The sequence below is a fragment of the Cavia porcellus genome, unplaced genomic scaffold, assembly GCF_034190915.1.
Source record: "Cavia porcellus strain 051 isolate PalLab524CR breed Dunkin Hartley unplaced genomic scaffold, mCavPor4.1 scaffold_11, whole genome shotgun sequence".
Taxonomy (NCBI): domain Eukaryota; kingdom Metazoa; phylum Chordata; class Mammalia; order Rodentia; family Caviidae; genus Cavia; species Cavia porcellus.
Genome location: NW_026947494.1, coordinates 34,004,353 through 34,128,163, shown reverse-complemented (window position 1 = coordinate 34,128,163; position 123,811 = coordinate 34,004,353). Strand labels below are relative to the sequence as shown.

Below are 123,811 nucleotides of genomic sequence, written 5' to 3'. Positions count from 1 at the left end.
TTGTCTTTTTCCTTTTTATCGGTACCGGAGATTGAACTCAGGACTGCCTACTTGCAAGGCAGGTGCTTATGCCGCTGAGCTAAACCTCCAGCCCCCTGGCTTAACACTTTAACGCTGAAAGAGTATCTTACATTTTCTTGAGGATGCAATTTCCTGTAGCTCCTGTGGACTGACCAAAGAGGAAAGTAGGGACTCTCTGCTTTAACATGGAGTTAGTAAGCTCAAGCACACCACTCAAGATCAGGTACTGTAGCTGGGTGTGGTGACCCATACCTAATCCTAGCACTCCGGGAGACCAGGCAGGAGAACTGCCAGTTCAAGCCCATCCTGGACAATTGGGGAATTTATAGAGACAGAAACTCTCAAAATTAAAACAAAAAAAAAAAAATGGGGCTGGGGATTTAGCTCAGTGGCATAAGTGCCTGCCTTGCAAGCAGGCAGTCGTGAGTTCAATCCCCAGTACCGATAAAAAGGAAAAAGACGAAAAAAAAATGTGTTTAAGCCCTGGGTTTAATTCCCAACACAAGAAAAAATTAGACCTGGTTTCTGAGAACACAGTCACACTGGCCTAATTAATCCCATGATAAAACTGACCCAAGTGGATCTAGACCTGAAACTAAATAGACTGAAAATTTTGGAAGTATTGACCCAGCATGATAGTTCTAAACCCATATTCTACACAAACATAGACTACTGGGAAACAAAGTTATATGTTCATGGACATTTGCTGGTGCCTTGTTTGTAATATAAGCCCTAAAGAAGGCTTCAAGTTAACTGTAGCACATCCTTAAAGCAGAGTAGTAATGCAGCTGTTAAAGCGACCAAGACTTTAGTATAAAGCTACAGTAATCAAGGTAGCGTAACTTTGGTGTAAGAACAGACATACCAGTCAGTGTAATGGAGAGGAGTCTAGCAATAGGCTCACACATACATGGTCAGTAGATTTTAAAGGCGTCAAGGTGACTGAAGAAAGAACAGTCCAACAGATGGTACTGGAACAACTGGACATCTGTATGCAAATTTCAAAAAAACCGAATCTTGCCTTCTGCCACTAAATCAAAAGTCCAAATGTAAAAATCATAAAAATCTGTGAGAAAATCTATGATCTTGGATGAGGCAACAATTTCCTGAATATAGTATAAAAAGCCAATGATAGACTGCATTTCAAACCTCAACACTGTTCTTCAAAAGATAAGAAAATAAAAAGGACAGTTTGGAGAATATGTGCAAAAATACATGTAATAAAAGACTTGAATTCAGAATAAATTATTTTTAGAATAAATACTTTAAATGAGCAAAAGGTTTAAACAATTCAGTGAAGAATAATATATAACATAAACACATGAAAGTTATACATTACTGTACACCTCCACAATCCTTTCTAAAGTATACACAAGAGAAAAAAAACACCAAGACTGTAGGTGAGGATTTTTAGAGGCTCTTCTCATTCCAAGAACTACAAGGAATCCAAACACAATGAACAAATACATTTGTGTGTAAGTATGCAATGTAATGCTATTCAGCAATAAACTACTGTCCCTCACAAGCCAACATGGAGGAGTCTCATCAGAGTTATGTAAAGGTAAGGTGTTTGCAAAAGGTTACATATTGTATGACTCCATTATATAACACTTTTTTTCTTTTTTAAAATTTTATTTAAAGAAAGACTAAACAAAACAAAATAGGTAAAAATAATACATGTTCAGAGAAAAAAATAAGAAATCGCTAGTTGACGTTTACATATTGTCATTTTACAAATAGTTGTTCAAGATACAAAAATGGAACATGTAAAGTGGGAATTCAAATAGACCACAAACAGTTCTGTTCAACTGTCCAACAAAAAGTAACATGGTTGTCAATCCTATACACTTAAACATACATGCAGTTATCCATATCTTCATTTATGTTCAAACTAAAGCAGGTTAAAATCATTCTGAACAAAGAATAATAGTATTGCTGGATTTCACATCATGACACTCTGGGATCAGGACTGGGTACTGTTATGTAGTGTCTTTTTAAAATTTAAAGAATAAAAACGGGTACAAATAATACAATTTCAAAGAAAAATTAAGAAATCACTAGTTGATTACAGATTGTCCTCTTACAAATAGTTGTTCAAGATACTAAAGCAGAGCTTATGAAGTGAGGATTTAAAGATTGCAACCAGTTCTGTTCAACTGTCAAACAAAAACTTAGAAATATGGTTATGAATCCTATACACTTAAACATACATGCAGTTATGCATATCTTCAAATATGTTGAGACTGAATAAACCCAAGCAGGCTAATATCACTCTGAACAAAGAATAATACTATTGCTGGGTTTCACATTATGACACTCCAGAATCAGCACTGGGTACTTTAGTGTCTCTTTTTCTTCAAAGTATCTGTTCATTTCATCATGTGTTGTAAGATTAGCTCTCATAAACTTTATAGATTCTACACATGCATGAGTCTTAACATGTATTTCTATCCTTTCTATATTAGAGGGAGAAACAAAGCAAGGCAAAATAAAACATATTTCTTTTTGTCTTTTTCATTTTTTTTTTTATTGGTACCAGGGATCGAACTCAGGACCGCACAGTTGCCAGGAAGGCGCTTATGCCGCTGAGCTAAATACCCAGCCCCAACAAAACATTTCTATATACACATGAAATAAACATATAAGACCATTGTACAAATTGTTCTACCACGGTTCCTGTGTTGTCTCTTATTATCTCCAATAAAATTGGCTATATCATCAAACATACATAGTATAATTGAATGTATCAGTACATAACAGTATTAATAAAAACACAACTTTGTATATAGTATAGAACTTCAAAAAGTGGCAGTTATCAAACCAGAATGTGTATCGTAGAGTCTTGTCATCTTCAGTGTAGTTGCCTATACTCTCAGACGATACTATCAATCATATCAGTTTTGAATAAAATCTTCTCTGCCTCATTTCTGTTATGCCCTTTTTTTGCCATCAGTTGTCTGCTTATCGTCTTCATTCTGTTTTCTGCCCCATTCATTGAGGCCTCTCTGCCACTGTTCCTTGGAGTCCTGGTACTTTTCTCTCTCTCTAGAATGCCCTGCAGTATTCTCTGTAGAGTTGGATTGGTGGTTGCAAATTTCCCAAGTTCCTCTTTGTTTTGGAAGCATCTTATTTCTCCATTAATTTCTAGAGACAGTTTATCAGGATATACCAATCTGGGTTTGAGGTTATTTTCTTTCAGGGCTTGGAATATTTTGCTCCAGGCTTTTCTTGACTTGATGGTTTGTGTCTAGAAGTCTGCTGTTATTCTGAAAGGCCTTCCTTTATAGGTTGTTTCTTGTCTCTGACAACTTTTAATATTCCGTTCTTATATTGAATTTCTGGGATCTTGATTATTATATGCCTGGGTGTAGCTCTGTTTTGGTTGTAGGTGGCTGGAGTTCTGTATGCCTCACACATCAGAATATCATTTCCTTTTCCTTTGTTTGGGGAGTTTTCTTTAATTACTTCCGTGAATAGCCTTTGTAGTTCCTTTGTTTGTACCCCTGCTTCTTTATTCACATTCTTTATTCTCAAATTATAGATCCTCTTGTTGCCTTTTAGCCTTTGTAGTGTTACTGCTTATTTCCTTGTTATTTTTAAAAAGTTTTCTCTTTCAAACTCCCACATTGCAAAATTGTCCTCCAGTTTGGATAATCTATCCTTAGTTTCTTTCAAGCTGATTTGCCATCTTTCCATAGCATTTTTAATTCACTGGTAATCTCTTTGAATCTGCTTCATATATTCTATTTTTTTAAATATACTTCACCAAGTGTTTCTCTCCTTTGTTTGAGTTCCTCCCTTCTTCCGTCTGTGTCTGCTTGAGGAGTGCTTAGCATCTCTTTTATTAATCTTCTTATATCTTGCTTTATTTGGCTAAATATTTCACTTTTGAACTTGTCTATGAGGTCCCAAATACTATCTCTTTATATCCACTGGAGCTGTGTCTGATATTGCATGTTTGCTGTTCTCATTCTCCTTTGTATTTACCTGTCCTGGGTCAATGTTCTCAGGGTTGGGGCCAGGGGACTTTTTGTTGTTTCTTCCTCTTCCCATCTTTTTTGCTTCTTCCAGGAGGCTCCAGTTTCTTTCTTTGTTGGTTACAATTCTTCTGAAGTGCGCTGGCTAGATAACCCTTCCCACTGCAGTGTGCTAGTGAGTTGCAGACAGGGACAGCATATCTGATTCCTCCCCTCCGAATCAGTCAAGCTGCTGTGGCCTGCACTACTGTATTACCTTGCACCGCCTCGTCTTTGGACCAGCCAAACATCAGAGGCCTCACTGGGCTGGTGTGGTAAGTGTGTGCCATTGCTGTAGGGACTTGACCTCCGATAATCTATCGGGTCTCAGCTGGGTATGTGACCCAGGTCTAGCTCACTCCACCAATCCCATTTGGGAAGGGAATAATTGACTGAAGTCACTGTTGCCCCTTGTACTTGCCAGTCCTGTCCGGTCCCAGAATGTCATCTGCTGGAGCCCCCCTATTTGTGGAATGGCTCCACTCCCATCACTCACCACAGGTGGATGTAGGCACCCTGCCAACTCAGCTCTCCATTCAGCTTGCTGACCCTCAAACCCAATGTAACTGTGCCTCCAGTGAGTCAAAGCAGCGGGATCTTGGGCAGCTCAGCAAGTCACGATGGGACCCTGGCCAGTCAGTGGGACCTCGGATGGTTGCGGCGGGACTTTGGATGATCAGCAAGTGACCTTAATTTCTTCTTGGGATGAGAGAATTCATCTCCCTCTGTTTAGGACTCCCTACTCTGTCTTATGTTGAATTCTAAGCTGACTATCTCAGGGAGCTTCTGTAGTCAGTTGTTATCTATTTGCCATCTTTGCTCCTCCCCCCATATAACACTCTGAAAAAGACAATAATCAAAAATGTTTCAGAGAATTTTGGGGGCAAGTGAAAGACATATTCTATATTTTCATTGTGATAGTGGTTACATAGCTGTTATGGCTCTAACCAACACGCCTCCGTCCTGTTCTGTCTGTGTTGTTTCGATAGGATTAAATTTCCATTTCCAGTAAAGACTTAAGTTTCAGCCTCTTGTAAATCCCCCCAATTCCCTTCCACATGTTTCTGCAAGGTGTGCTGTTCCAGGAAAAATGTTTAACTGCAGAGAGCAATGGAATGTACCAAGAATCCCAGATGTTATCTGAAATAGGTCAAAAGCTTTGTGGGTTTTTTTAGCTTTAAAAACCTTGCCCTTAGCCTGTGAGGCGTGCAGTCTTCCATACTGGCTACTGGAGGCTGTGTCCCCTGGCCTGGAAATAAAGCCTTTCTTAATTTCTTAATTTCTTAATTTCTTGCTTCTTTGGATTTTATTCTGGGGTCCAAGCTATCACATTTGTGGGCTTGTCTGGGATGGCAGCAAGACCCCTGACTCAATTCTGAACACCTAAACATAAGTACTCTGGAGGTTTTGTGGTCAATTTGTACTTTTGGAGGGGATGCCCTCAATTTGGGGAGCAAGGACCTCCTGAGGACAGAGTCAATTGTTTTTTGGGATAAATTTCACCTGTTTGTGTGGTTTTTGGGATGAATTTCATCCGTTTGTGACCCTGCCCAGGTGGGGAACTGCTCCACTGGTTAATTTGTTAATTCCTCCAAAGCTCAAAAATTTGACTAATTTTTGAGCAAAGGTCATTTTTGCTGTAGCTTGTCTTGTCTTGTATGTCTGTCTGTATGTCTATTTGGTCTAACTGTTCTCCTTTTGGTTTCCCAAACCTAACAGAACATTTTCTCCTACGAACCCCTTCTATGAGCCCAAATGGACAAAAGGATTTTGACCATTATTTTCATCTCATTGTTGTTCTTTCTCTTCCTCCTAATCTTATTTTTGTCTCTTAGACTTTCCCACAGAAAAAAAGAACTGACATCTTTGCTGGCCATGGGGCAAACTGAATCTAAATCCAGCACACCCCTTAGCCTTGTGCATGATCACTTCAAGGAATTCAAGTGGCAGCCTGAGAGATATGGGGAAAGAATTCATAAAGCCAGATTAACAACTTTTGTCACATAGGAATGGTTGTTAGGAACCCAGGGGGTCTAGCCCCTCTCTAGGTCTTTTAACATGGAGACAGCACAAGCTGCTCGCTGGTATGTTTTTGGGCCCCCTGCTCACCCTGACCAAATTGTCTATATTCAGATCTGGATAGACATAATTTATGATGCCCCTTCCTGGATTAAGCCCTCTCGCGACAGAGTCATTGCAGCCCTCAAACCGAAAGTAAAACTCGAGAAGCCACCCTCTGAACCTACCATGCCTCCGTCCTGTCCTCCAAAGAAGACCCCCTTGACCAGCTGGAGGCACTCCCGCTGCCTCCCCTGTACGCCACCACTGACCCCCAATCTGATTCCACTGCTCCATCCCGCCATATCCTGTTCACACCTGCTCTCACCTGCGGCCTGAGGTGTCTTCAGAGCAAAGCTCTGAGGTGGCTCCGCTTTGTCCATTACGGGAGGTCCCTCGGCCAGACAGGGGCTCAGTGTTTGTGTACATCCTTTCTCATTTTCAGAAGTCTATAATTGGAAAGCCTCAAACCCTCCATTTTCTAAGAATCCTGAAACTCTGATTAACCTTTTAGAATCTGTATTCTTCACCCTTTGCCCCACTTGGGATGATCGCCAACAGATCATGCGCATCCTCTTCACAGCTGAAGAGAGACTGTGCATTTGCACTCTTGGGCAAAAAGGAGTCCAAGACCTAGACGGATCTACATCCACCAATCGGCAGAGAATCGAACACATGTTCCCTTCCTCCCGACCTGACTGGAACCCCAATACAGACAGAGGTAAGAGGGCTCTCGATGATTATCGCCTGAGGCATCTAGACGTGCTCCATGCTGCCTCCAAGAAGCCTACCAATTTATCTCGAGTGACTGAGGTAAGACAATTAGCCAATGAATCGCCTGCTATGTTTTTAGAGTGCCTCCTAGAGGCATATAGATTACATATGCCAATTAATCCAATGGCACCTGAAAACGCACAAGCAATTAATATTGCTTTCATGTCCCAGTCGGCCCCTGATGTTAGGAGAAAATTACAGAAGCTTGAGGGATTTGAGGGAATGCCCCTCAGCCAATTAATAGAGATAGCACAAAAGTCTTTGAGGACAGATAGAATTTACAAGAAGCTACCAAACAAGATGACCAAGGTGTTAGAATTGCTCTGTGAGAGAGAAACTAAAAAGCCAGCCAGTACCAATAAGAAGGAAGCTCAGGGACAACGACCTCTACTAGATAAGGAACAATGTGCATATTGCAAGGAAATGGGACATTGGTAAAAAGATTGTCCAAAGTTAAAGGCTAAATTAGAAAGAGAAGCAAAAACCTTGTTGTCTCAACAATGAGCAGGTCAGGGCTCACTGCCCCATCCCCCAGAGCCCCAGATAACCCTTCAAGTGCGGGGTGGGCATCCGGTGGACTTCCTGGTAGATACAGGAGCCACCTATTCTGTACTGAACCAACCCTTGGGAAAATTGACCAAAGACTCAGTTAATGTAATAGGAGCCACAGGGGGATGAAGATCATACCCAGAGGTGACTGCTAGCTTGGCTCAACAGGCCGTAAGTTAGTCCCACATGATTTCTTATGGGTACCAGAGTGTCCAGACCCCCTCCTATGATGAGACCTCCTTCATAAGTTCCAAGTACAAATTGACTTATTAACAGATGAGCCAAAATTAAGATTGGGAACAGACTCAACCCAAATTCCTGAAGTGAGTATTAGAGTTTTGGCCTTGGTTCTGGAGGGAGAAAATTACAGTCTGCTGCAAAATTTGACTGATCCTCCTAAGTTGTTGCTTGCAGACTTAGAATTAAAATTATTAGAAAAATGGAGACAAGAAATCCCCAGGGCCTGGGCTGAAACTAACCCTCCAGGTCTAGCAGTCAACCAATTGCCCCTTGTAGTAGAGCTCCTACCCCAGGCGTGCTCTATTTGTTTGCTTCAATATCCAATAAGTCTCCAAGCTCAAAAGGAAATTAAAGTTCATATAAAGAGACTAAAAGAAAATGGTATCCTCATCCCTTGGGTCTCCCCTTGGAACAAGCCCCTGCTTCCAGTCCAGAAGCCAGGGACAGCTGACTATTGTCCTGTGCAAGATCTCCGGGAGGTCAACAGATGGATATTGACTCTATATCCAACAGTGCCTAACCCCTACACTGTACTCAGCCTCTTCAACCCAGAGTGCACCTGGTACTCCGTATTGGACCTCAAGGATGCCTTCTTCACCCTACCTCTCGCCCTGGTGAATCAACCCATTTTTGCCTTTGAATGGACCGACCCAGATTCTGGGGTCACGGAACAACTGACTTGAACTCAGTTATCATAGGGTTTTAAAAACTCGCCCACCCTTTTTGAGGAGGCTTTGGCTTGAGATCTCTTGGGTTTTCGTGAAGAACACCCCAAGGTAATGCTTCTACAATATGTGGGCGACCTGCTGGTAGCCTCATCCACCTTAGAGTCCTGTCAAGAGGTGATAGGGGAGCTACTAAAACCTTTGGGATGATTAGGTTATAAGGTTTTGGCCAAGAAAGCCCAATTGTGTTGCCAAACTGTGACTTATTTGGGCTACAAGTTATGGGGGGGGGGGAGCTATCCAAAGAAAGAATTCAAGCCATATTGCAGATTCCAACCCCAGAAACTAAAAAACAAGTACAGGAGTTTCTGGGGGTGGCTGGATACTGTAGGCTATGGATTCTAAATTTTACTGAAATAGCTCGCCCCCTGTATGACTCCCTTAAGGGAGAAACTCAGAATTCACTGAACTGGACTGATGAATGTAAACAGGCCTTCCAGCAGCTCAAGCCAGCCTTGACAGAGAGCCCAGCCCTAGGCTCCCTGACATTACCACGCCATTCACCTTGTTCATAGATGAACTCAGGGGCATTGCCAAAGGAGTCCTAACCCAGGACATCAGCCCTTGGAAGAGACCTAAAGCCTACCTCTCCAAAAGACTTGATCTGGTGGCAGGAGGATGGCCCCTCTGCCTGAGAATGCTAGCTGCTGTGGCAATGTTACTTAAAGAAGCTAAGAAACTCACTTTTGGACAAAAGATTTCTGTGGTGACCTCCCACAGTGTAGAGACTCTTATCAAAACCCCTCCTGAAAAGTGGCTGTCAAACGCTAGAATTCTACACTATCAGGCTCTGCTCCTAGACCCAGAGTCAGTGATTTTCAAGACTTCTTCAGCCTTAAACCCAGCTATTCTTATGCCTGACAACAACCCTGAAGTTCACAGTGTGCCTCTCCATGAGTGTGCTGATCTCCTCGAAATGCAGCAGAATCTACAGGCTGATCTTACTGACCAGCCTTTGGGGAATGCTGATAACTACTTCACCGACAGGAGCAGTTTCATCCAGGATGGCAAATGAGTGGCTGGAGCAGCAGTGACCACTGAAAAAGAGGTACTCTGGGTTAAGCGGTTGGTTAGAGCCTGGCACCTCAGCCTAAAAGGCTGAGCTTATTGCTTTGACCAAAGCATTAAAGTTAGCCACCAGGAAGAGGGTAAATATCTATACTGACAGTAGATATGCTTTTGCTACTGTACATGTGCATGGAGCCATTTATCAAGAGCCAGGTCTCTTAACCTCAGCTGGAACTAAGATAAAAAAAAATGCTCTACAGATTCTAGACTTGCTGGCAGCTGTCTAGCTACCTCAGTGGGTTGCTATTATTCATTACAAGGCCCATCAGACAGGAGCCGACCCTATCACCCTAGGAAACAATGTAGCAGACCAGACCTCTGGAATAGCAACCACGTTGCTAACCGAGGAGGTAACTGCTCTGATGTTGATTCCTCCCACCTTATCAGAACCGGTTTACACAAAGAAAGACCTGCAGTTATCATCTCAACTTGGAGCAAAGTTCCTCACCCCAGGAGGTTGGTACCAATTAACAGACAAGTGAGTGCTGTTGCCAGAGGCACTAGGACTTGAGCTGCTACACCAGGCTCACCAAACCACGCATTTAAGGGGAACTAAACTTGCTGAATTGTTCAGAACTAGGTTTTTCATTCCAAGACTCTCCAAACTGACCACCTCTTTGAGCTCCAGATGCCCGAAGTGTTTGTTAGTAAACCTGACCAAAAGCTCTCCCCTGGAGACCACCCGGCATCGAGGAACTGCCCCAGGAGAACACTGGGAAGTAGACTTTACAGACATGGTAAAGCCCAGTTTACAGGGACACTGCTATCTTTTGGTATTAATAGACACCTTTACTGGCTGGATAGAGGCTTTCCCTACCAAGTCTGAGTCAGCCTTAGTGGTAGCCAGAAAGCGATCGCATGAGATCATACCTCGATTTGGCCTTCCATTAACAATGGGGTCCGATAATGGCCTGGCTTTCATAGCCCAAATCACCCAAAAGTTAGCCCAGGCATTAAAAATTAATTGGAAACTCCAATGTGTCTATTGGCCACAAAGCTCAGGGCAAGTAGAACATATGAACTGAACTCTCAAGAACACTTTAGCTAAGCCTGTCTTGGGAAATGGTGATAATTGGGTGAGCCTTCTTCCCTTTGCTCTGCTGTGAGCTAGATGTACTCCTTATATTTCTGGAATTTCCCCATTTGAAGCTATGTTTGGGAGAACCCCTCCACTGGTCCTGAGGCTCTCTGAGGACAAATTAATTGAAATAACTAACCAAGATCTCATTAAGTCCCTGCAGGCACTCCAGCCTTTGCTGACCTCCATCCACCAGCTGTTCAGACAAAAACACCCGGACCTGCCTTCAGAGACACCATTAAAGACACCCATCGAGCTGGGAACTTCAGTCTTAGTGTGACGCCATCATCTCGACACCCTTGAATCCCGCTGGGAAGGACCTTTCACCGTGGTGCTCAGTAACCCCACTGCAGTCAAGGTTGCTGGAAAGACTCTGTGGATTCACCATACTCACATGAAGCCACTAGAAACTGCAGACAACGAGGACCTCACCCAGTGGAAAGTGCACCGAACTGGTAAGCCACCAAAGTTGAAGTTTATTAAGGACTCTTGATTATGCTAATCATGCCTTGTTTGTAGTCTATAGTTTGTTGCTTAATTATGGTTGTACTCGGGGCTGGGGATTTAGCTCAGTGGCATAAGTGCCTGCCTTGCAAGCAGGCAGTCGTGAGTTCGATCCCCGGTACTGGTAAAAACGAAAAAGACAAAAAAAAAAAAAAAAAAATTATGGTTGTACTCCCTGGAAATGGGGATTGGGTTATTTCAGACAAAAAGACAAAAAAGGAGGTGGGAAGGACTAAGAATGACTTAAACCAAATTACTCTTAACCTATGTACACTCTTTAATGGTAAACTAGTTGAGAGGAATGGCTACTGAACCAAATTCAATTACTGTGATGACCTCCAACAAGCCTGCATTCTTTGGGACCATTTTAGAAATGGTGTTGATGGTATTGCCTTATATGTATGTCCTAAAAGCCAACCAGACCCTAGTTATAATGCTTATTGTGCCTTAGACCCAAAAGAATAATACTGTTATGCGTGGTTATGTGTTACCAGAGGCCTCGGTGGATATTACCGCTCTGAAAAATATTATCAATTGAATAGGAAATGAAAACTGTCAGGCCGCTCATACCTATAATCCTGTTCTGTTGACTTTCCTAAATCCATTAGAACCAAAGTGGCAAGGAGATGGACTCACTTATACCATTAAGGCTTATAAAGCTGAATATGATCCAGGAAACAACATTGAAATCCTATATAAACCCTCCTATATGAAGCCCCTACAGTCACGCTTCAAAGGCCAGATCAGACTCCTCTGCATCCACTTAGATCTTCAACCAGGGCTATGGTATTTACAACTGTCATCAGCCTCGCCTTGACACCCTCCCCAATGTCTTCTATATCCTCTATGATTGATGTATTTCAACCTTTGGAAATAGTGGCCAAACTACTCAACACCTCTCTCAAGAGTGAGAGTAGTCTGTCAACCCCATGCTAGCTGTGTTTGTCCTATGATCCCCTCCGGCTTTTTTGAGGGATTCATTAAGGTCATTAATGAGTCATCACCTAGCGCAGCTAGGTGCAACATGGCACTCCCTCAGACCTTATGGAAAAACACCAAATTAGAAGGAGTAAGTGGTACTTGCATATATCATTCCAGCAACATGGCCCCTGAATACTGTGATCCCACAAGTTCTTATGGCATCACCGGGCCTGGTAATCATACCCTGATAGTAGCCCCAACAAGCCATTGGTGGGCCTGTACTTCAAGATGGTTACACCTGCATCACCTCAAAAAAGTTAGTTATTGATCAAGATGAAGTTTGTGTATTGACCTAAATTTTACCTAGAATTTACTGGCATCCAAAGGAAGAAGGAAATAGGATCCTCATTTCTTTCTTTCTTTTTTTGTCTTTTTCCTTTTTATTGGTACCAGGGATTGAACTCACAACTGCCTGCTTGCAAGGCAGGCGTTTATGCTGCTGAATTAAATCCCCAGCCCCTGGATCCTCATTTCTACCAACCAACAGGTAAGCAAGAGAAGCCCAGTCCTTCCTATTGTAGCTGGAATTAGTATATTTTCAGCCATTGGGCGGGTGGCCACCTCCCTGGGAGTCAGTACATATTAGTATAACTTGCTATCCCAGCAGGTAGATGAGGGGATGAAACAAATTCATGATGCTATCGAAGCTTTAGAAAGCTTGATTGACTCGCTAGCTGAAGTGGCCCTTCAAAACCACCGAGAGTTAGATCTCCTATTAGTTGAAAAAGGAGGATTATGCTTAACTTTGGGGGAACAATGCTGCCTATATGCTAACAAGTCTGGAATAGTAAGAGAAAACTTAGGCGAACTCCAGAGGGGCCTTGAAGAAAGGGAAAAGCTAAGACAGGGAACTTCAGGATGGATGGAACAAATGTTCTCCTTCTTACCATGGGTAACTAGTTTAGTAGCTACCCTAGCTGGCTCCCTTGTCATGATCCTTCTACTAGTCACCCTGGGCCCCTGTATAATCATTAAGCTGACTGTTTATATTAGATAGCAAATGCAGTGCATAAAACTGATGATGATCTGTCAACAAGCCTATGAGCTTATTCCCCAAGATCCATAACATTAGGCCAAAGGTTTGGCCTCAGTCACAACATCAGAGGGGAATGTTATGGCCTTGCTCTAACCAATGCGCCTCTGTCCTGTTCTGTATGCGTCATTTCGATAGGATTAAATTTCCATTTCCAGTAAAGACTTAAGTTTCAGCTTCTTGTAAATTCCCCCAATTCCCTTCCACATGTTTCTGCAAGGTGTGCTGTTCCAGGAAAAACGTTTAACTGCAGAGAGCAATAGAATGTATAAAGAATCCCAGATGTTATCTGAAATAGGTCAACAGTTTTGCGGTTTTTAGTTTTAAAAACCCCATCCTTAGTCTGTTAGGTGCACAGCCTTCCATATTGGCTACTGGAGGCTGCGTCGCCAGGCCTGGAAATAAAGCCTTTGCTCCAAATTTCTTAATTTCTTGCTTCCTTGGATTTTATTCCGGGGTCCAAGCTATCACAGTAACTATATAATTTTTAAAACTTAGTAAACTATACCTCAGATGAATTTCACTGCATGTGACTTATACTTCAATAAACTTGTTTTAAAGCATAAGAGAAATTAGAAGGCGAAGTAATACTTTGAATAGTCTCAAGGAAATTCTTTCCAGCTTAAAACCCTATCTCCAGCCAAACTATCAAATGGAGGAGCAGAATAAAGTTTTTTAAACACACATTCTTGGGAAAATATGCTTCCCTGATCCCTTCTCATACAACTATTGGTGGGACATGTTTCTCTCAAAGTAATGGAGAAAAAGCAAAACAAAACATAGACAAGAAATGCAATTCCCATTAGCCTGTAACAGTCATGGCCTGGGAGAAGAAACAGGAAGCCAATACGCTCTTCATGTGAGCCAGTGGGCTGGGAGGAGAAACAAGACAGGGTCCTTAAGATTCTCTTGATGAAGATCTTTGTGCCTTGCAACTTCTACTTTCTAAAAGTAGAAGTCTTGAGTTTTTCCTTTTCATACATGATGCCTGCCTCATGAGTTCGTCACTTGCCTCGTAATTTCTTCATTCATGAGCACAAATCTGTTACAACTTTGATTTTGCTGTTCTCTTTCCAGTTTATCCTTCAAAATAAAGTCAAGAGTTAAAATTATTTTTTCTAAAAGCTAATTTGGGGGGAGTAATGGGTTTCAACTCAGGACCTTGGAACTGAGCTATATGCCAGAATTTTTTTTTGAATCTATAAAACATGCATAATATTCACAGTCAGAACATTTACAAAGGAATATTCAGGAAAAAGTCGGCCACTTGCATGTGATTTTTTGGCCCCCTGCTACTGAAATCAGACTCAGGCCTTGCACTTTTTCTACCCAGTGAGCTAAATCCTAAGCCTACACTTGACATGAGGTCATGCAATTCCTGTTAAAAGGCCTACAGCTACCAATTTTTTGATAATATATTTCTAAAATGTGTCTACTTTATATTTTTTATGGCTTATTACTTTTTTCACAATAATGTCCCATGCAAAGCACATGAGATGTTTCGGGACTGAGTTCTTTTTACCTCTTATTTCTTTTAACATTCTCACAGTACATCTAGGTTCTACCCTCTGTAACCATTAGCTCTTTCTAAATAGCCTAAAGCTGTTTTCTCTGTGATTTCACATATGCTTTCCAACTACCTGGAATGCCTCTCTTACTATTTCCACCTCCTCATATTGATGTTAAAAGTGTTGGCAGGCTTTGTGGATAAAAATTATACCCTTCTCTCATGAGATCTTTCCAAACTGCATGTGTATGTTTTTATTATAACAGCATCTGCCACACTGCCTTATTTGCACTAGAAGGCAGACACTGTGTTCTGTCCCCAGGATATAGCAAACTAACATGCAGTTTTTGTTTAATAAGTACAGAATATTAGATAAAATGTTAACTATAACTAAACCAAGGGCATACTGGGGTGCATTAATAGCTCAGCATTTATAGTTCTGCCCACCATAATTAGAGATGGACACTGAAAAAATGTAAAATCCACCTGACAGTGTAGTCGAGTAGAAAAAAAAGAATACGGGGAGGCACAGCTTCCTTAGTAGCACTAAAGGACTAGGGAAGAGTGGCTGTCAACTGCCTGGCTTCTCCGTGAGACTGGAGGTACTTCATCACTGTACTGGGTCATCTTGGTATGTTTCCATTGATGCTGAACTTATTTACACTAATAAAACCTGAAATACTGGAGTTGAGTGTTGCTTCTGTAATGTTGCTGCTGGTCATTTATATTACAATATATTTTGCTAAAATAGGAGTACAGTTACAACTGATAGGTGAAGAAAGTGGGTGTAAGCTACAATCTTTTTTTTTTTTTTTTTTTTTTTTTTTTTTTTTTTGTCTTTTTCGGTACCAGGGATCGAACTCACAACTGCCTGCTTGCAAGGCAGGCGCTTATGCCACTGAGCTAAATCCCCAGCCCCTGTAAGCTACAATCTTATTTTTGCCTCTTCTCAAGAATGTTAAGGCACGGGAATATTATTTGTCTTGGCTGGAGCAGGGACTATAGAGCACTGCCGCTCCTAGAACACACTATTATAGACCTTTCTCCTAAGCGGGGACAGTGCCTCTTTTCTTTTCTTTAATGGAATTTGACAGTGTTTGACATTTAAAGTACTAGGATGAAGGAAAGAGAGTGGAAGAAAATGCGATACAAAATTTAAAACAGGAATGAATGGAAAACAAAGGAATATAGGAGATATTTTTTTACTGTCTTCTCAATTATGCACAGGTTCAACTCAACAAAAAAAGAAAAAACTCAAAACACCAAGCAAGCAAAGTTGCTTAAACCAGGACTAAGGTATTTAGAAAAGATAATTTCTAAGTTCCTATCTAATGTTTCAATCTGTGACTCTAGGTTTTAATTTTCCCTGCAATGCTTTTAATTCTATTTATTACAGAATTACAGAATTCTGACAGTAACACAAAGGAGAAAAAAAATATATATTTTTTTTGGTTGAACTCAATGACCGAGAGCTTGCAAGGCAGACGCTTATGCTGCTGAGCTAAATCCCTGGCCTAAGAAACTGAATTTTTGACAAAAAAAAAGTGTATGTTACTCCTTTAAGTATTAATTTTTTTAAAGCCAGTCAAATTTAGCAGTGGGGGGGGGGTGGTATACCAACTTTAGTGACACTAATGTTAATAAGTTCTGATAACCCACTGTCATCGGACCAGCCAAGTATTAATTTTTTTATAAATATATTGATTGGCAAATGGATTTGCAGAATCTATCAGTTTGTGTCTTTAAAGATGTTTCGGGGCTTACTCACACAGAACTGAGGCATTTTGTGATCATTTTAGGTTAAAAGAAATAAAAGAATCTTGCTTGGCTAAATTCTAAATAAGATGGAAATTTAAAATAACTTACGATGCTGTTTTGGGGTGTGTTAAAAGTCTCTACCTGCCTGCTTTGTGGTGCTCCCAAAACCCTGAACTGCAGGAACTGATGGAGGCAAACAAAGAAACCGGTAACTTCTGTTGCTTGCCCCCCAAAGATATCAGTAATCAAAGATTTTAACTTTTTACCTTTCAAAATAAGTACACTCCATATATAAGTACACTCCATAATACAGTGGAATCTTGATTATCCAAGGCTACCTGATACTATTCCTTGCTTAAGTAGAGTGATTGTTAAAGACTCAGCTGTTTCCTTCCTCCGACATCTTCCTCCAAACCAAAGTGATTACTGCACACCACACCGGTTTCATAAAAAGAGGAGGAAAAATTAGCATAATTGGATCATTTTCCATGAGAAAAAGGAAATTTTCAGTCTTTAATTTTTCGTACTATTTCATGAAGAGTGCACTTGATACAGCCCAAATGCTGTGATACCGCAGAATTGAGAGTAAACTCTGCTTGTTTTTGTAAAAAAATACTATACTTGATTTTGCTTCTTGTTAGAGGAGTGGAATTGAGGCACAAAGTCACTTGAAAACTTTCCTACAAATATGCATATTTTTTTTCCTTGTAATGTTGTGGTTCCATTTAAACAAATCCTGCAACTACAATTATGTGCCAATTATGCTAGTTGATGTAACCGTAAACTTTATTTTCAAGCAGTTAAATATTATATTCACAACTTTAAAATATTAATTCCTGTACATCAAAAGTTCTGGGTAACATCTCTCTTCTGGAATACACACAAGTTCCCAGCCTACTCCTTGTGACAGAGGAAATTTCAGGATAGCAATCAGAAGCAAAGACTGGCAAAGGCTACTTAAGCTGTCGCGGTGCTCAGCAGCAACTTACTGCCTCAGTTTATTTAAAAAAAAAAAAAAAAAAAAAAGCACGAGAGAAGGAATTGGTCAAAGATGCACGTGAGATTGAGATCTCCCTGTCGCTTCTAGAGTCCATCCGAGAAGAACAGATGAAAAGATGAGGGAAACAGTGGCAGGGCGGGGTGCCCAGCTCCGTCTCAATCCACTTGGCGCTGTAGCATCACGGAAGCCGTCGTCCTTCCAGGGCTCTGCGCACTGCGCACTGCAGGAGCGCGGACCTTCCACCTCCTCGCTGGGCCCAGGCGTGGCGGTCAGGGAGCCCACTGTGGGCAGGGTCTGCGCCACACGGCGAGGCCGAGGGCTGCCCCCAGCTCCGCGATGCCACCCCGCTCGCAGCTGCCAGAGCGCGCGCTTCCCAGCCTGACCGAGGAGGACCGGGACGAAGACGAGGCGGAGACAGGGCGCCCCGCGGCCCACACCCTCCCTCCCTCCGCCCCCAAGGGGGAGCGTTTGTGCCCGAGGCGACAGCGGCGGCGAGGGAGAAGCGGGGCGCGCAGGGCGGAGGCCGGCCTGCGCCGCCTCCCGCGTCCCCACCCCCTCCAGCCGCCCGCCCCCGGCGCGGCCTGCCCGCCCCCTCCACCCCCTCCCGCGGGCTCTGCGCAGACTCAGTTTCCGGGGAAAGATGGCGACAACCGAGAAGCAGAAACACGACGGGCGGGTGAAGATCGGCCACTACATCTTAGGGGACACGCTGGGCGTCGGCACCTTCGGCAAAGTGAAGGGTGAGGACCCCTGGGGCAGAGGCCGCCCCCGCCCCGGGCCCAGCGGCTTCTTCCTGTAGCGCCTCTCATCCACCCCCGCGCCGCCCCGCGTCCCCCTCTCTGGCTCGGCGGCCCCTGTCCGGCTCCTGCGGGGAGCGAGCCCGCGGCTGCGGCGGGGCGGCGCTGCCCCAGGCCCTGGCGGCTCAGTGGGCTGGGGCCGGTCGCCATGGCGACGGCGCGCCGGCGGTGGGGCTGGTCTGCGCGAGGAGTGGGGAAGCCGCTAGGTGCGAACTTTCCCAGCTGCGGGAGTCGGACGCTGTCCGGGTCGCCGGGGCCTTCGTTCGCCCGGGCTATGCTCCTGAGGCTCCAGGCCAGTCCATCGTTTCCTCGCGGTCCTCCTGGCTGTGCACATTTCCATTCCTGGTGTGAGGTTGTGGACTCACTTGCCCTTGCTGTTTCCTGGGAAGAATATTCTTCCAAAAGTAAGGTTGCTTTGAGCGGGGAGAACACAAGTAACATGACGAAACGACACAGAACATTTCGTCGGAAAGTACTACTGATGACCTTCATAGCGGTTAATGGCTATAAAACGATCCTGCGGTGCTTGGTTTATGTGCAGGGTGCTGAATCTGTGCCTTCCGTATTTTCCAGTTATCTAGAGACATGTAGTTACTGTGTGCCAACCCTGGCAGGTAGAACAAGTGTTGCTTTTAGATGATATTTATTAGTTCATTTAGTGCAGTTCGTTTCCATTTATTTTCATAGGACTTTTTTTTTTTTGTTTTTGGTACCAGAGAGCGAACCCACGACCTCGAGCTTGCCAGACAGGCGCTTTGTTGCTGAGCTGTATTCCTAGCCAGGACTTTTTATTTTCCATAAACAATGTAGTGTATCATTTGAACTTTTTGTTAAGAAACTGTAGAATATAGCCAGGCGTGGTGGTGTACACCTGTAATCCCATGAGGCAGGAGGACTGCCAGGAGTTCCAGGCCAGCCCATATTACATAGTTCAAGAGCAGTCTGAGCTACATAGCTAGACCATGTCTTAAAACAAGAAAATCAAAACAAGTGTAGAACCTTTCTTATCCTTATATGGCAATACAGAGAATAACAGACTTGTTCTCTAGGCCATCCATCGCACAAAAATTTTAACTGCAAGCTTTGTGAGGCATACTTTTTGTGTTTAAAGTATTCACCTTTGTTACTAGAGACATAGAGGACATTTGGAGCTGATAAAAATAATTCATGCTTTGGCTTTTGAGAAATTACATACACTCTGTCTTGCATATACTAAGCACTTAGTAAATACTTGACTTAAAAGAAAAAAAGCTTGTTTGCTCTTTTTTTTTTTTTAACTTTTTATTGGTACCCGGGATCGAACTCACCTGCTTGCAAGGCAGGTGCTTATGCCGCTGAGCTAAATCCCCAGCCCCTAGAATAAAAGCTTGTGAAAATATGTACAGTGAGTTAACTAAGTCTTGCTCTCCTAGCACTAAACATTTTCTGACTTTAAGTCTGAAAGAGGAGAACATTTTTTTCTCTTGCTCTTTTTGAGTCATAGTACTGCGAAATTGCTGTATAGCTTATAGGGAAGCATAGACTCAGTATCTGCCTAAATGGCCTCCAACCAGGAGCAAATGACAAGCTGGGTGGGTGGCACATGCTTGTATCCCAGCACCCTTGCTGCTGAGACAGGACAATCACTGCAAGTTTGAGACCACCCTGGTTTACATAGAGAGTTGCAGGCTAATCTCAACTACAAAGCAAGAGATCTTGTCTCAGAAACCAAAACAGAATAATCAAATGACTGAGTAGGGTAGTAATAGCTAGTAAAGTGGATCTGTATTAGGTCACACTGTTTTTGTATTCTTCGAGCGTTTTTTTTTTTTTTTTTTAATTTAGCTTTCTTTATGCTGTCTTTCTGCCTGTTAGCAATTATAAACTTGTTAGCAATTAGTTTACAAATGTTCCTCAGGAATGCACATTAATGCTTCTAAAATAATGATAAGACAATTTGCACCCCTTCACAGAGTTCTTGGATATGGTGTCCACTGTTCTGAAGAGTGAGGTCTGGTTTTTTTTTGTATTTGATAAGTCTTCTGGTACAACAAATAGAAAAGGAGGGAGAGATTTTTCATTTTCTGGATTTGATCTGTAATGTATCTGATGTGAATCTAGTGATTCTTTTTCACCCACATTCCTCTCTTGAGATCCTCCGGTATTTTGTCAATGTCAACAACCTCTCCAAAAAAAGAGGGCCAATATTAAAGTTAAAGGATCATAAGTTTCTGCGTTGTGATAGATCTGTTCATAGACATCTTCAGCCACTTCATTTTGTGAGTTGTTAAACAGTTGGGATGCTTTTTGCCAACTCGTTCTATGTTTCTGTCTCCATAGCAAGGAAGACCAACCTGCCTCTTGTATGTCTTAATAGTGTGTCCAGTCTCTTATGATTAGAGGAGCCATGTGCCACTTGTTATAGGCATTAGAAAGAGAGAATTACAATTATCCTCAGAGAATATGGTTCATGCAGACAGAACTTTTATACTTATTTGTGTACTTTGTTAAATTTAACATAGGAATCTAACAGAACATGTAATTTCAAAATGTAAAAAAATTCCCAGTATGACATTTCATGCTTATAGGAAATTTAATTTGGGGGGAGAGAAGCCTATATATTCATAGTAATTATTTTCTTCCTAGGCTAAAACAGTTCTTTGGTTACTTTATTCACTTATGTATTTTGTCTTTTTAAGACAGTTTAACTATGCAGTTCAGGCTGGCTTTGAACTCACTTTGTAGCCCAAGCTGGTCTGAACTCACAGCAATCCTCCTGCCTCAGCCCCTATACTTTGATTACTTAATGATAACATTTTGAGAAGAAAGTTTAAATTGAAAGTTTTATTTGCTTGAATTATTCGAAGGTATCATTTGACTTTCTTTTGTTTGTAAAAATGTTGGTCTTTACTCCCTTATTCACCCTTCCCTTCATAGAACAGTTACAAAATAATGGGTGAATAGTTATGTTACTATCATGATAAATTAAAATGGCACATTTCACTTGTAATCCCATTATGCATGAGGTTAAGGAAGGAGAAGAGCTGGGAGAGTTTGAGGCCAGCCTGAACTATGTAGAGATTCTGTCTCTAAAGTGAGGAAAAAATAAGTTTTAAGGGAAAACTGGTTTTAGTGGGCTATCTTCACCAAATGATTTGTTTATGCAAACTTACTAAGTTGGTAATTCTACAATTTTAGGTAAATTGGTGGTTATTCTTGTGAACAAAGTACAGGTAAAATTATTCAAAATTTCCTTTAATTAAAATAACAATCTGTATATAAACTAAAGCTATATAATTTTGAATGAATCTCAGGAGTACAGGGTTAGGCATCAGAAATGAGTTGTAAAGAATATACAGTCTGATGCTGTTTATATAAATTTTAAAAACCTACAAAACACTGGTTCAGTACTGGTGGGAATATAAATATCACTTCTGTAGCGTGAGACAGTAGGTATTAAAATTCACCTAGTAATACTACATGTAGGTAGTTATTCCATAGATGTACTACGGTAATGAATAATAGTTGCCATAGTTCTAATATAAATGTTTGGACATAACCTTTGTAATAGGATAATAGTTAAATTATGATTTATGTAGACAGTGAAATACCTTGTAAATATTAAGAAAAAATGAGGAACTTGATATAATTTAGCAACAATTTCCAAGTGTATTTTTATGATGAAAAAGTACAATGGTATGTATAATACATTTATCTACCACTAATGTATAAAAGGCAGGGGCAGATACACATGTCTGTGTTACTACTTTTGTATACACAGGCATCGTGTCTCTTTAAAAATACACAAGAGTGTGTCACAGTAGTTGCTAGAAGGAAAACTAGGTAGAAAGAGACACTGTTTGTTCTTTTGATTTGTGGATAGTAGTCAAACTTTGAAATTATATAAAATTAAATGTGTGAAAACGTGGAAACAATGTTGCTGTGTTTTTCATGGAGTTATACTTAGGTAATAGTATGTATGTGTGGGAAGCAAACACCAACTTTAGGGGTTATCTTTGAGAAAGAGTAAGGAGAAAGTAACCATCAGGCTTCAATTGGGTCTGTAATATGATACTGCTTAAACGTGGTGGTACATGGGTATTTGGTTTTGGATGTGCCTGAAATGTTTGTTTTTTAAAAAAATAGTTTTGGTTTTGCTTTGTTTGTTTTTTGTACTAGGGACTGAACCCAGAGCCTTTGTACTGAGCTATGTTCCAACTTCCCGCTCCCCCCCCCACACCTTTTTTTTTTTTAAAGACAAAGCCTCACAATTGCCTAGGCTGGGCTTGAACTTTTAATCTTTTTACCTCAGCCTCCCAGCAAATTGGAATTACTGGGTTGTACCCCTATGCCCAGCTTAAAATAGGTAGCTTTTTAAAAATGTTTACCTGCAGCTTTTAAACTCACCCCTCTCCAGGATTAAGCTATTTCCATAACACTTTTAGTAATGAAATTTTCATTATTTTAGAGTGGGAACAAAATGGTTAGGAGGATAGAATGTCTTCAATAGCTGTTTGTATCTTTGGCATCTGTAGCCTTCTAAAGTCCTCTCTTTCAAAGTATGATCTTCTCTTCAGGAATATATGTCTGATTAGAACAGCCTTTGTTACAGTGTTCTAAAGTTAGACAAAAATTCTCCATGGAGAGCAGTAACATGGTTGCTACCTCATAGTTGATTAATGGGCTGTTCTTGTGAGACACTGTCAATGCTGACAACTTTTTTGCTGTATAGCAAAAGCAAGTTTTGTGTAACCAAAATACCAGTAGTAAGTCAGGTGTGGTGGCTCATGCCTGTGTAGTAATCTTGATATTTGGGAGGTTGAAGTAGGAGGAACACTGGAGCACATGAATTCCAGATTAGCCAGGGCAACATTGAGATCCCCTCTGCCTTCTGAAAAAACAAATGATGATGAAACCAAAACAAAACAAATAACATTCTGTCCTGCATTTTCCCAAAGTAGCATTGTAGCACAGTTACAAAATGTGAACAGTCTGGAGGATAAAGTTTTGTATACAGAGACATAGTTCTCTTTAAAAATACACAAGACAATTCCTTATTAACACAGATTCCTGACGGCTTCATTTACTACTATACTCCTGATTTGTCTGTGGAGCAGCAATGTGGCTGGAACAGAGTTTTCTGAATGGAGAATCTTTAGCCTAGTTTTGAGAAAACAGTTAGTTTCTGATAAAGTGCCGAGAACTTTCCTCATTGCTGGGGTGACTAGAGTAGATAGCTCTGAAGACTTGGGAGTCAGAACTGTCCCAACTTGATCATAGTGTCTTTGCAAATTAGAGAATCACTTAGCCCCTCAGTTCCTACATCTGTGAAGAAAGATAACTGCATTACAGGCTCACTGTGAGGCCCAAATATGGTAATGTGGGTGCTTCCTGAATCTAAGATACTGTATTTTTTAATTTTTTTTATGCGTACCGGGGATTGAACTCACGACCGCTTGCTTGCAAGGCAGGTGCTTATGCCGCTGAGTTAAATACCCAGTCCCAAGATGCTGTATTTTTAAAAATATTTTTCTGAAATTTTAATAATGGAAGTATATTGATAATTGGGTTCAGGGCAGCTACTTCTGTTCCTGTAAGGACCGTGTAACAAATTACAATATGAACTTAAATCATCAATATTTTGCTGGGATGAAGAAGGAAGGGGAAGAATGAGTAAATTGGAAGAGCTTATTTCTACTCTGAAAGATAACAGTGTTGGGATGTTATAAAATATTGCAGAGAAAATTTGCATCAGTGTAAGGTTGGGCTCTTGCCCCCCCCCTTCTGTGCTGCCCTGATTGTGTGAATGGCCTGGATGCTGCTCTCATGATCACCTGTGATGCTTAAAAGAGGGTAAACACCAGGTTCTCATTAGGTGATGTTTAAGGGTCCTCATCTGCTTTCTAGAGGTGATAATGAAGCTTGGTTACATTGGTGAATTTTAAATCACTAATGATCACAGAACAGGGAAAATTGTTGTGACTCTCACATGGACCATGAAGAAGCAAGATGGAAAAGTGCTTTTTTTTGCAGCACTGGAGAGTGAACCCAAGGAGCACTGAGCTGTACTCCAGCCTTTTGTAATTTCATTTTAATAATCTATCTATCTATCTATCTATCTATCCCGGAGACAGGATCTTGCTAAGTTGTCCAGGCTATCTTCAAACTTGTCTCCCTTCTACCTAGCCGCCTGTTGGGATTCTTTTTCTAGAGATGTGAAAGGCACATAGAAACAAAATTCCTCAATACCTTCTCCCCAGAAAATAACAAAAACAAAACAAGACTTACAGGTTTGTTTGTTGTTTGGTACCGGGAATTGAGCTCAGGACCTCACACTTCCCAGGCAGGTACTTACACCACTAAGCTATATAACTGCCCCCCCCCCCTTTTTTTTTAACTGTAGGACTTTTCGGAGCCTTTACTTGTTAATTAATAAGTGAGACTTCAAAAATGAGACTGTACCTTTCCCAGATTTAGGAAATCTCCTTCTGTGGAGAATTTCTGGTCTTAATGCTCTGAGCAACATATTTCAGGAAATCTATGTTAATAATATTAGTTTATGAGTTTTCTAGTCCATCGAAATAATTAGAACATTGGAAAAGTGGGTATATCCATTGATTACTGTACACTATGGAGGATAGCACACAACTTTAAAAAGCGGGAAACCAGTGCAGCTGGGATGTGTAGTATGCTAGGAACAAGAGTCCTCTGGCTGAGGAACTCTCAGGATAGCATTGTATGAGGGCACAGCAAGGTAACTGACATTCGTATGGGGTGAACATTTGTTTGTTCTTGTTGTATACAGTGTGTTCCGCATAAGAAATCTTGAGCTGGGGATTGTGACTCAGAAGTAGAGTGCTTGCTGAGTAAGCACAAGGCCCTCATTTCAATCTCCAGTACTGCAATAACTAATTAACTAACTTACTTTTCACCTGGGTGTGTTGTGTATGCCTCTAACCCACCACTCTGAAAAGCTGAATGTCGTAGTTTCATTGCTGAGACAAAATACCCAACACCTACTAGTTAAAGGAGGAAAGGTTTATTTTACTGTTATTAACAGTTTGTAGAGGTTTCATTCCATTGTTGGCTGACTTCAGGGCAGGGCACCACACCATAGGAAAAAGAGTCCATGGCAGAGCAGGTAGGAAGCAGCAGGTTTCCTTTTTTCCTTTTTAAAATTCCATTCAGGCTATACACCCATTGGTTGGTGCCAACTCACATGCAGGCTAGGGCTTCCATTATCCATACCCAGAACTATCTTAAGCAGTGGGCTTTTAGTTATCACAGACCCATCCAGCCACTTCTGAAAAGCCCCACCCATGAGTACATGAGGCTTTGGGGGACATCTAGATACAAGACACAACGCTGGTGCAGGGGGAGTGGAGGATTTCAGGTTTGAGCTCTGCCTATGCCTAATATGAAGGATTCAGTGTATTATTTTCAAAAATACAAGACTGTAAATTAAAGATTCCTCTCATGTTAAACTTTTATATTTTATTAAAAGGGTGTGTATACAGTGTTAATATTTACACAGGAATTGCATAAATGTCTTCCTGGGGATTACTTTTAAAAAGATTTATCACATTTTGTTTGCCAGGTTTTGGAAAAGGCATGAATTTTTGATGAGACCTGGGATCCAGTGTTGGGTTTGCCACTATCAGCTGAGCAACTGGCCAAGTTATTTTGTCTTTTTGTGTTGTCAGTTTGCTATAAAATGTTGCTTATAATACCAGCCTTCAAGAATTTAGTACAAAGTACATATGCATGTAAAATGATTATTATGTACAAATAATAACTGGTAAGATATATCCCTTAATTATATTACATACTATAAATGTGTAACTAGATTTATAATATAAAAATTGTATTCATTTAAAAAATTCTTGCTTAATTTAATCCCTCTCTGCTCTTCTGTGACCAAGTAAGTATTCCTGTAGTTTTTAGTAAGCGAAATCACTGTCAAGGACAGGTACTGTGTGTATGTATGTCTGTTGGATAGCTGTTGAATATTAACCAAAATTAGGAAATGTGTTGAACTTTAGAAGCTACAAATCTCCTGATTGGTGGTAGTATTGGCAGTATGGATGGTGTAGCAGGTTGCATGAAATGTGTACATGTCTAAGAAGGACAGCTATGACTTAGCATTTCCAGTGTGTCTAAATAAAGGGATGCTCATGAAGCTAAATGAATAGAAAGCACAGGTCAAAGACCTAAATAATAACAGCTACCAAATTTTTATCTGTCTTCTTCTGTGTACTGAGTGCTATGGAAAGTGCCTTACGAACATTATTTAATGTATTATGATGGTTGCACCTATGGAATGTCATATTCTTATTTTTACAGATGAGTAAATGGCTGGGGCTTTTTAACTTGTCTTGGTCAAATAGCTATTCCTTCAACAGGAATAAAACTGAAACTTACAACATCTGTAGTCTGTGTACATATTGCTTTCTCATGCGGTAGTGGAATTAGTGTTCAGTTCTACTCCTGACAAAGATGAATTCACTATTACTGTCCTCCTTCCCCTACTTTTGGAATATTTTAAAGGTTAAAAAATGTAAAACTGAGTAAAATTTGAAAAAAAATGGCCATAAAATAAAGTTTAGCAAGTTATCATTTTAATGTATTTTTCTGTAGTTGGATATATATGTGTGTGTGTGTATATATATATATATATATATATACACACACACACACGGTTTGTAAGAACATTTTTTTGTATTTTTCCTCTTAGGAGTTATGTTATGTTGGGATAACTGTTTTATACTCCTCTTTGAAATTGGGCATTTAGGTTGTTTGGAGTCTTTTATGCTTTTAAAATACAATGAAATATGCCTACTTAGGCACATTTTTATCTACTTAATTCTCAGTGAAAGTCTTAGGAGAAGGATTACACTTTTTGTGGGAGGCGATAATGGATAATGTAATATCACCCTTACTGCTCACATAGGGCATTGGCTGCCCTTTTGCTTTTCTGGAATGTTCTATTGGTTACTCAATCATGAAAATGGAGTTAAATCTACTGCTTGGTGTCTTCACCAAAAAAAAAAAAAAAAAAAAAAAAAAAAAAAAGCGTACTGATTTTCTATTTAACAGACAAAAAGAAAAACTAACTTGTTTTTGCCTATTTGGTTGTTTCTTAATGGTGTGTGTGTGTGTGTGTATGTATATGAGTTTGAGTGATTTACCAGTTACTCTCTGGGCCCCTTCACTGTCCTCATTTTCTTTTTCTTTTTCTTTTCTTTCTTTCTTTTTTTTTTTTTTTTTTTAGGTAGGGTCTCACTGTATTCTAGGCTGGCCTTGAACCTACTGTATTAATTCAGGCTGGCCTCGAATTTGCAGTGATTCTCCTGCCTCAGCTTCCCAACTGCTACGATTACAGGCATGTAAAGCCCACGCTGTGCTTTTACACTGTCTTCAGTTTTAAATGCAGTTGTACTTTTGTCATTTCTTGTATTATTTTGAAAGTGAATAAATCACATCTATTTTCTTCTATTTTATAATTTGATGAAATTCTCAAGTATTAGAAAAAGCTTTGTAGTATAATCTTGTTGGTTATTGATTTTATTCTTTTTGGGGGGTTTCTGTTATTTTTCACAGGCAGTAACATTTGCTTATTATTATTCCAGAAGTGACCTAAGTGGAGTACCTGTTCTATGGCTGTTACTTTCCCTCTTATTCTTGGTGTTTGCTTAATAAATTTTTCTCACAGTATTGGTATATCTTGATGCTTTCTAAATGATTTTAATAGTTCTATAAAATTCTTGCTTTACTTTTCCTTCATAACTTCTGGATTATATTCTCTGATCCCTCTAAAAATAGTTAATATTTTTTCCTGAAATACCAATACATGCCCTGGGCAAATTTAATGTCTATTTTTAAATTCTAATTTTTGTATCATAGTCTTTTGGTTTTCTTGCCTTAGCAATTATTATGTACAGTAATTACTGGTTATTATTATTTAGTTCCAACAAACTGTTTTATTTCTTAACAGAACTTTTAACATTTTTCTGGACTTAATAAATGAACTTAGTTTTTTCATTTTAGTTTTCTTCAAACCTAAAGCTAAATTTCCCTTATTTTCTAGTGCTTTTATACTCTCCCATACTTTCAAACCTGTCAGATGGATAACAAGCTCACCCACACACAGACCCCTAAGAGGAACTATTTTGGATCCTCTGTTGCTTTCCTATCTGTATGTGTTGCTGTCTGGACCTTCTTCACATCTTTATCTGTACTCTTCCTTGGTTACCATTTTGAGAAATCTATTTTTCACCCATATTGGATCCCTTTTTTTACGAGAGCCCCTGCCATTTTTCTTAGTGTCCTTCTCTATTTTGATGGACTATACATTCTTGAGTAGATTCTTGAGAAAGAGGCACAAAAGTAAAAAATTTGGAGACTTTGCCTCTATAGCAGTATCTGCATTCTGTGACCATTGGTGTCTGGGCATAGCATTCAAATTTAGAAGATAAAATCTTGATGTGCGCGCGCGTGTGTGTGTGTGTGTGTGTGTGTGTGTGTGTGTGTGTGTGTAGTACCAGGGACTTGTGCATGCTAGCCAAGCATTCTACCACTGATTACATCTCTAGGTCTATTTTCTAATTTTAACTTCATCTTTGAAACATACCATGTGCCTATGGAGCCAAAATCCAAATGGTACAGAAGATTATTGATGCTAACGGAATTGTGTCTGTGGCATGAGGGAGTTCCAGGGGAGGGGTGTGATGAAAGTTCTGTAGCATATGATTATAATGGTAGTTAAATTAGTTTCTACATGTTAAAATTCATACAACTGGAAGATAAAAACTTCAATTTATAGGTAATGTCAGTTTAAAAAATGAAAAAAACTTCAAACAGAATAAAACATGCAGCAAAAAGAATCTTTTTCTTTCTCTCCTTAGCCTTCCAGCTTTCTTGAAGAAATCAGTTATCACTTTCATATTTATTCTTCTCTTTAGAGAAGAAATCTTTGGAGGTGAAATTAGGCAGAAGAGAAAAAAAATTAAACCTGCCAATACATCAAAATATATTGTCAACCAATTCTGGTACTAATTTATTCAAATTATTTTTCCTGCAGTGGGCAAACATGAATTGACTGGGCATAAGGTTGCTGTGAAGATACTCAATCGACAGAAGATTCGAAGCCTTGATGTGGTAGGAAAAATCCGCAGAGAAATTCAGAACCTCAAGCTTTTCAGGCATCCTCATATAATTAAACTGTAAGCTCTATTTATATTAAATATGTTCCCGTCATCTTTTTATCACTTTCGTTAACTTTCCTAATCTGACAAGTGAGAAAGATGACTGATAATTCTTCCTCTTTTGTAAGGGCTTGAAGTTTCTTCCTGTTTATGTATTTATCTAACACTGTCAGCTTTGCCCATTTTCCTGTTTGTGTATTTATCTACCATTGTTAAATAGGCTCATTTTCACGTGTTAACTTTGTGCATATTACCATCATCCTCCTCACTCTGTCCTGTCTTCTGGACAGATGCTCTTCTAGTAGAGTTTAGTGCTTTTATTCCTGTAGAACCAGCAATTTGTTTGCTAGCAAAAATTCTGTACCTCCCTATTTCCATGTGTTGTTAATTAGCCTCACTACAGAAGTGCACTAGAGTTTCCCTGTATTGCTTATATTTGGTCATGCAAATAAAATTTCAGGAATGTAGTATTTTAATAGGGCTGTAGTCATACAATTGCCAATTGTAGGGTTTACTTATTTATTGCTTAGCTCCTGCTTTATTATGCAGACCACGAAGCTGCTTAGACTTTCTGTTGCATTGGCTAATTGTTTCATTTTCATCTCTTCTCATTTGTTGCAGTGGCTTAAGTATGATATGGCAATGATCCCTAAGTGTACATTTCCTGTTTTGAAACCTCTTTTCTGCACCCTGGACTTCTATCCCCCTGCTTACTTTACATCTCCATTTAGATGTCCAGGAGGCCCTTCAAACTCCACATAGTCACATCTGAACTCTTCATGCCATCTTAGGCTTACTCTTCCCATAGTTTTCACCATTGCTTAACAGTTGCTTAAGAACAGAAACTTAGAAGCCATTCTTAGTTTCCTATTTCCCTTGCTTCCTACCACCCGTTCCATCTCTTCGGTCAAACACACCTGACCCGTTTGTCAGTGTTTGTCATGATTAGACTGATCTGAGCCAGTCTCTCGTGAACTACGCCAGTAATCTCCTTCTTCCACCTTTATCTTCCACAGTCCGTTCTTACGTGGCAGTCACCCTTTTAATATACCACAGCACACGACTCCTTAAAACTATCACTAGCTTTTATATTCTTTCAAGTGAAACTCAAGAATGTCTTTGCGGCTTATAAAGTTCTGTGTCTTTTGGCCTCCAGTTAAACTTGCGACTCCAGGTCCTGTTTCTCTCCCAGGTTGCTCTGCTATTGCCTTCTTACATTCCTTGAACACGCCAAGCAGGCTTCCACCTGGGGCCTTTGCAGTTGCTCTTCTCTCTCCCTTGTTCACTTCCTTCCAGATAAGGCCATAGTTTGCTTCATTATTTTCTTCAGGCTCTCTCAAATGTTACCTTATTAGAAGCGTTCCTCGATGATGCTGTACAGAAGATTGTGCTTTATTTCTCTTCATAGCATGTTCTGCCACTTGAAATACTGCTTTTTGTTACCTGGCTCCTAGAACATGGACCATGAGAACACAGAATTTGCTTTGTTTCCTGTAGTGTTCCTAGCTATTAGCACATTACCTGGTATACTGCTGGTGCTTAATTAATATTTACTGAATGAATGAATATACATGTTTTAATATTAGTAGATAATGTTTTCTCTCACCAGGTACCAGGTCATCAGTACACCATCTGATATTTTCATGGTGATGGAATATGTCTCAGGAGGAGAGCTATTTGATTATATCTGTAAAAATGGAAGGGTAAGCAGTTCTGATTTAATCCTGTATATATTTTGTAACTCTCCTTATCGCTTACTAGCATCACAATGCCAGAAAGCAATTTTAAGAGGCCTATTTTGTAACAAGCTTTTTTCATGTATAGTAAGTACCCAACTTAGGAACAGCTGAGTTCAAACTTTCACAGGTGTGCTGTATAAGACTCACTTTGTTGGCTTATGAATGAATGATTTATGAACAGTTGTCCTAGAATGGAACTTGTTTATAAGTCAGGGACTTACTGTACTTGCTTAAGATCATAGACTATTCATAGCTAAATGGACTTTAAAAATGATTTTCTTGGGGCTGGGGATTTAGCTCAGCGGCATAAGCACCTACCTTGCAAGTATGTGGCTGTGAGTTCGATCCCCAGTACCAATAAAAAAGAAAAAGACAAAAAAAATTAAAAAAAAAATGATTTTCTTAGTCTGCTAAAACATGTGGATACTGAGCCTTATAGTGTATATATTTGCTCAGGGTCACATGATTTGTCAGTGAGAACTGCATTGAGACCCCAGAACTCATAATCTGACTTACACCTTCGTTATACATAAAATATACTGGTAAGCTGTTAAATAGCTAGGCCTTAGTAGTCACCTGTAGCCACATTTAAATTTTTTTTTTTTTTTTTGGTACCTGGGATCAAACTCACAATCTTCTGCTTGCCAGGCAGGCACTTGTGCTGCTGAGCTAAATCCCCAGCCATAGCCACATTTAAATTACATTCAGTTTTTGATTTCAAAAATCTGATGTTCCTGGAGTAGTAAGAACAGGCTTCATGAAAGAGGTAGGAATTAGATATAAAGAATTTAGAGCTGGATGTACCCAAGAAAACATTTTCAATAGTACTTTACATCATAGATTAAAAAAAGCTGAATACTGTTCGCTGCCCTTACTTTTTTTTCATACGCAGGTTATCTGATATGTAAAAGCTTCAAAAGCTCCATTTTTCTTTTTTTAATTTTTTATTTTTAGTACCAGGGATCAAACTCATGACCACATACTTGCAAGGCAGGCACTTACGCCACTAAGCTAAATCCCCAGCCCCTATTCATTCATTCTTTATAGCATGTCTGCTTCATCAAATTATTACCCAAGTTTATTTTACTGTTGTTTTTAACATGGTTAATTTCTACTTTAGGCATTTTTCTCAACACCCTGCCTCCCCTCTCCACTCTCCCCATATGTCCAGCTCCCAAAAAACGTCTGCCTAGAAAAATGGAAATGGGCCAAACTGAATTGATATATTTTTCTTCTGTTTTTCATTTCTTGACTATTGTTTCATATTGTGGGAATTTTGCCTTTTGAATGATAGAATTTTGGTTGTCATATTTTATGACAGAGGCTCTCTAAAGTTTTCTTTAAGAAGTCTGGGGCAGGGTGTTGTAGTACATTCTTATATTCTTATTTATTTATTTATTTATTTATTTATTTTTTGTCTTTTTCCTTTTCATCGGTACCAGGGATCGAACTCATGACTGCCTGCTTGCAAGGCAGGCGCTTATGCAGCTGAGCTAAATCCCCAGCCCCTATTCTTATATTCTTACAATCCAGAAGGCTGAGGCAGGAGGATTATGTGTTTGAGGTCATCTTAAGCTACATAGCAAGTTCAGGACAGCGAGTAATATATAGCAAGATTCAGTCTCAAAAAACAAAACAAAAACAAACAGATCTCCTTCAATACTAAAAAACCAACATGCTATTTTTTGCTCCACAGATGTTTTAATCTTAGCTGTTAGAGGATGAGTTTTTTTTCTTGTTTTGTAATGTTTTTAAAGTCATCTTCAGTTCTTTGCTGTTTTGTACCTTCTGTGCTTTAAAATTGCACTTTTTTTTCTTGATTTTACTTGCTCCTTTCTTTTGTTCATGGTCCTTGCTCAGCTATATTGTGTTTCTTGGTTTTCCACTTCCTGTACAGTTAACAGTAAATTACTGAATGTCAAACTCATACAAGTGGAACTGATTGGTGGGAATTGTTTTAGGTTGAATTGGTAGCAACCTGTCCATTTTATTAAGGTACATTATATGTCATTAGTAACATTTTTTTTTTTTAATCCGACGTGTTACAGAAGAAACCTTCCACTAGAAGGCATTAGTTTAGCTGTCAGTTCTACTAGAACTGAGTGGGGACGATGGCTACAAGTCTCACCTGTTGGCTTCACTTAACCCACACGTTTTCCTCATGATGTCTCATCTCTGTCTTACGTCCTTGACAACACAGCTGGTCCAGCCTTACTAGAATAACCTATAGGTCTTACTCCCCAGTAGGGGTCAATTTAAAAGCTGCTTACTTCAACCCAGTGGTTCTGTTTTCCGCTTATCTACCATTTCTGCTTTATGGAGTTGCTGATGCTTCCAATTTCTAACCTTTTCCAGGGTTCCGTGTGTTGATGAGTTTATTTCTTACTACCCACTCCCCCATAGACTGAGGTTTTGCTTTTTCTGGGGCAAGTCTTTATCACTGTTCATCTACTGTTCAGCAGGGTAACTCTTCTTGATGACTGCTGTCTCTTACTTTTGTTATTCTATCATTATATGCCTCTTCTATTGCTGATGTTATTTTAGTGATTATTTTAAGGATACAATCTGCTGTGTTTAACTGAGAATATGCTTTGACTTTTCTAATTTTTTTGTAGTAGGATTGTTCATAATGGTTCAGTAGTTAGTCATACTTTCATTTTCAAAAAAATTACTAGTATTTCGGCTGTCCCAGATTATCCATGCCAGTCAAGGAGAAGAATTCAGGTTTTGGATTGCTAATTTGACACTTATCAGAGAATTGAGAGTTCTTTGCTTGGATGATTAATAGCTTATTTATTAAATATGATGGGAACAAGCATATACACGTCATCACTTATGTTGAGAAAAAATATTGGATAGAAAAGTTTTTAAAGAATATTTAAAAATGTAGTTGCAGGATAAGTAACTTTTTTAGAGTACAGTAAGTTATGTAAGATGAAGTAAGGTTTCTCTTTTGTTAAACATCTTTTATTTTAGGAAATAATATTGTTGCTTGCTAATTCATAAACAATGCTTAACCAATATATTCTCAGTCATCGAAGAGTATCTTGCATATCAATATCATTTCCTGTTATGCTTTATTTTTGTCAAAGCACTCTCACTCCTGATGTTACATTTATTTGTTTTGTTGTCTTTTTTGTTGAGTCTTTGTTGTATTCAGTGGTATATCATGACAGTCTAAAACTGATATTCTGAAGGTGTTCAGTAAATATTAAAAGAATGGAGAATTAAACATTTCTAATATTTAGGAGAAAGCATACCAAGTGTCACATAGAAACTGAAATTATTTGAAATAGATTATAATACCTACTACAAGATGTAATCATATAAAAATGCTGGTTTGGGTTCCAAGATCCTACCATTCTTGCTTTGTGCGTTGTATCTTGGTTCATTTTAGAAAATTTCATGGATGAAATTCTTTGGAAGGTTTCTCAGATTTCAAGTTTAGAGTCTGGAGAATTATTGGTAGGAAAATTGGTTTTGAAAGATGCACCTTTAAGATGCCTCTCTACTTTTCTTAGCTGGATGAAAAGGAAAGTCGACGTTTGTTCCAGCAAATCCTTTCTGGCGTGGATTACTGTCACAGGCATATGGTGGTCCATAGAGATTTGAAACCTGAAAATGTCCTGCTTGATGCACATATGAATGCCAAGATAGCGGATTTTGGTAAGGCTGTTTTTATGGCGCATCTGTCTATTATGTATAATACACATAAGTATCGTTCTTCAGGTAATTTTCATGTAATAGACCAGTATCCTATTTTTGTCATTGAGAGACCAACTATCTTTTTTCATCCTTGAGCACACAAAAAGGAGAAAAGCTAAGGTATTCTTTTTTCTTAGCCTTATGTCTTACAATTTTATGCCAGTAAATAAACAGTTTAAGTTGGCAGCCTTAGAAAGATCATTTGAAAAGAGAACACTCTTGTCGAAGGAGAAGGTAGCAGTCTTGTCCAGTTTATTCTTTTGTTCAATATCTAGAAAAAGGAAGGTGAATGGGATGGAATTATTTAAAGTTGAAAGGCAGAAGGTGAACTTGAACAAAAAGTTTAAAAATTAAAGTATTTTAAGTGATAGGAAATCTAATTTCAGTTTCAGCTTACGAAACATGAGTGTAAAAAGTGAATTTATTTTTCCCTTATTACCTATATAGATTGACATTATTAAACCTAAGAGAAAAGTGAAGCTCTGAAACTCTTGGTTGCTTTAGTTTAAGCAGAGGAAATTTTATAAATACTATATTCAGTTTTCTGAATATGTTACTTTAAATTTTAGAAATTTATGTCTCAAACAGTTTTGAGCTCCTGGATAAGAGCTTTTTTGTGTGTGTCCTACCCCACTCTCTCTTTTCCTTTTCTCTTTCTTTCTAAGGTTGCTATAATTCAGCCTGGCCTTGACTTACTCTGTATACCAGGCTGGCCTTGATGGTCCTCTTGTCTCAGTCTCCCAAGTGCTTGGATTATAGGTGTGCATCACCACACTTGGCTGTTTTTCTGCTTTTGAACTAAATTACTTTACTTCCTTTCTTTCTTCTCCCCTTCTTCCCTCTCTTGTTTTCTTTTTTCCTTCCTTATACTAGGGACTGAACTGAGGGCTTTCACAGTGAGCTATATTCCTAGCCCTTTATATTTTGTGACAAGGTTCTTACTACATTACTGAGTTGCCTAGGCTGATCTTAAAAAATAAGATTCTCCTGCCTCAGCCTTCCAGTGCTGGGATTGTAGGTGTGTACCTCTTCACTGGGCTCTTGATTATCTTTTTAGAGTATCTTTTACTATTTTGGAACAGATGTTTCTTTTTGGAGTAAAACTATGAGAGAACTTTAATGCTTTTTAAAATTTTGTTTTGAAACAATCAGATCAGCATTAATAGAAACTGACTTTTAATTCTTCTACTTGAGATTATTTTCCCTGGCATTCTCTGTCTGAATAAAATTTAAACATTAGCTGGGCATAGGTGCATGTGCCTACAGTCTCAGCACTCTGGAGCCTGAGGCAGGAGGATTGTAAATGGAAGGTGAGCCTGGACTGTGTAGAAATAGCCTGTCTCAAAAAAAGAAAAACAAACATGAAAAATTTATTCTAGTAAGCAAAGTAACTAGTGATTTAATATATATTCATTAAACTCTAGCAACACACTGACTTTAACCTTTGAAATTATATGTTTGGGAATAAAGGCTGATTGAAACAAAAAACAGAATGTTGATTTATCACTTCACTGCAAATTCAGTTTTATTGTTTGATGGGGTTTCATTTCTACATTTGTCGTTGGGAAATCTTTGAGTAGCTGTTTTTGTGCACTTTCAGGTCTTTCAAACATGATGTCAGATGGTGAATTTTTAAGAACAAGTTGTGGCTCACCCAACTATGCTGCGCCAGAAGTAATTTCAGGAAGGTAGTGTTTGACACCTCCTACCCCCAGTGTATTTGTGATTGTCGTTTTCTCCTAGATTTTGTTAATCTAATGTTATATTCTAGTGATAAAAAGACATACAAGGCTTATTCTTTTTTTTTTTTTTTTTAATCTGGAAATACTCTGTTTTTGAAGAATAAAACATTACAATGAATAAGGTTAAGGACTTTATAGAGGAGAATGTTGGTCTGAAAATCAACATTATATTACAAGAGTACTTTAATTTTTCCCCTGGTGGAAGACATTAAATTTAAAGCTAGTGAATTTTAAAGTAGGTAGGCTGGGTATGGTGGTCCATACCTGTGTACCCATTACTCAGGAAGCTGAAGCCAGAGGATTGCCTCAAGTTTGAGGTCAGCCTGGGATACACAGAAAGGTTTTTTTGGTATCAGGGGTCGAACTCAAGACCTCATGCTTGCCAGCCAGGTGCTATGCCACTGAGCTGTACCCCCAGCCCTACATTAAGTTTAAGGTCAGCCTGAACTATATAGCAAGAACCTGTCTCCAAAAACCCAGAGGAACCTAAATAAGTAAATGCAGGTATGACACTGAAAACTTGAAATCTACTTACATGAAGAATGAAGTGTAATATAATGTGTAGCATTAATTTTTCAAACAGATGGCATTTTATAATAGCAATTTGTGATTTAGTGACATTTGCAAAAAACAAAACAAAACAAAACAAAACAGGCTGAGAATGTAGCTTAGTGTGAAGGCCCAAATTCAGTCCATAGTACTAGAGAAATAGCTGTTTTCTCCATGAACCATTTAGCTTGAGTTCTTTCCACAGCCTTAAGCTCTTTTTAACTTGGTAGGAGGCCTTTAGTTTATAGTCTGTTACTAAAGAATTTAATTTTCTCTTTGTAACCAAAAATTAGTGCTTTAAAATTTAATAGTGATGTTTGTTCAAAGTTTGGCATTATCAGTGATATCCTTTGAATATCACTGTGATGTAGCAAGAACACAGTTTTCACCATGGTTCATAATTTATAAAACATGTTTACTTTCTTTTTCAAAATTTCATAATATTGATATAGTTAGGATCTTTGTGTAACATGCAACAGTGGCTATAAAGCCATATTGTGAGTACTCTTTATGAAATAATCTGTATTTGAAATTGATTAATTGATTGAGTCTGATATTATTGGTTATTTCATGAGATTGGTATTTCTTATTACAGATTATATGCAGGCCCAGAAGTAGATATATGGAGCAGTGGGGTTATTCTTTATGCTTTATTATGTGGAACCCTCCCATTTGATGATGATCATGTGCCAACTCTTTTTAAGAAGATATGTGATGGGATTTTTTATACCCCTCAGTATTTAAATCCTTCTGTGATTAGCCTTCTGAAACACATGCTGCAAGTGGATCCCATGAAGAGGGCCACAATAAAAGATATCAGGTATTAAAAGCATTTTGGAAATTATCAGATCTCATAATAATACTCCTAAGTTAAGTGACAGAAAAGTTTTTGAACAGAATATACAGTGCAGTCCTGCTTTTGGTTGAAAAAATACAGTATAGGAACATGTTTGTTTTACTTATGTATTAAAATATAATGAATTGATTACTTATGGAGGTAAGACTGGTAGGAGGCCTTTTTTTTCACTGATGCAGCCTTGTTTTGACATTCATACACTGACCATTATATTACTTTATTTGTTGTCATTTATTTTTAACAGTAATGGGGATTGAATCTATAGACTCACGTATGCTAGGCAAGCACTCTATTACTAGGCTCCATTTTTAGCTACAAAATTTAAAGTTGCTATTGATGGGTTGAAGGTGTACTTCAATGGTAGAATGCTACCTAACATTGAAAGGTACTGGATTTGCTATCTGGCACTCCAAAATAAACCAAAACACTTTAAAAAGCTAATGAACAAAAAGGATCCTGGTAGGATGTTGTCTTGGTTACTTTCTTGTTGCTGGGACAGAATACCTGACAGACACAAGTTAAAGGAGGAAAGGTTTATTTTAGCTCATAGTTTGCTGAGGTTTTGGTCCATAGTTGTCTGGCTCCATGGCAGAGTGGCATGCCAGACGATATCACAGAGGACAGCTGATGGCATGGCAGGTAGGAAGGCAGCAAGTAGCAAGCATGTCGTCTTTCTGTCCTTTTATTTTCTATCCAGATTACAGATATATTGATTGGTCCATTGTCCACACCACTGTGCTAAACCAATTTGGTTATCATATATCCTTAATCCATATTCACAAATCCTAGAACCAGCCAATTCTTTAAAGCTCTACATATGTGCATGAGGCTTTGGAGGATTATCTAGATGCAAGCCATAACAAATAAAAATTTATAGTGGGTCTATAGGATTTTCTATTGTATGCTTCAGATTTCATTTTAATACAGTCTCATTAGGATGAGGACTTTTTAATAGTACATTTCTGATGTGTTTAAGTTCTGATTTCACAAATTGGTTTTTTTTCTCATTTTGTTAACTTCAAGGAATGAGAAAATTTTAATCTATGACTTGTTCATCTTAGTATATCTGAATCACATGAAATTGCTGTTTTGTAGGTAAATGTGGCATTTCATATGCTTCAACTTAATAGTTTAAGGCAGAAGTGATGATAACACATGTATTTCTAAAATTTAGGTGAACCATTTATGATGCAGACTTAAAAATAATTCACTGCAAATCTTTTCTACTGTCATCCCCACACCCTTTTAGAAACTCTCTTGGTCTTCTAATGGCTAGATTGTAAGTTTCTCTAGGATAGAGGGAAAAGGAAGAAAGAAATCATATGGATACAGGAATAGTAAATAGCATAATCGAGAAGAGAAGATTTTATGTGGAATTTAAACTTTGATTCATTTGTACTTGTATGCTGAGAGACTAGCAAAAAAAAAAAGAGCCTCTGAATGTTAGGGCATGATTTTCTCACAAGAGGAAAAGGACAAACATTCTCTAAAATACATGTCGTAAAATAACTGAGAAATACATTTGCTTCTGTTTTACATATTTTTTCTAATTAAAATGTAATGTATGACAATTGAAAAATACTTAGAAAAATACCAACAAGAGAAAATAATCATTGTTCTTTTGGCTTTTCCTCTTGATTCTTTTTTTCTTTTAATTTTAGGACACAGATGTTTAACATTGCTTAAGTCAAATATAGCCTTTTACATATGAAGTTAGGGAACCGGAAAAGGAAATAAGGGCATGACCTTTGAGCTACACAGAGCTGGGTTACAAATCCTGGCTGTGTGTCTTACTTTGTGACCTTGGGCAAGCTCCTTGATGTACTTAAAACCTTGATTCTTTCATTTAAAACATGAGAATGTTATTATCTTCTATGAATTGTTTCAAGGATGAAAGGAAAATGTATATAAATTATTTAGCATAAATCTTAAGATTGGAGGACTCAGTGAATGCTAGTAGTTTACTGTTTTTATTATTGTATTCTTTTCATTTTGTGTTTTTTTGAGACAAGGTCTCACTATGCAGTCTAGGCTGAGCTCACTTTGTAACTCAGGCTGGTTTTGAATTTGTAGTGATCCTCCTACCTGAGCCTCTTGAGTGCTGGGATTACAGGCATGCACCACCATGCCCAGCAGATTCTTTTCACTTCACATTATCAGCACTGACTGATATATCAAGAGCATTGAGGCCACACATGTTTTTTTTCTGAGCTAGAAGTAAACTGTACTTTGTCACTATCATTTATTCCAAAACCTTAAATATAAATGTAGACTTCCATTGCTGCATCAGTCCTTAAATCAGGGAAGCTGGACCATTTTTAGTATATATGATGAAAAAACCTTGTTTGAAAAATAATAGCAATAACACAGTATGGCTGTGTTCTTTCATATCAATAAAATAAGCTTGGATGATGTAATTTCCTTGACACCTTCCATATTTCAGGTAAATGAATACTGTGACTTTAAATATAAATGAATCTATGTCTTATATTCCTTAAATTTGTTACTTTGTGTTCTTATTTTGCTTAAAATTCTTCTGACCTAACCATTTTCTCTTAGGGAGCATGAATGGTTTAAACAGGACCTTCCAAAATATCTCTTTCCCGAGGATCCATCATATAGCTCAACCATGATTGACGATGAAGCCTTAAAAGAAGTGTGTGAAAAATTTGAATGTTCAGAAGAAGAGGTTCTCAGCTGCCTTTATAACAGAAATCACCAGGACCCTTTGGCAGTTGCCTACCACCTTATAATAGATAACAGGAGAATAATGAATGAAGCCAAAGATTTCTACTTGGCAACAAGCCCACCTGATTCTTTCCTTGATGATCACCATTTAACTCGCCCCCATCCTGAACGAGTACCATTCTTGGTTGCTGAAATGCCAAGAACACGCCATACCCTCGATGAATTAAATCCACAGAAATCTAAGCACCAAGGTGTAAGGAAAGCAAAATGGCATTTGGGAATTAGAAGTCAAAGTCGGCCAAATGACATCATGGCAGAAGTATGTAGAGCAATTAAACAGCTGGATTATGAATGGAAGGTAGGAAAGAGCATTCTAAACAAGAACACATTTGTCAAACTTGTAATCTGTAACATTTTTACAGAAGAACTGATTTGGCTTGGTTTTTGTTCATATCATATGCCAGGTTGTAAACCCGTATTATTTGCGTGTACGAAGGAAGAATCCTGTGACGAGCACATACTCCAAAATGAGTCTACAGTTATATCAAGTGGATAGCAGAACTTACTTACTGGATTTCCGTAGTATTGATGGTATGTACATCTCGGACCTTGTTACTAAATATGGCTTGTTAGTCTTTCTTTTGAAGTTTCTTGACTTCTTCCTAGTAATTCAATAGAGGAATAGGAAATGTGAGTTTTTGTGCCTTTGTGATACTAATGTTTGTAAACCTTACAATTCTCAAAACCTTATTATGTGTTGGTCTTTAATATTACTGTGTTTTTTTGAATCTGTCAAGATAAAATATAGTTTGGTACTAATGTGTTTCTGTGTTATTGTGAGGTTCATTTTAGAAACACCGAATGTTTTACTATTTAGAAATAAATGTTGATGTTTATGTTTTTAGGACTAATTTTTCAAATACAATATTACAGCTATTGATTATGTAGAATTACAACTAAGATTCATATATGAATTTTCCTTCTTCACAAACTCAAAGATAGTCGCTACATTTCATTGGAGAGATAGATTAAAGCTGTAACATGTTGATCAAAACTAAATGTCTGATTATGTTCAGATACTGTGTATCTGCTAACATATACTCAGTTTGAGATAATAGGTTTTACTTTACTCATTGTATTTGGATTAAATTTGCAATCTTACCTCTATTGGCACCTGGGACTTACCAATGCAATGACATTTTCTTTTCTTTTTTTTTTTTTGGATTTTGTTCTCAACTAGTTTTTCTTTGATTTTGATTAATGGAATTGTTGTCCCTTATGAGAGCTTAAATTTCCTTAAATTATTTAGCATCTCTGGATTCTTTCATATCAATAAAATAAACTTGAATGATATAATTTCCATGACACCTTCCATATTTCAGGTGAATGAATACTGTGACTTTAATATGGAAGGATTAATTTTTATGGCTAGAGAATTTTAACTCCAGGTTATTAGTTAATACTGAGCTCTTAATCTTTGATTGCAAGATGGGTGAATAGCTGTGTTTTGCACCTAAGCTTGATTAGCGATTGCAAAAATATGTGTTGTATATTAAAGGGTTGTGGTTTAACACAGGCATATGGCCTCAGTTTAGAAGGTATTTATGTTCTCAGTAGCTAGTCACTAGTATCTGCTAAAGCAGCAGTATCAATATTGTGAAAAAATAAGTTAAAAATTATAATAAATTGAAACTTTTTTTGTCCAGATGAAATTACAGAAGCCAAATCAGGGACTGCTACTCCACAGAGATCGGGATCAATTAGCAACTATCGATCTTGCCAAAGGAATGACTCAGATGCTGAGGTTCAAGGAAAATCCTCAGAAGTTTCTCTTACCTCATCTGTAACTTCACTCGATTCTTCTCCTGTTGACTTAACTCCAAGGCCTGGAAGTCATACAATAGAATTTTTTGAAATGTGTGCAAATCTAATTAAAATTCTTGCACAGTAAATCTGAAACTTTGCTTATTTCTTTGATAGCAATAAGCATGCATAATAAATAATAGCCAAATGCTTACATGTATAATCAAGTTATAGATGTATATAATTAAAACTGAGGACTGGCCTTTTGGAATGCAATTTGCACAGGAATTGAAACATGATTAATAATTAAAAGCCTAATGTATAGAAATAAAGATCATTTTGTTATTGTTCAACAGGCATATAGCGTAATATAATATAAATGCAATGAATTAGGTCTCTCAGGCTCTCTTGACTTTCAGCTATTTTATATTTAGTGTATACAGGGCTTTGTAGAATATTAATTTACCATAAAGGCCTTCATATATGTTGATGTGTTCTATATTTGCTTTATAAATTTATTCAATGAATATTTGCTTAGAATTTCCATAGACCTTTATAGGTGTTACTGTGTTCTGGGCTTCTTAAGTCAAATTGCTAGCATTTTCCAACAGTAGTAACAGTCTGGATAACTTCTTTCTTGTCCTCTTCCTAAAATTCTATACTATATGATAATAAAGTTATGTCAGGTATTATACTCAGATTAAATTTTTTCTTTAGCTTGATAACTCCAAATCCCCAGAATTTATATATTCACATACTCTCTACACTACTTTTATCTTACAGTTTCTCCCCCATACTCTGTAAAGTGGTCTGTTGTAAGAGCTGAGTTGCATATAATGTATATAAATCATGTTTTTGCAACTTTACAAATCGTCCTGGCTCGTTATGTCAGCCAGTATTGAATGTATGCAAACATCTCTAGTCATTTGATTGTGGACCTTCTGATTCAGTGTATAGAAAGAACATGTCTTACCAACCTTAAATGCTTAGCTGGACCTCCTTCTCCATGAACCTTTTTAAAAAAGAAAAATTGAAAGACTGTAGAGTAATTCTATGTATCTAGATTAGGTTTCTTTAACATTTTGCCATACTTGCTTTCTATACCCAGAGACATATATATAGTTACGCATACACATTTGTGTGAATACATGATTTTTTTTTTCTAAACTCCTTGGATGTTATAGACACATTTATCATCCCTACCTAAACTGTCTTCTAAAAATGAGTCTCCTTAGAAAACTACTGTAAGTTCATTATAAGTTCAGTAGCTTTCTGTTATCTGATACTTATTCCATATTAGATTTCCCCATTTATCTTCCAGATTGCTGGTTATTTCAAACTATGATCAAATTAAAGTTTACACATTGGATTTTATTGTATCTCTTTAGTTAGATACAGCATTAATATTATTTTGTTAAAATGTAGAACAAATCACAGTTCTTCTGAATGGCCAAGTTTGTTTTGTGTTTTAATTATTTTAAAAAATTAGCATTATGGGAACTGTCTAAAGATGTTTAAGATCTTTCACATACTTTTTCATTCAGTAATCACATAAGTGTAAATGAAAATTTTAGTCACCTCAGATAAAACTGAAATCATGTGTATGTTGATAAATAAATATTATATTGTCCACATTTGGCTAGTATTATTATTTTTTGAGACAGGCTCACTATATAGTTCAGGCTGGCCTTGAACTTGCAGCAATCTTCCCGCCTCAGTTTCACAAGTGCTGAGATGGCAGGCAAGCGTGCCACCGCTTCTGGCTGCCCAGGATTATTTTAACTTAAATAAATTGGGGCTAAGGATGTAGCTCAGTGCTAGCCTAGCATATACAAGGCCCTGGGTTTTATTCCAGCACAGAAAAAAATAATTATTTTTATTATTTTGGTGTGTGTTAATCATTTTTCTATTGTAAAAGATCTTTTTATTTTTTATTGTGTTAGGATGGTCATGTCAAATACAGAGGGCACTTATGTAACCAGACAATAATGGTAGCTGTCATGGTAGCTTGCATAAATGGTTACTCGAGTTTATGGCAACTCCAGTAGCTCTATATTAATGCACTGAATTTAAAACAAAAATCTTGATTCTTTTTGTCCAGGGTTTGTTCTACTGAACTTCAGATCCGAATGCTGTATAAAGTACCAGATGTTCCATTTACATAGGAGCAGAGGACTGTATTTGTACCTGTGTGGTCCCTTGATGGGGATATTGGTGTCACTTAGGCTCTCTACATGGCAGCATTATGTTCCTGATGTCAAGAACAGAGGACTGTATTTTTAAAGTTACAGATTTATATATAGAACTAAGGATCTCTAAGAACTGTTCTGGCGGGGTTGACAAAACGAGGAACTGGTTAACTATGACCCTCTAAAATTGTTAATTTTGTGAACTTTGCTTGTTTTATAAGTTATTGTGATTCTTTTTAGTTACTGAGTTTTACTTTGAAGGTATTCAAATATTGCACTTACACAAACAGTATGATAATTGCAGACTACTGCAGTAGATTTTTTTTAAGCTAGGATATGTGAAATGACAACTTTTGGTCAAGTATATCCAGGTTGCAACAGAATTTTCACAAATTGTAATTTGCAAATTCTTACTAATACTGAAGATGTAAGGGGAGTCAATACAATGATTTTTAATCTTTTTTTATTATCTTTTTCAGCGATTTGTATTTTTTGTGATTTGATGCAACCATATTTTTACTTTGTCTTGACAACTGAAAGATGTATAAGGTTTTTGCCAGAAATGTACTGTACACATAGTTTTAAATATAACAGATTTTACTGATATGTAAAAATTTTGCCATTAAAATTGATTTCTCACTGAGAGGAACTTTTCTACCAGGTTGGGGCATATGGGAGCTTAATATATCTAATTTAAAGTAATTTCACTGAAATAAACATCATTGCTTTTACTTTGATTATATTTTTCTTACAATGCTTTTGTAGTTTTTTCAGAGTTTCAGATAATTTTGTATGAAATTCTTCCTCATCTCCCTTGACTAGTTGTGCTGCCCTTTATTTTATTGTGATACTATTCATAATTAATGCGTGGTGAGCTGTGGCTAGATGTAGCTCCATGCATCTGTTTCCCAAGTGGCACCTTTGGAATTAAAGAAAAATGTGTGATGTCTAAAAATTTTTTTCTTAACTTCTCTACCTCCCCACCCAAAATATAAATCTCACTTTCATGGTGAGTTCTCCTGACAAGATTAGATTCCACATACAGTGAAACTGTAAATTGCTGATAGATTAGAAATCAATCTTTGTGGTATATGTATGTTTTGACTGGAATACACAATTTTGAGTACCTTAATTTAGAAAGATGGCACAATAAAAATTTCATTTTTCACTTTGTTGTAATGTCTTCTTTGTTTAACCTCTGGGTAAACTAAATGGCAGCTGGGGGTGGTGGGTGAATATCTTTTACGTGTTTTTTTTTTTTTTTTGTCTTTTTCCTTTTTATCAGTACGGGGGATTGAACTCACGACTGCCTGCTTTCAAGGCAGGTGCTTATGCCACTGAGCTAAATCCCCAGACCCCTTTTTTACGTTTAATAATGTACCTAAATATAACATACAATGGTTGACCAAATTTTAGTACTCAAAACAGTTTTTGTCTTAATGTTTTCATTTTATCTAGAAATCAAGTGTCTAAACTATAAAAGTCAAAAAGATACTAAAGAAATCAAACAGTAGATACTGTTTATCACCTAACACTGGATTTAGTTACAATCCTGCCTGTATCAGTCACTTTCCTTTCCTGGGACAAAATGCCCATGCCCACAACATGAAGGAAGAAAGGCTTAATTTAGCTCATAGCTTCAGGGGATTCAGTCCAGGGTTTGTTGGTTACCAGGTAGAAACATGGCATGTGTGGTGGAGCAGAGCTGCTTAGTTCAGGCTAGCTTTAAACAGAAGGAAACAGTGCAGAGGAAGCAGAAACCAGCTATAAGCTTGGGGCTGTGCCCCCATGACCACTTAGACACACCCAGAAGTATGTCCCCAGTCCTCCAGGGGGGATCCCAAAGCCACTCAAACTGAAGCTCCATGATAAGTACTACAACCACACCACTACTGTTAGATTTTAGTACTAAATCTTAGCTATACATCAGTATTGGGCAGGGCTTTTGCTATAGTGTTGGCATCCTAAGTCTTCAAAAGGAGAAACTGCTAGAGTGTTAAAAATAACAGGTTTTTTGAGAAACACGATCGCAGGTATATTTCCCTTGTATAAATTTGTACAAGAAATTGTCTTGTTTGAAAAAAATACCTATTGAACTGTATTGTAAACGAATGAACTTTTATTCATCGTAAGTGCCAGTAAATGTTTACTAATATATTTTGAAAAGTTTTATCAATTTGGGAGATGTTCATGTCAATAAAAGGACAGCATAGGAAATGCATTAAATAGAACCAAAGGTTAATCTGTGATTGCATTAGGGAAAAAAGTGGTAAAAACTTCATGGGAGGAAACCTTTAGTGGAGTAGAAGGGATTCAGTTTAAATTACAAAAGATTTAGAAAAGACCTCTAGAAATCTCTAGAAAAGGGACACAACCTAAAGCAACAATTGTTGACTTTATCTCTTGTGTATCTGCTGTGAAAATACGACTTACAGAAAACTACACAAATCCTAAGTACAGTATTTGGCTCTGAATTTTCAGTGATTCAGGTTTACATGGGCTTTGTAGACTTCTTTGCAGATTATGAAACATTGTCACCAGTATAGTGCCTTTTATAATTAGTACTAAAACTCACACCACTTCTGTTATCTTCCATAGTCTGTTGCAACTTGGGCAGCAACTTCACAAGAAAATGAATGCCAGGTGAGTAGGGATCATCGGATGCTGGTTCCCACAGTGTTTTGGTTGATTATTTTGAAAACACTGGTTCACAGAACTGGGTGGGTGGTGCTGTAATCCCAGCACTCAGGAAGCTGTGGCAGGAGGACTGTTGCAAGTTCAAGACCAGTCTGGGCTACAGAATGAGTTTAAGGACAACCAGAGCAACATGGCGAGACCCTGTGTCAGAAAAATCAACCAATCACACCACTACCACCACCACCACAACCCCTCCCCCCACCAAACTAACCCACAAGAGACCCCAGACTGGGTCACTTAGTTCTTACAAATGTTAATGCATGTTAAGACTACAAATACAAATCACACCTGATAGTCAATATCATTATTGACTGGAAGTATTGGGTAGCTGTCAATATCATTATTACAGTGAGCACATAACATCTTGAGTTTTATCTTGATAACACACTGGCAAGGGTTTTCTTGAATTAATAGTTCTTTTTTACTCAGTTTCAAGAAAAGTCCCGTCAAATGTGCAAGTCTGAATAATTAGTTTGTCAGTTCTAAATAAAAGTGTTCCATACAAAAAAGCATCTATTTCAGTTTATAAGGAAATTTCATGTGTGCTTTTTTTTTGAGACATCATACTACTCAGTATGCGGCAGAAGTACTTTATGAGGACACTATTGCTACTCACCCTATAGGACAACTCTTTTTCCCTAGGAAAGAATTTAGTTCCAAATGTTAATCTGCACTGTAGTATTCAGGTTGAGAAAGTCTGGTCTCCAAGCACAATATAGCTTTATGCATTGTTAAGATGCTTAATCTATTTCCTAAATACCTATCTGTGTTAACATTTGCCCATTTTCAAGACACGACCATCAGCTACTTTGAGGTGGTAATTTTCTCTTCTGGATTCAATGCATTTGTTAATTCCCATTTGAAGCCCACAGTGCAGGCACAACCTTCCCCATTAGTCTGTTTTAAAATCTTTTTCAATCCGTTTTAACTGTGTATAACTGGTTAGCTTCCTTCGCTAAACGGTAAAGCCCTTTAGCGCAGCAAAACATGTCAATCCTTTGAACGCCCCTCAAAATCATCCTCCACCCACCCCACATCGTTTTACCTAAGGTCTAAGTCCCACTGCACGCCCTGACACCTTCTCAGTCCGCGCAGCCTCACTTTCCCGCGTGGCAACGCCGCAACGCCCTCGCGCTTTACGCTCCGGGTGGCTCCTAGAGCGCGCTTCCAGCCAAGTGGCTGTGACTACAAATCCCAGAAGGTAATGCGGTGGGGCACCGCAGGGACTTCTGGGATATGTGGTCCTGGAGCAGGAATTGACGGGTAAGAAATACTCTTTAACAATCCATTCTTCTCTGGACTTCCTCTGGACAGCTGGACGCCTACATGGAGGCTCAGCCTGTTTCTTAGGAGACCAGGCAGCAAACAGGATGGTACTTTAATAAGTCGGAAGGGATGATTTCCGCTTCCGGTGACCTAAGGGCACGCGGAATGTAAACACTGAGTCGCGGGTTATCAGGTAATTGGGGGTATATCGTCTGCGGTGGAAGCCGGAGGCAGAGCAAGGAAAGCAGGCCAGTGGGTGTTGTGGCGAGAAAAGCACGGAACTTGAGAAATCTGAGAGCCGGGCCTGAGGTTAGTCTCTGGAGACGAGCGGGTCTGTGGTCGGGCCGACTCTTGCGTCCCCACCTGGTGGGTTCCCGGCCCGCTAGCTCTGAGATCTCGGTAACGGCGGGGAGCGGAGCGGGTTTGCTTTGCGCTGGTGCCCAGGGAGGCCGGGCCTAGGGCCAGTCTGCTGCGCTCGCCGGTGATAGCTAGGGCAGCGTTTATGAGCTCTGTCTTCACAAACACTTTTATTACTATTGACTGATGAAGAGAAAGTGGCTAATACTGGCTTCTTTCTTGAGGTGGCATTTCTGGGTAAATCTTTTCTTGAATTCTTCACCTTCAAATCATCTCTTTATTCAAAAAGATGCTGTTGTGATTTTTTGCTTCCATGCAGTGTTTTTTCGACTTGGATGTTGCATCCTTAGACGCAGTGAAGACAAGTAAGGCATTTTATTGTGCAAAAAGCACAAGACAGCTTGTTGCTGAGTAAAATATTAAGCGTCGATTTATCGAGTGCCTACCTAGACATTAATGTACGCATACGAGAGAATTTGGAATACAACTTGATTGTTTCGAATGTTTATGCCACTTACTAAATATAATTCTGTAGAAATTCAGTTGAATATGTTTGGTTTAACGAGTTTAACATGAAACGTGTATAAATGTGTTGTTTAAACTGATTAAAAGTATAAATGTGTTGTTTAAACTGATTAAAATGTATAAATGTGTTGTTTAAACTGGTTAAAAGTTAAGGCTAGGATGTTGGTGTTAGCTAGGATTATAGATTTAGGAAAACTTTTATGACGAGTTTTAATATTATGTTTGGATAAAATTAACCGCAGGAACAATATGCACGTACCACTTATATATATTTAAAAACAGCTTTATTGACATATGATTGACATATCATAGAAATTCACTCTTTTAAAGGTTGATGAGCTCTTAGTATTTGCTCTTGGTGACACTTAAGTTGTGTCACTGTCACAAGAGTGTTTTACCAATACAAGAGACTCCTAGACTGCTAATAGATATTCTCCACCCTCTCTTCTGTACCACTGAAACTATTGGAATCAATTCAGCATTACATTTTCCTTGGGGAAGGTGTCTTGTGTTTGTTAAGCCTTGTTAACTTTTGTTCACTAAAATTTGAGTCTTTTATCTATAGAGTCTAAAATGTCCTTTCTGAGGCAGCATCCTTTGACTACTTTCTTGTAGTGCGTATTCGGTATTATAGTTGACTGTACTGTGATCTCCTGACAGTTTTGCATGTAAAACTGCTAAAGTGGTCGGTAACAGATTTATGGTTTTTAATCTTGATAGTATTTTCAGTCTTTACTTCTCCTCCTTTATTGTTTGCATCTTTCCTAATCTCTGTGATAACTTTCAGGTTTTTTTTCCTCAAGTGCTTGGATCCATTTATTTTTCCTTTACTTTGGTTTTTTTTTTTTTTTTTTTTTGTCTTTTTCACTTTTATCGGTACCGGAGGTCAAACTCACATCCACCTGCTTGCAAGGCAGGTGCTTATGCCGCTGAGCTAAATCCCCAGCCCCTTTTCCTTTACTTTGAACAGATGACTATTTTCTATTTCCCTGGGAAATATATGACTTTGGAGCATGAAATATTTTACTTTTGTTTCCCTATGTCCTTGAACTTTCTTATATTTTTCACTGTGTATTAATTTCTGTTTTGTCTGCAAGGAATCTTTTCATGATCTTCTCTTCAAGGTGAAACTTGTCAATTTCTTGTGTGATCGGGTGTGGTACAGTTTTATTGTGTCAGGACAGAATAAAGCTTTGGGGCCCTTGGTGCCTGATCTCAAAGGTTTTGGGAGCTGAGGGTGGTGATTGGGGAGAAATAATGATACACCTGAAGCAACAGTGTGTGGACTTTTTATCCATGGTTGATAACCAAGTCTTCAGCAGTTTTAAGAGTGATTTGGGTTGCAAGATAGGCAGGGGTAGTGAGAATCTGGATAATCTATTAATTTTTAAGAAATACATGTGACTCTCTTTTTCTATTCCTCTCCATCTAACCCTGGCTTCTCATAATCAACAGACATATCCAGTAATTCTGATGTAATTTGCCTTCAATAAATACTCCAGGCTTTTGTGTCTATTAATAGAGCTATTACACTGCCTGGTGTCCCAAGTTGCTAATATAGAAACAAAGTTCCATTTGGGAACTTGAAGCCTGCAGAATTTAGTTGTTATTCTTGTTATCTTTAGGAACAGTAATAAATACAAGATTTCTTCTTAATCTTGTTTTACCCTAATACCTTGTGAGGCTTTTGTAAGGTACATTCTTCTAGGTGCACTGTCTGTGTCTCTGAACTTGTAATCCATTGTAACCATATTTCCAATTTCACCAATTTCTCAGTACTTTCGCTAGGATACATGTAGTTATCTACTGAGGAAACTCATTCTCCCACATTATGCGGTGGCCAGGAAGCAAAGAAAGGAGGAGGTGTGATCCCGACATTCTCCTGGAGGGAACATGGCCAATGACCTAGTCACTCCCCATCAATTCCACCTCTGAAATGTTTCACCACCTTCCCGTAATGCCACAGTCTGGTGACCAAGCTTTTAACATGTTTAAGTCTATTTCTTGATTCCTGTGATTTATTATATTTGCTCATAATCATAGTTTCCATGATGCTGGAACTGTGCAACTCTTGAGGTTCTTGGGATGAAGGACCCCAAGAGGATGAGAAAACAAAGAAACAAAGCTGAGGTCAGGTAGAGCCCCTTACTCTCTTTTTAAAAAAATTTTATTTAAAGACAAAAAAAAAAAAAAAAAGAGTACAAGTAAAACAGAATTTCAAAAAAAATAAACAGTAAGAAATCACTAGTTAATAAATTACATATTGTCATCTTAGAAATAGTTGCTCAAGTTACACAATTAAAGCATACAAAGAGGACATTCAAACAGTGAGACTGCAAACAGTTCTGTTCAGTGATCCAACAAAAACTTAGTAATATGGTTATCTATCTTACACATTTAAATATACATGCAGTTATATCCTTTAGAACACTTTCTTTTCCTCTGTCTCTCTTTTTTTTACAATAACAATTACACATTTTGGGTTTTATTACTCCCACAGTTCTTATTACTTTTTTTTGAAGAGAATAAAACCAAATGTGACAAAACAGAATCAGTCAAATCAAAAGGATGGACATAGTACATGATATAAAAACAATACAAGGTGATCAACAATGGTTACCATAATGCCTCTCGCTATCTTAAAAACAATTGCCTGTATCATCGGTTATAATAAAACAGTACAGAACAAAACCAATAAGACTGAAACATTGGAGACATTATAGGACTTCAAAAGATGATAATAGTCAAACCAGAATGGGCATCATAGTGAATCTTAGTGTCTTCAAAGTAGTTGCCTATGTCCTCAAACTTGATACTATCAAGCAAAACAGAATAGAGTAAATTCAGTCAAAACATGATGGTGAGAGCAATACAGGGCTTCAAATCAAGTTAATAGGAAATCAAAATGGTTACTATAATATATCCTGCTATTTTTTAAATTTATTTTTTCTCTTAATTAAACAATTAAAAAAATTAATAAAAGAAGGAGATTGAGATAAAAGAGGTCATAACACAACAGCACAGGTCAGAACAGAACAATTTAAGCAACAGTGTTTCACCACAAGATAACCCAGCATAACAGTAATTACCATAGTGCCTCTTTCCATGAAATATTTGAGTATAACTTCGTATACTGTAGCATCAAGCATATCAAGACAGTGTGAAACCATTCAAGAGGATGAAAGTATTACAGGGTATTTAGAACCAACTAACAGAAAATGAACAATGGTTTCTATATTATCTCCTTGTCTATAAAAATTTTTGTTTGCACTATCGCATATAATAAAATCCAATAAGATACAACATGATAAGACCGATGGAGACACCAGAACTAAAGCTTGATGGGTCTTCAAAACAAGATGATATTAAATCAGCACTAGCTATAAGGATGTCTTGTTTTCTTCAAAATAGCTGTTCATACCATCACAGACAATAAAATCAAACGACCCAGAATAAAGTAAAACCATTCCACTTAATGAATGAAAACATTATAAAGCTTCAAAGCAATATAATGGGGAATCATGATTACCACATACTTTTATGTATTCTTACCATTTCTTACACTAGGGAAACTATTAGGTATTTTATGTATTCTTACCATTTCTTACACTAGGGAAACTATACATGTGAGTTTGATTTATTTCACTTATGAGTATGGTCTCAAGCTACGTCCATTTATTTATAAATATCTCAATGTGATCATTCTTTATAGCCGAGTAGTACTCCATTGTATAAAAATACCACAACTTTTTTTATCCATTCCTAATTGATAGACACTTAGGTTATTTCCAAGGTCCGGCTATTAGAAATTGTGCTGCTATAAACATGGGTGCACATATATCACTGTGGTATGATGCTTTCAGTTCTTATGGGAATATACCTAGAAGTGGAATAGCTGGGTCAAATGGGGCTTCCAATCCTAGCTTTCTGAGAAATCTCAAGACTGACCTCCACAATGGTTGCACCAGTCTAAACTCGCAACAACAGTGCAGGAGAGTTCCTTTTTCCCCACAGCTCTCCAGCATTTGTTGGTGGTGGTTTTCTTGATCTTGGACATTCTTTCAGGAGTGAGACAAAATCTCAGTGTGGTTTTAATTTGCATTTATCTAATGACTAAGGATGATGAACATTTTTTCATGTATTTATTTGCCGTTTGTATTTCTATACCTTTTTTTTTTTGTCTTTTTCCTTTTTTATTGGTACCAGGAATCGAACTCATGACTGCCTGCTTGCAAGGCAGGCGCTTATGCCGCTGAGCTAAATCCCCAGCCCCGCCTTTGGATTTCTTCATCTGAGAATTGTGTGTTCATCTCAGATGCCCATTTCTGAATTGGGTCTTTGAATTTTGGGGGTGTGATTTTTTTAAAATTCTTTATATGTTTTAGACAAAAGTCCTTTTTCTGAGGGGCAGTTCACTAAGATTTTCTCCCAGTTTGTGGGTTTTCTTTTCACTATGCTGGAGATTTTTTTTGATGAGCAGAAACTTTTTAATAAAAGGTGATCCCAGTTATTGATTCTGGGAAGCATTTCCCGTGCAGTTTGAGTCTTATTCGTGAATTCTCTACCTACTCTTAAGTCTTCAAGGTTTTTACCCAATTTGTCTTCCAATAGATTTAGTGTTTCTGTTTTAATATTCAGATTTTTGGTCCATTTAGATTTTATTTTAGTACATGGTGATAGACATGGGTCTAGTTTTAGTTTTTGGCATATGGAGAGCCAGATTTTCCAACACCATTTATTAAAGAGGCTGTCCAGTGAACCTGTTTGGCCCCTTTATCAAAGATAAGGTGGTTGGGTGTGTTTATAGTTGTGGTTGTATCTTGTAATCTATTCCATTGATGTTCGGCTCTGTTTTGATTCCAGTACCATGTTGATTTTACTACAGTTGCTTTGTAGTATAACTTCAAGTTAGGGATTGTGATGCCTCCTGCCTTGCCTTTGCTGCTTAGAACTGTCTTTGCTATTCGAGGTCTCTTCTCGCTCCAGATGAATTTTAAGAGTGAGTTCTCGAGATCTATGAGGTATGTTGATGGTATTTTTATCAGGATTGCATTGAATCTGTATAACGGTTTTGGGAGAATGGCCATTTTCACAATATTTATTTTTCCTATCCATGAGCAAGGGATGTCTTTCCATTTTCTGAGATCATCTTCAATTTCATTTTTCAGTGTATTATAATTTTCCCTGTATAGGTCTTTCACTTCTTTCGTGAGAGTAATTCCTAAATATTTCATTTTTTTGGTTGCTAATGGGAAGGGTGTGGCTTCTCTTATTTCTCTCTGTATGATTTTCTTGTTAGTATATAGGAATGCTATTGATTTTTGAGTATTGATTTTCTATCCAGCCCCAGTGCTGAATTTATTTATTATATGTAGGAGTCTTTCAATGGAGTTTTGGGGGTCTTCTATGTAGCGTAGGTCTTCTATGTCATCTGCAAATAATGATAATTTTACTTCTTCTTTTCCTATCTTTACCCCTTTTATTTCTCTCTCTTGTCTAATTGCTCTGGCTAGTATTTCCAGTACTATATTAAATAGGAGCAGTGATAAGGGACATCCTTGTCTTGTGGCTGATTTTCAAGTAAAGGCCTTTAATTTTTGGCCATTTAGTATGATAATGGCTGTTGCTTTGTCATAGATGGTCTTTATTATATTGAGGTAAAGACCATCTATTCCAATTTTCTGCAAGGTTCTTATCATAAATGAATGTTGGACCTTATCAAATGCTTTTTCTGCATCTATAGAAATGATCATGTGATTCTTATTTTTGGTTTTATTGATGTGGTGGATTACATTTATTGATTTACGTATGTTGAACCATCCTTGCATGCCTGGGATGAACCCCACTTGGTCATGGTGTATAATCTTCTTGATGATTTGCTGCATCCTATTTGCCAATATTTTATTGAGGATTTTTGCATTTGTGTTCATTAGGGAGATTGGTCTGTAGTTCTCTTTTTCCGCTGGGTCCTTCTCAGGTTTTGGTATTAGAGTATTAGAGTATCAGGTTTTGGTATTAGAGTATTGCTTCCAAGAATGACTTAGGAAGGATTGCTTCCCTTTCAATTTCATTGAAGAGTTTGAGGAGTGTTGGCATTAGGTCTTCGTATTTCTTGTAGAATTCTGCAGTGAATCCATCTGGGCCTGGTCTCTTCTTTGTAAGTAAGGACTTAATTACTTTGTCAATTTCATTAATAGAAGTTGGGTTATTCAGCAGTTTTACATCTTCTTGCCTAGCTTTGGTACTTCATATGTTTTTAGGAATCTGTCTATTTCTTCTGTGTCATCAACCTATGAGAGAAGAGGTTTTTGAAATAGGTGTTGATGATCTTCTGTATTTCTACAGAGTTTGTAGTGATTTTACCTTTTTATTCCTTATTGCATGAATTTCAGCTTTTTCTGTTTTTTTTTTTTTTTTTTTTTTTTGTCTTTTTCGTTTTTACCGGTACCAGGGATCGAACTCACAACTGCCTGCTTGCAAGGCAGGCGCTTATGCCGCTGAGCTAAATCCCCAGACCCCGCTTTTTCTGTTTTTTAAGTAAGGTTGGCTAAGGGCCTATCAATTTTATTTATTCTTTCAAAGAACCAGCTCTTTGACTCATTAATTATTTGGATTGTTTTCTTAGTCTCTATTGCATTTAATTTCTACTCTGGTTTTTATAATTTCCTCTCTTCTTTTGGCTTTGCGCTTGACTTACTCTTCTTTTTCTAGATGTTTGAAGTGTAACATCAGGTTATTTATTTGTATTCATTGTGTTTCCTTGATATGGGAACTCAGTGCAATAAATTTTCCTCTGAGGACAGCTTTCATTGCATCCCACAGAGTCCGGTGAGTTGTATTTGTATTTTCATTTGCTTGTAGATATAGTTTAATTTCTTTTTAATTTCCCCTGTGACCCACTGATTACTCAAGAGTGTGTTATTCAGTTTCCCATGTGTTTGTGGGATTTTTGCAGTATCTTTTACCATTAATTTCTAATTTCATGGTACTATGATCCCATAACATGCAAGAGGTAATTTCAACTCTTTTCCATTTATTTAAATATGTTCTGTGAGCTAATATATGTTCTGTTTGAGAGAATCACCCATGTACTACTGACAAGAATGTGTATTCTGATGTTGTTGGATGGAACACTCTGTATATGTCTATTAAGTCCATTTGTTCACAGGTGTGATTCAGTTCTGTTATTTCTTTGCTAATTTTCTGTTTGGTTGATCTGTCCCTTGGTGTCAATGGTGTGTTAACGTCTCCTGTTGTAATTGTATTACTGCTATTTTGGTTTTTCATTTCTGTTAATACTTGTTTTACATAACTGGCTGCTCTGGAATTTGGTGCATTTATATTTAAGATAGTTATCGCTTCCTCTTGAAGTTTTCCCCTACCCAGTATGTAGTGACCTTCTTTATCTCTTCTGATTGTTATTGTTTTGAAGTTCACATTGTCTGCAAACAGAATAGCTGTCCCTGCTTTTTTTTTTTTTGGTTCCTGTTGTATGAAATATTGTTTCCTATCCTTTGTCTTTCAGTCTGTGAGTATACTTTTGGATTAGATGGGTTTCTTGTTGATGGCATATGTTTGGATTTTGTTTCTTAATCCATTCTGCCAGTCTGTTTCTTTTAATTGGTGCATTGAGATCGTTTATGTTAATGGTTACAACTGTTTTATGTTGGTTTATTGTTGACATATTGTCTTTCTCTTGTTGCATCTTTATCTTTTTGTTCTGTTTAATTGTCTGCTTTGCTTAGTGGTTTTTTTCCTAAGTGTATCTAAACTGTCTTTCTGTATTCTTTGCAGGGTTGGCTTGGTGATCGTGAAGTTCTTCAGTTTTTCTTTGTCATGGAAGTATTTTATTTCTCCATCAATTTTGAATGATAGTTTTTCAGGGTACATCAGTCTAGGTTGGAAATCATTTTGCTTTAGGAAATGGAATACTTCACTCCATGCTCTTCCTGACTTTATTGATTGTGCTGAGAAGTCTGCTGTGATTCTGATAGATTTTTCTTTATAGGTGATCTGTCTTTTCTCTCTGACAGCTTTTAATATTCTACTCTTTTGTTGGATTTCTAGTATGGTGATTATGATATGTCTGGGTATAGTTTTATTTTGGTTATGGCTATTTGGAGTTCTGTATGTTTCACTGATACTGATATCAATTTCTAATCTCATGTTTGTGAAATTTTCAACTATTACTTCTCTAAATATCCTCTTGACATCCTTTATGTTGTCCCCTTCTTTTTCATTTATCCATATCAATCTTATGTTGTTTTCTTTGCATCACCTTGCAGCTATTGAATTGTTATTTCCTGATTTCTTGTTTTTTTTTTTTTTTTTGTCTTTTTTCCTTTTTATCGGTACTGAGGATCGAACTCATGACTACCTACTTGCAAGGCAGGCGCTTATGCTGCTGTGCTAAATCCCCATCCCCTGATTTCTTGTTATTTTTAAAAGATCTTTCCTTTCATGTTCACTAGCTGCAATCTTGTCTCGAGGTCTGAAATTCTATCTTCACATTCATTGATTAAGTTTTTACAACTTTAAATGGAATTTTTGATTTCCTGTATATCTCTTTGTATCTGCTTCATGTATTCTCTTTCTTATATTGTTCATCCAGGGATTCTCTCTCTTTTTTTTTAGTTCCTCCAATTTTTTAACTGTGTCTTCTTTAGATATGTTCAGCATCTCTTTCATTTCTTTTATCATTTCTTCTTTTATGCGATTATTTCTAGTTTGAGTTCCTTTGAAGCTTCCTGGAGTTGCTTCTTTATTTCAGTTGCTGTTATATCCGATATTTCAGGTATATGGCATATATTTTCTTCTATGTACAGTAGCTCCTAAGTTTTCTTGTGATGGACTGGAGGTCTGAGATTGTAATTTGGTCTTTCGTTTTGTCATTTTCTGATCCGGCCCATGGATCAGTCTTTGGGTCTTGCCTGGAGAGAGAACGGGGATGGGGGCAGGGCAAGAAGGAAGAGAGATGGAGACAAGTTGAATGATTCCAATAAGTCTCATTTATTTAGGAAGTGTACATGGCTTATATAAAGTCCAAGGGAATGTGGCTTTATAGGATAGGTCAGCTTGGATCTTCTCATATGATGTGGACCTATCAGACTAGCAGGAAATGATGTGTAGGCAACTAGGTAAGTGGAAGTATGTGAGCAGGAGAGAATTATGGGAGATGTAGGCTGAAGGAAAAGGGTGCCTACCACGTGCATGTCATAGGCAGAGGAGGATCATGGGAAACGTAGGCAGACACACAAAATGCCCTCAGGTGGGAGGGGCAAGACAGCATCCGCAATTTTGAGCCGCTCCCTACCATTTTCCTGTTTCTGTGTTTCAAATGTTTTTCCAAGGCCCCACAGGGCCTTTTGGAAATCCTCTTCTATGACCTCAGCTCCTGGGACTCTGGCCACCCTGTTCCCCGGATTGAGAGAGGGTCATTGGGGCTGGGGCAGGCCAGCTCAAGACCCGCTGAACTGGTCCAGTGCAACAGGAAGCTGCGAAATTCCCTGTTTGGGGCCAAGCGAGGATTCCAAACTAGCTGGGCTTGGAAGATGGTGTGGGGATACTCACTCCAGGCTGTCCAGCCTCTTGAACCAATAGTGCTGGCAGGCCGAGAACTCCGGAGTCCGCCATGCCTGTCAGCGATTGGCGATACTTATACAGGCTGGTTCAAGTCCCACCTAGCTGGTCCAGTGCAACAGGGAGCCGCGGAGATCCCTGGCCGGGCCGAGCGAGGGTCTCAAACTAGCTGAGCCCTTACTCTCTTAATCGAGGAAAAGGACTGCCCCCTCAATGCAGGGGTATTCATTTATACCTTGAGCAACTTAATGACGTATGACACCCCATTTTCTTAGCAATCCACTGTTCAGATTGGCTAGGGGCAAGGTGTCAGTCATATATGTCAGTGATAAAGACCTTGATGTCTAGGATAGGTGTGGTGGTGCATGCCTATAATCTCAGCATTTGGCCTACTGAGGCAGGAGTATTGCTGTGAGTTAGAGACCAGCCTGGACTACATAGCAAGACTCAATCTCAAAAAGCAAGGTCCCCAAAACAATTTTACTATTTTATTTCTCTCCTTCCTTTATTCATAATGCTCATTCTTTGATAGGTCTCTGGTTCATTTTTTATTTGTTTTGTGACAGGGTCTCACTATATAGTGCAGACTGACCTTGAACTTTCTTGGGTAGCCCAGGCTGGCCTCAAACTTGTAATGACGCTCCTGCCTTTGCCTGCTAAATGCTGGCATTGTAGATGTGTACACTACACACCCTGCAAAAATCACTTGAATGGTACATTTTTTTCCCCCCTTTGTCTTGATCAATCAGTTCACCGTGTTCTCCTTGAGGTTACAGACTGCTTTAAGAATGGGATGACAGCTTAGATATTCTCTCCAGAGTGCTCCACAGAATATAAAACATTTATAAACGATTTTAACCATGCTGCAGTACTCTGAAACCCATCTGTGCAAAGAGTAAATTCTTGAATCCCTCAATTAATACCTACTCTACATAAATATTTGTTAAATATTCCAGCATTTTCCTTAACTTTGTTCTATTGCTTATCTTTTATATTATTTACTTTTGTATACTATTACAGATTTACCAAGCAGTTTAACATTTGTTATTTTTGGACTTACCTAGTAAGTTCTGTGTATTAAGTCACTTATCAACATTAGGTCTTTTAAAGTTTTTTTTTTTTTTTTTAAGTTATGGGAGATTTCAGCACATGAGAGAAGTACAATGAATTATATATATACTCATCTCTCAATTTCATCAGTTATCAATTCAATCTTATTTCATTTGTATCTTCCTCTGTACTGCACTCCCTACCCATATAACTTTGAAACAATTCCTATATATAATTTCATAATGAAATATTTCAGTACGTGTTTTCTAGTTTTTTTCCCCAGGATTTATGAGTTAATGTTTGCTCTAGCTTTTTTTAATAGTGCATATTAACAGCACAGCATAATTGGCTTGATTGTGGCATATTCATGCATGGATATGTTATTTTTGATCATATCTACCCCTATTTTCTGCAATTATCTTTTACACTGTTCCCTATTTCATGTCTCTTCCCCAATAGTCTCAGAAAAGGTTCTTTTTATAAACAGTCACAGTTGTATGTTCATGTCTAAAATAGCATAGTAATACCTTAGTAATGTCAAATAGGAAATCAGTGTTCTTACTTTGCTTCTTTATAAATGCTTTTTCATCATTGACTTTTTTTGAATTGAGATGGAAACAAGAGCTCGACTTTGTATTTGGCTACTATGTCTCTTAAATCTCTCTTAATTTAGAAGATTCTGCCTTTCTTTCCATTTCCTCCTCTTTTGATAGTTTATTTCTTGAAGAAACCAGTTTTATTTTTCTTTAGTTTCTACTGCCTGCATCTCTGATGTGTTATTGGGTTTGCTAAACTATATGCAGTATTTCTTGTAAACGGGTAGAGGCCTGATCTGACTTAGGATTACTTTTTTTCAAGGTACTTTATGGGTGATGTCGGTCAGGAGGTTCAGTAATGTATAATATGCAGTTGTCTTTCTTTGTGATTTAGCAGCACTTGATAATCACCTTCGGTCCACTATCTAGTAGTTAAAAAATGATGATAGTCTTACCTATTATTCCTTAATTGCCTATTAGTTCATTTATTTACACTTTTATAAAAGGTCAAGTTGAATTTTAAAGCTCTTTGTTTCTGATTTTCCAGAATGGCGTCCTTTGGGTGGAAAAGGAAAATTGGTGAGAAGGTCTCCAGGGCCACTTCTCAACAGTTTGAAGCCGAAGCTGCTGATGAGAAGGATGTGGTTGAGAACGATGATGGGAACTGGCTTCATGCCATTAAACGAAGGAAAGAGATTCTTCTCCAAGGCTGTGCTGAGAAAAGCAAACAGTTAAAGGATGAAGGAGCCACTTTGGCTGAAAATAAAAGGTATTGTTGTACAGTTTTTTTATGGGGAATAATTTATATTTTTGTTTCATTGTCATTAATGGAATAAAGAGTTGTAAATTAAATTCACATTTAAAAAATCTGATAAAGATGTTTTAAAGTGACTTAAAAATTTCCATTTTTAAGGAAAATGGAAGTTTAGAAAAGAATCCTCTGGATCCTTATAATGTGTCTGGTTTATTTTCATTTTTGTTCTGTTTGAAGAGTGAAATTGAGTATAATATCCATTTTATTGGTTACTGGAGGATGGTCTAATCTCTGAAAACCACTGATGTTGTTTGTGATATAAATTAAGCATTTGCTGAGCAGTTTTGAGGGTATATGCAATTAAAAAAATCAATTTTCCTTTGCTGTTTACTTCATATATACTTTATTTTTTTAGTACCAGGGATTGAACTCACAAGCTCATGTTTGCCAGGCAAGTGCTTGTGCCACTGAGCTATGTCCCTGGCCCTTACATACTTTAGTGAATAAGTTAAATTATCATGTAATTTATAGTAACTTCATTTATTATATTATTATATTATATTATATATATTACATATATTTATTTATATATTATATTTATATATATTATCATTTATTATATATATATTATTTATAGTAACTTCCTTTGCTAAGTTCTGAATGTACCTGGATTTTTTTTTTTGCTTTTGTTTCCTTCTTTCATTTCTATCTTTAAATCCCTCTTTACCTTCCTCTACTTAGCTTTCAATGGTACTGAAAATTTTTCTGTCACAAAGCAGTGTGGAAAAGGCAAATTGCTCAATATACTGTGTTGTGAGAACTGGAATAGAGGAAAATAAAATTGAATATGTATTTAATACTACATATAAAGACTGAGTCTAGAGTAATTAAAGATCTAAATGTAAAAGGTAAAATTGTACTATTACTAGAAGAAGATACTGAAGTGTACCTTTATAGCCTATGGTGGAAAAGAACTTTATTTTTTATTATTCTATCCTTTATGTTTCTTTATATTGGAAGGTCCATTTTTAGAACACCCTCTATAGAGGAGCCATTGGAAAGACACAGTGCCTGTGTCTCTGCTGTGTTTGGTATCTGTCAAACATGTTTTTATAGCTATTGTTTTTCTTTTTGGTGCTGGAGCTCAAATCTGAAATCATTTGTCCTGGTGAAGAAAATGTAATAAGAAAATTAGACTTAACAGTATGAGGGAGCTGAGGTTACAGCTCATTGGTAGAGCTCTTATCTAGTGTATGTGAAGGCCCGGGATCAATCCTCACCATTGCCAAAAAACAAACAAAAAACCCAGCAAACAACCAAAACACAAAACAATCAAGAAAAATGAAACAAAACAAAAAAGTGTAATAAATGTTGATGTATTTGAATGAAATATATGTTTTAGAAGATGCATGATCAAGTAGTGTTTATATGTATGTATGTGTGTACACACATGTTCGTGTAATGCATATCAAACCAAGGATTTGCACCAGCTAAATATGTGTTCTACTATAGAACTCTGCCTCCAGCCCCAGAAGCATTATCTGAATAGGGCTTTGGGTGGGACAAAATATTGTTTAGGTCATTCAGAGATGTAAAATCAGTCTTGTGTGCTGTTGATTTGTGTCTTTCATATAATACTGAAAAATTTGAAAAATTAAAATGAGATAGTATTAAGGAAAAAACACCATTTTCTATTCCTTTTCTTTTGAAAAACATTTTTTGAACCTGTAGGAATATCTGTAAGATCCCTTGTCACTTGTTTTGTCATAAGTGAGTCAAAGTTGAGGGATGGGCATACTAGTTTCTAGGTCTGTTTTATTTTTAATTCTTGGATAATGTTACATTTTAAAATCAAACATGAGACAGTACTTAAACAATGCCATATTGGCTTCTCAAATTGGGAATGAAGGATACCAGTTGAGATCAATAAACATCTAAACAGCCTAATGTTAGATTGTGAATTCTCATTTATGGTCATTTAGGCTAAAGATTTTTTACTCTTGCAGAATTTTGCAAGATCAATAGTTAGATGAAAACAGTTGTAAATTTTCTAAATTTGTGAAATCACCTTTAAAACATCCATAAACTATCTTTCGACATTCCTGTAAATTCCTGTTAAAAGTTCATTAACTTTGTTTTTGCCTTTTCTCTAGACCACACTAGTATATAGAAGGGAAAAGCTATTAAGTTATTGCCATGGGATTTCCTCTGAATTTCCTGTGGTAGAGGACAGTTGTAAATTTTGCTAATAAAAAAAATAATTTGTTTTCTGCCTGCATATTAAAACATTGAGTCACTTCACTAAAATCATTTGGATTGGATGCTTTGTTTTGAATGGAAAACCCTGTGGGATGATTAAGTTTTTTGGTCTTTAGCAGTTTGTTTTGGAATAATATATATACAGCTTGGAAATAACTAAACAGAATTAAAGAAATCTAGTAGTATTTGGCTATTCTAAGTCAAACAAAAATAGAAACAATAGTTTAAAAATATTAAGGGAATGTACAACTGAATGAAAGTAATATGATGAGGAAGAGTGAAGTTAAAAAATTTTGTGTGTGAGTCTGTCTGAAAACTTTTTTTTTTTTTTTGAAAACTCTTTATTCCTATTTTCTGATGTTGGTCGTCCTGTCTTTCAGATTTTTGCTCATGTATTTTCAGTGAGTTCTTTTCTGATTAACCTTTGGAAATAGCACTGTCATGCTCCCTCTTTCTCTGTTATCATCCTGTTTTATTTTTTGTAGTATTTCTCCATTTTTGAAATTACCTTATAAACATAATTTAGATACTTATTTTTGTTATTATCATGAGTTTGAAGACAGCCTAGACTACACAGTGAGTTCAAGGCCAGTCTGAACCACAGTCTGAACGACTCTATTGCAAAAAATAAAACTTAAATATTGCATGGTTTCTCTTACATGAGAAATTCAAAGTACAGAACAAACTAATTAAAGAGAAAAACAAAAGCTAGATTATAGAAAACATAGATAATAGATAAAACATACCAATACAGATAACAGATCTGATTATAATCAGAACAGTTAACAAACAGTTCCACCAAGAGGAGCTAGGAATGGCTTCCCATAAGGAAGGTAAGGACAAGGTCCAAGAAATTTTAGAATTTGACATGTCATTGATTTGTCATCTAATATTTTAAACAGTTAATTGAGATATTAGCAAAAGGATCAGGAATGTGCACATAGCATTCAGTGTTTACAATTGCACAATTACCTCCTGTGCTGTTAGAATGTCTAATGCCATTTGATTTTGGAGGATGGCCTGTTTTATTAATTTTACCTTTTTTATTTACAAGATAGATCAGCCACAATGTCATTTAAGGCCTGTTAAGTATAGTTTGTTAAGGTTTCAATATGCATTGTATAACCTTTTTCTTGACAAGATCTGGTGGATATTGGTTTTATCTCTATGATGACTTGGGGTTTGGCAACTTCTAGGCAAGAACAAACTTTAATCAAAGCATGTCTAATCAAAGAGTATATACAAAGGGATATATAATCAAACCATTAGCATTAGAGTTGACAGGTAAGTTTAGAAACTATTTCTAAGTTATAGCAATTTAACTCATTGATACTTAGATCCCTTTATTGATGGAATCTAACATTCTGTCATGAATCCCTCTAGCTTTAGTTATAATTACCTCTAAATTTTTGATAATGTAGGAGAACCAGATTAATACATAAGTTTTTATATATAAACAACAATATGTACTATATTTGTAAAAATTAGTTTCAGCATCATTTTGATTAGTTGCCAACTTGCATCTATCTATCTATCTATATGTAGATATATAAAACAGCATTTAGACAGTGTAAAATTTCTCCAGGATTGGAGTCAGGCTTTTATGCATAACTAAGAGGAATGCATGAAGAGAAAGTTATGCCAATTATAGTTTAAGTAGCCTATATTTTTGTAGCTGTATTGAGGCACAGTGCCTGGAAGAAATACCAGAGTTAAGGACAAAGAGACATATGCCAGTGTCCAGCAATCTGCTGGTTTTTATCTCTTGTCATGTTTACTTCACAGGAGATGATAGACAGAGATGACAGTCTGGCCAGAGAGAGGAGAAGAGTGCCGTCACACCCTTTAGTCCTATGGGCCAGCTGGTAGGATGGGTCTGAACTCTGGGGCTTTGGCCTCAGGGGCAGTCTGATTGCCAGTGGCCCCCTTTGCAGTCAGAGCATAGCTTGGGGGGCCTCCTAGGGCAGTCTCTCTTAAAGTGGCCTGGGTTGTGGCAGCGATAGCAGGTAGGTGTTGTTGTCAAGCTCTTCTTGGAACCCTGAGAATCCGACTTCAGGTCTGTGTTTTTAAGGCCACAATAAAGGCAACCATTTTTTGGTCTCTTTATTTTCTCTCTTTGTTTTTCTCCCAGTCCTGATTATAGAATACTAAGAAAGCAGTTTTTACTAAAGAATCAAGTGAACTATCTGGAGCAAAGGCTATGCAAAATCTGTCCCTCTAACGAATCAGGATCTATGGACATATGTTTTATTAGTGCCTCTGATAAATGATCTAAGAAGTCAGAGGGGTTTTCAACTTTATCTTGCAGAAGTCAGAGGGTTGTTTTAGTTGCTTTTTACTTGCCTCTGAGACAAAATACCTGATTCCCAATGTTTGGAAAGGAAGGTTTATTTCTTACAGGTTTTAGAGGTTTTAGTCCCTACTCAGTTGGCTCCAAGGCAGGGTGGTGTGGCAGGGCCGCATTTCATGGCAGTTGCAAACAGCAAGGCAGAAACTGCAAGAGAATGAGAGACATGCCTTCTTCCAGCCATTATATTGTATGCTGGCTCCACCCCTAGGCGGGTGTAGCACTGACACCATCAATCCATGTGCTAGACAATGAACCAATCGCAAATGCACAATGCAAAAGCATGAGGCCTGGGACCATGGACATAAACTATGACAGGGGTTTTCACTTTTATCCTGAGAACTGACAAAGTAACTAGAAGTCTGGATTTTTGTCCCTCTTAGACTTTCAATAATACATATCTGTGTTGTACCTCAAAAATGAGGCCCCAAGATGTTGTTCAAAAAATGGGGCAAGACATCTTTAAAAAAGAAGCACTTTATTTTAGCTGGTTCTAATGCAGTTACAGACACATCTGTACCAGTGTCTATCAGGCCCTCAAGGTATTTCCCATTAATTTTTATAAAACACATAGGCCTGTTTTGGTCACTTCCTGTGTAAAATAAATTTCTCTTTTTGTAGATTTGCTCTGAGGGTCTTGCTCCTTCCAGAGCTGTCTATACATAACAAAAGAAGGTTTCTCTATAGGTAACAAAATTAACTGCACCGCAGTCTCCCTGTTCAAAAACCCAGATGTCCATAGCACATGTAAGAACTTGTATTTCATCTCTACAATCACCATCAATCACTCTAGGCATAATAGTTATTCCTTTTAAATTTAGATCAGCCTTTCCTAGCACAAGACCAACTGTTCCTTCAGGTGAGGGGACCGCAAATTCCTGTCAGAATTAGGATGGGCTTGTCACCTCCAATAAGAGTGACTCTGCAAGTGGCAGGAAGGTCTAATCTTTCATTTTTAAAAAGAGTTTTAGGAGTTGTATTTTAAAAGGCTTATGAATAAAATACTCCTGATCATTAGCATCTGTTACAATTCCAACTGGGAAGCAAGCAGGAAGGCTTTATTTGCTCCCTTTTGTGGCTGCCTCTTCTTGCACTACCTGTAAGTTTCTGGATAGAGCCGTAGCAGATGTTTTTTGAAAAAGGCTCTGGCTCCTGCTGAGGTGATCCCTTTAGGGATTTTGTTTTGGTGACAGATGCCTCAGCATGGAGCTATCTGTGTCCAAATCAGAGTCTGCAGACAGTGAGCTCTGACCTGACCAGATTCCAAGTTGAGAACGTCTCAAGGGAAATAATTTGTCCTGCCCTATGGGATCTTCTTTTTTTTTTTTTTTTTTTTAATATTTTTTTTCCAACTCTTTCCCAAATATCAACCTCTTATAGTGCCTGTTTGAGGAAACCATGGGTTATATTTGGTTACCTCTCTTAATATTGTTGTTAAATCTTTCTTTGGCACATGAGCCCCTGAGCATTTAAGCAGGCTTTGGAGCAGTTGTAAATACTTTTGCTCCTCCGCTGAAATCTTTTGCCCCATATTTTACTCCCAGATTAAATGGCTTTTCACAGCAGGAACACTTATCCCCACTTTTTTTTCTTTTCTCCAGTCTCTTCAGAGGTGTGGTTTTTCCCTCAGCAGACAGGACCTGGCCCGGTGCAGTTGAAAGCCTTAAGAAACTTTTTAAGACAGGAGAGGGGTCAAGAATGAGGTCAATCCAAACATAGAATGTACACGACTTGATCCAGGTGGGTCGAGGGACCAAAGACAAATTGTCAGAGGGCTTGAACTGTGAACAGAACAAAACTACCTGCCGGCAGCCAGTTAGGAACTCCAATGGGCCATTCAAGTTCACAGAAGATAGGGAGTCTCCTACGATGTATGGGTTCTCCGTATCCCCAGGCACAGTCCTTAAAATCTCCAAAATGATTAAGGATTAGGGATAAAGGAGGTAAAGACATTGATGATGGTACCTGGCCCATAGTTATTAATAACCAGTCAAGGACAAAAACACAAGACAAGGTGCCACAAAAGACAAGGTAAACACTGAACATGCACACAAAGGCTTTTCTGTCCACAGTCCGGTGACCTAAAGGCAAACAATTTTTATTATAACCCTTGAGTCCAATAAGCCACATGGAGCCTATAACAGATAAGTTTAAATGGGCAACGAGCCCCTAAGTTAGTAACAAAGACAAATTCAAATGGGCAGAGAGCCCCAATGTAGTAACAAGGACAAATTCAAATGGGCAGAGAGCCCCCAGAGTTAGTAACAAGGACAAATTCAAATGGGCAAAAAGCCCCCAAATTACAGATGGGCAAAAAGACCCCGGAGGGAATCCCACTCTTGGTGCAGAAGGAGCACTGGGCTCATCCTCTACAAATGTGCGCACCCAAATGGGCAAAAAGCCCCAAATTAAATGGAATACTTACAGATGTTAAGCCAATCGGTGAATAATTTGGGGAGGGGTCCTTGAGATATCCCAGATGAGCCCCCAAATGTTGTACCCCAAAAACAAGCCCCAAGATGTTATTCAAAAAACGGGGCAAGACATCTTTAAAAAGAAGCACTTTATTTTAGCTGGTACCCAGTGACACAGCCTGTGTTGGAGTCTGCAAAGCTGTGTAACCAAGTTAGATTACAGGGGGTTTTTAAAAGGAAAAACCACAAAGAAGAGAAAAGGGAGGGAGCTTATACAAAAAGGGAGTTAATCTCTGCAAAATGTTTTACAACCAGGGCCAGTTGGTCCTGGGACTGAGTATTTTACAATCAGTGGTCAGCAAATGTTTTACAATCTAAGGGTCAGCTGGTTTTGGGACCAAATTGCTGTTCTGGAAGTGCATAATTCACAAGAAACAAGAGTTGAAATACAGGTCAGGGTAACGATGCTTTACAGAACAGAATAGTGGCACCTTAGCCAGATACAACATTGTGAAGATGTTTTCTAATCCAGTCACCCACCTGGCTATTAGGCCAGTAGGGATCTTGCACAGGGACTGCTTGTGCCCCAGTGGAAACTGGTGGTTCCCCTGGCTGTCTATCTTTTGGCCTTCTAAAATTAACAATATGATGTTTGTCTCCAAATGCAATAGCAGTTTGGAATGCTACTTGTCTCTTACTAGAAGTCAATGTTTAATTTAAGAGTAACACTACATCTTTCCAGTCTCGCTTATAGCTCTGAGTAAATCTTCTAAAGACACAGATATAATTATCAGGGTCATCTGAAAATTTTCCTAGTTTTAGCTTAATTTGCTTTAAATCATGGAAAGAAAGAGACCTATGAATGGTACTGGACTCATAAGGATTATACCTGGAGAATTATCTCTTAATGCAAAGAAAGTTTGAACATGCACCAATTCTAACCATTTTTCTTTCTTTTACAGTATGATTTTAGCTGTAAAAGAACATCATAATGAATACTTTCCTCTGTATTCCATTTTGGCTCTAGGGGGTAGGTAGGCCACGCACACTGCAGAGCAATATCAATTGGCTTTTTCAACATGGACAGGTTGAATAATTTGCAGTGCTTAGGAAAACATTCCAAATGAGAAAGGGCCTTTGGCATTGAGTTGCCCGTGTCTGTAATGTAAAAGCAATATGTAAGGCTATGAAACCTTCTTGTAACACAAATTGAACTCAGGAACCTCCGCTGAGCTCTCTTTAGCTCTGTAGTGCTAAAGACTTTGACATTGAGCTACTGATCAAAAAGGAGATAATTTAGGCATCCCATTTTGTTCCTGTTTCATAATATCCTCAAGGCATTCCTTGGGTTGACCCAGCTACAGGGCAGGTGGATGCCATTTGGAGAGTAGAAGATAAATTTGACCAGCATATCCACCCTCGAACTGGTGGATTAATTTTTATCTTCTCTGATGGCTTGTGAACTTTGTTTCTGTGTCATTTATAAGTTATTGTAGCAGGAATGCTTAAAGAAGGAAGCATAGCTTTGTAAGAGAGGACTGCATTTGTTCACTGGAAGAGAGCATACAAAAAAGGGTGAGTTGGTAAAGGATTTCTCTAACCATATTGTGAAGAAGATCACCTCTAGAGATAGATAAGGCAACTAATAATTTGGGGAATTCCAGCCCTGGGTCCTAGGGCAAAGAAGTCTCCTCATCTAATCACTTGGGCAATCTTTCCTAGTTCAGGGACATGGCTTTGCTTTATTTAAATTTCTAAATCTTTGAAGCTCACAGGTTAAATTTATTAACTATCTAACAGTCACGTTTGATATGCTAGTAAAGGCACATTAGTCACTTAGGCACACAGAAAGAAAAGGCTTAACTATTTACTCTTAATTAACATATGTAAGGCACAAATGTAAATCCTGTAGCTGATATGGCATGTAAACAATTACTGCAAACTACCTCAGTTTAATCTCTGAAGGGAGAGGTAATCTAAGTAATCTAAATACTCTACTGAAAGGTTTAGTGAGCTTTCCTAGTCTACTAGCAGAGAAATAAAGATGATAGATATGTAGAAATCTTCAAGTGGTCCTGAGCAAATGTCCTTTGAGGAATCTTTGAATGTCCACCAGAGAGTTGCCCTGGCCAGGAACCCTCAGTTCTCAGTTTCTGTTGGCCCAGATAACCAAGAGTCAGTCTCCAGAAAGGAATCTAGCTGTCTCTCTGGTCAGCATTCTATTGACTCCATTGGCCACTGGCTTCAATGAGAATTCAACAAACAGATGCTGGGGAACCTGTCCTTTGCTTTTAAGGGTGCCAGCTGCTATAGGAGCGATTAATTAGCTGGCAGAGTAACTACCATTCATCAAAGTTCTATAGGGATAGTTAAAAGCTTGACCAAGGTCATTACATAGTGCTCTATAAATTTACAATAAAGGTTTTAAAGTCCACAACTTGAAAGTTTGGAGAGCCTCCTTAGTCTAAAATGTGTTTAGGTCCCATATGTGTGCTGCTTTGGGGATAGCTATCCATTGTCACATGGAAGCCGGTTCTCCTCACTAAAAGAGATGTGGCTGGACATGGCTCGTATGTATGTTCTCCTGGATGGGTACGATTCTGATGTCTCATCTGACCCAAAGACAGCGTATGTGTCCCTCATCTAAGATGATTTCCCTGTCTTTGGTGTTAGCAAATGCTCATTTTCTATGGGCTTAACTTTTTTGTTTGTATTATTTTTGTTTTTGTGTTTTTGAGATAGGATCTCACTGTATAGTTGAGATTAGCTTAGAACTCACTGTGTAGCCCAGACTGGCCTTGAACTTGCAGCAATCTTCCTGCCTTTGGATAGTTTCCAAGGTTTGTTTCAAATCAGTAGTACTCCATTGTTTGCAAGATTTAGCTATTACACATACTGATGAGTACTGGGATTAGTTTTACACCACCATGCCCACTATTTGTTTCTTCTTGTTTCTTGTGTGATTTGGGTTCTGTTCAGAAAGACATGCCTATGCACATGTCTTCAAGTTATTTTAACTATTAACATAGTATTTCTATTATAATCTGAATTATTTTCTGTTCTAGGTTTAAAGTTTTTTTTTTATTTCTAATGCTCTTTGCTTCATGGGTTCTTGTGAGGTTCAAATCCAATGAGGAATACAAAGGTACTTCAAAAACTAAGTGTGAAGTTTTGAAATTATTATTTATGAATTTATTTATTTGTTTTTGTGGTACTGGACATTGAAACCATTTGCATGCTAGGCAAGTAGCTTACATCTCACTTAACTTTTTTTTTTTGTTTTAAAGAGGAAAAAACAATGAAAAAATGTTACAGAATTTCAAAACAGTGTAATAGGAAATTAACAATGGTTAATGTGTTGCATATTGTTATCTTCAAAGTAGTTGCTCTGATTACAAGATATGCAAAATTGATCAAACAATATAAGCACAATTATTTATTTCTCTTCAATGAAATAAAAGAAATTAGTAGTGTAACTGTCGTGTAGCCATCTTATTGGAAAATCTTACCACTTCAGTTTGTTGGAGATGAGAAGATGTTGCTTGTCTGGTCTAATCGCTGGTTCTTTGGCACTGTGCCACAGTATTTTCTGTGACCCTTAGTCAATCTTAGTTATAGAATACCAGGACCAAGAGCTGTTTAGAATAATTATATCAATTTTGGCTATAGTGGTACCAATAGCATCAAACACAGCGTAGAAAATGACAAACTGAGCTACTTTTAGCTGTATGAACTAGATTTGTGATTATATAACAAAATGTAAAACAAAGCAGAAAATTATATGCAAGTATATAAGTCCTTCTTTTTTTTTTTTTTTTTTTTTTGTCTTTTTCGTTTTTTATCGGTACCAGGGATCGAACTCACGACCGCCTGCTTGCAAGGCAGGTGCTTATGCCGCTGAGCTAAATCCCCAGCCCCAAGTATATAAGTCCTTAATGTGTCAATTTTGCCCTTGGAGGTTAAAATTTAAAATGAACTCAGGAGAAAATAGAGAAGTGAAAGAAGAGAAAGATCAGAAGTAAGATGGGGAGGACACATGGGGAGGGATCATGCTGACTCTGGGAAACTGGTGCTGAAGGCTGAAGGAAAAGATAGATGGGAGAGGTAAAGGAAGAACAGAACAGAGCCACACCCACACAGAGACAGGGAACCAAGTTCATACTCATATAAAAACCATGAAGGAACAAGAGAAACACAAACAAAGAAACAACAAACAAACAATCCACTTCCAAAATTTTCTCTGGTTTCACTAGTGGCTAATCTGTGGAGACAAGAGTCCTGAATCTTGCCGATCTATCCTAGTAAGCCAGCAGTAGCTTTTTGGTGGGGTAGTGAATTGTCTCAGCAGGTCTGGCTCAAGACCAGACACAATGGGCTTGCCACCACCCAAGCAATTTCCATGAGTCTGAACCCAGCCGGGAGCCTGTAGATAGAGCCAGCAGCAGTTCTGGATTCTGAGCTCAATCAGCCCATCTCTAAGACGGCTCAAGACAGCTCCTGGCTAATTGCTCTCCCCAGGGCAAGACTAAGATCTCCGTGCTCACTGCCAGTCAGTGCAGTCCTCCACATCTGCTGCTCCCTTCCACTGCTGTATCTCTCTGCCAGAGGTCTCTGGGATCACCGGCCTTCACTGTGATCCTGACCATGACTGTGTATCTAAGCTTTGAACCACTCCTCTTTACAGCGAGTTTGTCTCAGGGAGAAGGCACTGCCAGCTACTGCCTGCTTCTTTGCTGAAATTTTTCTCTTCAGTCTCCCTCTGGGCTTCAGTTCTCTCTTCAGATTCTGCCTGGGTCTAGTGGACTCACTTCTCTCTTTGTCTTCTTCATGGTGCTATATTCCAGTATCTGGATCATGACTCTCAGAGAGGCTGTTTTCTGCTGCTTAATAAGCTCTGCCATCTTGGTCTCCTCCCTCTTAATTATCTTATGTGTATGTATGTATGCATGTATATATTTTTTTCCTCTTTTTTTTCCTCCTTTCCCCTATCCTAGTTGTTCTTGCCTTTTGAGCAGTTTCTTTACCTTTCACAATATGTATGGTACATTTTGGATCTTATTTACTTTTTGAGTTTCTTACATGAGGAAGACAATACAATGTTTACGCATGCAAATCTGATTTATTTCACTTATGAGTAAGGTCTCAAGTTGCATCCATTTCCCTATAAAAATCTTGAGTTTATCCTTCTTTAGCTGAGTAGTACTCAGCTATAAAAGTACCACATCTTTTTTTAACCATTCCCCGGTTGATAGGCATTTGAATTGTTTCCAAGACTTAGCTTGTGTACTTCTATAAAGCTTATGTACTTCTCCAAGCTTATGTACTTCTATAAACATGGCTGTACATATATCACTGTAGTATGATATTTTTAATTCTTCTGGGAAAATACCCAGAAGGGGAATAGCTGGGTCACAAAAAGTACCTCTAATCCTAGGTTTTTGAGTAATCCCTACACTGACTCGTACATTGGTTCTACCAGTCTACACTTCTGCCAGCAGTGGAGAAGGGTTCTTTTTTCCCCAGAGCGCTGCCAGCTTTTGATAATGGTGGATTTCCTGATAATAGCCATTCTTTCTTGGATGAGGTGGAATCTCAGTGTTGTTTTACTTTGCTTTTTTTTTATTTTTTATTTTTGAGGTAGTAAAATACAGCAAAATAAGACAGAACAAAGCCAATTGAGACAGTGCAGTGAAATTGGCACAAAACTTTAGGGCAGGGTACCGGGATAATAGTAATAGATATCATAGTATATCTTGTTATCTTCACAGTAGTTATCCATTCAATCAGGTAAGCAAAATCAAACCGAAAACAAAACATTATAAAACCTATCAAAACAGAATATTGAATAGAGCCAAACAGTTAATCTGAATAAAGCAAAACAGTGAAAACAATATTTGTCTTCAGAGAGAAGATAAAAGGAAATCCCCTGTATTTGCTATATTGCATACTGTCAACCTCCCAAGAGATGCTCAGACCTCTGGCCTCAGGTGAGCATAATCAACCCAACAGTACAAGCAGTTAGCTGCTTTTAGTGCCTTAGTTGCTGTCAACTCTGGCTGACCTTGAAACCATCCAGTTGCTAACCAGGGGTGGGGGGATATGGGATGTTTGATTCTCAGCCCGTGTGGGCTGGTAGGCTCACAGGAAACACTGACTTGTTCTCTTCCTGTGCGCCTGCTGCTCACTTATGCTACTGGCTGCCGCTTACCAGGAGTGAAGACTTGTTAGTCTGATTTGACCAATGATATTGAACATCTCTTCATCTATTTATTTTCCATTTGCATTTCTTCTTCTGAGAAGTGTGTATTCATCTCAAATGCCCATTTCTGGATCGAGTCTTTGAATTTGGGGTGCCTGATTTTTTAAAAATTCTTTATATGTGTCAGATAGAAGTCCTTTGTCTGTTGGCTAATATTCTTTCCCAATCTTTGGGTTTCTTTTCACTCTGTTGTTGATTTCTTTTGATGACATCTCACTTAACTTTATGATCCTTAGATGTGAACTTCTTTTTTAGGCCATGAAAGGATACTGGAATGATCCCAAGCAGCTAGAAAATTGGACAAAAGATGTTGTTTTCAGACACTGGACAGTAGTATAGGGCTTTTGTTTTAAAGAGAAGGAACACAAAGCAGATGACCTCAGTGTGCTTTTAAATTCGTATCTGTTGGCAGTTTCTAGGCTGTAAGCATATATATTGGTAGAAATCAAATAAATCCCAGTGATCATGCTTAGTTGAGGAGTTATAATCAGATTTTTTTGCAGGTGAGTGCTGGGGATCAAACCCTGGGCCTTGGGCATGCAAAGTAAGAGCTCTACCACTAAGCCACATCTCCAGGCCCTTCAATCAGATTTTCAGAGGCCAAGCAAATTAGAAGTTGTGAAGTAGAGTACCAGTGAATAGGTGTACGTTGAGAAAAACTTCAGAACTCTTTACAAGATCCTCTTGAGTCTTAGTTGGAAATTTACTCATGTATCTGTGAGAGGACTTTTCAAAGTCCAGGTAATGTGAATGGCTAATGGTACACTGAATAATTCCTAGAGTTCAAACAGAACAGGTAAACTTCTGCTATCCAGAGTCTTTACTGTCACCGGAGGGACAGTGATGAGAGTCCCTAGAGACCCATTCCTTAGTACAGTAACCACACTGTCACTGAAGGAAAGGTTCTTGTAGGCCTGGTTCACAAAGCTTAAAAATAAGTTGTGAAGGGTTCAATCTGCCACACAGCATATTTTGACTATGTCCCAGAGAAGAGCCAATGTTTTCTAGTCAGCAGCATAATATCTGAAATACTTTGCATCCAATTAAAAATTATGGGTATGTCAAGAAGTTTAAAACTATAATAAACAGGAGAAATAGGCTCAGAAGCAGCATAGATGATGAAATTAGTGGAAAAGAGGTTAAATGATAATATATTTATGATTAGATATGTAAAGGGAAATGTGAACTTAAGAGTGAAATGAAAGATGGAAAAGACTGAAACATTAGAAATAAAAAGTACAGTATTTCAAGTTTAAAACACTAACTCTAACCCATGTTTATACTTTTCTAAAAGCAGATGTTAGCAATGAATTAAACATGGAAAATTTTATTAAGGGACTCACTTGTATGAGGGAAAATGGGGAGAGAACTGAGTAAATCTGGGAGACCTTTCAGACCATGATGATTGAAGAGTGGAGGGGAGAAAAAGAAGATTGGTTGGGCAGAATTAGATTGCTATCTGATCTAAAGATAATTGAGTAAGGCCCTGGATAGTCTTCAAGTCCGAGGTGGCCATCAGAGTCCCATGCCTCCTAGAATTTGGCCCATTTTTCCACTCTTGCTACTTTCAGTTAGTGCAGAGAACATCAAGGAATACTTATCCTTGCTGCAAATATGGGCATGGTTTTCAGAATGTAGCAGATTAGTCCATTAGAGGTCTATGCAAGAAAATGGGGTAACATCATTTAAGTTTTTAAAGAAAATAAAACTTTCAACTTAAACTACTTCATAAAACAAATATTCATTTTAAAAATGAAAGCAAAATATATTTATTTAGACTAACAAAAGTTCAGGTAGCTTGTTACCAGTAAGCTTGGCCTTGAAGACATGTAAAACATCTGGAAAGAAAATGATACCAGATGGAAATATATAATAAAAAACTGAAAGAGTAATAAGATCCAGAATGTATAATAGATATTATAATAATGAAAGGGATAGAAGGTGCTCTAAAGGATATAACTGTATGTGTATGTTCAAGTGTATAAGATAGATGACCATACTACTAAGTTTTTGTTTGTTCACACAGAATAGTTTGTGCTGTCGTTGTTTGACAGTCCACATTTTATGCTTTGATTTTGTAACTTAAACAGACACTTCTAAGATAATATGTAGTTTATCATCTAGTGATTTTTTACTGTTTTTTTGAAATTCTGTATTTCTACCTTTTCGTCTGTTTTGCTTTTTTTCCTCTAAATAAAAAATAAGCAAATAAACAGTGTTGGAGATGGCAATCATGTAGATAAATACGAAGACTAGTTTTCTTTTAAATTTTCAATTTTTTTTTGTGTACTGGGGGAATTAAACTCAGGACCTTGCACTTCCCAGACAGGTGTATGCCACTGAGCTAAACACCTGGCCCCTAAATTTTCAAATTCTTTAAAAATAATCAACAATAACAATAGCAGTATATTGGAAAGTTAAATAGAAGTAAAAAGTATAATAGCAAATAGGCATAAATGGAATTTTATTAGTATCAGGTGCTCATGTGTACATTAATATAATATTTGTTGATCATAGAGCAACCACTAAAATAATAAGGAACTTATAAGTCAATAACGATAGAATAAAACAAATTGAAAAAATTTTAAAATGCCATTTATAATACTATCCCCAATAAATTATTAGGAAAACAAAATTATTAGGAAACAGTTCAGTAATATACTTGTATATAAGATTTACATATGGAAAACTATAAAATACGCTTATTTATATTTATAAAGTATATATTTGAAATATATAAATATATGAATTGTTTTTATATATACTTTATATTTATGAAGACATTAACCCTGGCAAACTAAGTTTTAAACTCAAGGCATTTCCAACCAAAATCCCAGCAAGTTTGTTTTGGTAGTAATTGACAAGCTTCCTGTAAAATTTGTATTGAAATACAAGAAATCTAGAGTAGCCAAAACAGTTTTATGAAACAAAAACTTAGAGAACTTACAGTATTTCAACACTTACTACATTTTTAAAGTGTTGTACCTTTACAGTATTAATGTAAAAATACACACATATATAGGTAGATGGAAAGAATAAAAAAAACAGAAATGATTCACATATGTGATCATTTGATGAAAAATTAAAACTTATAGTTATCAAAAGGTATGCTTAAGAAAAGTCAGAAAATATTTTTTGTACTCTGAAAAAATGTTTACAATATGCACAGTTTATATAGAATTTATTTCCAGAATATATAAGGAATTCTTAAAGTTCATTAAGAAGACAAACTGTCCACTTCAAGAACGAAGAAGTAATTGGAACAGATACATCACAAAAGAAGATACAAGAATAGTCAGTAAGCATGCGGAAAAGTTGTTCAATACCAGTGTTCATGAGGAAATTTCAAATTAAAATCACAGTGAAATGCTATGACATAGCCACTAGCATGCCAGATTTGAAACGCTTGACAGCACTAAGAATTGTTGAGGATATGAGACAATGGAAACTTATAAATTGCTCATGAAACTCTAAAATAGTTTTACAGCTTTGGAAAATAGTCTGTTTCTCATAAGATTAAATATACTCTTTGTTGTACAATCCCATAATTCTACTTCTGGATATTTACCCAGAAGTAAAAACATATCCACACAAAGACTGGTTTAACAGTGTGCTTAGTAGTGTTATTTATAGTGAACAGGAAACAACCTACCTTCTCATCAGTAGGTAAAAGCATAGATTAAGAATACAGAGAAGTGACTGGCTTGAAAACATGGAAAGAAGTCAGGAAAAGCGCTTACTTGCTGATTCCATTTGTACTAGTATCATTTTTTTTTCTTTTTTTTTTTTTTTTTTGTCATTTTTGTTTTTATCGGTACCAGGGATCGAACTCACGACCGCACACTTGCAAGGAAGGCGCTTATGCCACTGAGCTAAATCCCCAGCCCCATACTAGTATCATTAAAGACAAATCTAATTGGCACATCTTAAAACATGCTGAGGAAGAAAGTCAGAAAAAGTGAAAAATAAAATTCTTACAATCTTCCCTGAGTTGGTAAAGTGGGCAAAAGTATTGAAAGGAAACCAATCTAACAGATTTTCAGCCACCTGCTTTATGGCTCTGAGACCCATTGTATCTTTGGTTTCTAGGGTTGTGTTTGTCTGATGATTTAGGGTACAGAAATAAACCAGCCACTGTGTCATAGGAGTCTTCTCACATGGAAAGCAGTGCTGACCTTCTAAATGCAGGACTACTTGCTGCATGGACTTGGTGATGTGGCGTCCTTGTATCAGGCCCTCCTGACAGCTGTTGCCTTCTCCTGTCAGGCAGTTTTCCGGGGTCTTAGTACTTTGAAACATAGGTGCTATTTGGGATATACTGTGTGGTTCCACTGGATCCTTCAGTAAATTTCAGAAGTAATTAATCACCTTCTGCATGTAAATAGTCTGTTAATCACAGTATCCTTCACCTTGCCCATCTCTGTGAAGGTAGTGCTTTCTTTACCTGAAGCATAGGGCGAAGTTGTCCAGATGACAAAGGAATCAGTGATTTAACAGTCTCCTGAGTAGTCTTTACCTGATGAAGATAAGCAAGCACGCTTAAGAGGGTGACAAAAATGGGAGTCGAGGCTCACTGAGTACAGGTAACAATGGTGTACAAGCCTCCTAAAGCCAGTGTAGGCGAGGCAGAGCTCCTGACAGGGTAAGTGGTAGTAGTTGTGCTGCAGAATGAGACACCATCTCCGGGAAGCTCCATGTGACCTTCTTGAGTGGCTTGCTGTCGTCCTTCCAGGTTGTGGTGCTCTGACCTCACCCTCCCTTGCATGTTATCTCTGCACCTCTCCTGATCTTAATCTCGAAGTAGAGTGGGAATTTCCACAACGGCATGTATTCACAAATTCTGAGCTTGAATGTCTCCTCTCCAATTTAGCATCCCAGAAGATGTATAATAATCAGGTAACCTATTTTAAAATAGGCTTTTGGCGGGGGACAGGTAAAACAATTGCAAGATTGAATGTACAAAAATATGGACACGCTTTGAATTTGAAATGTATAATCTTTAGCATGGTAAAAAAGAATTGAATCCTTTGAATAAAGTGCTAGAGACAAGCAGGGAAGTTGACAATGAGGACGAAACTTGTACTTCCTAAGACACATTCTTATGTTGCCTTGTAATTTTTTCTTCTGTATTTTCTTACTTAGGCTTATTGAGCACGTAGGGTATAATAATCTGAATGCAGTAATGTAATCTAGTTGTATTGTCATCCTTGCAAAGAAACCTCAGTTCTTTAGCATTATACAGGTCCTTCATCCTGTTAACAGTAATGTATTATAGCAATCCTTAGAAAAGTTTGGTTTGTATTTGAATTATTCTAAAATTCTGGTATTTTACCTTATAATATTTATGATTATTTGTAACAAAAGACTGGCTTATTCCCTTACCCAACCTCTAACTAATATTGGTGCTTTTTAGGGGTGGATAATGAATATAGAAGTTAATAAGAGTAGATTTTGATACTGTTTTACCTCCATTCAAATCTTAGCTTAATACAGACTTTGAGCAGCAAGTTGTTAACTTCTCTGTTTCTGGTTTCCTCATGTGTAAGATAGTGGTGCATATCTCACAGAATACTGGAGAATTAAAGAGCCAAGTCCATGTAAAAACATAGCATGCTATTTAGCACCTATTAAGCATTAAGTAAGTTTACTTTAGATAGTACTATATTTTAGAATTTTATGTCGTGTGTATATTTTATACAGTATTAAATTTTTGCTGTTATTTTGTTCAAATATCTTTGCATAGAATTATTACTAAGTAAGTAAGTTTAAGTCCCAACATTTCTAAGTTGGCCTGTAAAGTTCTAAACCACTAGGTGGTGATATTTGCTTGTCTATCTAAAAGGACTGTTTTCTCTTAGAATCTATATGTGACTAAGAGTATAATTAAAATTTACTGTGAATTTTGTCTCCTGTCTAGAGAAATACACCCACAAATGTAAATTAGATGGTGTTCTAGCTGTGTGTTCAGCATCAATGTATTGAATACCAGTGATTTTGCCTCATATTTTATGGGAGAAAAAGATGTAGTGAGTGTGAAATGCATTTTCCCCTCAGCATCATGTCTCTCATCCCTGCTGTATCTGTACCTGTCCTACTTGTCTTGACTGTGTTGTACTGAAACGCCCTGCTCTTATCCGAGCCCCCTGTCTCTACTTGTGCTCCAGACCTCATCCTTTCTTACTTCTCAGGAACATTGATTCTAAAGTTATTCCCTGTCACTTCTGTATCATTTGTTACTCCTTGTTTTGGCTCCTCACAAGGATAATAACATGCTGATAACAGTTAACTTTGATTCTACAGTTCTGTTGGTTTTTTGCTCCTTTTCTACAAATCCTCGTTTCTTGAATTATTCTTTCTGTGCACTCAAATCATGTTTGTTTCCATTTACCCACTGAAAACATTTTTAGAAAGATTATCATTGTCCTGCGTATTGTCAATCTAGTTGTCACTTTTCTTTCTCATTTATGACCTTCTCATCATTTAGCACAGCACACTACTGTCTTTCTAAATTTTTGCTCTAATCTTTAGTACTGCCACATTTTCATGCTGCCCCTTTTATCTCAATGTCCACTCCTTTTTAATTTCTGCTTGTTATTTTTGCATATTTTCTGAATATTGGTTAGCTACAATATTAAGAAAAATACTTTTTCATATATATATATATATATATATATGAAAAAAATATATATATATATGAAAAAAATATATATATATATATTTTTTTTTTTTCTTAAACTTAGGTAGTTTCCTGCATTCAGTACCCCTTCTATACTGATGACTATGAGACATATGCCTCCATTGTCTCCAGTCTCTAAAATCTCTAACACTTGCTTTATACCCATTGGAATGTCTAATTAGTATCTCATACTTGACATGTGCAGAGCATAACTCCTGAGTTTTCTCTGAAACATGTGATGCTTTCTACTTTTCCTCATGTCAGTAAAAGGTAGCACTCAGTTACTTAAGCTCCAAAGCTGCAGGTCAACCCTGCTGGTTTAGGTGTCATTCCAAAACTATAACCCCATTTGTCTCCAGCTTCCTGCCCTTGTGCCAGCTTAAACTGGTCTTGTAGCCATAAAGCCTTGGTTGTTACTGCTACTATGAGCCAAAGAACCCCATATGTGATGATGACTGACACTGAAAGACCATTACAACTTGTCAGATTAGATCTGTGGGGAGAACAGTGTGGAAGGGAGCTTGAAGGTAAGTTCTGTCCCCAAATGGATTGTTTGCAAGGCATAATGGTTTTATACAGTCTCTGAAGAAGCTATTCAAGATCTGCAGTCATCCGTGTTTCTGGAACTGTTGCCAGCTTAACATAGACCTTGTGTTTATTCTCGTTGTTGCCTGCTTTATTCCCCCCCACCCCCGCCATTTCGGCCCTCATTCTTTCTACCCTGAGATACCCTAACAGAAGATAACCAGTAGCTTTGGCCTCAGTATGTTTTACAGGCACCCAAGATAGATATCTGTTTTCACTGCAGTCACCCTGGTATAATCTATGGTTATTTTTATCTAAATTACTTTGGTTGTCTTGTAACTCATCTCCCTTTGTACATATTAATACTCTTACAGTCCATCCTTCTCCTTTGGGCCTGACTGGTCTTTTAAAAGTGTAAATCAGTTTATATCTTTCTGTTATGTTAAAAACTGTGGATTCTTCACCACACCCACCTTAAATGCACATCTATAATCATGACCTATTAGATTTTCTGTGATTATGATTTTGACCCACATCTGTGACCTCCTATTTTTCTTCTGCTATAAGCATATAGGTCTTACTGCTTTTCCTCAAAACATGTTATGTTTTATTCTGCCTTGGGCTTTTCCCTTTGTCTGGAGTGTACTTTCTCTAGAGTTTCAGTAGATGGCTTCTTTTGTCACTGATGTGTTAGCTCAAATGCCTTACTAGAGTGACAGTTTTCTGACTCCTCATTTTGAGTAGTGATTCGATCATTACTTTCACATCTTTCCACCTTGTTAATTTTTAATCATGGCACGTTTTAACTTAGTTTGTTGTCTTTCTCTCCGTATCCCCTTCTCATGCACATATGTCTGTAGAAAGTTAAGTTCTAACAGAATAGTAGGGACCTTTTGTATCTTGCTTAATGCAGTATTCTCAGTACCTAGAAATACTTAGGTACCCTATAAATATTTATTAAATGAATAAGCTACAAACCATATAGCTAATTAAATTTGCAGCTGTAGTAAATTAGATCTAATTGGGAGCAAAGTAGCTAAGTATTCTGATATTTCTATTTGGTAAATGAATGCACTATCTACTTATTTGCCTTGTTCACCAGCTGTTCTGTACCTTATTGTAGGATTATCTTACCTTGTCCTTGTATAATCTCTGGAAGTATTCACTTTGCTTCCTTCCTTGTGCTAGTTTAGTTGCATACTTCAAGGTTGTTTTTAAACTGACTGAATCAGACTTTGGTCATTTATTAACCAAAATGACTTTAAACCAACTTTTTATCTTTTAATGCTTCCTATTCAACAGTTGCAATAAGGCTGTCTTTTCAGTCTGTTCCAAACCCTAGTTGAATTAAAAGAGATATGCTACAGGAGTTATGAGAGACCATTGATTTATTGGGTGCCAAGTTTCCAGTGATTCAAAAATGGAGGAACTTAATAGTGTCACCCTTTATTTGTAGGTCCAAAGAACTAAACCAAAAAAGAAAGAAGAAATGAAAACAGGGAGGGAATTCGATAAGTTTACAGTAACAAACTTCTTACTCATCATTTCTGGGTTTATTTTATTCATTAGAAAAGAGTTAATTTGTTTCTTTAAATATTTGCATGCACATTTTGCATGCAGAGCATATTTTGTTTAGCAGGCTTCTGCTGGTAGCATGGTTGTTTGAAAATAAATGAATTGGTGAGGAGAGGACACTTCTTTTTTCCTCAGATCTGTTTGTCTGTGTTTGCACATATGTACATATTTGTATGTGTATGCAATACTAGAGAAATCAGAAATAGTGATGATCAGTATCATCTTGAAACTGTTATTTATTTTGTACTTTGGAACAGTTTAAACAAGGTAAATAAACAGATTTGTGAGGTGAAGATGGGATTACCCATCTGTTTCTTAGCAGTAGTGCTATTGGCATGTGGGGCAGGGCAGCCCTTAATTGTATAGGGTTGCCATTTTTCTTCTAGATTAACATATTTCACCCCCTGTTCCTTGTGTCTTTTAGTCATCGGGACAACTAAAAATGCCTCCGTGGATTTCCATGAATGCCTTCTATTGAGTGATCACTGTTAGAGAATAAGACTGGAAGTAACAAGATGTTTGACAAATACTAATTTTTTTTTAAATTGTATTTTTAAAGTATACAACAGAACAAGACAGAATAAAGCCAACTAAGATCGTACAGTGAAAGTAGTACAGAACTTCATAGCAGGTTATCAGGATAACAGTAATAGGTATATTTTGTTATCTTTATAATAGTTGTTCTTTCCATCACGTATATCAAATTGAGATGAAATATAGAACACTATAGAACTTATCAAAACAGTATTGAATAGAGCAGTACCATTAATCAGAAAAGAGCAAAACAGTAATAAAAATATTTGCCTTCTAAGAGATGGTAGAAGGAAGTCCCCCTTATTTGCTATGGTCAACCTCCCAGGAGACGCTCAGATTTCTGGTTCCCATTTGCTAATGGGTGGTTGGCGGTGGGGAAAGAAGAGGGGTCAGGGAAGTGGAATATTTGACTCTAGGCTGTGCATCAGTAGGTTCTCTATTAGCAGGGAGGCAGGCTGGTTGTTTGGTTTCACAGCGTCCTAAGTTCCAACATGGTGTGGATCTCAGGAGCTGCTGCTGGTTCTCCCCCTGGAGGGGCCACAGTCTGCCAGACCACCACTGCTTACCAGGGAGGGGAGGTGCTTGCTTTGCTTCCCAGGGTCCTAAGTTCCAACATGATACAGCTCTCAGGAGCTGCTGCTGGTTCTCCCCCTGGAAGGGTTGCAGTCTGCCACTGACAAATACTAACTTTTAACAATAGTTAAATCAAGTAGATCAGGGGTTGGCAAATTGTAGCCTATTTTTTTTAAACTTTTTGTTTTTGTCTTTTTCGTTTTTATCGGTACCATGGATCGAACTCACGACTGCACACTTGCAAGGCAGGCGCTTATGCCACTGAGGTAAATCCCCAGCCCCAGTTGTAGCCTATTTTTGTTTTTGTAGCCTATTTTTATACATAAGAAATTTTTTATTGGAGTGGTACATGGTGACACATTCCTGTAATCTCAGGAGGGTGAGAGTACTCAGCAGGAGGACCACAAATTTGAGCCCAGCATGGGCATTTTAGTGACTAAGACTCCATCTTTTTTTTTTTTTTTTTTGTCTTTTTCCTTTTTATTGGTACCAGGGATCGAACTCACGACTGCCTGCTTGCAAGGCAGGCGCTTATGCCGCTGAGCTAAATCCCGAGCCCCAAGGACTCCATCTTAAAATAAAAAGGTAGAGATGTAGCTCAATGCAGAGACCTTGGGCTTGAAAACAATTAAAAAACTAAAATATTAAAAAAATTATTGGGACAGAGCCATGGTTATTTGCTTGTATGCTGTCTGTTCTCAATTTTGTGTGGTCAAACTAGAAGATATGACAGAAACTGTGTGGTCTACAGAACCTAAAATATTTACTCTAAAGAAACTTTTACTATGTCCTTGCTTTGGAGCCTAAAGACCTCCAACTTCTCCCTCAAAAGCTGCAAGACATTTGGAACCTCAAACATACAAGATTTTAAGGTCATTTGGCCATAGATAGAATTCTCATTCTTTTTTTTTTTGGTTGTTTCTGCTTATATTCACAATCCTCTCGTCTTGGAATTTCTTGTAATTTTCTATTTTTGAATGGGGAGATGGAATAAAATAAGTAAGGTGTGTGCTGCTTTTGTCTTAGGATAGAATTTGTTTCTATTTTGATTTTTTTCCTGATATATTATTGACATGCTGCCTCCTGTCTTTTCTTTTTATGTCTCCCATCCTTCTTTCTGCTGCTTTCTAGGACTTCTCATGGAGAAGGCAAAAGAAATGAGATAGTTAGATTATGTGCTATTAGCATCTTCTGTATGCCCAGAAATGTTCTATAGGGAATACAAATAAATCTACCCTTAGTCCCTGAACTCATTAGTATAGAGGATACAAAAACACTTGGAGGAATTAGAGAAAGATTAAATGAGACACCTCACTGGGGTAGTTCAAGAATGCACTGGTTTTTTGAGTGCTAGCTTCACATCCTAGCTTTTGCATGATTAGTACTGTGGGCTGTTAGACCAGTCCTGTACATCCCCCAACCTTTGCTTTCTTATCAGTAAAATGAGAACAATTAATGATAATCATAAAGGGATTTGAGTATTAAGTGGGTTAACTTTTTGTGAAAATAATTATGCTAAAAGTTGCATTGAAAGTGCTTTGTAACTTCCAACACAATTATTTAGAAGCATAAATGTTACTGTGTGGTCAGACATGTGATTCTCATGGTTAATGAGTAGAGCCACTAGTGGAGGTCTTCAGTTCTTGAGGAAGAATAGATCAGTTTTACTTGATCTTAGAAGAGAAGAAAAGTCTGAATAGGTAAAGAGGGGAAGAAGACAACCTTTGATATTGCAGCATATGTAAATGCACTGGGGGATTCATTTGAACAAAGGAATGATATATGGGCAAGGAGGGTAAAAAGCTAGCTGAGTAAAACAGAGGCATGATGGGGAATGGTAGATTAAAAAGATTGCACAGGCAGGATAAAGCTGGAGGAAATATACAAGCTAATGTTAAGTGTTATAGAATTTATTGCTGCCACATTTGGTAGAGACGTGTGAATGGAAGGGTTATTGTAGGGAATAAGTTAATTTTCTAAAGAAAGTAGACTACAATGTTGAAATATTTATGTATAATAACATTTAGAAATACTATATTGTTTCAGTGGCTTGAAATCACCTAAATTTGCCTAAAAAGGCACTTTCTTTTATGTGTTGTGGTTACTGCTTTTACCAGAACTTAGCACCAGTTGATTAAATTTCTTTGATGTATATGCTCTTTGTTAAGAATAGTATAAATAAGAATTAGTAATCAGAAATAGGTGTTAAATTATAGTAAGAATTGTTTACTGGCATGTTCTTTTCTCTCCCTTTTCTGTTACTTGTGAACTCATTTCTAAAGTTTTCCCGAGATACACCCTACATCATCATGTAGATTTGGTACTTTAGTAAGTTGCTTAGCTTAATTTACTAACCTTTTGTTAAGTATTTTCATGCTTATCTTATCGGCTTGAAAAGTTTAGTGATAACTAGGATTGGTTTTTATTTACCTATTTATTTAGGATTGTTTTCTTTTTTTTTTTTTTTTTGTCTTTTTCCTTTTTATTGGTACCGGGGATCGAACTCACGACTGCCTGCTTGCAAGGCAGGCGCTTATGCTGCTGAGCTAAACCCCCAGCCCTAGGATTGTTTTTTTTTATGACAAAAGTATGTCTTCTTTTTATTGCTGAATTCTCCAAATGTGCTAAAATGTCTTAGGGCTCTTAAGATTGTATTCCTAATTCTTGGATTTAAAACGTTGATTTAGGTGATGGCAGCTATTTCTTTGTTAGGGCCTGTTCTATATTGTCCCAACTCATTACAGAAACACTGTGGGCTACTTACGCCCACCTCACTGCTTGAAAAGTAATAACTGTTAGGTGCTTAGTGGCATATTTACACCACAGGGAGCTAAATACCCATCCTACTATATACATAGACCTTCAGATTTTATAAGCACAGAAATAAATACAGAGTTTCAGATTATTCTGTAAAGAAAAATTAACAGGGTGCTATAAGCCAGTATTCAGTAGCATAATTTCAGTAAAAGACCTCTCTAGAAAAATAAGTAGGTGATTTTATCCTAATCAGGAGAGGGAGTCCTTTTTTCTTTTATGTAATTTGTGATATTATCAGTCAAAGGAAGATAAGGCAACTTTCTATAATCATGTTCTTTATTTTTGGGTGGTTTGTGGTCATAATTACTCTGTGAATTCTAATGAATTATATTTGCTGATACTTATGTGCATGTAGGTTGAATAATACAGGAGATAAAATACTTTCCCATTATTTTCCTATATCTGAAGTCAGACTTGAGATTAAAGTTGTGACTTTTTACTTGTTTCAGAAAATTTGCTATCTATTAGGTATACAAAGAATAGAACTAAATTATTGCTTTCAATAAAACAAGAACTAAGAAATATCTTGTGCTAACTGGTATTGGCATCATTATTTTAATTTGATTTGGAAGGTGACCTTTATTCAGTGTGTGTATATCTTCATACGATGTCAGAACTCCTTCCTACAGTTTCTAGAGCCAATTAACTTGTCATATATGGTTTAATCTTATCTATACTAAATTAGAAATGTCTAAAGACTTATTAAGTGATACCTAAAAATCTGAGTAGTTTAGGGTTTTTTAAAAACTGCATTTTATTTACATATTTTTACATATATTTATGTACTTGTTATTTACATATATTTACATATATTTATTTACATATATTTATGTACTTGTTATTAGGACCTGTTAATTTTATAAAATAAATGTGATACTTCCAAATACACATATAATGTATTTTGATCATATCCATGCCTCCACTATCCTCTTTTATATCCCTTCCTTCCTACATCTTGCCTCTTTGCTCCAGCCTAATAATAGTTTCAGTTTGGGGTTTATTTTAAGGTATTTTTATATGTTTTTCCTTTTCAGGATTCTCTGAATAAATTGATGGTGCTGTTCTCTAAGCTGGAGAAATAGGGTAGAGTAAAGCTGGACTAGGGGGATGATGGTAAACTCAGTTAGAACATATGTCTGATAAATGTCAAATCTCTCTTGATAGTATAATCCTGTTTAGTTATCTTCTGTTTCTTTGTTTGTTATTTACAGAAACACTTCCCGAATTGTGAACATTGATCTCCGTTCCTCACTTTTAGTTTTTTTTTTTATGCTTTCTTTCACCACTGCTCCACTCACTTTACTAGATCTCTCTGAAAAATTTAGTTCATCACTGTCTAGACTCTTTTTCAGATTTTTGTGAAATCGCATACACTCCTGAATTTCTTTTTTTTTATTCTGTATTTGCCCCTCAGTGGTCTTTGTCGATCCTTTCTCCTCAGTTTGTTATCGGAATTTAGAAAATTCATTCACTAGTGTCTTTTCTTATTCTCATCTTCCTTCCCCACTTCTGTCATCTTACCTAGTTCTACAGTTTAATTTATATTTAAGCTTGTTAATGAAAAGAAATAAGCAGGAATATGTGCTCATGATTTTAAAAGGCAAATCTAATAGTAGCGAAGTATATATGCAGTGAAGAAGAATGTGTACTCTGATGTTGTATGGAACATTCTGTAAACGTCTACTAAGTGCATTTGTTCACGTTTGATTTGGTTCTGATATTTCTTTGAGTTTTTGTCTGATTGATCTATGTATTTGTGACAGTAGAGTATTAAGGTCTCCTGTTAAAATTGTCATTGCTCATTTGATTTTTCATGTCTATTAATATTTGTCTTATATAGTTGGATACTCTTGAATTTGGTGCATACATGTTGACTGTTACTTTTTCCTCTTGAAAATTTCCCCTAACAAGTACGTAATGACCTTCTTTATCTCTTTTGATCATTCTTGATTTGAATTTTACATTGTCTGCAAAGAGAATAGCTACCTCTGCTTTTTTATGGGTTACTGTTACATGGAGTATTGTTTTTCATCCTTTGATTTTTAGTCTGTGAATTTCTTTTTGAGTTAAATGTGTTTCTTGTATATAGCATATTGCTGGATCTTGTTTTTTGGTCCATTCTGCCAGTCTGTTTGTTTTAATTGGTGAATTGAGGCCTTTTACCTTGATGATTATAAATGATATGTATTGGCTTATCTTGTCATGTTATATTTTCCTGCTTTTGGTTCCTGTAGTAGATTGATATCTGGTGGTCAACTTGACTCAGCAGTTGAGCTGAGTTAGTGTGGTGCTAAGTGTGCATGGCTTACCTGAGGATTGATTTTATTTTATTTTTTTTACAAATCCATTTTATTTCAAGGAGAACAAGAAAAATGAACAAGTGGAGGAGGAGGAGAAGGAAGAAAAAAACTAAAACAGAATTTCAAAACATGTCAATCAAGGTACCCAAGAATTGTTACCAACAATATAAAAAAGGTGAACTGGCGAGGAAGAAGTAGTGTTGTTGGTTCTTCTGGATATTGTTGATTTTGTTGATGTTGGTTCTCCTGGAGGAGCTTGTCGAGCTTCTTTTGTGATATAAACTGTTCTCATTGCCAGAGGAGCTTGGGCCCTTGTTGTCACTGAGAATCTTTGGGGGAGCTCTGTTCTTTACCTCTTCCTGGTTCCAGAAAGGAAAACGGTGTGCTTCTCAGGCTCCAGGAGAAGCTTGCCATGCTGGGTTCCTCATATGAACTTGAGTGTTCTCATTGTTGAAGGAACTTGGGGCCTCATTGTCACTGAGAATGGCTGTGGTACTTTTTGGGGAAGCCCAGGACCTTACTTTGAGCGTCACTTCCTGGCTCCAGTGCAGAATCCTCAACCTGCTGGCACAGATCCCTCATTCTGCTGACCCAAACTTTCTAGCTTCCATCACTGACCTTTGGACCTTCCCAGTGCAGATCCATGAAACAGACTTGCGTGAGAGATTGTCATGGACTCTAGGTCTTCAGCTGGGCTCATGTTGCTGTGGTATCCAGGCCCTTAGCTGGATTTTTTTGGGGGGGTCTTTAGTGTCTGGACAGATTTCCTGCCCTTTTCATACTTGACTCTTTAGGTGACTATTACAAAATAATTCTGTAAATTATGTGCCCTGTATTAAATTGTTTCACTTACAGAACTCTGACTACAACAGTTCCCTACTTTCCCCCTCTGTTTAACTGCTTGCCCTGCTTGGTCAGTTTTCCTGATCTGAAAACTATAAATTTTCACTATAAATTTCCCTTGTAGGACTGCTTTCATTGTGTTCCGTAAGTTCCAGTATGTTGTATTGGCAGTGTCATTTAATTGTTTAATTTCTGCTTTGATTTCACCAGTGTCCCATTAATTGTTGAGGATAGTTTCTTAATTTCCATATGTTTATGAAGTTCTTGTGCTTTTCTCACATACTCTTTGTCATGGAAGTACCTTATTTCTACATTTGTTTTGAAGTGTAATATTGGGGGTACATCAGTCTGGGTTGGAGATTATTTTTTCTTTTAGGGCTTCAAATATTTCAGGCTCTCATTAAATTGAGAGTTTGTGTTGAGAAGTGTGCCATGAGTCTTATGAGCTTTCTTTTATAGGTGATTTGTTTCTTTTCTGTAACAGCTTTTAGTATTCTGTTCTTGAGCAGAATTTCTGGAATCTTGACTTAAATAAGTCTTGGTGTAGGGTTTTTGTTTTGTTTTGTTTTGTTTTGTTTGTCTTTTTGTTTTTAAATCATGCCTAATGGAGTTTTGTATGCCTCACTTATCTAATGTCAGATTCTTTTCCTTTGCTAGGGAAGTTTTCTGCCGCGGCTTCTGTGAATGAGTTTTTTATATTGTTTGTGCTATTTCCTGCTTTTTCATCGACTCTAATCTTATATTACTGTTGTTTGCTTCATCTAGCAGCTGTTATATTGATTTTTCATGGTCCCATGTTATTTTTAAGAAACTTCCTTTTCATGATCTCTGCCCACAATCCTGTGTTCTATATCTGATATTCTGTCTGCATATCGGCTCATTCTGTTACATATCATATACTTGTAATAGAAGTTTTAATCTCCTTAATATCTGCTCAGATCTGTTTCACGGAGTGCATTTCTGCCTATGTTTCCATTATTTTCTTGAGCTCATTTGTTTTATTTATTTTTAACGTATGCCTGCTTTAGAGTCACTAAGCATGTCCTTCATTGTGATCATCCTATCTACAGTTGTTTGAGAAATTATTTCGAATTTGATTTTTTCTAGAGCGTCTTTCATCTGTGTAGTTACTTCTGCTGTTACTGCCTCAGAGATTCCCGGTGGGTGGTTTACAGGTTGTTTTATCTTACTGTTCCGTAGATTTGCTGTTGGTGAGCTGGAAGTCTGGGATTGCATTGTAAATGTCTCTCTCTCTATCTATATATGTAGATATCTATATATATATGCTTAATTCCTGTGTTGATGTTTGTAAGTTGCCTATGATGAATAGCTTTATTGCTAGAATTTAGAACTTTTAGGAAATGACTACTTCTCAGAGGTGTCTTTTAGGTGTAGCTGGTTGTTGGGGATCTCTTCAATTTATTGGGGACAAGAAATTACTGCCTACTTGGTCCAACTCCTGGTTATAGTTTTTTATGACCCTTAGGCAATCTCAGTCTTGTTATTACCAGGAAGAACCACTGATTAGAACAAAATTATGCAATTTTGGCGAGAGTGATACAATCAGCAATAACAGTTTTATCAAATAGCCTAGAAAATGACAACCTGAAACCTAAAGTCACTATTAATTTGCCACCTTTAACCATATGTACTACATTTGTGCTTATGTAACTAAATCTAATATGAACTGGAAAATTCTATGCAGTAAAGAAGCCCTCAATATGGCAGTTATACCATCGGGGAGAAAATTTAAAAGGGCTTGCGGTGGAAAGTAGACAAATGAAAGAAAAGGAAGAGATTAGAAACCAGACCGGAGGACGAGGGACGATCACACAAACTTTGAGAAATTGTTGAAAAGACAAGAGAAAGAGAAGGAAGAAATGAAAACAGGAATACAACCGAGTAACAACAACAACAAAAGTGAAAAGAAAACCTTATTCATTCATATGAAAACAAGGACAAATAAAAAACAAAAATGAGAGAAAGAAAATTAAAAAAAGAAAAGAAAAATACTTCAAACTGTGTCTCTGCTGCCACTGATAGACAATGTAGGGTAACAGCCACAGTGATTAACCCCAGCAAACCAGCAACAGCTCCATGGTGGGGTAGGGGTGTGCCAGGGACCCTGTCCCCCATCTTCCACTGAAGTAAGGCTGGCCTCAGGCCGTGAGGCTGGAGCCAGACTCACCTGTCCTTCTACAGCTCCCATGCCTTGCAGAGCAAGCTTGAACTCACCTGGGAGCTTCTAGGTGGAGCTAGCAGCTGCTGCAAGTCCCAAGTTCAGTCGGCCTCTGTCCAAGATGGCCCTTGGCAGTCGCCCTCTTTTTCAGGCGTTCAGAATGGGACAGCTCACCAGCCACCACAGTCCACTGTGCTGTGCTGCATCCACTGCTCTGCTCCACTGGTCGCTTCTCCATGGAGGCCTGTGGAGTCGCCAGCCGTTAAGGTGTGTTTGGCAGTTTCAAGCTGCCCCTGCCATGCAGTGAGTTTGAACTCTGTGAGAAAGCGCCACCTGCTTCCTCCTTCTTCCTCACTGAAGTTTCTTTAGAAACATTTTTTTGCAAATAATTTTCAATTTATACTGATATTTTAATTCAAAATTTATTTTTAAATTTAAATATTAAAAGATTTAATATCTATATTTCTGTGTTTAAAATATGGATTAATGACATTAACATAATTGTCTTAATTTTATAATACATTTATAATAGTTTCAAAGTATCATTACCTGCATGAATACTGGCAATAGGAGAATTATAAATGCCATTTTAAATTCCAAGGCTCTGTGTAATCCATCATCCTGCCTATTTCTTCCATTTTCTTTTACTTTACTCTTGCTCACTGTACTTCAATCAAGCTGACCTTTAATATTTTCCTTGGACATTCTAAAATTATTTCTGTTTATCTTTACACTTGCATTCTCTGCCTAGAATATTCTTTCTCCAAATTTTTATATAGCTGCTTTATTTTTATACTTCTGGACCTTCCTTCCTAGACAGACCTTCTCTAAGTACAATATATATTATGGATGGATTTCTCCAGTTCCTTTCTGTCTTGATTATTCTTTTGTTTTTTAATAGATGTCATGTTTATTTGATTGCTTATTTGATGGACCGGAGGATGTGAGCTGAGTGGTAGAGTGCTTACCTAGCATGTGTGAAGCTTTGAGTTTGATCCCTAGCAGGACACAAAATATGTTTGCATACTTGTTTGATATCTGTTTTTCACACTAAAATGTAAGGTCTGTGGAATTGAAAACCTTATCTGCTTTTTCACTACTGTATCCCAGTCAATAGCATATAGTAGCACTAAATACATATTTGACTGAGTAAATGAGTATGGTAACATCAGTCTGCTCCTTTAATAAGATTTTGTATCCTTTGGTAGAAGCAAAAAGTCTGAAAGTTGATATGATTAAAAGTTATAGAGATAATGTTTGGTACAAAAACACAGTGATTTTTTTTGTTGTTGTTGTTGATACCAGTTTTTTTTATATACCGGTGACATAATTCTGTTTTTTTTTTTTTAATATTTATTTTGAAAGTGTACAACAGAATAAGTCAGAATAAAGCCAACTAAGATCATAGAGTGAAATTGGTACAGAACTTCACAGAAGGTTACCGGGATAACAGTAATAGGTATCAGAGTATATTTTGTTATCTTTATAATAGTTATTCTTTCAATCCCGTATATCAAAAAGAAATATAGAACACTATAGAACTTATCAAAACAGAATATTGAATAGAGCAGTACCACTAATCAGAAAAGAGCATAACAGTAATAAAAATATTTGCCTTCAAAGAAATTGTAGAAGGAAGTCCCCCTTATTTGCTATGGTCAACCTCTTAGGAGATGCTCAGATTTCTGGTTCCCACTTGCTAATGGACGGGGAGGGGGAGGAGAAGGAAGATAGGGGAAGTGGGATATTTGACTCTAGGCCATGTAGCAGTAGGTTCCCTATTGCTAAGCAGGGAGGCAGAACGGTCATTTGTTTTCACTGCGTCCTCAGTTCCAACATGGCGTGGATTTTAGGAGACACTGCTAGTTCTCCCCCTGGAAGGGCTGCAGTCTGCCACCCTGCCTCCGCTTACCAGGGAGGGGAGGTGCTGGCTTGGCTTCCCAGAGTCCTCAGTTCCAGCATGGCGTGGATCTCAGGAGACACTGCTAGTTCTCCCCCTGGAAGGGCTGCAGTGGGCCACACTACCGCTGCTTACCAGGGAGGGGAGGTGCTGGCTTGGCTTCCCAGAGTCCTAAGTTCCAACATGGCATGGATCTCAGGAGACACTGCTAGTTCTCCCCCTGGAAGGGCTGCAGTGTGCCACACTACTCAAAAACACAGTGATTAGGACTTGAATGTGCTTGTGCATTCATGTATGTATGTATGTGTGTATTCTTTTTGAGACAGAGACTTGCTGTATAGTCCAGTTGGCCTTGAACTCACTATGTAGCCCACATTAGCGTTGAACTTTCAGCAGTCCTCCTGCCTCAGCCTCCCAAGCTCTAGGAATAGAAGTGTGCATCACCATACCCAGCTCTGCAGCATTTATTATTGAATGGACTCATCATAATCATGTCAAGGTCAATAGGCCACATGTACAAGTATGAAGGGAAAATCTAGGTGAGTGTTTAAGAATAGTTGTGTTAGAAATGAAGGAATGAAAGAACTGGAAATTTATAGATCTCTGTCTTCCTTCATGCTTACCTCTTTTTTCTAATGAAATCATTATTACAAAGAAGAAAATCTCATTCATGCTTAACAGAACTATGAGTGGTTGCAGATATAGTTTAAGGACATTTCTAGAAGTATCCTAGTCTTGAGGAAGTTGCAAGTAGAAATCTTTAGGAATGAGAACAGTGTCCTATATTTCCCAAAAATTATGGTGTTAAGCTGCTTTCTATGCATCTATTCCCTTCCTCTTTCTTCACTTGATGAAGATTTATAAAGTTATTCATTGATGCACTGCTCTAGGTGTGACTAGCAAAAAAAGGTAAAAGTTTTATTTATCCTAATGGAAAAATAAGAGAATTAAATTTCATTTTAGATAAGGATAAATATTAAGGAAAAAATAAAACAGGAAGGGAACTAGGAATTGTTGAAGAAAAGATTATTGACATTTAGATAAAGTAGCTGGGAAATTCTTTTATGAGAGAGTAACCTTTGAATCACCTTAAATCAGGGCACTCTTAATTATCTACAGAAAGAATGTTCCAGGTAGAAGGATCAGCAGTACAAAGGTAAGGCAGAAGTTTACCTAATGTATCTGAGGAATAGCAAGGAGGCTGGTATGAGGGAATAAAAATACAGGCCAAAGATGAGGTTAGAGAGATAAAAGAAAGCCAGATCTTGTAGGCTCTTGTATGTCATGGTAAGAAGATTGACTTTATTCTGAGTGATATTAAAAACCACCGGGAGAAGATTTTGCTGGCTGTTGGCTTATTCTACTCTGCTCTTAGCAAATCTCTGATATAATACAGTCTCTCTTGCTACCAGATTTACATATCTTCTCTGTTCAGCTCTCTACAGCTGAATCTCCAGCTTTAGTTTCCTTTGCATTTCCACAGCAAGGAACCTAAGTGGTCACTCAGTTGAGCCAGACCATGAAAATTATACATTGCTAACAGGATGGCAAGCTGGCTAATGTGATTAGATGCTTGTCTTTGGCCCAGTTTCCTATGGCTGGGGCAGAGGAATATGTAGACTACTGCCACTCAGAAGGGGAATGTGATTGGGGTAGTTAATGAGAGCCATGTTCCCTGTTGTCTTATATATCTCACTGCTAGTTCTGGGCTGCCTGAACACATGGTCATGCTCCTTTCATTCCCACTTTCTGTATTTTCTTTTCCCCCTAGTTTAGCCCCAAACACACAACAGAATTTGAGAAGGAAATATAGTTTTGTTTCTCTTGCCAATTCATTACATTTTTACTGAGTGATTATAATAGGCAAGGCAACAACAAACTGATTTTATTGTAATAGAACTCACATTATCCATGTATATTCTACATAGAAGTAAGGGATAAAGAAGTAGATTAACAAGCGTTTTAGATTAATTTTAGATTAGTTATTAAAAAAGGAGCTTTCTGAGGAGATGGCATTTGAACTGAAAATTGTGTTGTCTTACACATTGCTGGTATAAAATATATGACACCCACAACTTAAAGCAGGGATGGCTTATTTTGGCCTACAGTTTTACAAGTTTTAGTTTGTGGTTGGTTCACAGGCAAAAAAACATGATGACCTGGGGCATGGTGGAGGAAAGTTTGACTCATGGCACTTGGGAAACAAAGAGCAAAGGAAGGGGACCAGATATAGTACCCAAGACCACAACCCCTGTGGCCCACTTATATGCCGGAAATGTGCTTTACTAGTCTCTTAGGGTTCCCTTAAGCCACTCAAGTTGATAAGCAAGTGTAACTATCATAATTTAGTTATTCATTTTAGTGTCAATAGTTTTAAATTCTTAAATCTGGTCAGTTTTTTGCAGTATTTTGTAAACAGTTTCTAGAAATGTTTAGTTATTTGTAAGTCTTTAGACTGTGGGCTTATTAATCTTATTTCTAAATTGTCTGTGGAAAAAGTTCTCATTTTTCCTCACAAAGGTTTTAAAAATAACAGATATTCTGTTATTGTATGTATGGTTTTTAAAATTATTTTCAATAGAGATTTTAAGAATATGCATGTGTTTATTTTGGAAAATTGATAGAAGATAATGTTTCGTGTTTCACAAGGGTCTCTTTTCTATCAGACCAAAACTAAAAGTTTTAAAAATTCTAATTTTAAACTTAAAGTTTAAAATTTTAAACTAAAAGTTTAAAATTCTAATGCTTATGGCTAAACACGTAGACTTAGTTACTAGAGAAATGACTTGAATACATACATATTTTAGATATAATCTTATGGTTAAATGATATTAGTGACATTTCAGTATTTGATTAGCTTAGAGTTTGCAAAGTCTTATAACTGAGCCAACTGGGAACTTTAAATATGTTCCTTGTGAAGCTGGCAGGTCATGTAAATAGACTATCTGAAGAGGAATACTATAGACAATAATGTTTTTTCTTTCTCACTGGTTAAAGTTTTAATTAAAGAGAATCAATGAGAATAGTATCTTAAGTTACATAACCTTCCTTCTGAGGTGATTTCAATCCCATACATTTTATAATAGATATAATTTACATACTGTATTTGACTCCAAAATACAGTTTTTGTTTTTCAGTAATTTACTCAGGGCCCACTTCTTTCCAAAAGAGAATTATAGTGGTCACAGTGTGTTTTAAAATGTCTAACAAAAGATGATCTACTGAACAAGCTTTGTTATAATTAGGAGTTTGAGTAAAAATATTAAGTCTTTAAGGATCATATTACAGAGAGAGGCATTTAATAATTTGAAAGCATGGGGAAAATGCTTCAGATATGTGTGTATTAGATGAACAATACTTTAAAACAAACTGAAGTATACAATAAAATGTCAGCTATGTTAACTATCTTAACTATGGTTATCATCTTGGCATGGTAAACTTATGTGTATCTTTTATATATATACTTGTATATTTGCACTTTTTCTGTTCTGCTTCTTCTCTATTTGATACCCAGGAAAAATTTTTATATCAAAACAACTATCATTTACTCAGGTAAGAAAGAGCGGGCTTAAAGACATTTTGTGTTTTAAGGTTACTGAATTGAATATTGTGTAATACTGGCCCACAGTGTGTTCTGGTCGCCAACATAGATTTGTAATCTTAGGCTGCTTTAATAGATAAAAATATAACAATCGGAAAAAGAAATAAGAAGTGTACAGAATTTGTGCAAATTCTGCTTTCTTCTCTTCCTCTTTCTCTTACCTGCAAGCTGTAGTTTTTGTCTTTCAAGAATTTATTAGCAGAGTTTAGACATTCTCATTCCTTTTCTGTTGTTTCCTTTTCTTTGCTCTCTTCCTTGCATCTTTTTTCTATGATCTGTCTCTGCCTCCGCCTGTCTGTCTGTCTCTATTTGTCTCTGTCTCTGTCTCTCACTTTCTCCCTCCTTCCGTCTCCCTTTCTGACTCCCTTCTCCTCACGCCCCCTTGCCTAAAAAAAGCTGTATTATCTGAGCAGAGGAAGAAAGGAAAAATGTGAAAATGGGACTCTGGAATCTAAGTTGTGAGATCTGAAACACCTAGTCAGTGCATTCTGTTTAGTTTATAGTATTTTAACAGAATAATTGGGGTTCTTAAATAATTTATGGTACCTGAAATTTTGATGGCACCTGACCAGAAACCTTAAATGGCAAACCTTCAAATATATGTGAGTCAGGTTCTGATCTACTAATAATGTGAATTATCTAAAGAGCCTAAGGTTCTGATTCAGGGTAACTGGGAGCTAAGAGTTGGACACAGTGATTTAGCCAACTCCTAACCAGAGTACGTGGACAGCAGAGCAGTACAGGTGCTCTTCAAAGGAACCTCTGATTCAGATGACAGTACTGCAAGTAGCAGCCAGTGACTGTCTGTCTTCTGTTTTTTCTCACTCAGGGACCCTGGGTGTAGGCAAATGCTTTTTTTGATAGATCCTTCATAGGAAAATACTTCTTAGTTTGTAAAGCTCTTAGAGATTTGTTTTGTGACTTACAAGAACAATGTTGAAGAAAGCAGAGCCAGGGGAAAAATATACACCATTGTGGTAGAACATGATGAAAATGAAGTGAATCATGCAATAGAGTGAGTAATGATGAGTAAAGTAGTCACACTGTATTCAGGTCAAGGAGGTAGTGTTGGAGTGTGTGGCTCCTTAGCAGGGGCTTCTGCTCAGAAAAATAATACTAGTGGAGCAGACAACAATTCTGACAGCATGTTCAGAAACAAAGATTATTATGGAAACAAAGATCGCCAGCCTTTGTGAGGTCAATGTTCAACTTAATCGTTAGGAGTAGCCTGCTACTGAGAAATAACCATGTTCATCGCTACAGCCTATAATGCCTGCAAAGACACACTCCAAGTGTGTACTCCTAGTGCTTTGTCAAGACAGTGTAAGTCCTTGGAAATGATATTGCCCATTTGTGCGACTTATTAGTAAAGGAACTCAATGGCGAGGTGAACACTGAAGATTATATACTTTTTATGTTTTCTCTCAAGTTCTGCCTTAATGGTTAGTTCCTTGTGCAGTGCTTAAATAATGATCTCTGCAGATCAGTCCACATTTTGGTTGTTGTGTTTTAGATTGTCACGTGCATTCATCATCTAACATTGTGGACATGCCCTGAGAAGCGTGTCATTAGGCAGTTTCATTGCGTCAGTACCATAAATCTGCTTGTACAAAGCTAGAAGACTTAAGTCATTTACTTGACCTCTTGGTATAGTCAGGAGACTCAATAAGATCATGGTACATGGTTGGTGCTGGTGCTTACAACACATTCTATAGTAAAGTTTTCTTTTGTAAGTATGAAAAGTGTACTGTAACAATAAAAGTATAATGTAGTAAATGCATAAATCAGGGGCATAGTTCGTTATATTAGGTACTGTACATAATTTTATGTGCTATGCTTTCATATGGCTGGCAATGGATTAGGTTTGTTTACACCAGCAGCAGTGTGAATATGTGAGTAATCAGTTATGCTTTGTCGTTAAGATCGTGTTGTCATAGACATTTTTAGTCCCATAATCTTTTGAGACCATTGTTACACATGTGGCCTATTGCTGGCTCTGGATACACAAGTTATACATAAGAACATATACAAAGAAAATGAAGGGTCTTGAAGGCAAGAGTGATTCAAAAGGTGATATAGGGTTGACTAAGGTATAATAGATACACTGTATGCATGTTATCATTGGTGCCCAATTCTGATACTTTTCAGAAGTGCTCAGCTAAGTTGAAATAGGAACAATGTTCACCAGGGTTACTTGAAGAGATTTTATTTTATTTTTTAAAAAGAAAAGATGCTACTGTGCTTCTGCAGATTTTTTAATAGTGATGAGCAAAAATGTAATTCCTTCCTCTTACCTGGAGAATTTGGAGAATCTTTATAAAATTTCCTGGAAGCTTAAATTATCATCTCTATCAGCTAGATTGCTGTAGCAGAACCCAGGGTTGCAACTAGATTGTAAATTTCTCTGAAAATTCCTTTATAATACATCTAAAATGAATGAGAATGTATGCTGATATTGAAAATTAGGAGAGAGGGAGGAAAAGAAAGGGAGAGAGGAGAGAGAGAGAGAGACACAGAGAGAGACAGAGAGAGAATTTTGTTTTACTTATTGGGTTAGGAAATCCCGATTCTGGTGAGGATTTCCTAACCCAATAAGTAAAACAAAATCTTGGGGAAACATTTCTAAGATCTCTTTTATTTATACTTTATCTTTTCTCTTGTTACCTTTTCCTTTCATTTCTTTTTCTGGCTTTTGTGGCATTATTACTGTTTTTGTTGTTATCAATTTCTGAGTAGTTTTTTGATGAATGATTAGTCCTTAGTACCTGCCTTTTAAATTTGATCATAAACCTTCAGAGATGTACTGAAAAAATATCAATGTAATTTTAACAACCACAGATATCAGGAGGCAATTCAGAAGTGGGATGAAGCACTGCAGTTAACGCCGAATGATGCCACCCTCTATGAGATGAAATCACAGGTAATAATTATGAAGAATTGCATTTTCATCATGAAATTATGCTGTGTTTGGGGATAATGAGCCAAAATAATGTTATGTCCTATTTTCTTTTTCAAATACAATTTATTTAAAACATTTTTTGCCTTGTTATTTATGCTTCTGCCTCATGCCCCAAATTAGAAACTCACTTTCCTTCAGGATGGACTTATCTTGTGTTTCAACCTGTGATGTCAGCAGATGAGTATCTTCTAAAAAGCTACTATTGTGCTCTTAAATAAATGAAAAACATCTGCTTTCCTTCTCAGTTAATTGTAGTAGCAGTAGCTCATTTTTCTTCAAAAGGAGAATGGCTTAGATTTTGGATGAAATTTCTCCAAAACTGCCGTAGACCTTAGAAGGTTAGAATAGATGCAACTTAAAAAATAACATTTATGTTTAAGAATGCATTTCTGATATTTTAGGGGAAAGTCCATAAAGAAAACCTGTAGGTACATGACATAGATTTTCTAAGAGACTTTAAAGTCTCAAATAGAGCACTAAACATATTAGGCTTGATCTGCATATCTACCAAATATTTTTCAGTTGATGGTCTCTAACCTGAGATACATGCTTTGTTAGTTTTGATTTTACTTTTATCCTTTATCCAGGAAAAATCAAATAAATTAGGTCCACTGAAGCAAGTATTATTTGAATTCTTTTAAATTTTAATTTTAAAATATGTGTGTATCAAGGCAGGATTTACAGCAAAACACATTAAGGGTTTAATTTGGAACCTGATAGGGAGTTTCTGTCAAAAGTGTTCTGAAATGTTAATGATCTCAATTATTATAAGTAATATCTAGCCCTTTCCCATGGACTTAAGTGGAGAGTGCTCTAACTTTTTGATTTTTCTGGTTTGTGTGACTTGAAAAGCCCAGTTGTGAGGAAGTCTGTAAAATGCTTAAATAGTCTTTGTAGAAGAGAGTTGTTCAGTAGGTGCAGGATGACTTGAGTTAGTTTACCTAGTTTAACAATAGAGTTGGAGTTTGTTAAAAACTACACTGTAAGAAAAATAAATAAAAGTGGAGATCAAATAACACTGTGCTACCATAGTAGGAATAAGACCACTTGATTTTGACTAGATGGCAAAGTTCAATAACTGGGAAAGGAATAGTTTATATTTTTCAGGTTATTTTGGGATTGAAAAGAGGCCCTAAAATTCCTGACTCTGAATGACAAAAGAGGAGGTAAAAACCACTGAAATGCTATATTTGCCAGACTAAAATAAATTTTGAAAACGAAAAAGTCTTTGTTTATATATGGTTATCCATATGTGTGTGTGTGTGTATATATATATATATATATATATATATATGTACATATACGAAATTATTGATAACTTTCTTTTTCTTTTTCGTTTATAGGTCCTGATGTCTCTTCATGAAATGTTCCCAGCAGTACATGCAGCTGAAATGGCTGTCCAGCAAAACCCCCACTCGTGGGAGTCTTGGCAAACCTTGGGACGTGCGCAGCTTGGATTAGGAGAGATAGTCCTGGTAAGGAGGTTGGATTATTGTAATGCTGCAATTTTAAGTTGATTCTGACATGTTATTAGCTAAGTCAAAGGTGAATAGAAAATTATCCATAAACACAGATGTAAGCTGCTACTGAATATCTTTTTATGATTCCAAGCACCAGTTATTTCAGGAGGCAAGTATATTTTTTATTTGACATTATGAAAGCTAAAAAGTAAAAGTTTAACGTAAAGTATGGTAAGCTGTGTTTGGACAGTAAGCCACTTTTAGTTTTGTTCTTTGGATCATTAAGTTTACCACACTGAGAAGAGTGCCTGGTGCAGTGTGGGATTGGCAGCAGGTGTGCATACCCCTTCCCGCGCTCACCGCAGCACTGTGTTCCTGTTGTGGCCAGTCCCCCACCTCCTCTTTGATGTGGATGGCCTGCTTGTGGACACCAAATGGCTGTATGTAGTGGTGTTTCTAAAACCACCTGTCACCAAGGAAAGAAGCACAGTTGGGTTGTCCAGACACTAGTGATGGGTAAAAAGGCATTAAAAGTACTCAGATCATAATAGACATCATGTAACAGTGTATCAGTGTCCACAGAGTTGCTGGCAGAAGAGAGCCAAAGCAAGTTACAAGAGCCATTTCCCACTGCTGTGCTTATACCAAGTGTTGAAAAACTGATCTGCTGCCTGTGGAAGCACAAAGTCCTCTTTGAATTACCAGCAGCTTGGGGAATACGTCCTTTGAGATACAGACAAACAGGTGCAAGAAGTTCTTCAATTTGTTCATCCACATGTTGATAAAGAGCGAAAAACCAACCTAGCTGTCTTCCTCACCTGTTCTTCCTCCTCTACTCCTCGCACAGTGCTTTGTCTTTGAAGATGCTTTCAGCAGAGTAGAGAGGGCCCTAGCAGCTGGGATGCAAGTTGTTATGATTTACTGTGAAAACCTGAGGCACAAATCGATGACCAAGTCCACTCTGTAGTGCCGAGTTCATGTAGAATCTGCTGTTGAGCTGTTTGGTTTGCTTCCCTACTAGTAAGGTCCAGGCTCTTCCATGCTTCTCTGGGCCTTCTTCATGACCCATATTGCTGAGGGGTGGGAGGGGTGAAGGCCACCAACAGTTCCCACTTGCAGCCTGAATCATCACTGAAGCCTTTTGAAGCTGGACTTCTATCTTTTTCCATGTTGCCTTAGACCACTCTCTCACAAGCCCTGATGGCTCTTCACTTGACAGCTGAAAAAACACCAGTGGAAGCCTATCAGAGCCAGAACCCAGCTTTGCCCTCTAAACTCTGAATCGGGAAGCTGATGCAGTACACAGAAGGGAATGATACTGCACATGTGTATACCATAACATGAATATACACGTGCGTGTCATGTGTATATGTGTGAATGTATATTTATACTTAAGAATATACTTGTTTATTGTTATATGAAATTATATTTCTGCTTATTTCTTTTTATTTTAGTTTTTCTGAATATTGATATGTAAAAAATTATACATATATGAATATGCTTTTATTATGTGTATATGTGTGTGTGCATAAATTAATGCATTGCTTAGCTGTCTTCAGTGTTGATGGCAGCATAAAACTGTAGCTGGTAGATGAGATGGTGATTCTCCTCATTTTGAAACCTGAGTCAGGAAAACCTTGGTATTGATGAAACTTAAGAAATAATTCTCCAGAGTAGCTGTCTTTAAAATAATTTTTGTGTCCTCAAAATATCTCAGATATCTTAACTCAGGGACTCTTCTGAATTGCATGTATGAGCAGTAATGGAACCTTGTGTAGCATGTGTCTTGTATTTACATTTTTATCCACATTGGAGAATATTTTCTGCCTTAGAAAAAACTATTTTTCTCTTTTAAGAATGTTGGTTTTCTACCTTTTTAAATAAAAAAAATGGAATTTTTCTTTTTAAATTACTACTTGAAGGGACACAGAGCCACCAAACATTTTTAGGATAATCAGCCATCACAGTTTTGTGATCAGCTCCTTTTGTAGATTTATTCTGCCTTGATAGGTTGTCAGAAAGCTTTAAAATGATGAAAAAGGAGCATTTCTCAGTTCTGCCTTAACACACCCTTCCAGGTGCCTCTGCCGTTTCTTACGTTTCAGCTGTGTAAGTTGTAGATAAAAGCATAACAGTACATGTGGTTGTCTGAGAGAATGACTGGGTTTACCCAGCTGTCAAGTTTTGCCTCAAATTAGTGAAATCACCTCAGCATGCCTGATTACCTGTGTTTTCTGCCCTTTGATTTCCCCTTCAAACCAACTATATCATATTACTGCTTCCCTACATTAATTGGGTTGAATAAAGTTCTTTGTACATGTTTGTGTAAAACAAAGTTTGCTACATTATAAATTGGTAACAATGGTAGAGATAAACCACCGATAGATATTGTAAAGGAAGACAGTAGAATATGGGGAATAATGGTGATATTTAGACTGAACAGTTATTGGCTTAGTGAGGGGAGTATGGGAATGGGCAGACGTTTATGAGAATGAGATATTTGTTGTATAAAGTTTCCTATAAATGGTAATAAGAGAATCTCTCATGTCTGAACTCTACCTTATTGGTAACAAAGGCTAGACAGGTGAGAACTGTCTTGTTATTTTGGGAGGACCATACATGCCTGACAGTTAACAAAACAAGTTCATAAAAAGCATTTTCAAATGTAATATAGCAGTTCCGAATTACTTCTTTGTAACTGATAAATTATTTATGACTTGACAGATTACTTCTTTGTTGTTGAATTGATGAGTTTGTGATTTTATTGGTCTTGTACACTTAAAAATAAAACACATTTTGAAGTTTTTTTGAAGGCTCAATTAGTGGTAAATCTTAATTTTAACATTACTGATAATAGTTTGGTAAATTGTACATTTTTTGGCATCCTCATAATTATTTTTACTTCCAAAAAATGGTGCTTGGAAAATTTTTACAAATAATACATAAGAAGTTTTCATGGAAAAACAATTGTTTGGACTAAAACATTGTGAAAACGATAATTTGAAATGATGTTTTAGTATGATAGAAATTAGTTTAACCAAAGGCCATTTTCTTTTCCTGCCATTAGCATTGTCCTCTTCTCTCTTTTTACCTGAAGACTTAAGTCAGACCAGAGTTGGGAAAAAAAAAAAAAAAGAAAAGAAAAGAAAGAAACTCAAGGAATTTATTTTTTTAACAGATTAACGAGAGGGGAGGAGACATACCATAAAATTCTGTTTTCTCGTATCTTTCATTAAAAATTTACAGATCATTATCTCTTACTTGTCTGGTATTGGAAAGTCTCTAGGACGTGTATGTTGAGCAATAATTGTCCTTTAAAAAAATACATTGCAGGTGAAACAACAGAGGTACTAATAAAAACAAAATTATTTGATATTTAAAATTTTTTGAATAAGAAAACCATTTGTTCAACTATTTTTTGTTTTTCCGATTCCATTAATATTGTGCAGTTTTAAACAAATTAAAAGTTATTACCAATTTAAATGTAATTTTTAGGGATCTACTTGTAAGTCTAAATTTGTGATTTTTATGTAGATTCAGGCTATTCTATTGAAAGACTGGAGTGGTTAAAAAAAAAAAAAGACTATATATGCAGCTCAGTGTGGAAGTGCAGGCCTGTAACCCAAGCAATCGAGGAGCCTGAGGCAGGTGGATTGCAAGTTCAAGTCCAGCCTGAGCAATTTAGCAACTTATTGATCCCTATCTCAAAGTAAAAAAATTCAGAAGGGGTAGGGATGTGGCTCTAATGTACTTCAATTCCAGGATCTCATTTTCCTGGTTCAATCTCTAGCACAAGAAGAAAAACAAAAGACTTAAAATGTCATAATGAAGGAACACTGAAAAATATATTGAACTCAAGCTAAAAATTTCTAACATTTAACAATTCTTACTGTATAATACATGTATGGATAAAATTGTAAGATACAAGAATAGAAATGAAAAGTAAATTAAAATCAAATATCAAGAGTTAGGTATATTACTTAGATTTTGAGAGTCAATTATACACACTAGAAAATAACTTACAGAAATAATTTGAGAAAGCCAGAGAGAGGAATAGGGAAAGAGAGACTGAAAGTAGGAAGATGAATAAGAAAGCTGCAGAGACTTGTTCTGGAGGTTAAAAAATCTGTATGAAGGAATGAGGTTGCTGAGAAAAGAATAAATAAGGAGAGTGATTCTAGAGAAATTATGAAGTAAAGGCAACTAGAAAAAACAGAACTACCAGGAGAGAACAGCTTTAGGAAGGATGATCCAGTTACCTTCTCATGGTCCTGAGCCTCCAGGGCTGGAACTGGCTTCTAGGCCCCTTTCTCAGTACTGTGTAATTCATTGTCAACTGTAGATTTTCTTTGTGCCAGTATATGACATGCATTAATTTTGTTTGCTAATATTTTCTTTATTTTCCAAGACTCATTATAGTGATATTAATATTCTATGTAAACAAATCTTTTGCTAAAAATTTCATTTATCTCTTTTGGCTCTTTTTCTAGTCCTTTTACAATGGTAATTATTTTTTTAATAATGGGATTTAGTATGATACTTTTTGGACAAAAGGAAGATGGTTCACAAGTGAAAACATTTTCCACCATAAATTAAGGCAAAGTTCTAACTTCGGATGTGTATGTTTGGGTGTACATGTACACAACCATACACACACATATGGCTATCTTAATACTGAGTTTTAGAAACAAAACAAATGAAAACCTATGACTTGTTTTTTTCTAGGCAATTCGAAGTTTCCAGGTAGCCCTTCACATCTATCCAATGAATCCTGAAATATGGGAAGAAGACCTTTCTTGGGCAAGAACACTACAGGAGCAACAGAAGGTAGCACAGAAGATGGAAAAAAGTGAAACTCCATCCGGGGAAACGCACATTTCACCAAAGTCGATTCCTGACTATGACTTTGAAAGCGATGAGATTGTTGCTGTTTGTGCAGCCATTGCTGAAAAACAGAAGACGGTTTCAGCTAATAAAACAATGGTTATTGTGTCAGCTTCTGGGACTGTAGAGACTGTAACTGAGGAAGAAGAGCGTGCCACCCCACCAGACGGCTCTGTGTTTATCAAAGCCCGATGAAGCTGTTTGCATAGTGGAGTTGTCTGTCTTTTTGGTTGGTAATTAATGTTTAAACATAGACACATTTACCCTGAAGAAAGAAAGCAAAACTCCTGTTTGTAAAACACGATTTTCTGATGAGACATATAAAATTAAACAGTAGAATGATTCTGTTTGAAGTATGCTTTGAAAAGTTATGATTTATACTTAAGATTAGAATTCTTAGTAAGATTGTTTTGCCTCATGAACAGTTTAATTTAGATACATGAATGAAAACATTTTAAAGATACAATTTTGAAAAATATGTTCTTCAGTAGTGAACAACTTGATGGCGACTAATTTTAAAATGCTGACAAACTAACTTTTCTGATGAAGTATATGATTACTTTCCCTCCTCCAAATCTGCTGCTTGCTTCTGTGCAGTGTTTCATTTTTGTTGCTCACTAAGCAGCTGTCAGTAAGCTAGGTAAGTCTTCACAATGAATTTCTGGCATTCATTTCGATTCAAAGTTATCATTTGCATATATGTGGAATCTTTGAATGTCTGGTTGAAAATACGTGTATTTTGAACATTTTTTCTCTTTAATTTTAATTTGTACTTTGATTTTGACCTTGAAGTTGTAACAGTGGTATCTGTCTCTAGTATTTGTTAGGTGTGTGGACTACTGATGTCAGAATGATGGTTTTAGTTTTATTCCTTGCTGTGTCCTCACCACAAATGAGTTATTTTTAAGATACAGAATATCTTTTATAAATATGTAATAATAAATTGTAATTCTCCATTGTCCTATTCAAAAGCAGTATTTTTTTTTTTTTACTTTTAAGTGTTTAAAGATCCTGAAGTTACTTATTTCTTGCTTATAACTTTCTAGCCAATGATTTACAATTACTTTTTCAGATAAGTTTTTTGGAACTACTTAGTTACAATTTTAAATAGCTAAATTATATTTTAAAAATTATTATTACAATGCCACTGAGTGAAATATACTATGTAAATGAAACACACATAGAAACTGGAATGTGATTTGTAATATAATCTCATGACTGTGCACAGTCACCTTTATACATACTACCACTGCTAAGGTGAATTATTATTTTTATATTATATATTGTAGTACAATTATTTGGGACTGTTGAGCACTATTATTTCTGACAGTCAAGAAGATGGTATTGGTGTAAAATTAATTTTATGTGTTAGAAATGAAAGCTACTTTGTGTTAAGAAATCTTACCTATCACTGCTGGAGCATGTAAATTAATGGGTTACTTTTGTGATGATAATTTTTTAACATTTTGTTTTGCTAGAATGCTTATACCCCCCACACGAGAAAATCAGCACTTGCCTTAAAAAGTATTATATTTTCCCCCTAAGTTGTATCATCAGAAAGTTAGCCCTGGCTAGACAGGTCAGTTTTAGAGTGATAAAAATGCTATTTTGTTTTATGAGGAATACACTCAAAGGGTGGGGGAGGTATCTAGAGAATCTCTACTATGTTGAGGTTTTTGTTTGTTTTGTTTTGTTTTTTGAGACAGGGTTCACTTTGTAGCCCAGGCTGGCCTCATAGTCACTGTGATCCTCCTGTCTCCGCCTCCTGGGTACTGGGCAGTATTTTTTGTAATGGATTTTTGTGTATTGTGTAATTTGTGAATAAATAAGCGTTTTCCCTCCATTTTAGACTTTCTTATTTTGCATTAGCTTTTTTAAAATTAGGTTTTGGTTTACTTAGTTTCTTCCTTATGTGAAAGTAATGTATAATAAGTATCTTGAATGATTCCTAACACATGAAATGCTGAGTAAATGTCAGCTCTATTTATGAAGAACTTGAATTTGTTTGGAGATACTTAGCTTCACTTTCTTCTGATCTTTAAGAAAGGTAAACTTCATAATCTTTTCCTTGTATGAAAGTGAGAAGTCACTCCTCCTTATATTTTAGGGCAGATGTTTATCATTTGGAGATTTTTCTTGACGTAAGGTCTGTGCTTCAACTTCCAAAGAGGCAGAACCCAGCATGGAGTGTGCGTAACCACTGCACTGTTAAAGAACCTGTTGCTTCTGCTGTATTAGCATTGGTAGGACAAGCTGGTGTCCTTTTTATGTAGATATAAACATAAAATAGTGTAGATGTAAGGTGTAGGAAAGGCACAAGTACCATCATGGCAAAGTGTGATCGGTGAGACAGGAAAGCTCCTAGAAGTCCACCAGACTGCTTAGGTACTCCCAAATGGGAAGGCAAGAAGAGAAACTCATCAGATTCACATCCAGTATTAGGGGACTTTGAGGACCACATCACCTCTTCCCTCCCAGGCCCAGTGTGCCTGTCCTCCTGGGAGGAGATCTAATGACCTGTGGGAGGGAGCCAGCTTGGCAGTGGAGGCCAGGTCACGGAAAAAAGCTGTACCCCTCTCCCTGGAGAACATAGCAGGTGAGATATTTGTAGGCCAGGCCATCAGGAAAATTGAAAGCATGCATAAAGGTGTTTTGAGGGGGCCGAGTGGGCCTTTTGGGAAGCTGAAGACAGGTGTCCAACCCTTATTAGAGAGGGACTTCATTCTGAGTGCCGAGAAGGCTGTAGTTCAGGGGCTAGGTGAAGGGCTATTTTCTGGGGGAAAGGGGGAATCAAATAGGCCCAGAGCAGCAGACATTCTTTCATTCGTCCTCCAAACACTGCAGTGTTTGCACCCATGGGACATCCTACTCATGGCTCACAGCTCATCCTCGGACACCCACATAAAAGCCCCACCAATCCTTGGGCTGCTGATGGCCATGAGACCCGAGGAAGGTGAAAACTTGAGAGTGGCACACTAGGCAACTTTGATCAACTTGCTTGGAGAAGGATTGTGGGAGAGAATACGGACAGCAGCAGAATTTGTCTCGCAAGAAAGGAGCAGGGATCAAGAGAGACCTGGTGGAAACTAGTGAAAACTGTGCAAGAAGTCAGTCACACTGCACTGTCAGTCCTCTAATTATGTAAAGGAGTTGGATATTAGACTACAGTTTTGAAAGTTAAGCCTTTTTGACTATATTGGCTCTGTTGATTCAGGAACAGAGGCTATCTTTTTATTTTCTTAAGGCCTCTTCTTTTTCAGAGTACCATAGTTTTCATTGAAGAGGTCTTTCACTTCCTTGGTTAGGTTAATTATTAGGTATTTTTTCTTGGTTCTATGGTTGAAAGATATTAGTTCCCTAATTTCTTTTTGGTGAGTTTATTGGTGTAAGAAGGCTACTGACTTTTGTGTGTTGACTTTGTATCCTGCCACATTTCCAAATTTTGTTTTTAACTATAGGAGTCTTCTGGTGGACTGTCTTGGGTCTTCTGTATAGAAGATTGTGTTATTTTCAAGTAATACTTAGACTTCTTTTCTTGTATATGTTACTTTTATTTCTTTCTGTTGTCTAGTTGCTCTGGCTAATTTTTGGAAAACTATATTGAACAGCAGTGGCAATTCTTTTTCATTCTGATTTTGGAGAGAAAGCTTTCAGCTTCTTCGTTATTTCATATGATTTTGGCTATTAATTTGTCATAAATGACTGTTATGAGATTGAGATAAGGTCCTTCTAGACTTATTTTCTTCATGTTTTTCTTTTTAATCATAAGTGGATGTTGTCAAAGGTTTTTACTGCATCATTGACATGATCATGTGTTTTTGTCTTAACTTATTTATATGATATATTACATTTATTGATTTGTACTAAAGAGTTTGAGGAATGTGGCATTTGATCTTTTCGTAAGTTCTTGTAGAATTCAGGAGTGAATCCATTGGGATCTAAGAAAACTCCCCCCCCCCAATCACTTCTTGAATCTCATTGCCTGATTATGCAGAGATTTTGTGTCTTACTGGTTCAGCTTTGGTAGTTTATGTATATCTAGGAATCTATCCATTTCATCTGAATTCATTTTATTAGAGTACAGGTTCACTGATGTCCCATGGGCTGATAAAAACAATGTATGTTCTGCTTTTGTTGGGTGGAATACTCTGTAGATATTTATTAACTATTTGTTTCAAGGGTTGGATCACTCATTATGGTTAAATACTCTCTTACTGTGTCTCCTTTTTCTGGTCCTGTTTCTCAAAGTATTACTAATAATTTTCTGTATCTTGACAGAGTCCTTTGTGACCATACCTTTTTCATTTCTAATTGCATTGGATATTTTGTTTTTAATAAGATTGGCTAGAAGACATCATGGTAGCCCACTGTTGAAATTCCGTTGTCTTGTTTTGAAGTCCTGTGCTGCTTGCATTGTTCTGTTCTGATTTGCTTTGTTTTGTTTTTTCTCTATAAAATAAAAAAATTGGCTAAGAGTTTGTCATATTTAAATGTCTATTCTTTCAAAAAACTAGCTCTTTGAATAATTGATTCTTTGTATTGATTTTAATCTCAGTTTCACTGTTTTCTGCTCTGATCTTTATAATTTCCTTCTTTGTACTAGCTTTGGATTTGGATTGTTGTATTTCTGGGGCCCTGTGATGGATCATTAGGTTGTTTATTTGAATTTTCTCTTTTTCTGATGTGTGCAGTCACAGCTATTAACTTTTCTCTTACGATTGCTTTCATTTTGTCCCATAGGTTCTAATATGTTGTACTGGCATTATGATTTGATTCTAGGGAATTTCTAGTTTCTTCTATGACCCAGTATTTGAGGATGTTGTTTAATTTCCATGTGTTTGCATAATGTCTGTGGTATTTTTTCATGATTTGTAGTTTCATTGCACAGTGAACTATTAATATGCATAGATAATTGTGATTCATTTGTATTTTCTTAAGCATGCTTTATGAGCTGGCATATGGTTTATTTTGGAAAAAGTCCCATGTGCTGACAAGAAGCATATATGTTCTGTTGTTGTTGGGTGGAATACTCGGTAGATACCCATTAAATGCATTCAGAGGTTTGCTTCCCTCAGTACAATTAAATACTCTCTCTTGGCATAAGTATCCTTTTCTGGTCCCATTCTTCTGTATAGGACTTGGAAGATAATCATGAGATCATAATTTTACCAACTTGGAGTTAGATTTTGTTGTGGGAGAAGGATATGAGGTGGAGGGAGTAGTCAAAGAAAGTAAATATCATGGCTTGTTTCATTCTGAAACTTGTACAAGTAGTCCTACACTCTGGTTTATACTTAACAGTATAGGCAAGGAAAAAGATTTCAACCTTTTTTTAGTCATCTATTCCACAGTCATTTGTACAACTTTACAACAATGTGATGCAAAGATGGCTTTTTGAAGTGTTATTATTCCTTGCCATGAGACACTGTTCAGACCATTTAGAGAACCTCAGATTTTTTTTATGCAGGAAAGCTCTTATTTGTAGGAGAAATGAATGTTTTGGGCAACATATTTTTCTGCATCAGTATTTGAGCCCCAAAGCATCACTAATAGTAAATAATGTGTCTATATTTTCTGTGGCCCTTTGTGTTTGTAGAAAACCTATGCAAAGGGCTGCTTTTATTTGGGAAAGACTCTTGACCATGTGCTATCCTGGACGAAGCACCTCTTGAATAAAACTGGCCTTCTCTCAACGATCCACCCATTCAGTTAGGTTGTATTGAAGACTATGAGATAGTGTAAAAATTGCCTTCTTATCTACTACATCCTATGTGGACTGATTATGACTCAGTGCCAAACAGGTAAGAAGTTCCTTACATAGAAAAAAATGAGGCTCTCTAAATGGTCTGAACAGTGTCCTACAGCAATAAATAACACCTCAAAAACCATCTTTTCATTACATAGTTGTTAAGTTGTACAAATAATTATGGACTAGATGACTAAGTGGAGTTTATGGAGTTACATTTTTATATATGTCAGTCAACAATAAAGTGGACTGAATTGTATATTCCTTATATTTGTTTGTTGAAGGATAGGAAGGACCAGGACCAGGACCAAGACCAAGACAGAGGGTAGAGGGAGATGCAGGAAGGAATGTGCTCACAGAGAAAAAGCCATTGAGACAGCCATTTGCACACCAAGCAGGGACGCCATCATCCCCCTGATCTTGGATGTCTAGCCTCTGGAACTCTGAGGAAACAAATTTCTGTTATTGAAGCCACCCAGTCGGTGGTGCAGCCTTTGCACACATAATTCAATGTAAAACTGGACACAGGGCTTTAATAAATATTTCTCCAAAGAAGATACACAATTAGCAGGTAAGCATAAGAATAAATTATCAGAATCACTGTTGGAGAAATGCAAATGAAAACCACAGTGAGCTACCACTTCATACTCATAGAATGAATATAATAAAAATACAGGTAATAACAAGTACTGACAAGGACGTGAAAAACTTGAAACCCTTATACAGTGCCTGTGGGAATGTAAAATGGTATAGGAAAAGACTGAGATAACTTCTAAGCATTGAACTTACAGTACTGTATACTCTAGCAATTTACTCTCAGTATGTGCCCAAAAGAATTGGAAATACATCTTTACACAAAAAAGTTACTGGCAGAAATGTTCATAGCAGAATTATTCCCAGTAGCCAAAAAGTGGAAACAACTCATGAACCGTTGAATGTATAAAGAAAATGAGGTATATCCACACCATGAGGAGTTACTCGGCCATCCAAAGAAGAAAGTACTGATTCATTCTGAACATTAGTGCCCTTGAAAACATTCTAAGTGAAAGAAGCTGGACACAAAAACCAACATAGTGTATGATTCATTTATGTAAAATGTCCAGGCAAATCCACAGAGATACAGTGGTTGCCAGGTCCTAGGGGAGAGGAGAATGGGAAGTGATGGCAGATGGGAATGTGCTTTATTGTAGAGATGATGAAAATATCCTGCAATTAGATAGCAATTATAGTTGCACAACTTCATGAACATCCTGAAATATTTTAGTGTGTACACTTTAAAGGATAAGTTTTATAGCAATGGTATGTCAGCTAAGAAAAAATTGAGCCAGATTAGTGTTTCGGACAGTGAATTTAAGTAAAAGTGAATGAGATTATGTTATGAATCTTAAGAGCACTGGCTTGTGAGAGAAGTGCTTGTTTTCCACCTGTGAAACACATTAGCTGTTGTTTCTGTTGCTCATGTTCATGAAGGTAAAATAAAACCCTTCTTCATAAATAAGTACTCTCTGAAAACATTGTATCGTAGGCGTTAGCCAGAGTGGGCAGACCAAGCATTTTAGGAGTTTAAGTTGACCTCCAATGAGAATTACTGTGCCATTAGTCCTGTGAAGATGACAGTCCTATTGTTTGACATCGTCCACAAATATCTCTAAAAACTTGCAAATAGTGAATCATGACTTCATTCTTGCTTGAACTGTGTCTAATACTGGCAGTATCAGCATCACCCAGGAGCTTTTTAGAAATGTGGATATTGTAGACCCACTGAATCAGAAACTGTGTTTTTATAAGCTCTCCAGATGACTCATGTAAGCTACAGTTTGAGGTTCACTGATCTGGAGAAATTAAACTAGGAAAGACCAAAAGTTTATCCTAATTTTTATACAACTATTTAGATACTTTATATGTGCTAATTAAGCATACTATTGTCTCTCCCCACACTCACACAAACTGGTGACCTTGAGTATGCTCGATTCCCTATGAAGTGGGTCCAAGGCTTTGTATGATGCTTCCAACTTTAATGATAATTTGAAATTATCTCTCTCAAAATAATGTTTAAAAATATTTTGATTTAAAAGGATATAGAAGATTCCTGAAACAAAAATCACACCAGTTTTCCAAAATTGAGGATATGAATCTCAGTTTGAATGCATTTATTTATTATAATTTCCAAAATAATTTCAGTTGGCACAACTTCTTAAAACTGTATCAATAGTAGGCTCAGAATTTAATCACAACCAAGCAATTCACAAAAATACTTTAAGCAACAAAACATGCTTAATATTTCTTTGAGAAAGATTCTTGGAATATGTGAATGGCGTCACTGGGTATCACACAAAACAGAAAGTGACTTTTACGTGCCTAAGTTCTGCACATTTACACTGTTAAACTTGACACAGATGAAAGGCAAATTTAACCACATCTGATATCCTTCTGTATCTCAAAATAAATGTCTTTATGGTACAATTTGTCCTTCTATTAAATTTTAAAAATATTCTAGGTTATTCCTAGGCAAACAAAAGTATGCACAATTTCATGGGGGAAAACACACTGCCTTGACTTTTTTATTTTTATATTATACATTTCAATTATGTGTAAAGACTTTTAAAAATTTATGTTATATTTTAAAAGTAACAATTAGTGGGGGCAATAGTTGAAAATATTTACCAACATGTTAGGTTCTTTTGAAATCATATTTCTGGGTAAATGTGATGTCATTAAAATTTTTTACTATTATACATGGCTTGGAAAGAACTATAATAGTTTGGGCTATAATTTTCACATCTTAAATGATATTTGTCTTTATTCTTGTCATATTAAACTTTTAAAAATTCTATTTTATAGATATTAGTTTCACTGTGGATCTTCAACACCGCAGCCTGAACTTGTATATGAAAAATAAATCTAACGCCTGCAACTTCAGCTGTTTACACTGGGAGAAGAGGAGTTACCATAACTTTATTATACCTTGTATTAACAATAAACCTTCTCACAGAGAAGAAAATACTTTAAATATCTTAAATATTTACAACAATAAAAATTCACATTTCATGCTTCAGTGAGACACTTAGCTCGCCATAAGGTAGCCCTCAGAGACTACTGTATCTGGGCCTCTTTGGGATGCCAGATACACAGCTTTCGATGTCATGAAAATAGCATGCTCCTGCCATTTTCCTATCCAGGAGAGAAACCAAAAGTGGCTTTTCCCACCCATCAAGTCATGACTGTAACCCTGTGTTACAGCAGGGTGTCATCCAAAGTGCTTAGACCTCAGGACTCAACGTGAGATAACCTGAGTGTCTGAAAAATGCTCAGGAGCTCCTGTGTTCTCTACATGAGCCATAAGATGAAGGTAGCACTTCTGAGCACAGCTAACTGCTTCACTTCGTGTCTATTGCACAGGATTTTATAGAGTTCCAGAAACAGTGCAGTATATCTTTTCCTTGACTACTATATACACTTTTCAGATAAGTTCCGTGTTTCACTGGGGAATGTGACTTGCAGTGAGCTCCCCTTAGGGGCAGACCCATCCCTGTTCCTCCCACTGACCTCATCTACCAGTAAGACAGTCTCCGAGTCGTGGCCCTGCGAGGAGTCCGAAGTCTCTGATACGCGCAAAGTTCTCAGTGAGGTGGTTTCTTCTTGGGCCTGGCCCATGCTAGGCACACCTGGAAGCAAATTCCTGCCTCCCAGACTGTTTTCACTGAGTTCTGGCAGGTAAAGGAGGGTCTGAGATGTGCTGCTGATCTCCTTCAGCTCCCGAGAGAAGAAAGAACGAGAGTGGTTGGATGTGGCTGAAGAGGTCCTCCGGCTCTCAGAGCAGTGTTGTCCTGAGCGGTCTCTGCGGGACCCGCCAATGCGGCAGAAGAGGCATTTGATCTTCTCTATTGCTTTACTGAGCACTGTTTTTCTCAGAAGTATGTATATCCAAGGGTCTAGGATGGGGTTCACAGAAGCAATGCGGATGGCCTGCAAGTCTGGGTTTCTGCTGACTTCTCGCACCACACTTGGCTGATACAACTGGTTGATGAACACTCGTACCTGCAAAATGAGATGCCCACAATTAGATCTTATAATTAAGCAATTGGGAAAACACTTAAATGCTGCTTCTACCTTAGCAGCATTAAGAAGCCCACTGTCTTTTCTGATAATAAATGCCAAGGGAAGAGCAGCTTACACAAGCCTCAGAAAAACCAATAACTGCAAAAATATAATTACATGTGTGCTTTGAATTAGTATAATACTAGATATTTTTATTATTATGAATATCATTCTTAGACCAAAGGTAATACACAAAAATGCAGTGTATTTACAGGTAACCTATGAGTAAAGTTTCCTGAGAAGCATTTTATTAATTTCACCTCTTTGAGTGTTTTTAAATTTTTATAGTTCTAATAAAGTTATCTTTTCCCCCAAAGTCACTAAATTTCCCTTTTTTTAAACAGCCAATTTATATAGTAATGATACTCATTTTGTATGTCAATAAACCATTAAGTACTACAAAAAGCTGAGGTTTTTTTTAGTGTTAATAAAATACACCGTAGACTTTTGAACCAACATCAGGATCTCCTATTATCCAGAATGACTAGAGTATCTTCATTTTCTGTCTAACTTGCTTTCCCAGGTATGATTGTCTAATATTATTAATTGTTTCTTTAGCCAAAACCTCCAATCCTTTCCCTCTAACTGCATTTCACACTCGAAGATCATATTGCAGCAGCCACAAAAACAGCCTTTCCACCTGCTATACCTGCCCACTCTGTTTCTGCACCATCTCATAAATAAGATGGTTTCTAAAATACTTATCTAATTAAGGTACTCAGCGACTAAAAACCTTTACAAAGTCCCAGCTGCTTGCAGACGATAGTTTTGTTCATTTTCCAGGCAGCATTCAACTGCTATTTGGTGACTCTATCCTGAAACTCCAATCAGAATCAACTTCTCCTTTCGACTTGTATAGCCTCTGAGTCATGCAGTCATCAAGTGCTCAAAGAGCACTGCAAACAGACCAATTGGGATGGTATTTACAGTGCAGTTTGAGCTATTAAGGCAAGAACTATGCCTGCTGTACTGCTGTGGGCCAGACGACATAAATGAAAGATGCAAGAACATCCTAACAAGCTGTTTGCTATTTTGGATTATTAGTTTTGACAGTTTAAAAATTTGCTTAATTACCATCGTTTATTTGCTTATATCTTTTCATGTATTTCATCATTTAGCAATAAGCACTTATTGAGTTTTAGGCATTATGATAGGTTCTAGGGACAAAAAAATGGCATTAAATGTCAAATTTCTTGAAGGCAAGGATGAGTACAAATGGATAGGACAGGAAGGACAGGAACACAGACCAACTATTACTGCACAGTGATGAAATGAAATGGGAGAGGGGTGTGCAAGGCGGTCTGCCAAGACCAGGAGGCCAAGCAACAGAAGATGCTTCCTAAGGAGCGGAAGCTATCACTAAGCTTTGATGGCTAAGTGTGAGTTCACTAAATCTAGAAGGAAGGAAATAACATTTTTAAGTCACGGAGGAATTAAATATGCCAACTTCCAGAAAGATGAAATAATTTATTCAAAAGGCATGAACTAGTGAAACTTAAGGAAAACAATAATTTTATTCTTTCAAGAAGAAAACACCTGTTAAATATATACTCTTCTAAGTTTTTTCATTATATTAGAAACATTTGTATTAAAATTGTACCTGTAACTCAGGTAAAAGAGGCTTTAAGATCATTGCCATCTGTCTATATTCATTATTTAGTAGTTATTACTTGATTTGCTAATTATTTTAGACTATGGAGAAATAAGTGAGGCTCACAGCCAGGGAAGACAAATAAAAAGGTAAAAGAAGTCACAAAAGCATAATTGGAACTTGTATCTATTAATAGGAAGCAAACATGTCTCACAACATAGAGCATATAATTAATGATTTATGATGTATAAATGTTATGGTTTCTGTCTAGATGTTTCCCAAAGCCTCATGTGGTCATAAGAGGTCTTCTTTAGATGTGGCTGGATCTAGTTGACACTGGGACTGATTAATGTCAAAATGCTAGGATCAAGGGCACAAGAATTAAGGGTGTAAGTGCTGCCCGCCCCAAGTAACCTGGATAAAACATAAGGAATAGAGAGTTATGGTTGGGGCTGGGGATTTAGCTCAGCGGCATAAGTGCCTGCCTTGAAAGCAGGCAGTTATGAGTTCGATCCCCGGTACCGGTAAAAATGAAAAAGAAAAATAAATAAAGAAAGAGTTATGGTCATCCCTTGTTGCTTTGTTACCTTCTGCCTGCCATGAAATGTTTTTTCTCTGTTATGTCTGTCTGCCTCACCACCCTGCCTTGGAGGAGCCGATCATTGACTAAAACCTCTGCAAACTGTGAGCGTCATAAACCTTCCCTGCTTTAACTTTGCTCTCAGGTATTTTGTCTCAGCAATGGGAAAAGTAACTAAGACAACAAATTCCAGGAAAAGGTTGAGACATTTTAGAAAAATTTATAACAATTTGCATAAAAGAAGAAAATTCCAAATGATCAAATGAAGTGCCATTAATCTGCAAAATCCAATTTATATGAAACACTTCTGGATGATGTTGGAACAATGACATATAACTGAATTCCTATCTCTTCCTTAGATCTTATCTATTACAAGTCTACTGATTTGTCATCAAGAAAATTTTGCTTTTCAGTTGTTATTTTGTTGTTTTTCATTTGTTTTGTTTTAGACACTGACTTGGTTGTAAAACCTAACCTAACTTGGCATCAAAACCTGAGCTGAAGCTAAGCTTGGTCACAAACCTGTTATCCCAGCACTCTGAGAGGTGGAGACAGGAAGACTGCAAAGTCAAGGCAACTTAGCAATTTCGTGAAACCCTGTCTCAAAAGGGAATGAGTGTGTCTGGGAATGCAGCTCACTGGGAAGGTCCTGGGTTCAGTCCCAAACAAACAACAAAAAACACCCTCCAACCTTGATGCTATTTATAGTTTTATTCTTTCCACTTACAGTGAATGCATTTCCATTTTTCTCCAGAGCATTGTTCCACTAGGAATACGACATACTCTATGGTATATTAATAATTAATTTTCTAAAATCCAAGAAATTATGAATTTTGAGTCTAGCCCTATAACTCCCTAAAAATTTTAGCTAAAGATTATGGGCCTATAAATCTCATAGAATGGTCAAAAGGCTCTGAGTGAGATAAAAATCTGTGTGTGTGTGTGTGTGTGTGTGTGTGTGTGTGACCGATAACTGAACTCAGGACTTTGCACACCCTAGGCAAGCATTCTATCACCAAGTTCCAACCCAGCACTGTTCTTTTTTCCTTTGGAAACAGGCCCTTGCTAACTTGCCCACACTGACCTCAAACTTCAATCCGCCTGCTTCAGCTTCCTGGAAATTAACATTTTGACCTTGGGAAGAGAGCTGAAGAATGTACTAGAATTACCAGTAGTCTATGAAGTTTCCTCTTAAAATAATGTTTAGAGACAAAGCTGGAATAAATAATAATATCAAGCCAAAACATGGTTGATTTTTAAAAAAAATCTACCTAAGAAACTAGAAAAATAAGACATTTCTTTCTTTTTCATAAATTGTTTGAGGTTCTCTGTTAATCTAGGAACTAAGTTCCCTCAAGATGTGTTTGTAACTGAGACCTGGAGGTTTCCAAAATCTTTCAAGGATTCTTTGCTATTGATGGTTGAGTCTGGTCTGCCCAGGTTCCAGAGGAACTCTATGGCTTTTGTTTTTCTTGATTTTTTTCTTTTTGTTATACAAGGATGGATTTATTTTAAGAATTATTTACCAACAATGGAATTACTCATAAAATATGAGGTTGATTTTAAAAAAAATTCATATCCCATGTTATGTTTCAAAGAGTAAAAGATATGATGGATTTAAATCCGTTAGTATAATATACTCAGGCCTTTTGCAGGGCTTGTGTGAACTTGACACCCCAGGCCTTTAGGTGGCAGTGTTGCTCCACGTGGGAGTCTAGTACCACAGTCCTTCCGTAAGTAACGTTTGGCACAACCATTTTAGTTTCAGACCAGAAACTTGCTTAAATTTGAACTGTGCATTTCTAAGATTTTTAACATTGACATATTTTGTTACTGGTTGATACTCCACCACAACTTCAAAGGTTACTACTAAGAAGAAGAGAATTTTTGAACAGTTAAAATGTTGAGTTTTGTAGCCATTTAAAGGAATGTATTACAATCACCTGTGGGCCTTACTTCATCCACAGCTGTAATTAATTTTGACTACTAGAAAAGGGAATGAAAAGAGATTGTAATGAACAATGCTCCACTTAAGGTCTGTGGGGTAAAATCTATTTTTAGTTAATAATTAGTAGGGTATGAGCTATAGAACTTGGCCATTTAATTGTCTTGTTGGTAAAGGGGAGTTCACAGGGTAGCAGAAAGATGCGTAAAAACACCAAATTCTAAATTCAGGTGAAAATATTCTCAAAAGTTGATCAGGTTGTTTGAAAAGAGTCAACATGAATGATTTTTACTATTCTTAATAGTGATGAACTTCAAATAGAGAAAGCAAAAAAGACAAAAATGAATGGAAACTCCATGCATTTTGTCAAGTTTGGTTAAGGACAGCGATCTGTAAAAAACAAAAACAAAAAAAAGGACAGTGATCTGTGGTGTGAAGGCTGCTGGATTTCCTCTCCTTGAAGAGGGAGAAGCCTAGATGAAGGGGAATACCCCCAGCACTATTTCAGTGTCACGTGGGGATGTGAAAAGACTATCTGAAACTTTTGGCCACAGAGCCTACATGCTACACAAATGAACAAGCTGAGGCAAGTCTCAGTCTTGGCCCAGAACCTCTGAGTCAGAGGGGGAAATCCTTAAAAATTTTACCAAATACAGACAACACTTCTTCCCATTTTGGGGAAGTCTGTTTGTGGTAGTTGCAGATTTGGGCAGGTGACTTGTCTTTAAACTTGGTGTAATATTACAATATTCTAAATTTTTTGAGATTAAGATTCAGGAGCATTAGACTGTACTGTGTGAATGAGTCAATAAATTCACAAGAGGGTGTGTGACAGGAAAGTTACAAGAAAGGCTGTAGGTACTAGAAGTGAACACCCAAGCTTTGTAATCAACCTCTATTCAAATCCTGATGGTGCTTCTTATAATTTATGCATAAATTATTTCCTCCACTTTATGCAGTTAACTAGTTTTAGGGGTAGTTTTGTTTTGTTTTGCTTTTTTGGTTCCTGGGATTGAACTCATGACCTTGCACTTGCCAGGCAGGCACTTGTGCTGCTGAGTGAAATCCCTGGCCCTTATGACTAATTTATTAAAGTACTTAGTGCAGTGCCTGGTATGTAACATATAGATGGGCTCTCATTACTTTTCTTGTGATCCATATATGAAACTTGGCCACAGTGAAATATACCAATAATTTCAAAAGTGAAGGTAAAAAGTAGCTTTGAGGTATGATTGATGACATGGTATTAAAAACATGTACTTTCTACTTAAGAATAATCTGTTTTTAAGGAATGTTGAATTGAAAGAGGAATGTTGGGATCTTGGTTAGATCTATTAAGTAATTGTTAAAATAGTAATGCTTCCCAATAAATTGGAGCATAGGTGCTATTTGTTCTGTTTCAAGCACATATAATAGATAATCTGTGTGTGCTTAATTATGTCACTGGCCTGTGAAGAGCCCAAAACTGACACACCTATTACTAGAAGTTCCTACCACTTTTTTTTTTAAGTGGAGGATGACTAAGTTCTCTATAAGAGACCTAATTTCTTATTTCTTCTGGGTCACTAATTGGCCACTACTGCAAGTGAGTTACTTAATCTTTATTGGTCAATCTCTGTATTGCAAATTGATTTCTAAAGGTTTTTATAAACACTCTCCTTCAACATTGTAATAGGAGACTACAAGAATAATTTCAGTTTTCAAAAAATTGCGAGTAGATGTTCAGTAAAACCAAGTCTTGACATGTCAGCAAAGTATGGTGGAAAGGGCATTGAACTAGGACTGACCGCGGGCAGCCATGATGGCGAAGCATTAGTAAATTCTTCATTTGTGTCTGAGGATATTGAGTTAGAGGGTACCGATCTGCTCTACTTCTTAACTAGTACCTTTTCAAGATTCAAAGGAGACATTACTCTGTAGTCTAAAATTACTACTACTGGGTCTCAAATGCTTTTAAAGAGATGCCTTTAAAGAGATGACTAATATAGTCAACAACCAAAGATACACTCACAGGAAGGTATTTTTCTATGGACTTAAATTTACCTGACCAAGGCAGAAAATTAATCAAACTGGTCATCCTAATCCTAATTAGAGGTGAATATTTGTTAGTTCAGAGTAAAAAAGAAATAACCAGCAAGGAAGGTGGTACTGTCCTGCCTATGCATAGGGAAAATACTTTTCCAAATTTCACAGTATAACCCTGGGGAAAAATATTTGATTATAATTATCATCCTAATATTAATACTATTAGACAGAAATACAAAATTAGGCAGAAAAAAATTGGTCTACTACATCTTTTGAAATTGAGTCTGAGTCAGGCATAGTCCATGCCTATAATCTCAGCTCTTTGTAGGCTAAGGAAGGAGGATCACCATGAGTTTGAGCTGGGCTATATAAGCTAGTTCAAGGCCAGCCTGCA

The 123,811-nt window shown here is 37.2% G+C and overlaps 3 protein-coding genes and 2 long non-coding RNA genes across 8 annotated transcripts in view; 3 read left to right on the top strand and 2 right to left on the bottom strand.

Moving 5' to 3' along the window:
• Positions 1-8,614: 8,614 nt before the first annotated feature.
• Positions 8,615-13,475, top strand: LOC134478081 (uncharacterized). The gene is made up of 2 exons (XR_010050453.1): positions 8,615-10,984; positions 12,408-13,475. It is a non-coding gene; the product is annotated as an uncharacterized LOC134478081 (long non-coding RNA).
• Positions 13,476-18,287: 4,812 nt separating this feature from the next.
• On the top strand, positions 18,288-45,731 carry Prkaa1 (protein kinase AMP-activated catalytic subunit alpha 1). Its single transcript, XM_063258114.1, has 9 exons — positions 18,288-18,513; positions 29,169-29,310; positions 30,902-30,995; positions 34,553-34,697; positions 36,337-36,424; positions 37,623-37,847; positions 40,443-40,929; positions 41,036-41,162; positions 42,278-45,731. The coding sequence occupies exons 1-9, from the start codon at positions 18,384-18,386 to the stop codon at positions 42,520-42,522; spliced, it is 1,683 nt and encodes a 560-aa protein (XP_063114184.1). The 5' UTR covers positions 18,288-18,383; the 3' UTR covers positions 42,523-45,731.
• LOC106027806 (uncharacterized) lies at positions 34,846-48,486 on the bottom strand. 3 transcript variants are annotated; one of them, XR_001201397.3, is made up of 5 exons: positions 48,306-48,448; positions 47,139-47,401; positions 43,352-43,386; positions 42,408-42,457; positions 41,142-41,233 (listed from the first exon to the last, which is right to left on the bottom strand). It is a non-coding gene; the product is annotated as an uncharacterized LOC106027806 (long non-coding RNA). The 3 variants fall into 3 exon arrangements; XR_010050451.1 differs by lacking the exons at positions 47,139-47,401; positions 48,306-48,448 and adding an exon at positions 34,846-35,007 and having other exon boundaries at positions 43,352-43,388; XR_010050452.1 differs by lacking the exon at positions 47,139-47,401 and having other exon boundaries at positions 48,306-48,486.
• A 47-nt stretch (positions 48,487-48,533) lies between these two features.
• Positions 48,534-109,275, top strand: Ttc33 (tetratricopeptide repeat domain 33). Of its 2 annotated transcripts, none has more exons than XM_005003784.4 (5): positions 48,534-48,719; positions 61,121-61,342; positions 100,968-101,049; positions 102,432-102,563; positions 107,274-109,275. In XM_005003784.4, exons 2-5 carry the CDS (start codon positions 61,122-61,124, stop codon positions 107,625-107,627), a joined length of 789 nt encoding a protein of 262 aa, XP_005003841.1. In that variant the 5' UTR covers positions 48,534-48,719; position 61,121; the 3' UTR covers positions 107,628-109,275. The 2 variants fall into 2 exon arrangements, with proteins under 2 accessions (XP_005003841.1, XP_003470255.1); XM_003470207.5 differs by having other exon boundaries at positions 48,579-48,835.
• A 6,826-nt stretch (positions 109,276-116,101) lies between these two features.
• Positions 116,102-123,811, bottom strand: part of Ptger4 (prostaglandin E receptor 4) — a 12,068-nt gene continuing 4,358 nt past the window's right edge. The window contains exon 3 of the mRNA NM_001173056.1: positions 116,102-117,216. Coding sequence (NP_001166527.1) covers positions 116,626-117,216 — 591 coding nt within the window. The 3' untranslated portion in view covers positions 116,102-116,625. The remainder of the gene's footprint in view (positions 117,217-123,811) is intronic.

Coding starts and splice junctions, on each gene's coding strand:
- Prkaa1 (XM_063258114.1), top strand. CDS start 18,384: ATGCTCCTGAGGCTCCAGGCCAGTCCATCGTTTCCTCGCGGTCCTCCT. Junction 18,514..29,168: donor GGAAGAATATTCTTCCAAAA/GTAAGGTTGCTT, acceptor TTTTTCCTGCAG/TGGGCAAACATGAATTGACT. Junction 36,425..37,622: donor CCAGAAGTAATTTCAGGAAG/GTAGTGTTTGAC, acceptor TTCTTATTACAG/ATTATATGCAGGCCCAGAAG.
- Ttc33 (XM_005003784.4), top strand. CDS start 61,122: ATGGCGTCCTTTGGGTGGAAAAGGAAAATTGGTGAGAAGGTCTCCAGG. Junction 61,343..100,967: donor ACTTTGGCTGAAAATAAAAG/GTATTGTTGTAC, acceptor TAACAACCACAG/ATATCAGGAGGCAATTCAGA. Junction 101,050..102,431: donor TCTATGAGATGAAATCACAG/GTAATAATTATG, acceptor TTTCGTTTATAG/GTCCTGATGTCTCTTCATGA.